Below are 143,346 nucleotides of genomic sequence, written 5' to 3'. Positions count from 1 at the left end.
TATGTCCAACGACAGCCTTACTTATGCATAACGCACGGCAGCGTAATGCGCATGAAATGATGCTTGTGCATCATTTCATGCGCATTAACAAGCATCAGTTAAAGCTGCTCCCATCAGGTGTATCACTGCTCCTGAGGGGAGCAGCGATGCGCCCGGAGGCGCATAAAAAGATGTCTTTGATTGCTGCATTAACCTAACCTTAACTTACCTCTAACCTATGTCCTACGTATGAGCATACGCTGTCGTACTCCCCGTATGTCGACGAGTGCCAGCGTGTTTCAGCGTGCTCATAACTTATACAAGACGTACCCATAACTTATCCAACGGATGCCAGCGTTTTTGCCAGATTTTCCGTACGTCAGGCATACGCTGGTCTAAATCGTCAAGGTGTGACAGGGGCTTTAGGAAGAGAAGCACTGCCAGAGCAGAGACTAGGATGGTCCAGAGTCTGGTCTGGGATTATTCCTGCTGTTTAAGGGCGACGAGGATACAGAATAAACTTTATCTGGTTCTGTTTCTAAATATAAACTCTCACCTAAATAGGTCCATTTAGCTGTGCTGCAGGGAGGAGCAGCAGAACGTCTCAGCTGTGTTTGGAAGAAGGGGACCTGATAATAGAATGGAGGGGATTACACCAAACATTTGGCTTTTCTTTGTTAATCACCCTCATTGAGCCAAGTTCTAACCTCCTTGTGAGAGCAACCAGAACTGCCTGTTTAAAAGCTCTGCTAACGGGCATGCAAGTGGCGCAGTGTTTAGTGCGTACAACCCATGTACGGAGGACTTAAGGCTGATTTATGCTTCTGAAACCGAGGAACAACTACAATGGACAACCTATGCGTCCTCCTTTGTCTTTTTGCTAACTCCATAAACAGAATCTGTTCCTCTTCGATGTCTAGCAACTCTAGATCCATCTCTGTGACCGTGATATCTTGCAGATGTGCCATTGTTGTTTTGGAAGGTAAACACTCCCGCCGCCGGCGCCACCGAAGTTCTCGTGACCATCCGTTCTCACCAGTTCTCCAATAGGCTCCCCCTTGCGCTTTGGCGGGAAACTACTGTGCGTCCCAAGAAATTCCAGACCGACGATGCAGAAGCATACCAGCAAAACTGGTTCGCGACCAGACCCAAGCAACATTTTTTGTGTGCGGTTGCAGAAGTAGAATCTGCCCTTTAGTCCTTGACGCGACCGACCTGGGTTTGAATCCGGCCTGTGGTCCTTTGCCCTATGTCTCTCCCCCTCTCTCATACCCTATTTCCTGTCAGCCTACTGTCAGAAAAACGTGCCACTAGTGCCGTAAAAAATAAATAAATAAATAAAATAAAAAAAGGCTCTGCTAACAGCACATAGTCTCTGAAAACAGAGAGCTAGTTAGCATCCATTTATAATGCATGGCCCAAAACAGAAGAGTGACCTCGGGACAAGACTCTGTGCTACATCAACACCTTATGGACAAAGGACATACTTTTGAAGACCAGAATGTTCACATTTTGGACAAAGACAAAAGGTGGTTTGAAAGGGGTGTGAAGGAAGCCATCTACACTATATTGCCAAAAGTATTTGCTCACCTGCCTTGACTCACATATGAGCTTAAGTGACATCCCGTTCCTAATCCATAGGGTTCAATATGACGTCGGTCCACCCTTTGCAGCTAGAACAGCTTCAACTCTTCTGGGAAGGCTGTCCACAAGGTTTAGGAGTGTGTTTATGGGAATTTTTGACCATTCTTCCAGAAGCGCATTTGTGAGGTCGCACACTGATGTTGGACGAGAAGGCCTGGCTCTCAGTCTCCGCTCTAATTCATCCCAAAGGTGTTCTATCGGGTTGAGGTCAGGACTCTGTGCAGGCCAGTCAAGTTCATCCACACCAGACTCTGTCATCCATGTCTTTATGGACCTTGCTTTGTGCACTGGTGCACAGTCATGTTGGAAGAGGAAGGGGCCAGCTCCAAACTGTTCCCACAAAGTTGGGAGCATGGAATTGTCCAAAATGTCTTGGTATGCTGAAGCATTCAGAGTTCCTTTCACTGGAACTAAGGGGCCAAGCCCAGCTCCTGAAAAACAACCCCACACCATAATCCCCCCTCCACCAAACTTTACACTTGGCACAATGCAGTCAGACAAGTACCGTTCTCCTGGCAACCGCCAAACCCAGACCCGTCCATCAGATTGCCAGATGGAGAAGCGCGATTCGTCACTCCAGAGAACGCGTCTCCACTGCTCTAGAGTCCAGTGGCGGCGTGCTTTACACCACCGCATCCGACGCTTTGCATTGCACTTGGTGATGTATGGCTTGGATGCAGCTGCTCGCCCATGGAAACCCATTCCATGAAGCTCTCTGCGCACTGTTCTTGAGCTACATGAAGTTTGGAGGTCTGTAGTGATTGACTCTGCAGAAAGTTGGCGACCTCTTCGCACTATGCGCGTCAGCATCCGCTGACCCCGCTCCGTCAGTTTACGTGGCCTACCACTTCGTGGCTGAGTTGCTGTCGTTCCCAAACACTTCCATTTTCTTATAATACAGCTGACAGTTGACTGTGGAATATTTAGGAGCGAGGAAATTTCACGACTGGATTTGTTGCACAGGTGGCATCCTATCACAGTTCCACGCTGGAATTCACTGAGCTCCTGAGAGCGACCCATTCTTTCACAAATGTTTGTAAAAACAGTCTGCATGCCTAGGTGCTTGAATTTATACACCTGTGGCCATGGAAGTGATTGGAACACCTGATTCCAATAATTTGGATGGGTGAGCAAATACTTTTGGCAATATAGTGTATGTCAAGAAAGAAAAACAACCTTAAACAGATGGGGTTTCAAAAACCTACAGTTCAGCAATAGAACTGATTCCTTCCCGCTATCATCGCAACCCCCACCCCCTTACAGGGGACCAGAACATCTTGCCTGTTCAAAATTACAGGCTAACAAAGAACCCAAGGGGCTCAATTTGCATGTTTTCTAAGCCAAAACAAGGCTTTGTTTTTGGTCCGCTCTATAAAGTCTTAAACTCAACGCTATTTCTGACATTTTGATTTGAAAAAGCGGGCTGCTCAGTGGCACAGCGGGTGGCACTGCCGCCTTGCAGCAAGAAAGTTCCGGATTCAATTCCCGGTCCAAAAACATGACTGTTAGGTTAATTGGTTTCTCTAAATGTTCCTTAGGAGTGAGTTTTTTCTGTTTTTCTCTGTGTTGCCCTTAAATGGACTGGCAACCTCTCCAGGGTGGACCCCGCCTCTCGCCCATAGACAGCTGGAGATAGGCACCAGCACCCCTCAAGACCCCGCTTGGGATAAGCATTATGGAAGGAGGACCATGATGTCCTGGAGGACAGGATCTTCACCAACACATCCATATATAAATGTTTAAATCAGAAGTGATTTAAAAAATGTTATTCAGTAATAGATTTCTTATATTTTATGTCTAGTTTAATCAATTTTGTTATCAATTTTTGTTTTAGTTTATACAGTTGGAAAGCTCCTAATGATACAAGAGAAAATTTCGCTTTTTCAGGAAATGGCTGCCTTTCAATTAACTTCCATTCCTAGAGGTAATATGTCAGAAGATTTCTTTTAGCATTGCAGCCTGCTTTCAAGGTGAAGCTGTTCTAAATAAAGCTCAGAATATCCTCCATTTGTAGAATGTCTTAATTTCTTTTAGGACGTCTTTAGAACGCCTCTGAGGACATAAAAGCTGCTACCATCTTTGCTTTCCACCATCAAAGCAAACCTTCACGATTCTGAGCGGTGATATTTTTATCATATATTTATTCAGATATCCCAAGGTTTTATCCATAAGTGTTTTATAGTGAAAGCTGTTTTATAAAAGAATATTTTAGCTTAAGTGGAAATCATTCAGTGAAGAAACAGTTTCCCAATCATGAGTCAAATAAAAGCTTAAATACGGCAGATTAAGAGAATAAAACAGCAGCAGGTCCAGAAAACAGCAGGAAGTTCTGAGCAGTAGAAACATGGAAAACGCAGTTAGCTGACTCACTTGGAGCCAGATGTACCTAATGAACTGGCAATTGTCTGAAGGGAATCAAGGGGGAAAAAATGAGGAAGTTGTTCTTTAATTTAAAAGAACTAATTAAACATCAAATCCAAATAATGAGGGGAAAGCGTTGCTGAATCCTGAGAGGCCTGCAGATTAATTAATTGTGCGGATTTCTGCTCCACTTTCTGCCTCTCGCTCTTGTGTTCATCGGCTGTGAAGATAATCGAGAGGCGGACGCCGCCTCCGGAGCGAGCGGCTCGGAGCCAACGGCAGCTGACGGACGAGTGGAGGACGTGGGCCCTGGAGCCGGCGGAGTCGAGGAGAGTCTAACACATTCCCACATGGTGGCGGGTAAAAATAAATAAAAAAAATAGGAAGATGTAGGCGAACACTTCATGATGGGTCTGTTAACGGCAGCCAGGAAATGATAAAAACAAAGATGTTCCTGCTTTGAGCAGATTTGTTTCCTCCAAACAGGAACAATCAGACGCAGCAGAGCTGGCCTTCCTCCCTGATCTTTAGTCTTCATCACGCAGGATGAAGATACGTTAACTCATTGAAGGCATTAATTAGCACATTTTCTATGTCCGCAGCCTTCACATCACACATGACGGCTGCACCGCTCTGAGCTCTGGATCCTCATCCAGTCACTTCATTTGTGTGTTAATGTATGCATCATAATATTTCTGCATATAATGAAGCGTCTGGAGAGGAGGAGGACTAGGCTGACTGATTGGAGATGAAGCACTGAAGGGGAGACAGGTGACAACACTGACTGATAGAAATATGAGAAAGCTCTTCATCAACAAGGAGTCTGCAGGTTTACTGAGACCTTCAAAGTCTCAGGAAGCAGATGACACATAACACTTCAGAGTTATCAGACGTCATTAGAAACGAAGAGCATCGCAAAATAGAATAGAAGAAGAAAACCTGAGGTGCGAGTTTACATAATGCGAAGCAACCTCTGCAGCTCATTCACCTGAAAAGACGACCCGGGAAATTCACCACAGTTAGGCAGGTTAGAGGTTGAAGTTCATCACAGAAAAAAAACAAACAGGCGTGGATTGTTTGGAATGGTCAAAGTTTAAAGTCGTAGGGAAACGGCTGTTCCTACCGCTAGAGTTCTGAGTTCTCCTGAGTGGTGCCCGACTTTACACGAGTGAATAAAGTGAATGTGATTGGTCGTTTATCAAGGGGGCGTGATTGTTGTGGCGGAAGGTTCACAAGCAAGTTTGGTTGTGGCCAGTTTGTCGGAAGCATCACGCTAACCAGTTAGCAACTTAGTGCTAGTAGGTTCCTGATTTATATGGGTTTTATATTTTATGTTCTTTGACAATCATACAAGTTTTGTATCACAAATAAAGCCCTCTTATTACCTAAACACTCTCATTATCTAAGTTTCTGTTTCCTTGAGAGCATGATATAATTTGTTTTTGTACTCATGAGCTCTCTGTGCCATGCTCTGAGAATGATGTAATTTGTTATTGGTTTCGGCTGTCCATGAGCCCTGGGTGGGTTTGGGGGCTACCTCTTCCATATTTTGGTTTCTGTAATCATGCGCTCCAGGCGTGAGAGGGAGCGGTCACTTTTCCTGATTGGGTGAAAGATTTTACTTTAAAGTTTGGCATAAATGGCGGATGGCGGTTGGCATTGGCAGAGTCTGCTAGGGTTGCGTACGAACGCCTAGCTGTTTCCTGCCCTGCCGGGATCGACTGGCTCTCCGATCCTTTGTGTCACGGTAGGGGGACAATATAAATTGTATTGAGACAATATAATTTGTACTCAGTACCGTGCCTTGATTGATGTGCTTGCTTTGCTGTGTTCTGTGGCGGAATAAAACGAAACATTTTACTCTAGCAGACACAGTGTGAGTGTATCTGTGTGTATCCTTATTGCCGACCCATCCCAATCCTGCCTAAATTTTATAATACAGTTCCCAATGTGTAATTCCATTGGGACCAAGTAGCACTAAATTGGTGACTTAGAAACGACACTGTCAAGGAACGCTACACATTTTTTTATTTAGAGGAGGAAAGCGGGGACGAAGATGTTGTGGAAGAGGACGCCAGGGCGGCAGAAGCTTGGTTTGGTGTAGAAGGCTTCCAGCCGTACATGTTTGAGCCCTTGCCTCGCAACACTGCCAGTTCTGTTAGCTCTACGCCTGCTGAAGACACAACTAAACAATTGGATTTATAATACGCTATAATATAGTGATAATATGGTATCATGACCCAAGTATCGCATCGCAACACCCATGGCAATACTCACCCCTAATGTATATCATGCTTGTTTACAGACACTTGCAGCTGCTTCTCTACAGTCATTTTTGGGTTGTCTATTGTGCTTTAAATTGTATTTTATGTATGTTTTGCTAATGTATTGCTAATGTATTGTATGTATTTTAGCCCCGATTCCGTTTGGTTACTCCACTTGTCAGGCCACAATTTTAAATAAGAATGTGTTCTTAATGACTTGCCAGTAAAAAGGTATAATAAAGCTATAATAATAAAAAGTTTTCTCCAGGAAAACTCCATATATTCCCTTTTAACACTTTGAAAAACTGACCAAGTGCTGATCTTGGTTATGCGTTTGGTTAAATTACCCACAATCCTGTGCTGTATCACAATCACTGCTTTATGACCAAACACCTCCCCATCCAGGAACAAAAACATTAACTAGAAGGAAATAAACGTCTGTTAATGTCGGACCGATTGGTAATACTGACACTGATGTGTTTAAAAATGAAAAAGTTCAGCCACTAGCAATGGTAGCTCCCATATCTGCATTGCTGGTTATAAGACTCTGATTCATGTTGCCTCTTTAGGCGCTCATATTGGATCAGGACCTGGTTTCTACTTGAGGAAATGCTCATTAATCGGTGTTGCTGCATTTTACGTACCTGATTTCATCAGAAACTGATGCATTTATTTAAAATTGCTGATTAAAATTCTTCGTACAGTAAAACTAAGCCCAGAGCATCTTCTGTTTGTATTAAAATGCAACAGAGAAAAAGGGGTTTGAGTCTGAGTAACCTGATTATCATGTAAATGTGCCTAAACCAGCTTAACAGAAAGGCTCTGCATTAAATCAAGGAGGAAATCTGGGAGTAAAAGCGCGGCAGAGCAGGTCTGAGGAGACTTTTCTGCGTTCATCTCAGGGTTAGTCAGTCAACCAGCCAGAAATCGCTTTCAAATACAATCACACGCTGCAGTGACCACGACACACACCCTGAGCTGGATGATAGCTCCGAGAAATGCCTTGTGGCAGCTCTGCAGCTCATACACACCAAAACGGTGCATTTCTACAGGAGGGTCAAAATTCTGCATTAAATATCAGCATGTAAACACGCTCGGATGTCATGTTCTGGACCATTACATTCACACTGGAGCTCAGAGCTGGTTGCTGGATGTAATTTAGAGGAAAGCGCTGCGAAAAGACTGAATCGAACAGAACCATGAATCAGCAGTTTGGAAAAGTCCAGTCGGCGGTTTTTCCTCAAGGCCCGCAGACGGCGATGGGGAGCAGGAAATAAAAACAGAGAAGTCAAACATATTCTACAAGCAACATCCTGAACGCCTCATGAATCCCCCTCTGAATAAATGAAGCCAAACCTGGAATCACCCCATCCATCATCTGATCACTGATCGAACCAAAACAACAATCCCTACTTTGAATTCATGTGAGAGGCTCACCTTTCAGGACCTGCCATGGATCTGACTGGAATATAAATGATGGACAGTTTGGTTTTATTTCTGGTTGAATCGGGTCTGCCTGCTGAAATAATCAGAACAGCTTTAAGTAAACAAATATTTGCTGGTATCATAAAACCAGAGGTAGGATGTAAATATGTGCATTTACTAATAAATGTATAATATTTTTACTCTTACCTGAGGAATATCGTTTAGAAGAAACGCTATTATTACCTCTACTGCATTTACTTCATGAATGACAAAAAAATTAGCCAGAAAAACAAACTTTACTTTAAATTGACTTCCTATCATTTTATGGTAAACAGTGGAAAGTTTGGAAATGTTTCAGTCCTTCACTCATTTCCTTTTATTTATTCTATTTTCTTTTTTCATGGTGTTTTAAATCTTGAATTTTATTATTTAAATCCCAGAGCTTGTGTGTAACTTCACACTCTTAGAGGGGGTATTTCTTCACAGACGATGCTTTTTAAACTCGTAGGGAAACGGCCGTTCCAATGGTTTCTCCCGAATTCTCCTGAGTGGTTCACGACTTTACACAAGTAAATAAAATTAAATTGATTGGTCGTTTATCAAGGTGGCGGGGTTGTTGTGATGGAAGGTTCGCAAACAAGATTGGTTGTGGCCGGTTTCTCTGAAGCCTCTTGCTAACCAGTTAGCAACTCTAGTAGGTTCCCAATGGGAAATTCCATTGGGACCAAGTAGCACTAAATTGGTGACTTAGAAACGACACTGTCAAGGAACGCTATGGACAGCGGAAACATGCAAGAGGAGGAGAGTTTACTGTCGGAGGTCATGGATGAGTCTCCTCAGTCATACATTTTTTATTTAGAGGAGGAAAGCGGGGACGAAGATGTCATGGAAAAGGACGCCAGGGCGGCAGAAGCTTGGTTTGGTGTAGAAGGCTTACAGCCGTACATATTTGAGCCCTTGCCTCGCAACGCTGCCAGTTCTGTTAGCTCTACGCCTGCTGAAGACACAGACGTTCATCCCCGTGAACACTGGGATGGAACTCAATGGGAAAGGAAATGATTCTCATTTCAACCGTTGCGTATATTAGCTGCGACATATGAATCAAGATGCTATGACCGAAAAAATGTGATTGACAGATGACCGTTGATATATGATTGGCCGAATTTAGGTGTTCAGGCTGACGTATAACTAAAAACTGAAATTTTCTACATTTTGGGACAATATCTGATAAAGAGTACATTTATATACATGTTTAAGCCAGAATGATTTGACATTTAAATATGATTTCCCTGCCATCAGGTCCAGCTCTAAACATCTGTGACTTAAACTGGATTAAAACTTTCCTTAACCGTCTCCAAAGTTATGCTGCTAAAACATTCTAACTATTTCCTCAGCCCAGATTCTTTGTTGAGCAATGTGTGCTCTGACTGAATCACTAATGGAGCTATTGCTGTGAGCAATCACCCTGATTTTACATTTCCCATAGAAAGTATTCCTGGTCCAGTGCTTCTGTTCATGTTTTCACTGATAACATCACTGCTAAATTAATTTTACCCCATATGCATGTTCTGCATCTATTCAATTCAATTCAGTTTATCTATAGCACTAATTCACAACACAGGTCATCTCAAGGCGCTTTACAGTTCAACCAGATCATACAGTCAGATTGATGCAAAGTTTTCTATCTAAGGAAAACCAGTTGATTGCATCGCCTCATTAACTCGAAGGCAATCCCTCATACTAAGCATGCTTGTAGCGACAGTGGAGAGGAAAAACTCCTTTTTAACAGGAAGAAACCTCCAGCAGAACCAGGCTCAGTGTGAGCGGCCATCTGCTGAGGCTGACTGGAGTTCAAGGAGACAGAAGCAGAGAAAAAGAAAGAAGAGAAACAAACAGCAACCCTAGAACCAGCTCCACAAAAGCGTACAAGAAACACACAGCCAGGCAGACGAGCTCCGAGCCAGCTCCCATGTCAGAGGATGAAGAGAGCACATCCAGTTAGTCACAGTCAGAGAAACAGGACCACACTGGAAAACAGGCCGATCTCCAACATCTATAAACAAAGGTGTTGATGGCAGCAGTAGAGCTGATATTTCTCTCTGTGTGTTAATAGAAAGTGCTCCATGCTGCAGTGGTTCACTCTCCACCCAACCAAGGCAGATGGAAGCTCCTCCTCATCCTGGTTACTCTCCATCTCTCCTTCCTGATGCTGCTATGTGGTTGCTCAGTATTGGGGGGATTGCTGCTATTATCTGAGCTTCCTTAGATAAATAATAACTAACATTTTATTAATTTTTAGTAACAAATGTTTCATAGTCCAAACTGAAACTGTATGAACTCATCTTTCATCTAAGAACACATGAGAATCTGTTGCAGATCTGCTGCAACTTGACGCTTTACAAAAACACCTGCAAACTAAAAAAGTAAGAGTGTGAGGAAAATGTGCAAGAAAGCCAAAATAAAGTCTGGAAGCCATGAGAAAAACTGAAAACTGAGATTTTTTATCACCTCTGCTTATAACTATGAGACAGAGAAGAGCTAAAAGATGCAGAATAAAGACAAAAACAACACACAGCCTGACTTCAGGTCAGGAAGACCTGCTCTGGGTCAGTGGGGGAAATGTTTTCACGATGAATGCAGCCAAAACCTGACTTAAAAATTCAACTTAGCACAAAGTAATATTACATAAAGAATATTCATAAAGTTTAAAACTGAAGAAAGAAAGAAAGAAAGAAAGAAAGAAAGAAAGAAAGAAAGAAAGAAAGAAAGAAAGAAAGAAAGAAAGAAAGAAAGAAAGAAAGAAAGAAAGAAAGAAAGAAAGAAAGAAAGAAAGAAAGAAAGAAAGAAAGAAAGAAAGAAAGAAAGAAAGAAAGAAAGAAAGAAAGAAAGAAAGAAAGAAAGAAAGAAAGAAAGAAAGAAAGAAAGAAAGAAAGAAAGAAAGAAAATGTTTGTAGCCATCTTGATGCTTCATTGGAAAATGTGAGGAACCTGGTGGATGAGGCTGAGAGCGCCACACCTTCCAGAAACAGTCTGCGTTTTCATCAACAGATCCAGGCTGATGTGAGAAACCACAGAGGTCTGATTTGTAAATTTATTCAGGGACGAATGGAAGGAGCTGTCAGAGCAAAGACAGCTCAGCTTTGTTAGAGGCAGCAGTGTTGTCAGAAATGAAGCAACACATTCTGCCTGCAAACAAGGCAGAGAAACAAAACTTTACACTAAACAACAGACTGAGGATTAAAAATCCAGGTGGGTCAATTTTCCCTCCATTGGTTCTAACCTGTGATCATCAAGCCCAATAATGACCAAACCAATGGATCCAAACCATCTTCTGTCTGGGTAATAAGAATCAGAGGAAGGTGATGCTTTAAATAAAAAAAAAGTTCAACACTTTTTCCCTTATTTGCATTTAGGAGCTTTGAACAACAGTCTGCATCAGCAGGTGGAAAAGTCTGCCTCGAAATAAAAGCTAAAGGACAAAGAGGAGCATTCCTGTTGGGTTTTAGAGCCTGTTTGGTGAAGTTTGAAGGTTTATAGGAATAAGCAGCAACAGAAACCTGGAATTACTGCGTGCATTTCCCACATTCCTTCCTCTAGTAAACACTTCCTGCCTTGTTATTACCAATTCACCACCTGGGCCGGCGGCGTCACCTGGTGCGTGCTGTAACTGAGAAAAGACCCTCATCTATAATGAAGAAGCCACTACACGGTCGCATTTTCACCTGATTTAAAAGTCAGATAGCAGGGAGCCCGGCGTGCACCTGCTCTCTGCACTCAGCCTGATGGTTTGAAACCCTCTGGTGTCTGAGGAGGAGTCCAGCCGGCGCTTGGAGCTCCTTCAGCACCGATTATCTGCTGATAAGCTGCCCTGCCTGCGGCGCGCCGCCCTCACACTCACTCAGAAGGTGTGTGTTGTACTTGCTGGTGTAGTAGTAAACGTCTTCGTAGCCCTCCTGGTAGTCGTCGTCCGCCCGGTACCTTCTCCCCCGCCTCCTCCTGCTCAGGAGGCGCAGTAGGGCCAGGAACCGCTCCATCCTGGAGATCCCCACCACGCCGGGGGTCCAAAGTGAGCTGAAAGCGGGCCGGGCTAAGCTAGCAGCGATGCTGAGGACGATGGGAGCAGCTCCACACGGGCAGACGGGGAGAGGGATCAGGTTTCCTCCTCCTCCTCCTGGCTTTCTGTTCGCTGCTGCACTCACACACACCTCTGGAAGCCTCACACACACAGAAACATTAGCGAGAACACACACTCTCTCTCGCTCTCACACACTTGCTCTTTGTATTCTCTGCAGCCCTCCTCTCCTCCTCTGTTCCCGTCTTCTTTTGGCTGTTGGTGCATCTCGCCGGGCTCAGCCAATCACAAGCCTCGCCTCACACACACACAAAACACTCCTTCATCTCAGCTCTCCAATGTGTGCTTCATCTCCTTCGTTAGCTCCTTCCTTCCTTTGTCATCCTGTCCTCCTCCTCATCCATGTTTCCCACCTTCCTCTCCTCCTCCTCCTCCTCCTCCTCCTCCTCCTCCTCCTCCTCCTCCTCCTCCTCCCTCTGAGCATGAGGGGAGAGCTCCAGATTCCTCAGCCTGGTCTGTAATTACATGCTGAGAGGCAGAGGAGGCATTTTTTCCCGCTCTCTGCTCCACCTTTTGGAAACAACACCTGGTCAGCGTTTCTCAGTTTCTTCCTGTGAACGGAACCGATGATCAAACACCAGAACCCGCTGAAGATGGTGGAAAATGATCAGGAGCTTCTGGGTGATTTTGGAAAACTGAGCAAACTCTTCCTGTTTTAATTCTGCCTGCAGACCTGGATTAATCCACCAATATTCTTGTTCAATTTTCCACAACTTTCCTTGAAAAACTATAAACATCTTTTGTATTTTACTGAGAGGTGAAGCAGTCCAAACTTCCCTCTTTATGTAGAAAACTGAGACCTTAGATCAGGCTTCACAGGATGCAGCAAACTAGAGCCTTAGAGGGGGACTTTCACCTGTCAGAAGGACCACAACCCTAAAAACAGACAGCCAGAAATTTAACGGGAGGTTTGGATTGAAATATATTCATGTCCAAGAACGGCCTAGTCAAAGCCCAGACCTAAATATGGTTAAACATAAGACTAAACTAAAACTGATGTTTACAGAAGCTGGTGAAGAGGACCTGCAGGACAGAGCTCAGTCAGAACACCTCTGATGTCATCAAACTAAGCACAGGCTGTTCACCCTGATGACACACGACTGCGCCCTCAGATTCACCATCAATCACATGGTGAAGTTTGCAGACGACACCACGGTGGTGGGCCTCATCAGAAACGACAACGACCTGAACTACAGAGAGGAGGTGGAGCAGCTGGTGGACTGGTGCAGAGATAACAGCCTGATCCTGAACGTGGAGAAGATGAAGGAGATCATCTTGGACTTCAGGAAGAACCGTTCTAACTACGCTCCACTGCTCATCAACAGCTCAGCTGTAGAGGTGGTCAACAGCACCAAATTCCTGGGGGTGCACATCACAGACACCCTCACCTGCCCCCACCCATCCTCACCACCTTCTACAGAAGCACCATAGAGAGCGTTCTGACCAGCTGTCTCACTGTGTGGTGTGGAGGCTGCAGCGCCGCAGACTGGAAGAAGGTGAGGAGAGTGGTAAGAACAGCAGAGAGGCTCATCAGGTCTCCTCTTCCCTCCATTAAAGACATTTCATCCCAGTGCTGCTTGTCCCGATCCCGTAACATCATAAATGACCCCTTACACCCCCACCATGGACTGTTCTCCCAGCTGCCCTCTGGGAAGAGGCTTCAATGCAGGTTCCAGCAGATTTTGCAACAGCTTCTTCCCCACTGCCATCAGACTGATGAACTGTTGAATAAACTCTAAATAAAGTCAGACTCTGCATCACACTGATAAAACCAAACCAAAAAACACTGCATATTTACACCATATACATATTAATGCTCTGAACTTCCATATCAATGCAGTTTTGCACCATTTTTCTTTTTTATCACTGCTGCACTTTATGAAATGAAAATATTCATTTTACTGCTGCTCTTTCACTGTCTGAAAGCTGTGCAAAAAGAACCTTTGTTTTATAGACACAAATGACATTAAAAGTTGTCTAAGTCTAAGAGCTGGATCAACAGTGAGCTGAATAAAACTCCTTCTTCAAAGTTAGTTAGTCCTTGGTATAGCGCTGCTGCTATGACGTGGAGGTAGAGCGCACTAACCGTATACCAGCTGTTGCAGGTTTGAGTCCTGGCCCTGCCGACCTTTGCTGAATAGTCATTTAACCCACTTTCCTCTCCATAGTATCGAAAATAACAAAATAAAGGCCACTACAGCCTAAAAATAATATTTAAAAAATGCCCTTGGTATAAAATCCCGACATAAACTGGAGTCGACATTTCCAGGATTAAAGGATTAAAGTTTGTGGTGAGACGTCAAATGTTTTGTTGCCCAGTGCCACAGAGATCACGTTCTACGGTTACCATGGCAACCACTTCTTTGTGTACGCCACAGTTACACCATCAGTCAGAGGGGGCATCAGTCATTTCCTGAGCTTTTCAGCGTCACTTTCCTGACAAAAAGGTGTTAAATCTGATCTGCTTGTTTAAAAAAATTTTACGAGGAACTTGAGGAAAAACTGAGCATCAAGTTTCCACCTCTGACTCAAGCATCGGGACGAAAAGGTGACCCGAATAATCAAGAATACAATCCAGCAAGAGGCTTCAACTTCAGTTCAGTCCTGTTACAGAAAATGATGAAAAGAATTCAGTTTTATGATCATTTTCTTTTCCGCCACAGAAAACCTTCATCCCAGCTAGACGAGGCGTTTACTGCCTTCAAAGGGGCTCAGAGTTCAAAACAGTTTCAGAAGAACAAAGAAGAAGTTTGGGATCCTTTAGGAGATGAAGTTAAACTCCAGTAGGGTTGCCAACTGCCTGGGAAAAAAAAAAAGGGACACCTGATGTGCGTGGCAGGCAGGTGTCTGCCACTGGCAGCATGTTGGCTCTAATCTGACCGTCCGCCATGGGCTACAGAGAAAGCTCGCCAGTGTAGCTACCAGATCTGCTCAGGTCCTTCTTCATGCCAGTGATGCTACATAATTGGCTGAACGTTGCCAAATGATGTAAAACATTGTGGTTGCCCAGGCGACGATAATAACATCACCTGGCGTCCGTGTGCAGAGTCGGGAGCATCTTAGTATCTAACGTCTAAAGTTTTACTGATTGATGACAAAACTGGGAAAAAAAAATATGTTTATGGTGAACAAAGTAACTGGTAGACCATGGTGTGAAGGGGAAGAGCTAGTTAGCGCTGTGGCTAGCTGTGCTCAGTAGCTAACAGGTTAGCCTTTATTAGCTTGGTCAGTTAGCTGTATTAAGCTACACTACTATTAAGTTTGTGTCAACAACAAGTTAGTTTTCTACAAGCAGAAAAACTGTTTTATTTGTCTAAAATCTCTATAAAAGTAATTTTTATGATGTTCCATTTGTCCATCCCTTCCCTCAGATCTTAAAAGAACAAAAATAAGCTGAGACTTTTTATTTTTGTCACCTTGTTAAATGGCAGGGCTCAGTCTTAGGAGGCAGTACCTTCCTTCAAGACTCAGAATGATTGTTTTCTACTTTCGGCTACATTAAATCGCCAATGAAATGTAAAATAATAGCAAATATAGATAATAATATGTTGACGTCATAAGAAGGATCAGGGCCCCGAGCAGATCTGGTACCTACACCGGCACACCGTCCACTGTGCTTTATATTCATTATCAGAGACTTTTCCCACCCAGATATTTGTTTTTTCCCCATTCCTCCCTATATTTCTGCATCCATTTTTTTTTTTCGGAGGAGGAGCAACGCTATGCCACCAAAAGCAGCATCAGCATTTCAATTACTCCTTTCGTCCCCCATACTGCTCTGTTGTCTCCCGCTATCATCTCTATGAGCAACACTTGGCTCGACCAATGGGATGAGGGTATTCTGGATAGTTACATATATGCTGTCAGCTCATTGGTCACAACGCAGGTCAGGGCCCCGGAACAAGTTTACCGTAAGTTTTGTATCTAAAGTGCCCTTGTTTTTCTATTTTCCATTAGCTCTATACTATTTTTTTACTCTCACAGTAATACGGGACAAAGTGCGTTCCTTTACCAATAAATTCGGGACAGGTACTTCTATTTCTAAATACGGAACAATTCCGTTTTTCAAGGGACCGCTGGCAACCATAACCTCCAGCAGGATGAACACAGAGTTTGAGTTGTTTCTCCATCATGTGACATCCTGAGAGTTCAGGACTGAGAAATTAGAAAAACAAAAAGCTCAGCTGATGACATTCAACATAAAATATACTTCTCCTTTAAAAATGCTATTCCTAACTGTTTTAAAAAATTAATAAACGATAGTAAGATTGAAAAAAATATTATGTGATGAGTTACACATGAAGCCATACTGCTGATCCAACAGAGCCGGTCCAGGGCTGATCCCAGTTGGCTGAAGAGAAGCCCAACAGAACGCGATAATCAGAGACAAAAGGAGACAATTAACCAGAGCAGAGCCTGTGCAAAGCTGCCAGATTAGAAACTAAATAATGTCTTCATGTTTAAACGTTTGTTTCTGAGCCCAGAACCTGATGGCTCCTGTTCAAACCGACAGCGGAGAAACGATCAGTGAGTTAACAGACGGCTAACGGCAGCCAGCGTCTCTGTTCGTTTATTAGAAAGAAACGACCACGTGGAGGGAAGATCAAGGAAATGGATCCAATAACACTGAATGCTGTTCACACCATTTTATCTGGTAACAGACACGTGTTGGGCTTTTATCTGATGTGATTCTAGCGTCACTGTGAGCCTCTCTGGGTTTTGGTAGGCCTCCATTTGGCCCGTGTTCACATGATGGACTGAACAGAGCTTTAAGCTTCCCCTCAGATTCACCCCTGACCTCTGACCTGGGCTCCTTGGTCTCCATAATCCTGATGCCGCCACAGATCAGCTGCATTTAGACTGAGATTAAATTAAACACAGCTGGAGTCTTCTCTTGGATTTTTCTTCGTTCTGCTTTATATTTCCTTTGTGTTGGTCTATCCCATTAAATCTCAGTCAGGTTTGTGTTTATAGGGGAAATAAAAGCATTTAGAGTGAATGTAGAAAGCGTGACCATTGTTCAGGGTTCAGTTAGTCTGACTTGGCCTGATCACTGACGCTCAGCTGCCGTCCTCTTGTTCCTGCATCGCTGTGACTGACGGCCGGTCCACAGGGAGTTCAGTCACACGCTGGAAAATGTGTCGGAGTGAGCGTTAACCTCTGAACTCTGTCATGTATTGACAGCTCTCGTCGCACAGATTTCAGACAGAAGCTGAAAAGCTGACGAAAAACCCAGAGACGTGCAAAGGAGCAGGAGAGCAAACGTTCGATACACAGCAGTGATGAGGGTTTGTCTTCTGAAGGAAGACTAAACGTTTTCCTATAAAGGGAAACGAAAAGCAGTATTTTTAAAAATCCAGGATATTCTTTAAAAGAACAAAAAATACAATGTATTTCTCCATGCACTAATCTGGATCAATTTGCAGACCATATTAAGATCAGGAGGGAAACCCTGACACCCGTTTCCCCATGAAACTCTCCAGCTCCTCCAAGGCAATCCCAGGACAGAAGAATGGTGGATATTTCAAGACATCCTTAGGTGACAAAAAAAACTAAACTCTATATTAGTTCTCAGGTGAGAAAATAAACTCATGGGGTCTTTTTCCCAAAATACGAGACCAGAAACTGACATTTGTTTTACATCCCTGGCATTCACTTACTTTTTGTATATTGAATATATGAAGCTACAGTGGGGCAAAAAAGTATTTAGTCAGCCACCAATAGTGCAAGTTCTTCCACTTAAAAAGATGAGAGAGGCCGGTAATTTTCATCATAGATATACCTCAACTATGAGAGACAAAATGAGAAAAAAAAAATCCAGAAAATCACATTGTCTGATTTTTAAAGAATTTATTTGCAAAATATGGTGGAAAATAAGTATTTGGTCAGTTACAAACAAGCAAGATTTCTGGCTCTCGCAGACCTGTGACTTCTTCTGTAAGAGGCTCCTCTGTCCTCCACTCATTACCTTCATTAATGGCACCTGTTTGAACCTGTTATCAGTATAAAAGACACCTGTCCACAACCTCAAACAGTCACACTCTAAACACCCGAACACACCCGAAATGAAATTATAGACCTGCACCAGGCTGGGAAGTCTGAATATGCAATAGGTAAACAGCTTGGTGTGAAGAAATCAACTGTGGGATCAATTATTAGAAAATGGAAAACATACAAGACCACTGATAATCTTCCTCGATCTGGGGCTCCACGCAAGATCTCACCCCGTGGGGTCAAAATGATCACAAGAACGGTGAGTAAAAATCCCAGAACCACACGGGGGGACCTAGTGAATGACCTGCAGAGAGCTGGGACCAAAGTAACAAAGGCTACCATCAGTAACACACTACGCCGCCAGGGACTCAAATCCTGCAGTGCCAGACATGTCCCCCTGCTTAAGCCAGTATATGTCAAGGCCCGTCTCAAGTTTGCTATAGAGCATTTGGATGATCCAGACGATGACTGGGAGAATATCATATGGTCAGATGAAACCAAAATAGAACTTTTTGGTAAAAACTCTACTCATCGTGTTTGGAGGAGAGAGAATGCTGAGTTGCATCCAAAGAACACCATACCTACAGTGAAGCATGGGGGTGGAAACATCATGCTTTGGGGCTGTTTTTCTGCTAAGGGACCAGGACGACTGATCCGTGTAAGGAAAGAATGAATGGGGCCATGTATCGTCAAATTTTGAGTGAAAACCTTCTTCCACAGCAAGGGCATTGAAGATGAAACGTGGCTGGGTCTTTCAGCATGACAATGATCCCAAACACGCCGCCCGGGTAACGAAGGAGTGGCTTCGTAAGAAGCATTTCAAGGTCCTGGAGTGGCCTAGCCAGTCTCCAGATCTCAACCCCATAGAAAATCTTTGGAGGGAGTTGAAAGTCTGTGTTGCCCAGCGACAGCCTCAGAACATCACTGCTCTAGAGGAGATCTGCATGGAGGAATTGGCCAAAATACCAGCAACAGTGTGTGTAAACCTTGTGAAGACTTACAGAAACGTTTGATCTCTGTCATTGCCAGCAAATGGTATATAACAAAGTATTGAGATGAACTTTTGTTATTGACCAAATACTTATTTTCCACCATATTTTGCAAATAAATTCTTTAAAAATCAGACAATGTGATTTTCTGGATTTTTTTTTTCTCATTTTGTCTCTCATAGTTGAGGTATATCTATGATGAAAATTACCGGCCTCTCTCATCTTTTTAAGTGGGAGAACTTGCACTATTGGTGGCTGAATAAATACTTTTTTGCCCCACTGTATATCACTTTATCCCAGATGAGTTCATTCATCATGTTGTCAAATATACAAGCTGGCATATATATATATATATATAAATAACAGCTTTTACTGTGACTAACTGTATGTGCTTTCCCAGACAGAACCACCTCTTTAGCTTGTTTGCTGTTTTGGTTATACCTTTTCTAACATAAAAAGTATTTATAGATCACTGCTTCTAAGTTTTTTTGTATCTCTGCTTCTGTCTCCTTGAACCCCAGTCAGCCTCAGCAGATGGCCGCTCACACTGAGCCTGGTTCTGCTGGAGGTTTCTTCCTGTTCAAAGAGAGTTTTTCCTCTCCACTGTCACTTCAAGCATGCTAGGTGTGACAGATTGCCTTTCAGACATTGAGTCGATTCAATCAGCTGGTTTTTCTTAGATAGAAAACTTTGTACCAATCTGAATCTATGATCTGGTTGAACTGTAAAGTGCCTTGAGATGACGTGTTGTGAATTGGGGCTATATAAACAAACTGAATTTAATTTAAAAACATATTAGGAAAAGGTCTTGGGACTAATGATGCCTTTAACTTGGGTTTTAATACTTTATTTGTAAAAAACAAAAACAAAATCAGATTTATTTAAAAAAATATTTTTCTCTAATTTCTCTTATCCAATTGTGTTTTACGGATCATATTATCTTCACTTCAAGCCAAATATAAACGTTGGCTCTGGAACAATTAAAATATTGTTGCTTAAGTTCAGGCAGACCAATAAAAATGCATCTTTACTCATCACTCCAAAGGAAAGCCCATCCCCCAGGGGTAAAGAATTTGTGATCTGTAAAACACGATTTGAAAAGATTGCAATTTGTAAAACTGGATTACAAAAAATTTAATAAAATTAGAAAAAAGTAAAATATTAATATTTTTTTTATAAATCAACTCGAAGAAAATGGCAAAACATTTTTTGATTGGGAAGTTTTTGAAAAGCTTAATTTCTGGGTTGCATTTATTTTCAATTTTGGATTTACAAACTGTGTTCTTGCAACAATAATGGAACTAAATTCCCTCCATAAAACCTGAGGACGTCCCGAAATGTTCACCGTACAAAAGTGACATCCAGATAAAATCCATCCTAAAGTTCGGAATGTACAGTACCGTTCAAATGTTTGGGGTCACATTGAAATGTCCTTATTTTTGTACTTTTCAATGAAGATAACTTTAAACTAGTCTTAACTTAACTAATGTGGTAAATGACTATTCTGCAAATTCACAGGATGCAAATTTGCTGCAAATGTCTGGTTTTTGGTGCAATATCTACATAGGTGTATAGAGGCCCATTTCCAGCAACTATCACTCCAGTGTTCTAATGGTACAATGTGTTTGCTCATTGGCTCAGAAGGCTAATTGATGATTAGAAAACCCTTGTGCAATCATGTTCACACATCTGAAAACAGCTTAGGTTGTTACAGAAGCTACAAAACTGAGCTTCCTTTGAGCAGATTGAGTTTCTGGAGCATCACATTTGTGGGGTCAATTAAACGCTCATAATGGCCAGAAAAAGAGAACTTTCATCTGAAACTCGACAGTCTATTCTTGTTCTTAGAAATGAAGGCTATTCCATGCGAGAAATTGCTAAGAAATTGAAGATTTCCTATAACGGTGTGTACTACTCCCTTCAGAGGACAGCACAAACAGGTTCTAACCAGAGTAGAAAAAGAAGTAGGAGGCCGCGTTGCACAACTGCGCAAGAAGATAAGTACATTAGAGTCTCTAGTTTGAGAAACAGACGCCTCACAGGTCCCCAACTGGCATCTTCATTAAATATTACCCACAAAACACCAGTGTCAACATCTACAGTGAAGAGGCGGCTGCGGGATTCTGGGCTTCAGGGCAGAGTAGCAAAGAAAAAGCCATATCTGAGACTGGCCAATAAAAGAAAAAGATTAAGATGGGCAAAAGAACACAGACATTGGACAGAGGAAGACTGGAAAAAAGTTTTGTGGACGGATGAATCCAAATTTGAGGTGTTTGGATCACAAAGAAGAACGTTTGTGAGATGCAGAACAAATGAAAAGATGCTGGAAGAATGCCTGACGCCATCTGTTAAGCATGGTGGAGGTAATGTGATGGTCTGGGGTTGCTTTGGTGCTGGTAAGGTGGGAGATTTGTACAGGGTAAAAGGGATTCTGAATAAGGAAGGCTATCACTCCATTTTGCAATGCCATGCCATACCCAGTGGACAGCGCTTGATTGGAGCCAGTTTCATCCTACAACAGGACAATGACCCTAAACACACCTCCAAATTGTGCAAGAACTATTTAGAGCAGAAGCAGGCAGCTGGTATTCTATCTGTATTCTTGACTCTATTTTCTATTCATTTCACAACGTATGGTGGTGAATAAGTGTGACTTTTCAGGAAAACACAAAATTGAAACATCTGCATTATTAAAGGAAAATGTTGATTCCCCCAACAGTCTTCTGAACTACCCCTGTTCCTCATTTCACAGATTCACACGTCTGATTTTGGTCCATACAGACATGACAGGCTGTTCTGTTGGGCTGAGATCCGGTGTTTGTAAAATCCTCTAGAGATCAGTGACCTCACTGTCATGTGAAAAACAAAACATTTAAAGATGGTCATGGTGATTTATCCAGGTAGTGACCATCAGCTGAGGACACGGTGGACATTGAGGGACGGGGTGGACTGGGTCAGGGGAAATGTTACCTGATACCTTGAGATCTTTGAAGCATCGGTTTAATGATTCTCTTTTCATCAAGAAGGTATTTTCATCTGCCTAACTGCTGCTAACTGAATATTTTCTCCTTTTTTGGACCATTGTGTGCAAAAAGTCGTAGTCAGCAGGTTCTGAAATAGTCAGACCATCATCCCGAAGCTCCATTTCAACCACTTTTCTTCTCTACTCCTAGATTTCTAAAGCTGTTGCCATGTAATTGGCCGACTCCTTACTCGTGCTGATAAGCAGCTGGGAGTTCCCGCTAAAGTGGCCAGTGGGAGTGTGTTGAATCCTAAGCTGCAGCATCTGCACTTTTTGGACGTTTGGAGGTTAGAAAATACAAAGTTGTCTGCAGCAGTTTGAGTTTAATTGCCCCGATGATGTGCATTTTAACCTGATAACCTGGATTTAACGCGTGATGCATCACTTCGCCTCCAGCTACACTTCTAGACGTGAGAAGAAGGAGAATCTGTGGGAGGTTTTTGTTGCAGGCTTTAAGTAAAGTTGGATTAACATCAATGTTCTTTGGAGACCGGGAGGAGAGATCAACTCCAGCTTCCTCACCTCAGATGTTCCTGAGGGCTTCAATGACCCAAAAGCTGCTTCAGTGTAGCTTCACGCTCACAGAGCTGACAGCAGAGCCTCTGGTCGAGAGACACTTACAGAGAGAGGCTGTGAGATAAAGAGAGAGAAACCTGTGCAGCTCATTTGCATATCGCTTGCAGGCTTCTGCTTCTCTGTGACGTGATTGGATGACACATCTGTGTGTGTGAGAGTGTGTAATCAGGTTCTCCATGCTCCACTTAGACACAGGGAGCTGATCCTCTGCTGCCACCTGCTGCCAGCTCTGTGGAACTGCAGCGTACAGAGCCATTAATCACATCCAGCAGTCTGAGGGGAAAACAGAACATTTCTGCTGTTTTTTTATCCTTAAGTCACTGTGAAATTACCCATAATGCAGCTAGGCAGAGTCAGACAGTGATTGATAACGCCGGAGGCGAGGTGAGACGGACAGCGGGATGGAAACAAACAGAATACAAGGAGGGTAAAAGAGTGAATCAGTGGTCTTAATGGACCGCTGAGTGACTGACCCTGATTCCTAATGGACACAAAAACACAAACAGCATTGACTTCCATTCATTCCCCAAAGGCTCGACCAAACCTGGACCTGAATCCAGACGGAAGAGGACAAAAGCTGGACCGAAGAGTCGCTCTGACATGTCCTCGGGGGATTATTGTCCAGCAGGAAACGCATGGTTCTTAAACACAGCAGTAATTATGGTAAAATGAGTGAATCTGACGGAGATCTGAGAGAAGTTCTACTACATGATGCAAAGTGACCGAGAACCTTTAGTCACACAAAAATCTATTCAAACGATACGCCTTGTGTTGGACACACATACATAGAAATCCAAGGATGATGCAAAGGTCTCTCTAAACAACCTGGATCTATATTTCTCCAAGATTTTCAGAGTTTATCCTTGAAGTTTGCAGCTGAACAGATTTGTTGGTCAGACTCCTGATTAAAGCAGATTTTAGACTCTTCGACAGGTTGCAGGTGTTTCACCGAATGACTCCCAACACTGAACAATTAATCTAACCTGAACAGATTCTTCAGTCTCACTCCCTCTATAAACACCAGCAGTCTTAATTTACCGGGATTTTTGAAGATCAAAGCATTTCGGGTCTTCGGCTGCTTTAAGACGGTAAAGATTTTTTGTTTGTTGAGCCACTTAGCTTTTCCCTTTGAATCATTCAGGTAGAAAAACTCCAGAGAAGAACCAGCGTGGGTCGATGAATCACAGACACCAAGAAAAAACCCCTTTTAAAAGGATCTTTGGTCCATTTTATATTACAGCTCTAATTTAAGTGCTCATCTCTGAGACTAATTTGCTTCTTCTTCTCCTCTTTTCTCTTTCCTCACAATGACATACTGATTAGATGAAACATGGTTGAAAAAGTAAAAAACCGAGGCCTGGAGAATGATTGATCGAGGCTGGTTGATTTTGTTCCCTTCAAAATAAGAGCTCTGTTCAAAACGTTCTGGACTGAACCTCCAATTTTACAGTAGCAGAATGTGACATTTATCAGTAGAACAGGCGGGGAAACCCTTCTGTGGTGCAGGGGTTAGCGCATGCAGTCGTGACCTGTTGACCTTTGCCACAAGTCTTCCTCTCCGATCCCACTTCCTGTAGGCCTATTTTACAAAATAATAAATAAAGCCCTAAATAAACTACCAGAAGGTAAATATAATCTTAAAAAAAGAAAACATCCCACTGGAGAACAAACAGAAGATCTTTCTACTCGTCATTACTTGTTTCAGCCTCTGAAACTCTAACTCTGTCACATCTGTCTTCTGTTCTTCTATACTTAAACGCTTTTGAAGCAGAAATGTTCCAGAATCTATTGGTGGTCTGGCCTTACTTAAAAGCTTTAAAGGAACCAATAATGTTCATATTTTAGAACAGAGGTCTGGCTGAGAAGCAGAAAAATTACTTTTTACCAAATTTGAAAACGTCACTAAGTCACAGACTCATTCTGCAGCTCACAAAATGAGCAACATTGTCTGTATTCCCTGCGGCTACCGTTTGTGTACAAGAGAAAAATAATCCATGACTGAGCTGCATTCCTGGAGAAAACAAGCCCTCGTTCCCCAGAATGCACACCTTAGAGGAGTTAACCGTGGACTGAACTGAGCCTGCAGCGTTTTGTTTCAGAGCTCAACCTCGAAAAAAGGAGGAAGCAACACAAATCGGTTATCAGACGACAGCAGGAGGCAAACAAGCACAGAGAAGCACAATACAGGAGTAAGCGGTTTAGAGAGGAAGGCCGTCTCTGCAGGCCTCAGAGCCAGACCGACTATCAGAGACACGCTGGGACACAAGGTGTGAGCCGTCTGTGGCTGTGCTGCGTTTATCCATGTGGAAAATGACTGGGTGTGATGCCAGCATGTCCACCTGGATGCAGCCAGGGCTTCGTGTTTCTGCTACTGTGAGCGGCGGCGAAGACAGAGACGCAGATCCACCATTTTCCTTCTGGAATGCAAACGTATTATCCAGATATTCTGATTATTTCTGCTGTTTAAACAAATCCTGGATCATATTTTTCATCCCCACATATTAGTAAAAGCTTCAATCTATAGGAAAATGCTAAGAGCACAAAACGTTGCAAAACTCGGGACTCAGACAGTCCTCCTGATAGGAGGCAGCCCTGCAGCCAGGCTGCAGCACAGCATTCAGTGAAGCTTACTCCTATTTTTTGGCAAATTTAGGAAAAAAAAATAAAGTTAACAACATTGGAAAAAGTTTCTCTTGGTAAAAAAAATGCAGAGAAAACTGAAAAAGTAAAATAATGTGGGAAAAAGAAGTTGCTAAATTTGAGGCTTATATTCGACCCTAAACTGATTATCAAGAGAAAACGATTGAGTTTAGAAAAGAAAATGCTGCGTTTTAAAGACTCCTTGGAAAAGGAAAGGAATAAAACTGAATTCCTGCGAGAGAAGCAAACGAAGCGGAGCCAACGTGAACTCCACAGCACTTCAAACCCAGCAGCCTGAACCAGTTCAGCTCAGAGATACAGGAACAGCAGCTATTCCTACATTTATGAAGAACTGGGAGACCCTCCACTGACGACTAAACAGTTTATTCTAATTAAATGCTTCCATCAGTTATATAATCTTTCTTTTCTATTACAGTTGTGTAGCTTGTAAAGCTTCTCCAGCCCCTAAATGGTCTCAGTCTGAGTCTGGAGGAGAAGCAATCCTGACTCCATCTACAGGGAGGAGAAGCAGCCAGAGCTCCCAGCTAACGATGCTGGGTGGCGAGATAATGGCCGTCATGTCATTTGCTGGTCCGATTGGTTTTCTAAAATCAAACCTCAAAGCAACTATATATCAGGACGATGAAGTAAACCTCATTCTTCTTCTGCTGGTGAGCTTAACGGAGAGAATAACCTTATTTTTCAGGTGGACTTGGTACCAACAGTGGGTCTAATGGCCATGGTGACACCGCGCCTCATCAGCCAGAGGCTCATGGGAGACACCAGAACCAACACCGCAGACAATCTGAAGCTTTTTCCCTAAGAAAAATTACTGTCAAAAATGATCTAATTATTCTAATTACCAGAGGCTTCATCTTGGGTTTATTATTCTCTGTAAACTAGAATCATCAAAGGCTTAAATTACTCTATGTATGATAGATCTATATGAAAGTTTCACTTGAAACGAGGGATGAAGACTAATCTTCATTTGAAAGATCTCCTTAATTTCCTGAGATGTAGATGAAAGTTAATCCTGCTAAACTTTAGAAACAATCTGATATTTTTTATCCTAAACTGTGAACCTAACATCCTAACAAGCCAACATTTTAGCAGCCGCTGGCAGACGGTGGGGCACAGAAAATCTCCACTGGAAACAAACACCAGAGTGGATAAAAGTCCCGCAAAGATTCAGTAGTTTGTTCTTCTGAGGAACGGAGGGAGAGAAAGAGACGGAAAGTCTGTCAGAACCGGTGGAGATAATACATTAAGCTGAGGGACACGGATGTAAACAGAGAGGGGGGGTCTGCCTCAGTAATCCTGAGCAGAACGACGAGCAGACTTCTGACATCAGCACCTCTTAAAGGACCCTCAGTGTGGGTCTGTGTGCACTCTGCTGTATGTTTGTAATAAAACCCTTTTCTCTGCGTCTCGGTCCAAAAGCTTAAAGCGGCAGGATGATGTCATGCCCCGACACACACACACACACTCTGCAAACAGAACATCCTGCTGCGCTTCATTTGCTCAGCCACTCCCAGAGCTCTCTGCAGCATCTACCTATCCCAGCCGCCGCTGATGGTTCTGACCCAACATCAGATCCACATGAGGCTGGATGGGAAGTCAGTAAAAACAAAACATGAAAAACAAAAAATGAATGACAAAATGTAGAAATATCAGGGTTAAAAAAAAAGAGCAAAATCCCTCTATTACTGACTGAAACTGGACCATGAAGCCAGAACCTTCGTCATCCTGAGAAACAGCTTCTCAGCTTCCCTTCAACAGCTCTGGACCAGCGGCACCGCCAGGGCGGAAAGACAACAGCAATACAAACTAGAGAAATGAACGACAGCAGCAGCTGGATGCTTTATGATCTGCTTCACTTTCTAATTTATATCCTGGCTTATTTTCTAACTCACATTCTGGTTTATATTCTGGTTTATAATCTGGTCTATATTCTGGTTTATGCTCTGGTTTACTTTCTAATTTATATCCTGGCTTATTTTCTAACTCACATTCTGGTTTATATTCTGGTTTATAATCTGGTCTATATTCTGGTTTATGCTCTGGTTTACTTTCTAATTTATATCCTGGCTTATTTTCTAACTCATATTCTGGTTTATATTCTGGTTTATAATCTGGTTTATAATCTGGTCTATATTCTGGTTTATAATCTGGTTTATATTCTGGTTTATAATCTGGTCTATATTCTGGTTTATGCCCTGGTTTATATTCTGGTTTATAATCTAGTTCATATTCTGGTTTATATCCTGGCTTATATTCTGGTTTATGTCCTCGCTTATATTCTGGTTTATAATCTGGTTTATGCCCTGGTTTATATTATGGTTTATGTCTTGGTTTATATTCTGGTTTATGTCCTGGTTTATATTCTGGTTTATGCCCTAGTTTATATTCTGGTTTATAATCTGGTTTACATTCTGGTTTATATTCTGGTTTATATTCTGGTTTAAGCCCTGGTTTATGTCCTGGTTTATATTCTGGTTTATAATCTGGTTTATGCCCTAGTTTATATTCTGGTTTATAATCTGGTTTATAATCTGGTCTATATTCTGGTTTATAATCTGGTTTATATTCTGGTTTATAATCTGGTCTATATTCTGGTTTATGCCCTGGTTTATATTCTGGTTTATAATCTAGTTCATATTCTGGTTTATATCCTGGCTTATATTCTGGTTTATGTCCTCGCTTATATTCTGGTTTATAATCTGGTTTATGCCCTGGTTTATATTATGGTTTATGTCTTGGTTTATATTCTGGTTTATGTCCTGGTTTATATTCTGGTTTATAATCTGGTTTATATTCTGGTTTATATTCTGGTTTATAATCTGGTTTATAATCTGGTTTACATTCTGGTTTATGCCCTAGTTTATATTCTGGTTTATATTCTGGTTTATGCCCTGGTTTATGTCCTGGTTTATATTCTGGTTTATAATCTGGTTTATGCCCTAGTTTATATTCTGGTTTATAATCTGGTTTATATTCTGGTTTATGTCCTGGTTTATATTCTGGTTTATATTCTGGTTTATAATCTGGTTTATATTCTGGTTTATGCCCTGGTTTATAATCTGGTTTATATTCTGGTTTATGCCCTAGTTTATATTCTGGTTTATATTCTGGTTTATGCCCTGGTTTATATCCTGGTTTATATCCTGACTTATATTCTAGTTTATGTCCTGGCTTATATTCTGGTTTATAATCTGGTCTATATTCTGGTTTATATCCTGGCTTATATTGTGGTTTACGGTATATTCTTTTTTATGTCCTGGTTTATATCTTGGGTTATATTCTGGTTTATAATCTGGTTTATGCCCTGGTTTATATTCTGGTTTATCCACAGTGTGGACAGAATATAGACCATGAAGCACGATGCCGAATATCAATATTAGCACCAAGTTTTGTGTCAGTATATCCCTTGAATAGAGCCAAGGATTCACAATGGTCTAGTCAAAGTTCAGTCCTCAGCTGGATTGCTAAAGGGAACATATGCCTGGTTCTACAAACTTCATTTTTTGGTTATTATTAATGATGAGAGCAGCTCAGCAGCAGGATTACTTCACACACAATGCAAGTGAAAACAGAAAAGAAGCAACCAGAGTTTATGTTGCGGAGCCGTACCACAGATTATTCATCACCTTATTTGAATTCTGGGCCTTTTCAACAGTTTCAGACTCAGGGGATAAATTAGACTAATTAACATGACAACACTCCTGTTCAAACATTTGCAGCTGCCATTTTGTCTCTCTTTTGAATCCCCTCCTTTCTTTTGATTCGTGTTGAGCCTGAATTCCTCATCAGCTGGGAGAGACGCTGGTGTTGTTCAAACCCACGGGGGGGGGGGGGGGGGGGGGGGTGACATCAGGCTGCACAAATAAAGCTGATTTCATCCATGCTCCTGCTCTGGAGTACAGCGGTTCTCCGTGTCTCGTTTGGGCTGCTGATCAATTATTTACCTGCTCTCTATTTTTACTCTCCTGCTCGTGGCTGGCCGCTCCCAGCCTGCCTCTCCATGTCCGTTTCCTACAATAAAGGCTGCTGGGGGGGGGCAGATGTGAGATACCTCCATACACCTTTAACAGCAACAGCTAATCTGAGCCGATGCTCAATCTGCAGCCGAATCAAAGGATTAAAGCTGGATTCCATGATGGATGTACCTGATACCACCGCTGCTAATTAGGGTCCAACTTTAATCTGAAAGGTCCTGATGTGAATCTGATAGATCTGCATCTGCTAAAGAAACACACCTGTCTTTATCAGTAGATCAATACATAGAGGATTTATTTGGCCTTTAACTAATCGCCGATGGAAACCAGAGATCATCTGGATTAACGGCTGGAAACAGAAGAACTGCATCTGAATAAACACCATAATTTATTCTGATTTTATTTGTCAATCATTTAATTTCAAAGTCTGATGAATTAGAATTCTTCAAAGTCGTAGGGAAGCAGCAGTTCCGACCGTTGCGTTTCAAATTCTCCCAAATGTTTCACGACTTTACACGACTGAATAAAGTGAATGTGATTGGTCATTTATCAAGAGGGCGGGTTGTTGTGGTTGAAGGTTCCCAAGCAAGTTTGGTTGTGGCTGGTTTCTCTGAAGCATCTTGCTAACCAGTTAGCAACTTAGTGCTAGTAGGTTCCCAATGGGAAATTCCATTGGGACCAAGTAGTACTAAATTGGTGACTTAGAAACGACACTGTCAAGGAACGCTATGGACAGAGGAAACATGCAAGAGGAGGAGAGTTTAGTGTCGGAGGTCGTGGATGAGTCTCCTCCGTCATACATTTTTTATTTATTGGAGGAAAGCTGGGATGAAGATGTTGTGGAAGAGGACGCCAGGGCGGCAGAAGCTTGGTTTGGTGTAGAAGGCTTACAGCCGTACATGTTTGAGCCCTTGCCTCACAACGCTGCCAGTTCTGTTAGCTTTACGCCTGCCGATGACTCAGACGTCCATCCCCGTGAACACTGGGACAGAACTCATTCTTATTTTAACCGTTCCGTATATTAGCTGCAACATATGAATCAAGATGCTATGAAAAATTAGATTGACAGATGACCGTTGATATTAGCCTGGGTGCCATTCCGAACTTAGTCTCGCCCACAACGTTTGAGGTTGGGAAGTTCGGTCTGGCATTGCTCAATAGTAGCGTGAGTATGCTCGCACAATATCTAGTGGGCCAATCAAATTGTCAGGGCGGGCTTTATACGATGATGGACAGATGATCAACAGTAACGTAATCAACCACGTGACCAAAGCACGCTTGGGTGAACACAACAATGGCTGCCGCTGGAGAGTTGAGGTGAGTAGATTCTGCTATTAGGTCTGTTCTAGAAGATATCGACAGCAAATTAATTTTAAAAGAGGAACAGAGAAACACGATCAAGGCTCGTCTTCTTATTTTAGGCGTGAAACTGCACGCTTTGATTTTTGTTGACAACAACTATGCGTCGCTTAACATACGTCACACACTCCGTTGCTCTTATTGGTTGTAGGTCTATCCAATTGAGTGCAGAGGCATTTTTTTTCCTGGTTCGTTCGAAATACGCCCCATAATCACAGCTCTATGGAGCAGTATCAGACTCATATTCTGACTAGAATTGAGTAGGACTACGTCAGGCTACGTTGATATATGATTGGCCGAATTAAGGTGTTCAGGCTGACGTATAACTAACTGGCCTGCAGAAGATAACGGAAAAAAAGATTTTTAGATTTTAAGACTTTTTTTTTTTTTTTAATAGAAATTTTCTACCTTTTGGGACAATAACGTCCAATAAAGAGTACATTTATATACATGTTTAATCCAGAATGATTTGAAATTTAAATATGACTTCCCTACGACTTAAAAACCATAATTTATATCAAGGACAAAGGTTCTGGAAGTTGTTCAAGCTCCTTTCTGACCCCTAAGGCCCCAAATCCACCAAAGTTAACAAACTGGTGCACATTAAAATGTTTTCATGTATAAATGTGTCATGGGGACGTAGATGTGCTTCTGTTCTTCATTTCTTCCACTTAGCAGAACAGCTCAGGCTCATTCAGATTAGATAGAGATTTATCTACATCTTTTTTAAGTCTGGAAACAGATCTGCATTTAGCTCTTTGGCTGCTTTACTCCGACTCTGAAGTCATTAAAAAAGAATTTTTTTTCATTCCTAAGGTGATCAGAAATTCTTCTGGATTAATTATCTGCTTCTATCTGTTGGTTAATTACATTTATTTCCTTTATGTTTTTTTTACAGATCATTCAGCTTGCCTTATAATGCGAAAATCAATCTTTTAAGTTTTTAAGTTTAAATCATTATTATTATAAACTCATAAAACGGAAAAATCTTGGATCAGTTTAATCAGGTTTCAATATTCATAAATCTTTATCTTGGCTCCTGATAAGTTGCATTTTTTTTAGCAGAATGATCGTTTACAGCAGCAGAGGCCTCTGGTTCTGGATCTTAGAGGTTCTCTGTAGAACAGCTTCAGTTTTACTGAGATTAAACTGAACCTGAGTCCTGGTTGATTACGCACCTCTAGCTCCATTTACACTGAACTTTTGAAACCGTGCCGAGAACCGTAACCAAGACAACTGTTAAATGGAACGCAACTGAACTAGTACTAGTTCATTAGTAGGGCTCGGCATGGTTCATATTTGGCCCCGTTCTCTGATAACAAAGGGCGCATGAGCAGACCGCGTCATCTCCTATTTACAGTCAGCTGTCTTATTTTGCAGGTTTTCCATGTGTCCGCCTTTATAAATCGCAGATCTCTTTACAACATCAGCTTCTTCTCAGCCTTTTGTTAATAAATGGCATCAAAAGAGCGTGGTGCGACCCGGGATGATGCTGAGTCTGAGGCTCTCATTGAAATGTGGGCAGAGGACGATATCCAGGCACATAAGTTCCTGAATGTTATGGGTGCTTTTTGTTTGCGTAATTCCCACCTTGAGAGCTGTAGTATCGTTGACTGCTGATAGCAGGCAAGGAACCGTGCTAGCGCGATGTGAAAATGGTCGTAAGAACCGAATTCGGCACGGTTAACTGATCCAAGCTCGGTCCGAACTCAGCTCGGGTCGGTTTCAGAGGGGAAGTGGAAACGGTATCAGAGGAAAGAGGTCAGGCTTCCCTCGTCTGAAGTCAGTTTCCTTGAGTTAAATGAGGCAGAGATTAAGCGCCCCCTCCCACACCTGTTGCTGCAGGCTGTCGATCACCTTTCTCCTTGTTCAGGAGAGCAATAAAAAAAAAAAAACAAAAAAAAAAATACATTTTTTTTGGAATTTTTTTTCTTAAACGTAAAACTTTTTTCCAACTAGAAGGCAAATAAAAGAGACCCATGATGTGATCCTAGTGGTTTAAAATTCAGTGTTTAGTCGAGGTTTTCAGAAAAACTTAAAGTACATTTCACTTCGATTAAGAAGTAGAATTTTGTTCTCATCTTGATTAGTTTTTCCTTTTAAACAAAAGCCTGTGGGATGAAAAGTTGCACACATTTCTAGCTGTGCACACATACTCTGCTTCCTCCCCAATCTGTGGTTCTGTGTGACAGACTAGCGACCATCCCGGGACGTACGGCGCCTCTTCCCTGCAGATAAAACCAGAGCCATTATTTCAGAGACACTCCAGCGGCTAAAGCCCAAAGTCTGCTGTTCAAACTACGACCTTCCCTGCTCCCAACGACTTCTCACACTTTCAGCGCTCTGTTTTCTGTCAGCTTGGAGATAACATCTTCCAGCCCTGCAGCTGTAATCTAATCTTCAGTGGTTAACTCTGCAGCTGAAACGTTTAATCAACAGATCGATCCAGAGAAGCAAAACAAATGAATCTTTTATTGATGGTCAGATAAAATAAAACATTAAAAGCGTCATGCTTGCATATGGGTGAATCAAAGCTGGCTTCTTTTTTATTATTTCTCACAACAACCAAGTGATAAAAGTTACAATCTGCAGAATAATCCAAACCTAAACTAAGTCATAGCTGACTCTCTTTTTTCTGCCACTAAAGGCACCAAAAGGTTTTTATTTTCTCCAGTTTTGGGTTAAAATCAACTAAGCCTTTCTTAAAAATCTGTTTTCCTATGTTCTTCAACAACAACAATAACCATCCTGTTTACACCTGATTGGTGGAGGTGGGTTCTTAGACTGCAGCAGCTGTAAAGATCAGCCTCTGCGCCGTAAATGAGAGCTAAAATGGGTTTTTGAATCTTATACACACGTAAAAGAGGAATAAATTCTCCTCACCAAGCAGGAATTAAATCTATGTTATGTGTTCGGACAAGATGGCTTGTCATCTGCACCATTTGAACAGATTTAACGAGAATTAATGGGGGGAAAAAAATGGTTTTCAAAATTAAGCTGAGTGTGTATTTTTGCTACTTTGACAGCAGAACTATCTCATGTTTCTTCAAATTAAAACCCTCATTTCTTTGTGACCTGACCAGCTCAGATTAGCACAAAGCTGTGAAGTATAAAGACTTTAAAGATCTTTAAAGATTAGATCTGAAAAGTTTGGCAGAGATTTACAAACAGCCCCATTTACTCTGATAAGATGAATAGAAAAAAGTCAAAACAGTTTACTTAACCTCAGCATTAATGCAGGGGTTTGATTTCTTTTTGTATGGAGTGAACTTTATTCCATTATTGTAGCTATAAAGAACACAATTTGCAAAAGGAAATTTCCTCTAGAAATAAAACTTAAAAATAACAAACAAAAAATATATAAATATAAGTATTTTTATGTTCTTTAGCTATTTTAAATGTTTTTTTAATTTTACATTTTTATTTGTCAAACTTCCCTTTACAGATTTAGGGCTCTCCAGGGCTTTCATCTGGAGTGAGGAGCAAACAATAGTTTCTATTGGTCGGCATGGAGACTAGCAAAAACATTTTGATTGGTCAAGGGTGAGTTTCTGTTGGGTTTGAAGTAAACAGAATGAAATCAGTTTAACTTAATTTAAAAAAAGAAAAAAATGAAAATCTGCAATAAAGTTGAAAAATAACATTTGAAAAGATAAAATTTGAAGAAAAATATCTAACACTATAAAAAAAATGCATATGTAAAATTTAAATTTAGGTTAACATGGATGCATAAAAACCTAATTTTTATTTCAGTGTTAAATTCTGTTTAAAGTAACAGATTCTAATTACTTTACTGGTAGTTGATTTTCTTTATCAAGACCCCACTGATTTTTAATTGGTTACTGACCTGAAATCACATAAAAACACGTTTCAGACAAAATATAGAAGCTTTCAAATGGTGAGAAAACTTTTACAAATGTTAGATGTGTAAATTTTGGGAAAATCTGAATAAAATTTAATACTAAACGAGTTCAAAATGAATCATTTAGGTGTGGTCTCCTAGCATTTTTAAAAGTAAAAAAATAATAATAAAGCAAAAAAAAGTCTTTGTTTTTCAGACTTTCTTCCTGTTCCAGTTTTTATCAGACCTGTTTCTAAAAATAAACTGCTGAGATAAGAATATGTTTCACTTTGACTAAATATAAGGAGGTTGTAGCGCAGACGTCGCTACGTTCCTCTTTGAATCAACTCTACAGATCTGCTGTGATTTTCGACTTCAGTCGGTAGTTTCTCTTTACTGTTGTAAGGTTTGTTTAAAATCCCCTTAAACACACAGGTTACACAGAACTTACTGCAGATCTAAGAGGAAATTCTAGATTTACACAAGCTGGAAAAGTCGTTTGAATCCATTTATAAACAACTGCAGATTCCAAGATCCCCCGTTCAAGCAGCTGCAGGTAAGTTGAAATTATCCAGATGTGTCTGGAGGTGGAGAAAGCCTCAACCTCTCACTGTCAGCTGAATGAACTGGTCCGGCTGTTCAGCAGCCATCTGAGTCTCTGTCCACAGTCAGTCTGTTTTACGCCACAGTTTACTGAGGTGTTGCTCCCCAAGAAAGAAAATGACCTCACAAAGTTGGACTGAAACTCCCAGCTGTTTACACTGCACAATAAGAGGTCTGCATCCTCAAGCTGACCGTCCCTCCATCCAGGACCTGGACAGCTCCAAGGTAGCTAACATCTGTGCAGAGCCCACACATCCTGGACACAGACTGATTACACTTTTACCTTCCGTTTCTTTTCTAAGATTGTCTCTTTGATAAAGTAATCCATTAACATGAGCCTCTTTTTCTAGAAATAATGAAACATTTTGTACTTTTCTTTTTCTACAGTGTATTTAAAGGAATGGAGGACGAGCCTGAAAGTGCATGCGCATTATATCAGGGCTCTTCAACGTTTTCCAGGCCAAGGACCCCCAAACTGATAGTGAGATGGAGCAGGGTCCCCTAGTTTTATATATATTGTATGAAATTGTGTTATATCGAACTGGTCCTATAGTCACTCTATTACAGATGGAGTAATTTAACAAAAGCTATTTCTCTCTGGGATTATTAAAGCATTAAAGCAACGGTGCCCAGCTTGAAAGAGCTCCTGTGTGTCGCTGAATGTGTGCATTGATGACTGAAAGACATCTTCTGCCTCCATTTATCTATTTACTACAGTGTGTTGAATTCATGTTAATGTGGATTTAAAGATTTTTGCGACCCCCATGCAGTGCCTCTGTGGTCCCCCTAGGGGTTGCGGACCCCCTGTTGAAGATCTCCGCATAAGAGGTTAAAAATCAGACGGAAATCGCCTAAAATTCTGGTGAGAAACGTACCAACAAGGAAAGAAATGATCAGATTGTGATTATTCTGATTATTGAAATAATCGTCAACTAATTCAGTAATCGATTAATCATTAACTGGACTATGGAGACTCTAACACATGCCAACTGGAAAAGTTTGAAGGTGAATCAAAAGGGGAAAGTCAAAAGTTTGAATTTCACCTGGGTCCATTTTGTAAAAAAAAAATAATAATTCTTTCTCTGCCCCAGGACCAACAAAAGATTGAGCTGCGCAGACGCCGCACCAACAAAAATGCATGGTAGTGGCAGCATCATTCTGTGGGCTGCTGTTCCTCTTAGTGGTGCAAATGGATTAAAGGAAAAATTTGAACTACTTCTAAATCCTCCCACATCATCTTGAATCCATTTATAAACATTTGTGTTTTCAAACAATCCTAAAGGGATTTATTTATTGGTCTGTGGATGATGTTTGAAAATCAGATCCAGGGAAAGAAACCAACTTAAATTAAACCTCAGCACAAAGATAGGTCCAACATCAGTCAGAATCACAGTTAACCCAAAGTTGATAAAGGATTATAAATAAATCAGCATTTCTAGAACATAAAAAAATCCTAAAATAGTTTGAATCTATAAACCTTTATTACAGTAATTACCCTGATTAGGCAGAACATTAAGACCACAGTGGAGTAAAGATAATTTACCTCACATCTGAGCTGAGTGTTTACATGCATACTATAAGTTATAACTGGATAAACTTAGAGCAGGAAGTATTCAGCCAAAATGTGTGAAACATTAGAGCTTCTGATGTTAATATTTAATTCAAACCATCAGATTTCACCTCCAGGCGAACCGAGACTGGAGCTGCCCGCAGCCCGGGGAAGGTGCTCCAGCATGGGGGCAGACTCCGGCTGACCCACCGATGCTCCAAACCGGCTTAGCTCGTTAGCAGCCGAGCTAACCCACCTGGTTAACCGCTGGTTAACCGTTCACCGGGGGTCACCAACATGTTATCACATGAAAGAAAAAAAAAATCACGGGGACGTGAAGGCAACCTCCACCAGCGCGTGAGATTAGCGCGAGACATCTCTCAGAAACACACTGTTTCACGGTTTCAAGTTTCACTCATTAAAGAAAGCACAATCAGCAAACACCAAGCTGCACGAGATTCTGCTGATAATTATAAACGCGCGCGCGCAGCACCTAAAACACACACGCGCGCGCGCGCGAAGGCGCACGCTCACCGGTCCGTGTGGCTGTGAACGGTCCGGTCCGGCTCGCTCTTACCTCCTTCCTGGTCCGGTTGGAGACAGGCTGGAATGTTCTTCTTCCAGCCGGGCATGATGCACCTCAGGGCGGTTAGGGAGTCCAGGGCGGCCCGCTAGCAGTCACACACCAGCAGCGGCAGCGGGGACAGCAACATGGCTAGTTAGCTGTAGCTTCAGCTGCTTCACCTCCCTCTCTCTCCTCCTCCCACTCCTCTACTAGCTCTCTCTACCCCCTCCCTCTCTTGAAACTCTACCCCTCCAGCCTCCGGGGGGGGGTGGGCACGAGAGAGCGGGTGACGTGATGACCGTGAAGGAGTGCGGAGCCGCGAGCTCCACGGTCTGCTCCGTTATCTCCACAGATGGAGCTCCGGTCCAAATGACCGGACTGTCAACTGGTTTCACAACACCGCCGTGCACGCGCATCATTCATTCATGGCAGATTAGAGGGCATGGAGAGCACGGCTTAGGGAGTACAAACTGTAAAAATATATAATAAAACCCCAATGCTCTTCATGAAAGTAACCAACTTTACTTCTATCTCTTTAATATGATTTACTTTTTTATTTCTATTACCTGCTATAATTCTTCCTCAGCAATAAATCATCATCCCCTGTTTCTACCTCTGAGGTCTTCATCAGGGGCGGATTTAGGAAATTTGGGGCCCTGGGCAAAGGCAGACATTGGGCCTTCTGAATTGAGAAGACACATAAGACAGAGCCATTATACAGATACAGAAATTTCATTAAAATATATTATTTGTTCTACATTTTGTCCATTTTGCTCAGCTGACATTTCATGCCGTCTCAAAAGGAATGAAAGATTTTTCCAATCACTACTTAGCTGTTTGCTCCTTCCTGTGTTTCCAAAAAGGCGACGTCAAAAATAAATAACCCAGTCCTTCTTTTCACTATAGACAAGCCATGATCTGCTTATCTGTTCTCCATTTTTCATTAGTATGAAATAACAGCTGCATGAATCATGACAGCAGACAAGATAGAGGAGAGCAGGAGGCGGGGTTACTAACCTACTTCGCTGCCTTTATATGTTGTCACCAAACAGAGAATTTTAACGAAATGATTTTTATAGTTGCATTCAACATGTAAAATGAGTTTTATGGGGCCCCCAGGAAAATGGGGCCCTAGGCAACCGCATAGTTTTGCGTAATGGTAGTTCCGCCCCTGCCTTCATCACCTTAACAACACGTTTTTAGATCCAAGAGCTTCCTCTTGATGTGGTTTAACTTAGGAGATGAAGTGGGGAGCAGTTGAGGTGATGCGGTGGAGCTCTCCAGGGTGGATGTTTTCCTGGAATGCTTTGCTCTGAGGAAACCACAGAGAAAGCTTAAAAGTCCTCAGAGGACCTGTGCATTCCTTCTGTCCTAAGAACACCTGGAAGATGGGCTCATGCTGAATGGATGGAGATGGATGGAGGGATGAGTTTTGACATTGAAGTATCCCATCTCATTTGGTATCTCATGCATTATAAACATGTTATTAAGGAGTTTCTTTGGACTAAAACACAAAGGCCCACAGTCAGAAATGTCCCTCTTTCTGCCAGTTGGACATGACTCCAGAATCTAGGAGCTGATCTGGCCGAGGTCCACATGGAGCCGTCATCCTCTGCACCATTTAGCAGCCGGAATCCGCTTCCAGCAAAAAAAATATCAGTTGTTTTTTTTGGCAGCTGATCAGATCTGTCATAAATAACTGCTGATGGATCACAGTGGAAAACAAGCTCAGCATCCAAGTTCTGATGATTTGATCAATAAAAATTTAAATAGTCTTTATCTAAATATCTCTCACTGTTAGTTCAAACTGTTATGATTAGAGCTTCACAAATAAAACCTATTTTATATATTATATTACTCAATAATTATGGAATATGACTTTCATGTTCTAAAAAGCTGTTTTAATGGGATGGAAAAAACGATAAACATTCAGGCAAATTCACAATCATCTCCATCAAGAAAACTAATTATCCCTTTATTCTAGAGACTGGAGCTGCATTTATCTATGAAGACATGTGGAGAATCTTTTAAGTGGATTACATCTCAGAACCTATAGAAATATCTTGGTCATGCAGCGTTATGAAGCTTCAGGGGGAAAAAACAAAGCATGCATGAAGCTATCAGCTGTTTGGAATAATAATCTTCATAAAGCTCTTTAGATCAGCCTAAGCTTTTAAAGTATGAAACTAAATAGTGGCAAAAATATTTATTTTACAAATTATTTGCAGCAGATTTTTCACATGTTGTTTTCCAATCAGCTGAGGATGTTTTTTCTGATCAAATACGGAGCAGATTAGATTAAATGTCAGAATCTCTTACAACTCAGTGTGTGTTTTGCACACATGATGTAAAGAGATAAAGTACCCAGATTCAATATAACACAGTGCTGTTTGAAGATGCAGCACTAATTAATCTGCAGAGACCACACACACAAAGCTGCACAGCAGCATCTGAAGTCTGGATCCTGTCCGGACTCGCCTCTGAGGAATTTAGCCTCCAGCGCCAATCAGCTACGACTTAAAGGGCTATTCTGTCTAAAAGTGAAGAAGAACTAAGGATTGTTGAAATAGAGACTGAAGATGATGCATACCACCGTGGTATTTGTTTCTTTTTAGGCTGCTGTGTGCAAACTTTAAAACTCTTTTTGCTTATTTAGAATAGTGCTGCAAAAGAATATTTTACCCCAGATGCCATCTCTTTTTTTTCTTCATAAATCCAACATGGCTGAGTGGAAATCCTCCTAATCAAAGCATAAATGGTCTGTTTATGAGGCAGCATTTAAAATTGAATAAAGTCCGGGGTTTGACTAGACTCAAAAACCCTTTTATTTGCAAGAGCATTCCAGAGGAAGACTTTCTCCTTCAGACTTGCTGCACCATAAACACACCAGGGAGCGTTATCACAGATCCTTCCTCCCAGCAGCTGGAAGAATCTATAACCACCACTGTTCCCAACAACCTCATTAAGTTGTTAAATTCATGCTGATTTTGCACATTTTCTACCTTAGTCAGTTAAATAACACGCTGCTGTTAGTTTGCACGTCTCTGATGTTGCTTTTTTCAAATATCCATTACTATTAAAAGGCTCATAGCTGTATATTGGTTATTTATTGTTTCATATTGCTAAAAAAAAACATTTAAAGTACAATATTTTATTGTTTATCTTTTAACTTTTCCTTATTATGTTATTATTATACATTTTTCCAAGGTCCACATTTGTGTGACCATTTTATCTATAATCTTTTTGCTGCTGTAACCCAGAATTTGGAAATAAAAAAGATATTTTCTATTCTATTCTAGATTATTTTGGACTGTTTTCTTACTGTCCCTGCTTAAGAAATTAGTCATTTTATTCATTTTTTTTTTTTTTCAACAGTGTCCTGTCTGGCGATGTTGCAATAATTGTCTTGATGCCAAAAAGAGCCCAACAGATTTTGCTTTCACAAGTGCAGCAGTGCAGCAGTGCGGCTATCGCCATAGTGTTCTGTTTGATTTATGCATATAAATAGCTTCATTATAGTTATGCAGGGTGTATTAAAGATTATATGGACACTGCAATGTAAGTGGAACAGGAAAGGAAAAACAGAAAAGAAGGAGAAAAGATGAAAGAAAGAGGAGATAAAAGGGGAAATAACGATAAAACATCTTCAATCCGCTTCATCACCTGCGAAGAGATGTAAAAAGAACAGCACAACCAATGGATATAGTATAAGAGATACAATAAAGTAACACCTTGATACTAACACTGAACTATGAGTAGTCTTATTTAATCCAAGTACCTGGAGCCAAGCACCTGTAGTTGTTTGTGGGAGTGCACTTGTGCATGTAAAGTTTATCCAAAGGAAAAATGCTCAATAGTGGTTGTGAAGAGCCCAAGAGGCGCTCCTCCAGAGCAAATTCTCCTTCAAGGGAGTTAAGTTCACCGTTTTATCAATTATAAGATTTTTTTAGATTCTTAAGCAGCAAAGCAGAATTAGAGGACTGTAGCTCAATGTCTGACTGTAATTCTATTGGTGAAATGTTGTGTTAGATTTATGGCTAATGACCTCCTGGATGAGCCATGAATGCGCCTTAGAGTCATTTTCTATTTATGTTGAAAAAGACTAACTTTGGTATTTGTACTTTTTTGTCAAATATAAAAACCAAAGAAACAATTTTTAGAACGACTTAAAGCTACAGTGTGTAATTTTCAGCGACATCTAACGTCCAGACTGCAGACCGCAGCAACATGAACGTCTCCCCCCCACCGCTTCTCCCCCCCAACAGTACGGCGAGCGTTACGGGACAAAATGTCTTCCACGACGTCGGAATCACCTACCTTCTCAAGTGATGAGGTTTGTTTACATAGATAATTTTACAGATAGTATTTCATTAGTCTGTGTAGGGTATAGATTTCATGTAGACTTTAGATAATAAATATACCCGTTATTTTTTCTACGTCGTTGTGACGTTTTGGTGAGCTGCTTTGCATGGTGATATAAACAGACGAAGGAATTGTAGTCATTAGTTTAACAGCAAGATTGTGTTCGCTGGAAGAATATATATTCCCCGTTTACAGAGTCCAAGTCTTGTTTGTGGCACGGGGGTTACAAGGCGAGGAAGAGGGAGAGGAAGAGGGCGTGCAGCTAGGGCCAGGCGAGAGAGGGGTGCCAGCGGGGTGACTAGAGCAGAGGAGGAAAGGCTTGAAGATCTCCAAAGGAGCCGGAGAGAAGTAACCGAGGTATATATCCAGAAAATTATTTTACAGAAAATTACTGAATCATTACCTGTGAAACGTCAGGGACGTTGCTGAATAAGTATACTGGAGAGTAACAGCATCATCACGCAGCATGTTATTGTTTTAGACAGGTCTGAGCATCCTGTACTCCAAAAACTGCAGTGATATTAGACAATTGTGTGTGTAGGATTAATTACCTGTCCAAGAGAAAACTGGCAACTTGAGCGTCACTTTGAAAACCTTTTTCCTCCATCAGTGACTTCCATCGTGTAAATGCCGTGCCAATGTTGATCCGTGTTTTTTGCCGTTTCTTGTCACGCTTGAGTTTATTCTCGTCGTGTTTCCGCTTCTTAGATGACGGGGGTTCGGTGTCCGCCGCTTTTCGTTGTGATACAGAGTAGGCATGATCCTCCATTCGTCTGATGTTTGGCCACACAGTGCCAAACAGTTTGCCAAGTCACTCACGCCTGCCGCCTTGTTCACCTTTGTTGTTACTGAAGCGCCGTATACCTGCTTCTTCTTCTTCTTTGGTTTCAGGCAGACTAAACGCTTCTCAGGCATAATACTGCCATCTACTGTTCAGTACCATCTCAGTTCATCTCTCTCAACTTGCCGTAGTTATTTTCGAGCGTAATGGGAGATCTCGCAATCGCTAGTTTATTGCCTCTGCACTTGCCGTAGATCAAAGATGTCAGCCTCCATGGCTGCGCGACCCGCTCCTATGTAATTATAAATAACGAATTCTAAGGCAACGCAAATATTATGGTTAAAAGGCTGAGCTCAAAGGTGATGATAAATAACATAGTTATGTATAATATATTACATTTCTGACTTTATATTCCTGTAAAAATTACACACTGTAGCTTTAAGAAATATGTGATCTGATAATTGTAGAATTAAGGAAATAATCTGTTGTAATTGTGTCATAATGTCTTTAAAGGAATAGTACACCCAAAACATGATTAGCCTTCATTTTCTACTCACCCCCATGCTGAACAATTATGGATGCTACCCACTCAGGACACTTGGAATACATTGGACGAGCAGTATGGAGGAATATTGACACGTTTTTTTGTGGACTTTTATGGACCTTTCTGTCTCGGGCACAATAGACCTCCATTATTTGAATGTCAGCAGACAGCAAGAAGCCTCCCAGATCTCCAGATGCATTTGAGATATCAAAAAAGTACTCCAGAGTGTTGTTCAGCATGGGGGTGAGTAGAAAATGAAGGCTAATCATGTTTTGGGTGTACTATTCCTTTAAGGTGGACAAAACACAACTAGAAAACATGTACAAATGCAGAAGAAACTAAAAAGAAACATAAAAACTTATTGTTTGAGAGTAAAATATTGAGCATTTAGCTCAGTTTTGTCTAAATTAAGAAGTTGAAAAAGATTATTTTGCTCAAGTTGTACTGATAAAGCTAGAGATCTTTAGCATAACATTGTCTCCAGGATTCTGGGATATATTTCTCAAAGGAAGAACCAGTATAAACAGGGTCTAAACCCCTGTGGAACACAATGAGGAATTCCAATAAGCTTTTTGACATTTAGTTATTAATTTTCATCAAACAATCATGATTCCAGATCTTTGCATTAAGATTTTGTCACCATCAGTCACAACATCCTGAATGTTTGCAGATAAAACAATCAAACCTTTTAAGTATTTTCTAAGAGTAAAGAATGAGGTGTTCTATATCCTCTGTCAAATTATCCATCATTCTTCAGCTCACAATCAGATATGAAGTATTTTAGAGTAGAAAAAGTCCCACCATTATCTGCAGTGGACTGGATCTGATGGTTTGACAGGAGGAGGAAACACAACTCCCACTGGATCAAAACAAACAAATAAAAACACCAGATTGTTTGCAAAAACAGCAGTGATTAACTGACAGCCTTCACTGTGACAAGCATCCATCTTTCTTCCCAATGGAGTTTTCCAGAGACGGGTGGAGGAGGGAGAGCAGGAATAGACCCAGTGAAGTGGAAGAATGGGTCTCTTCAGGCCATGAGATAAAAAAACAGAGAATGACCTGAATATGAACAGGAAAAAAACAGAGCTGGAAACCCATGTGACTCCATCAGAGTGAATCCATGCAGCTTTACTGCCCTTCACAATAAGCTTGGGAGAATTAACTCATTATTACAAGCAGGTTTCCAAATGAAGAGTTTAGCTATTCCAGTCAGGATGAGCGGCCAAAAACTTTTAGTGAGAATTCAGATAAAAAAGAAAAACAATCACATAATTATAAAAAGCAAACACACCATGTCCTTTGACATCTTGAAATAACTTTTAACCGTCCGTGAGGCACACACCCTGTCTACTTTTATGGGTAGGCTTAAAACTGTCCTTTTTTGATAAAGCTTATAGTTAGAGTGGCTCAGGTTATCCTGAGCTATCTCTATAGTTATGCTGCTATAGGCTTAGACTGCTGGAGGACATAGGGACCTCATTTCATCATTCTGCTTCATTCTATCTCTATTCTCCTATTCTGCAGAATCTGTTAGTTCAATCTCTAACGTTCTGCTCTCTCTGCTTTTTGCTCATAGTAGCTTTAGTAGTAGCAGCTTCATCTGCTCTGTTCCTGTTTGGCCGTGACTCCATCCTGGGGAGAAATATCAGCTGTGCTGCTGCCATCAACATCTTTGTTTATAGATGTTGAAGCTCGGCCTGTTTTTTCAGTGTAGTCCTGTTTTTCTGACAGTGACTAACTGTATGTGCTCTCTTCATCCTCTGACTGGGAGCTGGCTCGGAGCTCATCTGCCTGGCTGTGTGTTTCCTGGACGGGGCTACATGTGAAGCTGGTTGACATTTGCCTTTTGTATCTATGCTTCTTTCTGTATGTCTGCTTCTGTCTCCTTGAATCCCAGTCGGCTTCGGCAGATGGCCGCTCACACTGAGCCTGGTTCTGCTGGAGGTTTCTTCCTGCTAAAAGGGCGTTTTTCCTCTCCACTGTCGCTACAAGCATGCTTAGTGTGAGGGATTTCCTTTAAGTCAATGAGTCGATGCAATCAACTGGTTTTCCTTAGATAGATACCTTTGAATCAATTTGACTGTATGATCTGGTGAACTCTAAAGCGCCATGAGATGACATGTGTTGTAAATTGACGCTATATAAATAAACTCAATTTAATTAACCGTAACCATAGCAATTGAAAGGTGAACTTCTTTTCACCAGTTAAAGTTTAAGACTCACGATATCCCTTTAATAGAACCAGTCAAGCAATATGAAATAGAAAAAAAATGTAACCAAAAAAAAAAAAAAAAGAACAACAAAGAGATAATTTCCTGATCTAAATAAAAAATAAGACACATTTTACATTTCATAGAGCACATGCTTGGTTTTCCATTGGCGAATATCTGGAGAGGACGTGGTCTTGTTTTGAGATATCTACTGGAGCCTTCTGGATCACTGATTCAACATCTGGAATACGGCTCTACGCACTGTGGAGGACCAGAGAAGGCGAACATGGAGCTTCTTTTTTCTCCTCTGTAGATCTTGATGAATCCACCAGCTGTTGATGGATGAACATTCATGATGTTTTGCCTCAGGCCTTCTCCCTCACAAACCTCCAGATTCCTTCAATGCTTTAACAAGATTTGACATATTGAAAACAGAAAGATGCAAATCCTCCTCCATCTATTTTTGAGGAGAAGCCAAACACAGAAATTCAGAAAGGGAGGTGGATTAAAAGTGAAAATATTTACTATTTTCCAAGATTATAGCTTCCCTGAATCTCTGGCTTCTTCTGTGTTTTTTAACGTTATTGTTCCTTTTGGTCTTTATCCAAAATGAGTTTAAATCTAATCAAGTTTTGATTGAATAGAGACCTTTTATTTCATGCAATGTTATTATCTTTGCTTTTTAATGCATTTGAATTGCATTGTTATGCATGGCTGAGCCAACTTTATCAAAGAAAATTGTGCAGTCACAGATCAAAGTATGAACTTAAATGAATGGATAATTAAAATGAATAAAAGCATCAACATTTGGAGCAAGTAATTAAAAACATTTAATATCTGCTGCTATCAACGACTTGTAATAAAGGTAACCTTCCAATCAGTTTTTAGTTTTCAGGGGAACCAGGAGGAGGTGCTAAAATGTTTTGGTATATTTTCATCCTTTGATGACTACAGAAATCTCTCCCTTGACTTATTTTGGTCCAGTTCCCGACATTTTGAGTCATTAGACGACGTCCTTTGTGTACAGTTGCCATGGTTTCAGGTGTTATTCTCTGCCATGGTGAGGGAAATGGAAAGGACTCTGTGTCAGTGTCCTTCTGCTCTGTGCTGACACGACAGACGCTTCACGTCTCAGCGAAGATCCGCTCGCCGTTCTCATCTCCAAACTCCAATGAAATCCTCCTTCATGTCTGAGGAGATAATTACAGTGACTCATCCAGCCTGATTTTCCTCTCGTCTTCATCAAGAAACTGATCAGAGCAGAATGACTGAAACGTAATCCTCTTCTTCACACCTTCATCATGTTATTTATCATCTTAATTTCTTCCTGACAGGAATCTGAAGTAGGGTCTGTGATGCAGCTGCTGCCAAATTTCAGCAGTAATCGTCAGCTGCTGCTGAAGCCTTAATACAAAGTCATGAGCAAACATTAGCACACATTTAGTGGATGGATACACCTACACTGGAATCACAGCCTGCATATGTCAGCTGCAGCTCTATGTGTCAACATAGAGAGAGCCCGGGGGTTTGTAAAAATCCCACGCCGCTGATCGCTGTGACTCATCTCGCATTTATCCGTCTGTCCTTTATGAGCCTCATTCCCTTAAAGCGATTCTAAACATACCGAACATCCTACCTGAATCGACATTAGCCTCTTGTTTTATCACCTACTGTGGCTTTAATCCATTTCTGAAGGTTTGAGTTTAACCTGAAGCTAAAGATAGCCCTGAACTAAACCCCCATTAAACCGAATCTTTAGGTGGTTTCAGTTAGATTTTATACACATTTAACACATTAATTTAACCTTTAACTGATATAAACATAAATCTAACCTCCAACCTACTTTCTGTTCCATCTACAAAAACCCCCAGGACATTTACAGAGAACCTTTTACAGAGTGCTGCTGACTCATTGGTCACTATGGTGATTCCCACCTAAAAAGCTGGGCATCACCATAGTAACCAATGACTTATAACCTCCAGTAACTAGTGAGAATCTTATGTTTTATTTGAAAAAAAAACAGAACTTTTAAATACAGAATGAAAAAATGTGTTGGTTACTATGGAGATTCCCGCCAAAATGTGAGACTCTCCTTTTTGGCTGATAAATCAGAAGCATTAAACTTAAATTTCAGTGACTGTGTAATGGTGCTTTACAGAAAATATCCAGTAAAGTCATGCTGCTTCAGTACTAAACACATAAAGCGTGTTTTATACATGAACAAAAGCAGATTGTTTAGGAAAGGAACTAAAAGCTTAGCTCCACGTTCTGTAGGGCAACTTTAAAAAGTAACACAGAAACAAAACAAATAGGAGGCTGTTTCTCAATTCACAAGAACAGGAGTACGGACTTGTGTCCTCGCCAAGTATATTCTTGAACAAAAAAAGAACACAGGAAAGTGGGAGAATGGGAGCATGCAGCATAAATGGGTCAATTGGAAGAGAAGCGTACTCGTGACGTCACCACATGCTCGGCCCGTCTGGAGCTGCATTTCACCTCCTGTTATTAATAATCTAGATAATAAATTCTTACTTTTTTCATTTAGTGGGGAAATAATGATTAACACAGTCAGATAAGGGGCGTGGTTTGGGGGCGCAGTGGTTAGCACACATGACCCATGTACGAAGGCCTTAGTCCTCGGCATGGCTGACCCGGGTTCGAATCTGACCTCTATCTCATACCTCATTTCCTGTTAGCTTACTGTTTGAAGAAAAAAAAAGCCACTAGTGCCATAAAAACTCAAAAAAAAAAAAGTCAGATAATTTGCTATATAAAACAACAACAAAAAAAATCCCCATCAGATCCAGCAGTACTTCATACAAGGCTTTGCAGAGAAAGGGCTGCTGCAAATGGGCTAACATTAGCCCTGGCTGTGGTTGTCCTTGGAGCTCTGCTGGTTACCTGTCCTCTCAACATCAAATTTTTTTTTTAAATTATTTACTAATCAGTAAATGGGTCATATAGTGACACTTAAAGTATCTTAAAACGTACTTTTATTGATCAACAACAACAGCAAAGAGAACTTTTAACCGAATCCTCTGAGCTCTGTGAGCGCTCCATTGAAAGCCGCTGCTGCTGCATTGCATGCTGGGACAGCTGTCAATCTCAAGAATGGACAAGTCTGCTCTGATGCATTCTGGGTACAGAGAGAGGGGCGAGAACAACATCCAGGGAATTTGTCCGTTCTCGGTCTGCTGTTCTTGTGAATTGGAACAGTACTAGTGCTGAGGCTGATGACGTTTCATTAGCACACGAGAACGCACAAGTACACATATTGAGAAACAGCCAGACTCTCATCTAAACTCTGCTGTTTGAGGACATGTAGAGTCCCAAAGAACGTGAACCGAACCAGAAATTTATGTCTGCATTTCTTTATGAAATCAGGTTTATCAATCTGCAATAAACTGATTTACTTGCATGAATCAGTTCAAATTAAATATAAACTTTACTGGTGGTCATCTGACGATCAAATGGTTAGCCGTGGCATCCAATTCCACCGAAAATCTGCACATCATATAAAAGGCATTCAGGTACAAGTGGGAAAGTTTGCTGTCTAAAAATAAAAAAATCAAAGTGATTTAAACATGTTTTATCAAACTAAATTAAAAGCCGATCAGAAACTAAATCTTTTTAATCTAAAAAGGCTCATGTTGAGCCTTTTATTAAAACCTGAAATGAAAACTCTGAAATATACCAAAATAAACATTAGACACCTACTGACCTAATAACCTATATCCTAAATCAGCCCTATAAAAACTAACCTTTGATAAAAATCTTTATGTAAATAAACTTTACTCTCAGTGGATTTGACCTTAACTATGGTCCTAAATTAATTTCTAACCAAAAAAAATATACATAAAACCAACCTAAATTAAATCTAAGCTAAAGCAAATGTGAACTGAGGAAATCTATAAACAATAAAATTCACATTTTCAGGTTTTTGTTTTTCCTCTCCATTGGACCACGACTGTCTGCAGGAATTTATGTCTCTGCTACATGACTAACACAGGTGCACGCTAACACTCACAGCATGAACAGCATCCCTAATATGTCTCCTGCAGTTACAAAACCCACTGTGGACGTATGTGTTGGTGATGAATCATTTCTGGGCACAGGATAATGTCCTAAATAAAACTCTGCACACACATGCAGAGAAAGCTGCAGCTGTATTTGGTTTTCTCTCTGCTTGCTGATCCGGTTCAGGACACAAGCGCTCACCGATGACAGCTCCTCTGACTACACCTGCAGCAGGCCTGAGAGGATCTGATTGGCTGATTAAGACAAAGCATGGATTAATAAAATAGCAAACTGCATTAAACAGCTGCACATCAAGGGCGTCTGGTGGTAAAGACAGAACTTCACCCCCTCCAATGTCTTAATCCTTTAAATGAAAACTCATTAGCTGAGTAATTGTGCCTGCTCATTCAGTTCTGCCTCCGCTTTCTGAAATCGGAGACTATTGAAGCCCAGATTTTGGCTTATAGTGTTCAGAAAGAATGAAATATTAGAATGCAAAAAACATCTCTGGATCGGAGTTCTACAAACGCAGAAAGTTAATTAACTTCATTCATGTTGAAATTCATTCATTCATTCCTTCATACGGTATTTTATTTAGATTCATTGCTCATGGATTCATGTATTTTGAGTTGATTTTTTTGTTCAACAAAATTCAGCTGCTTGGAAATGCAGGACGTCACATCAGACCAATAAAACTTTATCTTTTGTTTATTTAAAGAGATTTAAACAAGATCAAAAGGAAAACTGTCATTATCTTGGGGCTGACTGGCTGGAGTACTAATTTCCTTCACCTGTCTAACACCGCCCATATCTCTGTCCCATTCGTCTGATTCACCTGCTCCTGCTCTTATTTGACCGGCTCTATAAACAGTTATCAGGCCCAGATTATTCTTGAGCCAGTGGGGAGAGTGTGTCCAGTGTTACTTTAGTGTTTCTGATTTCCTGTTCTGCTTCTCAACCACTGAACCAAGCTGTCCCAGTCTGATCTGTTTGCCTGACCTGTCCGTGGACTCCTGCTGGATTCTGTCTATTTAATGAACTTGGAGCTGTTTCCTGTACCGACCTGGATTTCCCTTCGGAATTGTGATCTCCTGAGCATGTCCTCGACCTCGCCCTCTGAGTTTTCCTGCCCTCCTTCATCTGCCCGGATCTGATCTCCTGCTTGTTCTCCTTCATCCAGGGCTACGGTGTCAGGGCTCTCTGGGCAGCGCCTGCTGCATCTTGTTGTCAGCCCACCGGCTGGATCCTACCTCAGTCTCTAGGCTCAGACTGAACTAGTAAACCAGATTAGTGAATCCCATTCATAATATTCCTTCATCATATTTACGTGGTAACTAACCTGGATTTCCTTTCTGCAGAGGTTCCTGCAATAGACGTCCTAGCTGCTGCAGATCAGTTTTTTTGTTAAATAAAGGCTTTTGAATTATCTGTCTGTCTGCCTTGAATACTAAATCCTCCATTCTGAGACATGACTAAATCTGATGACAAAAAGCTTCAGCTACAAAAGTTGCTCGTCTAAGTGTATTTATGGAAATTTATTGGAAGGGACTTTTTTTTTTTAGAATAGAGAATGACAGCCTCATAAATTTATTTTTTATTTTTTATAAGCGTGGACTGAGATGAGGTTTAAAAGCCACCATATTAAGATCGATCCAGAATCAGAACCAGAAAAGCTTTATTGCCAAGCAATGTTTCACACCTATGGGGAATTTGTTTTGGTGATGCAGAAAAGCAAAATCACGGTGGACATACATACATTTGGGGATTTAAATGAAATTTAACTTAATAGCATTTAGATTTACTAAGATATCTGCTTTCGTTTTTAACTGACCTCATCTCAACCTCACAGAGAATCTCTGGAACTCTGTCAGCAGTCTAATCTAAAAGTCATTTAGGATTAAAAATAAAGACACATATTAAAACAAATAATCTCTGGAATTCAGGGGTAAATGTTGGTTAAACAAAAAAAAAAAGGTTTCTAGAAATAATTATCTTCATGTTACTGACTTTATCATCACAAACCGGTTTTTACAACTCTAAGGAGTCATGACAGAAGACAGAGCTATAAAATCCCACCATTAATCCAGTCAGCGGATTCGGTGCTGCTATCGCTGCAGGCTTGGATGAACCGACTGTGTTTCAGATCAGGATCACAGCACAGACGCATCAGAGGAAATTCCTCAGAGCTTCAGCTTCAGTAAAAAAACCTCTGAAATTATATTACTCTACTTTATCTCCAGGTTTTTTTTATGTTGTGTTGGATTATGAGCAGTTAGTTTAAATTGGATGCAAATGAATTAAGCTAAATGAATTAGAAAATGTATCTGAGGTGATTTTAAACATAAATCCCCTGAACATAAATGTGTTTTTAATGAGCAGACGCTTTTATTTGGAAATCTTACATATGAAAACATTTTCTCCTTTCAAAATAAAGCAAATACATATAATTTGTTCCAACCACGGCCCTGCCAGTCCTGCACAGCTGTAAAATTCAGTCATTTTAGAATAACAACTTCATTAATCCAACTTTATAACAGTGTTTAAAGGATTTAATTGGGGAAATAATTAGAATAAAGCAACATCCACATTTCTGTGGGTTTAGTCGCCTCTCTGGCATGATGGAGAGAGGAGGCCTTATAATATTTCTTTTTAAAGAGATAAACTGTGCTACTACAATACTAAATATTGACACAATAACTGAGTGAACCACTTGAAATGAAGAAGATAGCTGCTTTTAAAACTATCTTGCTAATTCTACTTCCTGTTTCTACCACCCAAGCAGAACCTAATTGTATGACATTACGCTTTGCATCACCTGGTTAATTTGCTCCAGTGGATGGAAAATGTCTATTTTGCTTTTTTTTCACAGTATTTCAGAACTTTGCTCAAAATTTGCACATTTGGATGGAAACAGCAACATTGATGCTTTTCTGTCTGCTTGTGGATATGGTGTCATCTTATACAGCTTATCTTTTACACAGGTTGATGCAACTATCTCTAAGTCCTGAGACAATATAATGTTAAAACCCTGCTTTCTGCCATCCAACAAAAAACGTTGATTTTCTATGTTTATGCTATCCTTAGTCTCCTTATGCTTAAAATCAGTGGCAGTTCTGGATGAAATTAAAAAGAGGGATCAGTGTTTTTTTGTTTTTTCTCATGGGGTCACAGAACATAAAGTTAACAAAAAAACAAGGCACATCATTTAGTATAATAAGCGAGGCACAAAGCTGAGTTTGCAGAATCCTGATCTGACCGATGAAAACTGTAATCCTACCTTGGTAGGACTCAAACTTTAAGCTCACAGGAATGTCTACAGTAAATTGTAAAAAGGCAAAATATTCAAATTATTCCACTGGAGGCATCAGATAAAATCTCTTCTGTCAACACATATCTTCATAATGAATGTATTTAATATTACCCTACAAAAACTGGTCTAAAAATATTTTTAAAAAATGCATTTACCTTTAATTTGAGAAGGAAATGACGATGATGTGCAATAGAAAAGAGTATTTTTGCTCTTAAAAATGATAAGTAATATTAATTTTAAAAGTAAATCATCTTATTCCTAGGAACTAGTATAATTCATCTGCTCTATTAAGGGAAAACACTTCATTCAAGAAAAACGTACCTGACTATTTCATTTTTTTTGTGTGTATGGCTGTTTCTCTATTCACAAGAACACGAATACGGACTTGTGTTCTCACTAAATATGTTCTTGACAAGATCCACAGAAAGTATGGAGAACGGGAGCATGCAGAACAAACTGGAACAGAAGCGTACTTGTGACATCACCACATTCAAAGCTGGTCTGGAGATGCATTTCCCCTCCTGTTATTAATAGTCTCTTGATAATAATAAATTATGACTTTTTTTGTTTATTGGCTGAATAATAATAAACAAAGTCAGATAAACAGGAATAAAATTAACAGCAGTTCTATGCAGAGAGAGGACTGCTGCAGACGGGCTAACGTCAGCCCTGGCTGCCATTAGCCTTGGATGTCAGCTGGTTGCTGCGGTCCTCTCACCATTGGACTTTTTCTTTTTAATTATGCATTAAACCGGTAAATGGGCCATATACTGACGATTAAAAGGATAATGTTCTCGTCTCAAATTATATTAAACATACTTTTTAGAACCACAGAAAAGAGAACATTTAATTTAGCACTCTGAGCTCTGTGAGCACCCCATTGGAAGCTGCTGCTGCCATGGTGCATGCTGGGACAGCTGTCAATCCTGAGAATGGACAAGTCTGCTCTAATGCATGCTGGGTAAAAAAGTAGGGGCGAGAACAACATCCGGGGACTTTGTCCTTTATCGTTCTAGTGTTCTTGTGAACCGGAACAGTGCTGGGGCTGATCACGTTTCAGGAGCACACGAGAACGCACAAGTACTCATAAATGGAAACGGCCTATGTCTTTAATACAGGGGCCAGGACAAGTTCTAAGTTGGCACTCACCCCTGATTTTTAAAATCAATAGAAAACTAAGATTAAGTCACATTTGGCGCCCCTCAGCTCTCTTCTTGCATAACACCCTGGGCAGCAGCCACTGGGTGTGAAAGTCCCAGCCAAACAAATCCTTTCATTTAAAAAGAGTGGGGATTGGTAGCCTAGTGGTTAGGGCATAGAGCTGACTCGAACGTAATCCCTCACACTAAGCATGCTTGTAGTGACAGTGGAGAGGAAAAACTTCCTTTTAACAGGAAGAAACCTCCAGCAGAACCAGGCTCGGTGTGAGCGGCCATCTGCTGAGGCCGACTGGGGTTCAATTAGACAGAAGCAGAGATACAGAAGGAACTTGTCAGCCAGCTCCACAGGTGGCCCTGTCCAAGAAACACACAGCCAGGCAGACGAGCTCCAAGCCAGCTCCCATGTCAGAGGAAGAAGAGACCAAATCCAGCCAGTCACAGTCAGAGAAACAGGACTACACTAAAAAACAGGCTGAGCTCCAACATCTATAAAGAAAGGTGTTGATGGCAGCAGCACAGCTGATATTTCTCTCCAGGATGGAGTCACAGCCAAACAGGAACAGATGAGGCAAAGCTACTATGAGAAAATGCAGAGAGAGCAGAACATTAGAGCTTGAACTAATAGATTCTGCAGAGTGGGAGAATAAAGATAGAATGATGCAGAATGAGGAAAAAGGGGTCCCTATGCCCTCCAGCAGTCTAAGCCTATAGCAGCATAACTATAGAGATAGCTCAGGATAACCTGAGCCACTCTAACTATAAGCTTTATCAAAAAAGACAGTTTTAAGCCTAGCCTTAAAAGTAGACAGGGTGTCTGCCTCAATGACTAAAACTGGTATTTGGTTCCACAGAAGAGGAGCCTGATAATAATATTTCGTCGCTCTGTACTTGTGAAAGTGTAATGACAATAAAAGCTGGGAAAAAAAGTTAAAAGTCAGTATACCTGAGTTAATTCCAAGTTATATGACTCTGTTCTTTAGCTCTGTTTCTAAAGTCTTCCACTAAAAATTAACCGAACATGTTTTGTTTTTTAAAGCGGGTGTAACTGACAGGAAAACAGTCGTCATCCTTGGCTCCTGCAGCTGAAAAATGTTTTTTTTTTCATTTTCATAGCCACAAAATGAAGGAACCGTGACCTCCGACCCTGCTGCGTCCAGCCCTGCTCACCCCGCCCCTCTGCTCAGACAAACGGCTGCTCCATTCAAACAAACTCCGCGCTCCGGGATGCGACAGTCTCTGTAGACCGAGAGAACGGCGGCTTCAGCGGCATCAACACACCCTTTGATCTTAAAAAAAGAAAAAGAAAAATCACGCACACGCAGAGACACGCAGCGGGGCTTGCAGGAACTCTCACTGAGCGCAGTCTGCTAGCGGGAGGCTAACGGCTAACAGCACCGACATGGCGAGCGCCTCGTACCACATCTCCAACCTGCTGGAGAAAATGACCTCCAGCGACAAAGACTTCAGGTAAACCCAGCAGCGGTGGTTCCGCCTTACTGGTCTTACTGGTTCCGGTTTGAGTTGTTGCTGTTCAGCGCTGCATTTAGTGGAGCTTCATGAAGGCCTGTGGCTAACATGCTAACTGCTAGCCTCCACCTGTCTGATCAACGTCATGCTGCTAGCCTGGTAGTTAGCCCTAAAGCCTCGGGTTTGATCTGACAGTGGGTGTTTTGGTGTTAGCTGTCGGTTAGGAGGGCGGTGAACTGTAAAGCTGCAACCAGCTGGTTAACATGATGCTTAACAAATAGCCGAGCTGCGGCTAAACGGCCATTGATCAGCAGTTAGCCCGCCTGCTAGCTGGTTACCAACAACTTCAGTCATGCAGCAGATCTGTGAATTTCTGCTGGATTGAATCTGGATCTGGACTCATAACTCTGCTCCGAGATTTACGTCACATCAATTTTCCAGTTGCAAGACTGGGAAAAGGTTGGATTGAACTGTTAACGGTTGTGTTCAGCAGATATGCTAACTATTATTAGCAGCAGTAGCCTGTAAACATCCTTTCTCCGACTGTGGCTCAGAGGGAATCCATAGCAACATGTCTCCAGCAGAGGTTAGACACTGATGTCTGTGTTTGGTGGATTCAGGGAGTTCATAATCAGCCAGGATGCAGATCAGTTGTTCATACCTGCAGCATCAATGCCTTCCACATAGGAGGCGGCCATATTGGATTTATAATCCAGTATTGCTCTGGGACCTTGGACTTTCCCAAACTTGAGTTTAGTCCTTGGTGAGGAGTTGAGCAAATCTTCAGACATGGAGTTTAGAAATCCAGCTTCTGAGTGGATCAACTAACTAAAACCCAACACATTTAATGGAGACTATTAAGTAGTAATAATGCATCTAAGACTAATTCTGTTTCAGCTGATCTTCACTCAGGGGTTTGATCAACTGTAGGGTGCTCTGCTAACTTGCTCTGAAGCAAAAGCCTCCAGAAATCTGAGAGATTATGAACTAATAAAGAAATTTAAAAAGCCAAGATTTGCCTGAATGTAATGCTACGCTCAGACCGCACGCGCTGCCGCGGTTCTCAAAGTGTGTGGCGCGACCCACTGGTGGGGAATTGAGACGTGACAGGTGGGGCGCGCCAAGTTCCGGTGTGTGTGTGTTGTGTGACTATAAATGTAGAACTTGTGAGAGCAAACTGTCCTTATAGCTGTATGTTGCCGCTTTTTAGACCAATCAAACCCACAAAGTAATCATTACTAGCCTACATGCAGTCTAATTAAAAGAACATTAGATATGAGAAACATTTCACCTGGAACTGAAGTGCCAAAATAATGATTGACGTGACGTCGGCATATTATTTGTAACGGAATAAACTTTTGCGCCCCAGTGTTGCCAACTCAGCGACTTTGTCGCCATATTTCAGACCCCTCCAGCGACTCTTTTTCAAAAAAGCGACTAGCGACAAATCTAGCGACTTTTGGAGACTTACGTGAAAGCACGTATCGTTCCTTTTCTTGTCCTCCAGCGGCAGGTGCTGCCGTGGGGCGCCTCCCCCATCCCAACCCCGTTCTCCCCCGCTATCGCAGGAGTCCCTCTCAGCGCTGCAGTAAGGGACACAGCATGTTTACCCTCAGCGTCCAGACTGCAAATAAAGCGCACATGCGCCGGGATTGGCGGCGCAGGTTGATCATAAATAACTGAATTTGAAATATTTTATCTTAAATAAATAACGGCGTTTGATTCACACAGCCACATGTTCATGTTTCTGGTTTGGAGTGGAGAGGGAGTATCCACTGATCGGGCAGAGAGCTGTGTGCATTCTTCTTCCCTTTGCCACATCATATCTCTGTGAGATGGGCTTTTCAACTGTTGCTTCACTGAAAACAAAATACAGATCTCAGCTGAACATTGAGCATGACTTGAGAGTGGCAGTATCAAGCCTGTATCCCCGTTTTGAGAAACTGTGCAATGCAAAACAGGCTCATTGCAGCCACTAATGCAGGGATAAATAGACCTGTCTTGCCAGATGGATTTCACTTCTTTTCTTTTATTAACAGATTGCAGAGTGGCACTTTAATTTTTTCTATCTTTGAGCTTGATACAAATTTTGACACAGCTGCATTTTTATTTTCTTTATTTTTGAGCTTGCTGTTATTTGATGTAGATAGTTTGTATTTAGATACTACTTGTTACTTCAATAAAATTGGAACATTTTAAGATTGTTTCATATTTCATTAGCATTGTGTTGGGGCGATGGGGACAGGCGGGGCTTGAAAATTCCCCCTTGTCCAAAGTGGGGAATGACAGAAAAAGTTTGAGTACCACTGCGCTAGAGGCAGCAGAAGCAGCTAGTTTACATACAAATCAATGGTTGACGTGCATCAAAAGGTACTGCACCGTGTCTCAGCAGCTGAAAATTTTTGTCATGAGCTTCTGAGAATCTGATGCATGCATCGTGCTTCAAAAGCAGCAGCTGCCGGAGTTGGAAAAATTTAACTTTTGCGGGCCGACTCGCCACATCAACTAATCAGAGAAGCTCATCTGGGAGCTGGCAGGGAGACGGACACAGCACTGCTGATGCAGATCGCTATGATCATTCCTCTGAAACAGTTTATTAATGCCTAAGTTAACTTAAAAGGCTGAAACCTGTCGGCAAAATATGTTTAATTTTTTTATTCTGGTGCCTGCAGTTTGGATTACGTACATGACAAACGTTAACATCTACGTCCAGCCGCTGCGAATGGAAGTGAAAAATGCCTAAGACGTGACCGGGCCAGAGGCTGCGGTTGAAGGGGATTTCCAGGGACAATGCACCACAGGTGTACGGGGGTCTGACGGGCTCCCACAGACAAGTAATATTTGAAGACAGGATCCTAATCTTGATGAACTGACTACACAGATAAAGTTTTCAGGTGGACTTTCTCACTTAAATACATATTAAAACTACTTTTTACCCACTGATCACAGCAAATATAGCAAAGCCGCTTTCTGCCATTGAACACAGGAGCAACAGAAGCACTAGACGCATCTGGACACAATTCCCCTTAATGTGTGCAAGCATCAAAAATGAAGCTTTCAGTGCATGTGGTCTGAACGTAGCATTATTCATTAAAATAAGCCAAGCTACTCTTTCGATTTCATCCACCATTGTTACAGGCATAGGAAGGATAGGGTAGCTCCGCCCAATGCGCACCAGACCCACTTTTTGACCGTGCAGCTAGAGCAGCAAAGATGCTTAAGCTGCGCGTCAGAACTAAACTTGTACAAGCATCAAAAATAAAGCAGCATGCAGGTTTTAACTGCTTCTGCTGCATGAGTTCTGAACGTAGCATAAAGCGAACTTCCTCTTAATATGCATTTCCTTTGCTTCTGTAGACTTTAAAGCATGCTAACGCTGCATTGGACATGGAATCACAGTTGATATTACTGCATTGGTTATATAGCTGAGAACTTTTTCTAAACAACTTTCTGTTGGATGATAGCTGTATAACAGATTGGACAGGAAGTTTAGCTTGTGCCATGTTGTAACTGAAAATGATGGATTGCTTGGATGCTGTATTTGAAAGGATGCGTGTCAGAAAATCAAGAGCAACATGTATTTGCCCAGATTGATGGGGTGTTTGTTTCTGTTAATTTCAACATTATTTTATAGCTTAGTTGCTAACGTACACAGAGTGGTGGAGACATTGGCTGTGTCCGAATGTCCGTCCTTCTCACTAAACACTGTGGAGTGGTTACAGCGTTTTAGACGGGTGTCAGAACGTCCAGTGGATGGAAAAAGCATCGGACTCGATATTTCCCACAATGCGCTTTGAAAAGTAGTGATCATCCATGGTCACTAGACGAGCCAATATATCCCAGATTGATTTGCGAGAGCTCTCCTCGCAAAGTATCATGGGATTTGTTGTGACAGCGACCTGCTATCTGGTAGTGTGAGCGGCGTCTATGTAGTGATTGAGGGATTTAAGGGTTAGGGCGGACCTTTGGACACTCCTACCTCCTTGTTCCTTCTCCCATTGGGTCCACAGTAGATCTCTGTCCAGGGTAGAAGGTAGCGCTGGAGCGAAGTGCTGAATCCAGACAGCCTTACGAACATCAGTACGCTTTAGAGAGACATGAATGTCCCTGGTTGAGTTTGTTCTAGAAGGTTCTAGAAAATAACTATAAAAAAAAACTCAAGTCACACAAATGTAGTGAATGAATAAAGTTCCCGGTACTGAAACCAAAACACATAATAGTGTGACCGTTAGCATGCTTCACACAGAGCACAGGGAGGAAATTATGGATTGTTATTAAACTGTGTGAGGTGGGCCGTGCCTATACCTCCTGTCACGCACAGGATTGTGGGAAACCGTATGGCTCCTAACAGCGACTGAAGCATCAGGAGGTCACTATGCTATTTATGCCTTTCTGCCAGCTCTATTCAGACAAGATTGCCATTGATTACAATTTCAAATGTTTCTTTCATCATTTTCCTAATTATTGGATGAATTTATTATTCAGATCAATTATTGAATCCTTTTGACCCATAGAGTTTCATCAGAAGAACAGACTACCTCCTTCATTATTTTGGTTGATTTGAACTCTTGTTTGCTGTAACATCTTTATATTAACCTTTGAAGCGGAGGGACATTGTAGTCCTGGATATTTGTTATTATGGAGCAGTGGTTTCCTCAGGTTCTAATCAAAGATCAAAAACAGTACGAGCATAATTATCTTATTAATCTTGCAACTGAAATCTTAACAAATGGGTTCATGCAATCGTTTAAATCTGCAACAGAGAGACGTCTAAAACATGCAGGGTAGGGGGACCTGAGGACGACTGTGGCTGAACAGCTGATTTTATCTGTTTTCATTAAATACATCCGGCTGGTACGTATTAGAAATACCGCCTATAATGGTGAGACATTGCTACCCTAAACTCACCAAACCTGTTCTCTCTTCCTCAGAAATTTTTTTTTTTTTCAAAATGTCAGCGGAACAGATGATGTCATATGCTGTTAGCGTTTTTTGGGAGTTAACTGTAATCGTACAGCCTGGGGACGCTAAAACTGACGCACCAAATAACGGAGTCAGCTCTGCTTGTTCTACTACAGGTCAAACTATGGGATGTTTGATTTAAACCGACTCTTTCACTTCCTGCCTCTTTGGTTCATTTTCAGTGATGTGATCAGAAACACTTGGTGTCTGATCTGCTTCTATAAACTCTTGTGTTGTGATCGTTTGTGTTATATGGAAAAAAAAGGTAATCTTTTTTTCCTGCTTTAAAGGTTCAGGATACTTTTTTAATTTTAGATTGATTGGGCGTCTGGGCTTTGGGTCGCTCTGGAGAGTAATACTCCCTGCATAAGTATAATAAAGCTGTTTATATGCATAAAGCACTATGGCGATAGCCGTACTCCTCCACTTGTGAAAAAAAAAATCAAAAATCTAGATAAGCAATTTTTTCTTAAAATAAGTGCATTTGTTCTTGGATTGAGCAGGTAAGAGACATTTTGCCAATGGAACAAGACAATTTACATTTAAAATAAGAAACGACAACTGCATTGTCTTATTTCAAGTGCATATTATCTTATTTTATGAATAAAAATACTCATTCCATTGGCAAACTATCTAATCTACTCAAATGAAGGGTAAATACACTTAATTTAATTTATTTTTTACTTATTTCTAGATCGTTTTTCCAGTGTGGGCTCTTTTTTTAGCATCGAGACAATTATTCTTATTGCCACATTGCCAGACAGGATACTTAAAAAAAAAAATTACATTTAAAAAAATCTTGGTTTTTGCATATTAATAGGTTCCATTGCTAATTTTTTGTACTGTCTTTGTCCAAACTAAGGTTATGGTTTATTGTTTTTCTGCGTGGCTCCAGATTGAGTGAAACAGGAAGTTTAAGCTTTAAAACTAAAGGTTCAGGTCTGACCAGTTAAATGCAACCCAGTCTGTTTGGTAGGAAGGTTAAAGATGAGAGTGAGCATCAATTGATCGATATCATCCTGTCTGGCTGCAGCCTGTTCGCTGTAAAGCAGTGAAAAGGTGCGACTTTGCAGCAGCCGCTGTCGGTCAAATTGCCTCTGACCTCAGAGGAGCGGAGGAGTCGTTTCAGTCCTTATCAGACAGCTTTAATACCAAACCGGCTTCAGCGGCTGCTCTGCAGGAGAGGACGTGTCTTTTTTTAGGTGGAGTGCGGCTGCTGGAGTTTTCATAAATGATCTTCTTAAAGCTTTGCCTCGTGGCTGTCAAACATATGGAAATGAGCGGTCGTGTCTGCAGGATGTGCTGCAGAAGGAAGCATGATGATTGGATTGGACTCGCTGTCAGCGGATCTCATTTAGCATTAAAGGATTTGGATTTGTTGCCAAAAAAAAAAAAGCTTCAGTAAAGAAGTTAATAATAAAACAACTTTAGGTTTCTTTGATCAGGATCTGAAGCAAACAGAAGACATTCATCATAATATTAGAGCGTTTTATGTCTTCCTTCTGGCTGTTTTCCTTCTGGACGCGGCTGAATGCATTCCTGGAGCTCCAAACTGAACCAAAACTGGTGGCCAAATGAGCTGCCGCCCTGATCGGTTCTCCTCCTTTAAATGGGATGAAATGTCAGTTATCCACCACTCTGTCTGTCAGAGGATTTATAGTTTTCCACATCAAACATTAAAAAACCTCCAGAGTTCTGAATATTTTTGAAAATCTTTGTGTATTTTTCTACTGCATGTCTTAAAGAAGGACTGTCTGATAATGATGGGAACTGGAGGAAGCGCCTGTAGATAAACCGAGCATCGCTGTTAGGATGGACGCTCGCTATCCTAGACTCAGACACTGTTTTATTCGGCTAAGATCCTAAGAAGTTGGGTCAACCTTTGACCTCTGACCTCTTTCCTCCCCTATAGGTTTATGGCCACAAACGACCTGATGTCGGAGCTCCAGAAAGATTCCATCAAACTGGATGACGACAGCGAGAGGAAGGTCAGTGTGAAGCAATGGATTCGCAGCCATGGCGTTTTAGTTGATTGGTTAATTGACTGTAATGACCTACAGGTGGTGAGAATGATCCTCAAACTGTTAGAAGACAAAAACGGAGAAGTTCAGAACTTGGCCGTGAAATGGTGAATAAAACTTCTTTTTAAATCATTTCTGTGTTTGAGTTTCTCCCTCGCTGGCGTCTGTAACTGTGGGTGTGTTTGTTTCGCCAGCCTGGGCCCCCTGGTCAGCAAAGTGAAGGAGTACCAGGTGGAGACGATCGTGGACACTCTGTGCACCAACATGCTGTCGGACAAAGAGCAGCTGCGAGACATTTCCTCCATCGGACTTAAAACTGTGATTGGAGAATTACCTCCGGCCTCCAGCGGTAAAAACACACAAAATAAGATCAACCAACTGCAGCAGCTCTGATCTATGATAAATAGAAACAGGAGTAACTTAACCTCCTCCTCAGCAGATATTCCTTCTTTGCTTTTAGTTCTGTTTCTACATCAGTTCTGATAACTAAACAATTTGACTTGGAAATAAAAAAATCGGCTTATTTATCTTTGGAGATATTAAGAATAATGTTGTTTTTGAGCCCTTAAGAGCTACAAAAACTAAATATTCTAGTTTCTGTCAATGAAATGTTGTAATTTAAACCAATGTGATCCTTATATCAGAAAAAGTGATCTAAGAATAAGAAAAAAAAATTAAAATGTGTGCATTGCCCTTAATTTGAGCAGGTAAACATGATCGGCCACTGGAATCAGTCCTTTGGTCTAAAAATGAGATAACTGGATATCATTAACGTAAAATAACCTTAGTTTTTTTATTTTAAACATAAATCCTGATCAAAAAAGGAGAATAAAGGTATAAAAGGTCTTCCTCCTCGGTTTCCCTGCTGATGGTTTCTCCATGTCTCCACGCTTCAGGCTCTGCTTTAGCTGCCAGTGTTTGCAAGAAGATAACGGGTCGACTGACGAGCGCCATCGCCAAACAGGAAGACGTGTCGGTGCAGCTGGAGGCGCTGGACATCATGGCTGACATGCTCTGCAGGTACAGAAACACCCGACAGCTCAGATACGCAAAAATAAACCAGAATACAGGCTGGAGGACATTGATGGAGAGAAACTAGCATTAAAAAGGAATCTGTCTAATTTTTCTGAAACCGGCTGTGAGCAGAGGGATTCATGCAACCATATGATGGAAAGTTTAAACCTCCATACAGAACACGGGCTACGTCTACCTTCTGGTGTTAAGACATTCCTAACCCTCAGAACAAGGACATCCTTTTCAGTTCGTCCACATCTTTAACTCATCTTATGGATGATTTTGATCCATTTTATGAAGATGCAGCTGTGTAACCAGTACAGTGGAGAAGTCGTTTGGGTCAGGCTTGTTTTTTAAAAATGGTCCAATCTGGGCGTGCTTTGGTGGCGCAGTGGTTAGCGAGCATGACCCATGAATGGAGGTCTAAAGGGTTGGTTATCCTCCCGCAGCAGTGTGTCGCAGTGAGCATGATGCAGATATTTTGGATTTATGCCCAATATTAAAGCATTATCTGCGCTATGTTATTCCACGCCACAATGCAAGAGGGACAATTAGGAACTAGCTGTGGGTCTAGATACGTGAGGAAGTGGGGGCAACTTTGTCCGACAATGGAGGGAAATGAGGGTGAAAAAGAGCAAGGATCCAGTCGAAAAAAGGTCCCAGCGTTCTCACGCACCTTGCTTTTCTAGCTGGTCCAACTTCACGAGTTGTTTTCCACAATCGCGGTCATACAAACAAAACAAGCCGGTAAGATACCAAACAGGAAATACGCATAGTGTAAAGGGGATGTAGATTTGACCAATCAGAGGCCTCCTGTCTTTGTGGTCACCTACAATTTTGGAGAGCTGCAGCAGAGTGTCTGCGGAAGGGGCGGGGTACATCTGTGTTCACTGCGACACACGCAGATGACCTGGTTTCTGAGCATAAACCAGCCTTTAGTCCTCGATGCGGCCGACCTGGGTTCAAACCCAGCCTGTGGTCCTTTGCCGCATGTCTCGCCCCCTCTCTCATACACCCTCTCCTGTCAGCATACTATCCAAAAAACTGCCACTAGTGCTGTAAAAAAAAAACCTAACAACTAGCAACTGTTGTGAATCTGATCTTTAGGTGAGCTCAGGTTAGAGATCTGGGTGACGAAGTCAGAAGGTCACATCTTAAACTAGGCTTTGAACGCGTTGTTTCTCCTGGTTGTTGCTTTCTTAAAGTTTTTAAACGTTTGTTTATGTCTCTGCAGACAGGGCGGCCTGTTGGTGAATTTCCATCCCTCCATCCTCAGCTGTTTGCTCCCTCAGCTCACCTCCCCCAGACTGGCTGTCAGAAAGGTACGTCTCCTCCTCATATTCAACACTTCCTCCGTGTCCCAGTTTAACCCTTAACAGACCTCTGGATTAGCTGAGCGTTTTACCGTCCTGGAACGGTGAGACGCGTCCTCCTCCAACACGGCTGAATTAAATGGCTGAATGAATCTTCAGCATGAATCTTCAGCATTAGCTCATTAGCGTCCAGCTAATGAGCTAAATATTGAGGGAAGGTTTAAAACAGCAGGACAAGAGTTCTTTGAGGACTGGAGACGATCCATCTATGAAACATGTTTTTGTTTCTTCTCTTTTTATCCTTTGATCTAAACCCCTCAGGATCCTAACTATGCACTAAACTCTGCCCCCTGTGGTTCAGGAGGATCATTGCTTCAACTTGTTTTTTTGTTTTGTTTATTTAAAGTAAAGTATAAAATAATGTAAGCACTTTTTGGTTTACAGTATTTAGAAACATTCGTTTATAATTGGAGTGAAAGAGATGAGAGTATTTAATGCTCACTGCTTTACTAGATTTACTTATAAAATTACAAATAGATTGACACTAAGAATAAAAATGTGTGTTTGGGATCCAAATATACATGTTGCCACATTTGGTCTTTAATCAGTTCAAAAAGTCTCTCCTCACTCCTCTGTTCATTCTCTGGTTACCCCTGGCTGCCTGGATTACATTCAGGTATCTGATGTTAGCCTACAAAGTGCTTAAGGCTACGGCTCCCGTCTCCCTGAATCCTCTAGCAAAGGCTTATGTCACAACTCGGTCACTCCCGTCTGCAATGGATTATCGTCTAGCAGCCTACACCAGGCTTGAAGGAAAAGTCCGATCAGCAAGGAATGATCAATGGATCATTATTTATACCTAAAACTAATAAGTTCATGGTGCTTTAATGAATTTAGTGTTAGTAAGTAAAAAAAAGAAACAATATTTGTCGTCGCGATCAATCAGTCTGGGAGCGGCCATTTTTGCCCAAATATAGTAGCCCCTCCCTCCTGCCATCTCCCAGCAGTGACGTCACGGTGCGGTAAGCCTAGCGCCATTCTCCCCGCTTTACAAGCAGAATCAATGGGAACTACTAGACACATCTGCAATCAACAACAATTATTGAAGATTTCCAGAGGACTTCACCATTGAAATTCACCAGAGCTATAGTGAAACTGACAATGCCCACGTGCATGGCAGCTGGATGCTGGAATACATCGGGGAAAAGTGAAAAAACAAAACAAAAAAAAATACTTATTTCACCTTTCTGATTCCTGATCCTCCACGGACGGGTTGGTCGTTGGATCGCCAACTTGAAGAGAGAGGATTTGCCATCGAACTTCTGACCAGAGAAAAAACCCGTAATATGTAGCCAAAACATGGATCCCTCCAGTAAAACACATTCAGATGAAAATCAATCTCTTAATTAATTAAAAACAAGTATCATTTATTGAACAGTATGAAATAAATTTATATTTAAAGTACTTTCTGAAGTTTAAATTCTGACTGGAGTTTTCCTTTAAGACAGTCCAGTATGTTTTCATGTGTTGTTCCAAGATGGTGGAATGACGTACCAAGCGCTACAAGAATAGCAGCGTCCCCGTCTATCTTTGGGAAGCTCCTATAGAGCCACCTCTTCAAAGAGCATCTCCTTTCCTCACTCTCACCGATAGCTCTGCTGCTCTTTCTGTATTTCCTTCTCTCTCTTTGCTATAACCACTGATTCTGATGAGGGATTTTCCTCTAGAGAGCGTATTATCATTGATAACTGTAACATTGTGTCTGTTTTGTAAGTCGCTTTGAATAAAGGCTTCAGCTAAAAGCATAAATATCCAATGAGCCCTGAGGGTGCGTATGTTCCACTAATCTCTGACTGGGTTTGTTTTCTGGTTTCAGAGGACCATCATGGCTCTGGGCCACCTGGTGATGTCCTGTGGAAACCTTGTCTTCATCGATCTCATCGAGCACCTCCTCACAGAGCTGGGGAGGAACGACAACATGTCAACTACCAGGACGTACATCCAGTGCACGGCGGCCATCAGCAGGCAGGCGGGACACAGGATCGGTGAGGCGCTGCAGGGAGAATTAGAAGATTCTGCTTTCAATCGGACATTGAGCTGACCTCTGACCTGTCCTTTTCAGGAGAGTACCTGGAGAAGATCATCCCTCTGGTGGTGAAGTTTTGCAACGTGGACGACGATGAGCTCAGAGAGTACTGCATCCAGGCCTTCGAGTCGTTTGTCCGGAGGTAGGGCTCAGAGACGCGCTGCAGCTTCAGACGCTTTTCTGTTTGCTGATTGTTTTTTCTGCAGGTGTCCTAAAGAAGTTTATCCCCACGTCCCGACCATCATCTCCATCTGCCTCCGCTACTTGACCTACGACCCCAACTACAACTTTGATGATGAAGATGAGGACGATAACGCCATGGATGCTGAGCAGAACGATGAAGACTACCAGGGTGCTGAAATCAACTCATTTCAATCTGCTGCCGCCATCTTGGTCTGAATCAGGAGTTTGGTGGCGTTCTGGTTGAGTTAGCTTCTGTTGTGTTTCCGCCCGGCCAGGCAGTGACGACGAATACAGCGACGATGACGACATGAGCTGGAAGGTCCGGAGGGCGGCGGCCAAATGTCTGGACGCCGTCGTCTCGACGCGTCACGAGATGCTGCCGGAGTTCTATCGCTCAGTTTCTCCGGCGCTCGTCTGCCGCTTCAAGGTAGCTTCAAACGGGCGGCGATCTGCTGCCGAATGTTTCTGAGGCCGACCTTGTAACCGTCCGCTGCCTGTGTGCAGGAGAGGGAGGAGAACGTGAAGGCGGATGTTTTCCACGCTTACCTGTCGCTGCTGAAACAGACCAGACCGGCTCAGAGCTGGCTGGCCGACCCGGACGCCATGGAGCAGGGGGAGACGCCGCTGACGATGCTGCAGAGTCAGGTGGGGAGCAGAGAGGGCGCCTTTCAACTGAAATGTCAGCTCTGTTAAAGTTTAACTTCATAAATAGCAGCTGCTGTTAAATACTCTGATTTCACTAATCATTCAGTTTTGATCCCTTTATTTTTATTCTTAGTTATAATATAAAGTGAAGTAGTAGAGCAGGTTTGCTGCTCATCAGTAGAAAACAGTCTGAGAGCGCAGACCTCCACCATGCAGCAACATTTCTCCTATATTGTGATTTAAACCTATAGTTAAAACTCACACATGATCTGGATCACTGTCAATCCGTTCGTTGACACGAAGGATGTCGTTAAAATCTGTTCATCATTTTTCAAAGTATCCTATACTCAGACACACTCCTCACTGCTGTATTGCACACTGCTCTATTTGCACTATCTTGTACATTTTACTTTTTATATTTATCCATATTTTTATCTTAAGTGTATATATTAGTATATTTTTTGCATGCCTTATACCCTAGTGTTTTTAGAGATTTTTATAATTTTATTTACTATTTCATATATGTTTCATGTTGCACGACTGTACCACAGAAATTTCCTAGTTGTGAACCTCTTCACTAACAATGGCAATAAACCCGATTCTGATTCTGATTCTGATTCTGAAATACATCACCTCCTAGGCAGCTCCTGTCTGCAGTTTACTGTCTGTGCAGCAGGTGGCACTGTTGCTCACTTTATGATGGTGCAGGTTTTGGTCTGCCGTTCCCACGGTGACAGGAAACCATCAGCATCCTGCAGCACCGACCTAAACAGGTGACAGGATGTATAGCTGTCTCTCTCTCTGTCTCTGATGGTGTCGCTCGCCCTTTGCAGGTACCCATGATCGTCAAGGCGCTCCACAAACAGCTGAAGGAGAAAAGTGTCAAAACTCGTCAGTGTTGTTTCAACATGTTAACCGAACTGGTCAACGTCCTCCCAGGAGCCCTGACACAGCACATCCCAGTACTCATACCAGGTAATACCAGAGGGCTTACTGGGCACAGTGGGGGGGGGCCATCAGTGCATGAAGCCAAACAGTAATAAACTATTTACTCCTATTGAGACCGCTGGGTACCAGATTGGAAAACTATCGTCTCCTAAAGCCTCTAACTGGTCCTTCAGACGTCTGGGAGGGATTTAGGTCCACTTACCTAAATTACCTTCAAAAACAATAGAGTACACATAAAATTATACTGGTATAAGCATTCAATTTTATTTTAACCAGCTCAAAGCTTTTCACCAATAATCCTGCCTCATTATGCCTTTGGGTGTCAGTATTAGACCTTTAACAAGATCCCAGCAACAAAACAAGAAACTAAGCAAAAACATGCAATACTAAATAAAATGCAAAATAAAAAAGGGCTCTTTTGTGCATAATAGAAAAAAAGCAAAATGAAAAAAGAAATTCTCATAAAATTAAAATCAGAGCATCTCCAAAATGTTTGCATTGATCTTTATGTGCTGGGAATTTTAAAGAAGCACAAAAAGTTATACATTTTTGAACATTGCCAAGTTTAGAGAACTTCTGCAAAACCTCTGAACAGACACATCACAGGTATTAGAGCATCTGAACAACATTTTAACGTAATAAATAGGGTCTGTAATTTCCCTCCATCTCTTCCTTTCTCTCATGTGGGATCGCTTTTTCAAACGACGAGGCCAACGTCACCTGCTTCACAGCTGATTTATTTAACCTTCTAATTGGTGTGCTGGGAGACGCTGATATGCAGAGTTTGCAACATTCTTCACTTTGCAGCGGATGACTTTAGGTGGTGAAATAAATTAGTACTGCTACCTTTTGCAGCAGTTTTTGGTCTTGGAAAATTAACGCCTTTTGTTCGACATTCTCGGCGTGAAACCCAAACCTCTGCGTTACATCACTCAGCTGAAACACCTGCTGTCCCCATATTCCGTTTGCCGGTTGCTGTAGTGTGCGAGAAAATAATCCTGTCTGTAGGAGGGGTTTATGATGCATTCAATGTTTGTAGGGAAAAATAGCCTTCTCAGTGAAATAGATGCAGATGGCTCAATGTCATCATACAAATTTGTACTTTTAACTATCATGCGTGTATATTCGATATATCGCGCGTTCCTACTTTAGATTATAGTTCTTTTGCATAACTGGATCCGAGTTTAATACATTTATTTATTTATTTTGTCACGGCAAGTCGTTCTGAAGCAAGAGATCAGGTTCACGTCGGTCCACAGAGCTTTTTCTCTGGGGGTCATTAAGCATTTTTTGTTTCTGGGAGGCGGGTCAGGGTCTGGACCTGGTTAGTCAAACTGAACACAGGAGTTTGGTTGTTTTCATCCATTAAAAGCAGTTTTTCTTCTTTCAGGAGTTAAAATATTAGCTTCTTAATGTCATCAGAATATAATATAATCAAAATATTTTCAGATTTTTTTGACGCTCTTTTCCCATGAAATCTAAAGAAGCTCGTTACCAGAATTTGTTGTCGTGTCTAATCTTAGATTTCTGGTGATTTTTCAATGACTGATAAATAATTTATTTCCTGCCCGCTCATCTGAGATGCTCTTCTTGTCTCAGGAATCATCTTCTCTCTGAACGACAAGTCGAGCAGCTCCAACCTGAAGATCGACGCTCTGTCCTGCCTCCACGTCATCATGGTCACGCACCCCGCTCACGCCTTCCACGCCCACGTCCCGGCCCTCGTACCGCCCGTGGTGGCCTGTGTGGGAGACCCCTTTTACAAGATCACCTCTGAGGCGTTGCTCGTTACCCAGCAGCTTGTCAAGGTGAGGAGGGGTGACCTTTGACCTTCCTGTTAACAGATTCAGTTACAAAGGGTGTCTTCTGATGCATCTATGGTCTCCTAGGTGATCAGACCTCTGGATAACCTATCAGAGGGCTCAGACAGCTTTGACCCCTCCCCCTACATCAACGACCTTTTCACCTGTACGATCAAACGTCTGAAAGCCGCTGACATCGACCAGGAGGTCAAAGAACGAGCCATTTCCTGTATGGGGCAGATCATCTGTAACCTAGGTAACGTCCACCTGTCAATCACATGATGTGATGTCATCAATCGTTGACCCCAGGTCAGATTTTAAGCCCCTGATTGGTTCTGTTGTGCAGGTGACCGTCTGCCGAACGAGCTTCCAGGAACCCTGCTGATCTTCCTGGAGCGGCTGAAGAACGAAATCACGCGGCTGACGACGGTCAAAGGTCAGATCCCGCAGCTTCTTCAGGGCTGAATTTAGCGGCTGTAACGACCACGGGGTGTAAAGCCATTTCCTGTTTTTAGCTATGACGCTGATCGCCGGTTCTCCTTTGAAAATCGACCTGCGGCCTGTTCTTCCCGACGCCGTTCCCATCCTCGCCTCCTTCCTCAGGAAGAACCAGCGCGCCCTGAAGCTCTGCACGCTGGCCGCCCTCGACATCCTTCTCAGGAACTACAGGTAACTCCCACCTGGGCGCCAAGCCCCGCCCCACCAGCTCTCCGTCTCTCTCTCTGCTCACTGTTCGCTTGTTTCCACCCCCTCAGCTCCGCCGTCACTCCTGTCATGGTGGACGCCGTCCTGGCCGAGCTGCCGCCTCTCATCTCGGAGAGCGACATGCACGTGTCCCAGATGGCACTGAGCTTCCTGTCCACGCTGGCCGTGACGCACCCGTCCTCGCTGGGTCAGCTGGCCGGGGGAAACATCCTGCAGCAGCTGATCGCGCTGGTCCGATCGCCGCTGCTGCAGGGAGGGGCGCTCGCCGCCATGCTGGATTTCTACCAGGTTTGGACTGATCTGACTGATGTGACGGACTTGGGCAGCGATGGTCTCTGATCCTCGTTGTTCCCTCTGCCTGCAGGCTCTGGTGGCCACCAACACCTCTGGTTTGGGTTACATGGACCTGCTGAGGATGCTGACGGGTCCGGTGTACTCTCAGAGCGCCGCGCTGCCTCACAAGCAGGCGTACTGCTCCATCGCTAAATGTGTCGCCGCTCTGACCAGAGCCTGTCCCACCGAGGGGCCGGCTGTGGTGGCACAGTTCATCCAGGTAATGAGGTGGAAGGTGGAACATCAGAAGATCTTTTCTTCTTATAACCGAGTTTTTTAATTAATTGCCATTAAAATTTATTAAATCTGATTATCGTGGCATATAAAATACTTTAATTAAGAAAAAAAATGTTCGGAAAAGAAGCTCGAGACGGAGAAAAAGCTATAGAATGGGGGGGAAATGGACATTTCACCAAAAGTGGCTGGAAAACGAGGAATTTGGGGCATGATATATATGAATGAGAGGCATGGGTACTTTTAGGTGACATTTAAATGATTTCTAAGAGCATTAAAAGAGCGTTAAGTCTGATCGGTTTTCCTTCTGACTGACAGGATGTGAAGAACAGTCGCTCCACAGACTCCATCAGACTGCTGGCTCTGCTCTCATTGGGCGAGGTGGGACACCATGTGGACCTCAGCGGCCAACCAGAGCTGAAGACGGTCATCCTGGACGCGTTCTCCTCCTCTAGTGAAGAGGTAAGCTTCTGGTTCTGTAGCTGCTGGTGATGGTTCCACTGTAAACGGACTGAACGCTCCGCCTCGCTGCAGGTGAAGTCTGCAGCCTCCTACGCTCTGGGCAGCATCGCGGTGGGGAACCTTCCAGAGTATCTGCCCTTCGTGCTGCAGGAGATCTCCTCCTCCAAGAGGCAGTACCTGCTGCTGCACTCCCTCAAAGAGATTATCAGTAAGAACTGCCGCTCCAGCTCTGAAGGAACCGCTGAAGAGCGTTTGGTTGGTTTTTAACGTGTCCGAGCGTCTCTCCAGGCTCTGCGTCCGTGTCGGGATTAAAGCCCTACGTGGAGTCGGTTTGGACTCTGCTGCTCAAACACTGCGAGTGTCAGGAGGAGGGGACTCGGAACGTGGTGGCCGAGTGTTTGGGCAAACTGACGCTGATCGACCCTGAAACCCTGCTGCCCCGCCTCAAGGGATACCTGCTGTCAGGTGGTCCAAACGGCTCGTCTTCACTAACTTCTGACCCGGCTGCAGGAATCTGATCCAGATGTTTCCTTCTGCAGGTTCATCGTACGCCAGGAGCTCCGTGGTTACGGCGGTGAAGTTCACCATCTCTGACCAGCCGCAGCCCATCGACCCCCTGCTGAAGAACTGCATAGGTACTGCAGCTGCTTTGACTTTATTTTTCTGTGGAAGTATCCTGAAGCAGTGCGATGTTTTCTCAGTGCTGAGATCTCCTTGTCTTCAAGCTGCCTACCTGCATGTTAATATTCACATCTCTGCCGTTTGTAACCGCGTTCTTCAGTTTATTAAATCTAGATTAATTGTTGAATTGAGATTAATAAATTATTTAATGAACTGTCAGTTTTATCCTGATTGTTTTTTTTTTTTAAACCTTAATATTGTCAGAAACTGTCTAAGAACCCTGTACACTTTAGGAGGAGATATCCCAGAACAAAAACAGTGAGTTGTTTGAGTGGATGGTCTTCCTGCTGGGTTGTCAGGTTTTAATCCGTCCTGCGATGGAAACATCCAGAGAACCACTGGACTCAGATGGACGTCTGGGTTCCAGAGGACGACAGAATCAAAGCTTAAATAAATCAATCTTTTTTTTTTTCAGGTGATTTCCTGAAAACGCTGGAAGACCCAGACCTGAACGTGCGCCGCGTTGCCTTGGTAACATTTAACTCTGCTGCCCACAATAAACCCAGTCTGATCAGAGAACTGCTGGACTCAGTTTTACCGCATCTTTACAACGAGACCAAAGTGAGGAAGGAGCTGATCCGAGAGGTGAGGGGAGCAGCGGCGGAGCGGGTGTGCTGGTGGGCGTGGCTTTGCGCTGACTGAGTGGGTGTGGGCTGTGTGCAGGTGGAGATGGGCCCCTTCAAACACACGGTGGACGATGGGCTGGACCTGAGGAAGGCGGCGTTTGAGTGCATGTACACTCTGCTGGACAGCTGCCTGGACCGACTCGACATCTTCACCTTCCTGAACCACGTGGAGGACGGCCTGAAGGACCATTACGACATCAAGGTCCGTCGCCCTAAACCCTCATTCTGTTTCTTCCAAGTGTGATCAGTTTCAGAGACTCGTGCTTCACTTCTCATTGGTTCTGTTCTAGATGCTGACCTTCCTGATGCTGGCTAGGCTGTCGTCACTTTGTCCCAGTGCTGTTCTGCAAAGACTGGACAGACTGGTGGAACCACTGAGGGCGACCTGCACCACAAAGGTACGTTCAAAAACAACTGTACTGAAAAACATCCTGACCAACGGGCCTGTAGGGGGAAACGTTCGGATTTGGACCGAATTAGAGCATTTCAGACTGAAAAAAACCTGAGATTAAATTAGATTAGAGAAATTTAATAAGAAACTGTTGGACTTTATTGAACTGAAAGTCATGAGTGAACTTAATGTGATGTGTGTGATGCAGTGAGCTTGTCGCAGATATTTTTGATTTATGCCCAATATTAAAGCGTAGTCTGCGCTAAGTTATTCCACGCCACAACGCAAGAGGGACGATCACGAACTAGTGGGTCTAGATACGGCCGAGAATTGCAAGGTATTGGGGGCAAGTTTGTGCGAAAACGGAGGGACAAGATGGTGAAAAAGAGCGGGAATCCAGGTGGACAAAGGGTCTCGGTGTTCCTGAACATCTCGCTCTTCTAGCTAGTCCATCTTCATGAGTTGTTTTCCACAATGGCGGTCATACAAACAAAACAAGCCGGTAAGGTACCAAACAGGAAATACACGTAGTGTATATAGGGATATAGAATTGGCCAATCAGAGGCCTCCTGTCTAGCCTCATGAGACCATCCTGATCTCGTGAGCTTTCAAGGTTTCACTCTCAGATCAGTCTGGAGACTCTCCGTTGAAGAAAATTTGGAGCAGTTCACCAAATGAACGTCCAATCAGCGTTTTTTTTGAGGCGGGTTGAGGTGTGACGCATCGAGAAGCGCGACCGTTCAGCCTAAAGAACATGGCGGCTTCAGCTGATGAAACTAGCGTTAGCGTGGCTATCGAGCAAGTTTTATCGGAATTACAGAGTATTTCTTCACTGAAAGAAGAGCAAAACACTGCTCTGGAGGCTTTTTTTTTTTTTAGAGAAAAAGATGTTTTTGCTCTTCTCCCGACTGGTTTCAGCAAGAGTAGCCTGGCTTGTGGTTGTGTTTTCATCGTCGCTCTGTTAGTCGGTCACGTGCTTCGTTGATCTGATTGGTTTATTTGGCCCGTCTATCACCAACATAGGCCAATCAGCTAACCAGTATTTTTGCCCCTTCCCAAAATTACTGCAACGTAAGGTTTCCAGATGGATATGCGGAGCAAATTCATCTGGCGGATTGAGGTTACCTTCTGTCTGCGGTCACCTACAATTTGGAGAGGTGCAGCAGAGTGTCTGCGGCAGGGGCGAGGACACATTTGCGTTCACTGCAACACACGCAGACGACCTGGTTTCTAATTATAAATCAACCTTAAGGGTGAATAAAATGGGACCGAACCCAACAAATGGAACTGATCTGATAAACTGAAGCCACTCTGTTTTGTGAACCGTTTCCAACCAGTAGAATAAAAATGGCGTCTCTCTGCAGGTGAAGGCTAACTCTGTGAAGCAAGAGTTCGAGAAACAGGACGAGCTGAAGCGGTCGGCGATGCGAGCGGTTGTGGCGCTGCTGACCATCCCCGAGGCGGAGAAGTCGCCGCTGATGTCGGAGTTCCAGTCTCAGATCTCATCCAATCAGGAGCTAGCGGCCATCTTCGACTCCATCCAGAGAGACTCCAGCTCCGCAAACATGGAGTCCATGGACACCAGCTAAATGCGAGGACAGAGCGATTTACCATGATGCACCATCCCGCTGCTGGAGCGCTAACCCCGCAGCATGTTTCCATAACAACATAACACACACACGCACACACAGAGTTATAGTGATACACCCTCTCCTAGCGATCGATTGTTTCCATGATGCATTGCACTGATTTTTGCGTTTGGAAAAGAAAGGAGGAAGATTATCGGACGGCTCACACGGACAAAAACGATTCGAAAAGAAAAACCTAGAAAAACAAAGCTACTCACATGGGTTCAAAGGATTGGCTGATCTTCCTTTGCATTTTTTTCTTTTATTTCTTTTCTACTTAATTCCAGAAAGTTCCACAGGTACTGTAACCTGATTGGCCGCTGCTGAGTGACTGAGAGTTAGAAAGTTACCTAAATGGACCAATAGGGGGAAAATATCCAAAAGAAATCAGCCTCTCCTGCCTCAGGCTGTGGTGACCAATGGGAGAAAGCTCTTTCTTTGAAAATTATATCGGCAACCAATAGGAGGTTTCGGGAGAGAGAGAGAACTGATTGGCGGGGCTTTATTGTTCGTGGACCAATCGGCTTCTCAGTTGTTCTTCTGGCTAAGTAGATGTGCCCTTCTTCAATCTGAGAGGAAAGGAAGAAAGAGGAGAGATTATTGGACCAGGTTCCTTCTGACCAGACCTGACTGGACCACGCTGGCTGTTGCCATGGTTACGTAGAGTAAAAGAAAGTGTTTTTTGTTGGCTGTACTGACTTGAGCTGCCTTAAGCCAGTTCCAGCTGGTTTAATCTGGTAAACTGTGGTTGGATTTTGGTTCTACTGTGTTGCTCTTATCTTAGTCTAATGTGGGTAAACCTGGCCCAGACCGGTTTAAGCCGGTATGGTCTGGTCAGGACAATCCTCTGTTTATCACCCGAGAAAAATAAAAAATGGGTCCATTTCTGCCTGCCTACATACTCCGGCTGCTTTTTGTCTTCGTTTGCATGCCTGTTGTAACGTCTTCCTGTGGGATTACAATCATTAAATATAACGTACATTAATGCGATGGTTTAGGCAGAGTCAGGATTAGGATTAGAAAAAAAAAAGCCAATTCAAACACAGACATCTGGAAACATGACAGCCAAATCGAAATAGAAGTAATGTGACTTTAACAGCATTAAAAAAATCCTAAATTTGATCAAATTCTAGTTACCTTTCCATTTTCTCTTAAACATTTATTATGAAACTACTTAAGATAAAACAATAAAACGTGTGCAAAAACACATTGAAATCCCAGCATGTCAGCACTTATTGGCTGTTAGGAACAAATAACTTCCAGTCTGGTTTATTTCCAGACATTTTAGCCCCTTTTCCTCCTGCTCCTTCGGATGGGTGCCACTTCTGTTCAATAGACGTTAAATCATGCTAGAGATCATCAGTCAGATTGATTATCAGGATTGTCTCAGACCTGCAGCCGATGACGCCTCCCCCTGGTACTAGAAATCCATCTGTCTGGCACCATTGATGTTTCCTTCATGTCGAACTAGTCATCCACTTCATTCACTGGCAAAGAACCTTTAGCTGCCATCACCGTGCTTCCTGCTATGGTCAGTGTGATTATGGATACTGGATCTATATCAGTCTGGGTAATAAAAGACCAAAGCTTTGGCGTTGGGAGGTTTAAATATATTTGTTCATATAGGAAGCACTGCCCAGATCCATCAAAGTCCTCACTGAATGCTCTGGTCTGTGTTTATAATCCTTTGGTTGACTTTAATTTGAGATGAATTACCGTCCAATTTCTAAAGAGAAAGATTCAGAGAAAATCCACTACTTGGTTAGGAACCTATAAAATCCTTATCAGTATTTATTTCCATTTATATGCACCATAAGTGGGTATTTACAATTAAGATTTAATCTAAAAGGAGTAAAGCTTATCCAGTAAAAATAAAATACAACACAGTCATCCACAAAACAGACAGTAGACAAAAAATGGGGCTGAGAACACTGCCCTGAGGAACTCCATAACAACAGAGCCTGATAGTTTGAATGTTTTAAAAGTGCATCACAGTAATACAGTCAGAGAATATTTAAAATGCAGAAACCAGTGATTGACTGATGGGAGAACAAACAACCAGGGAAAATGTAGCATTAAATGAGTCTGTTTGTTTGATCCACAATGACCCTTTTATGGGATTCTCTTTCTAATTGGGTCAGTCCTCTGTTGTTCCATTTTGTAATATGTAATTTTATTTTATGTTTATCGACCAAAGAAAATGTCCATAAGCATTCAATTTCTAAAGAAAACCACATAGTAAGGAACATATAAAAACCTTTATACTACTAATACTATCATTCTCAGTGGAAATATTGCAAAAATAGTTCCCTTCTGACCCTTGAGGTCAGCTTCAAGGGAGAAGATATTAGGAAATATTTTTGTGGTGAAACTGGAAGTCATCCAGCCTCACTGTGGTGAGGAAACTCAGCGTGTTTGAGCATGAGCTGTTAAATGAGATCATCGCCTCTTCAGAACTTTACTGAGCGGCGCTGAGAGGTCGTCCAAAAACACCTCAGAACCAGGAATCAAATGTGAAACTGATCCTGGAGACTTAAATGGAATCTGGTGGATTTTTTTGGTAAATAAAGAATTATGATTTCATTTCATTCCTCAAAGATCAGCAGGGGGAGCCAAAGTTCAATTTAATGACAAGTTAAATCTAAGAATTATAAGCTGCAATAAACCAGATCCTCTGTGCTTCACCTGATGTTTAACTCCTGCTTCCTGATGTTTCCACCTCCTCATCCCAAGAATCAGTGGAGATGACTCTCCTCGTACGGCTGCCACCGCCTCTGATTGGCTGCTTAAATGAGGCAGAAACTCGTTAGAGGGTAAACAAACCAAATGATGCTCATTCATCTGGTCTCTTAGCAACATCTGAATCGAGGAGTCGGTATCGGTGCACCCGGGTCTGGATCATTGACATGCTGATGTTTTTACCTCTTTGAAGCTCAGTAATTTATTCTGCTCTGATGGGCCGCCTCGTCTTTTCAGAAAAAGTGATGCCGTCTGGGAGAGAAGAATATTTTAACATCTGATAGGAGAGAATCAGAAAACCTTCAGTTCAATTGAACATTTTAAATTGGGGAAATAAAACTAAAAAGCTCAAGAAGGATTAAATAATGTCTGTCTTGTTTGTTTTGAAATCAGCCAAAAAAAAACATGAGTCTTAATAACTTCTACACTTAAAAACCTGATTTCTTTGTTTTAACTGAAAAAAGCAAAAGCAGGAATTTACATAAAGCATCAAACTGACTTAGAGGAAGTGTGTGTCAGTGGAAGGGAAGCTGGTTGGGTGGAGGTCCACTCTATTCTTGGTGACTCCTTCCTGTTTAGGTGTGGCTTCACGACACTGGATCTCTGCAGAAAACACCTTGTTCTTCAGGGCGTCGGCTGACGGCTCGGACTCCAGCTTCAGGCCGCTGGACGTAGATTTGGTTCAGTAACTGAGCACTCGGTAGCAACAGGAACATGACCCGTGTGTGAGGGTTGAGACGTGTTGGTGTCAACACGCTCCGGCATGCTCTGCTCCCTCCCACACATGCTGGTTGTTCGTCGTTTCAGGGTCTGTTTGACACAAACTGTTGGGCTTCAACAGCTAACAGGAAGGACAAAAATCTGACAGGTTCTGCTCGCTCACCAACAAAACATATCAACGTAAAAGTCAAGAATTATAGTAAAATAAGCTTTTATTCATATTTTTTTATCAATGGGTTAAAAAAAGTTTGTTTAACCGATTAGCTACTGAGTTTATCCATCAGTTATTTTCTAAACACATCTGTTATGTATTGATATTTCTATACAAAAGGTGGTTGCATCTAGTAAAAGATTCATTATTTAGATCACAATTGATACTTTAGTTGAAATTAGTAAAGTATATTCCAAGAAAGTTGAAAAACAATCCATTGGACTTTGTTTTCAAGTTTGAAGACGTTTCTCTTCCCATCCTGGAAGCTTTTTCAATTCAAAATGTCAGAAATAGAGTTGGGATTGAGGCTTTATAGAGACCAGAAACAAAGCCTTGTTTTGGTTTAGAAAACATGCAAATTGAACTAGACGAACGGCATATCTATAATAAAAAAAAAAAAAACTAAAATCTGAGACAAAATATAATGATGTCATCAACAAAACTAAAAAGGACATGGAGCCGAGAACAGCGCCCTGAGGTCTAGTCTTACCCAGAAGGGACATAGAGTTGTTAAATATCAACCCTAAAGCTTTTCACAAAGCAGCAGCAACAAAAACATAAATACAACTTATTTAATCATGATATCCCTCATAGTGTCCCTAATATGACCTTTATATAATCTAAAAGCACGCAGATTAGAAAGAGGTTCAGGTTTAGGTTCTATTCCATAACAGTTTACTCAGCAAAATGTTTGCTTCTCCATAGGAGGTTGGTCATCTGTTTCCTCAGAGTTCTTCCCTGAAATTTATCTGCTTTTTTATTTTGAATTAAAACTTGCCAATTCTTATAATAGTTTTTTTTTCCCGGCTAATAAACAACTGCACTATGTTCCATAATCCCAGACTTCAATTAAACTACATTAGGGCTTAGAATAAAGCCTTGTTGAACACCACACCTCTAATCCTCTGTTTGCAGCTCTTCAGATGTATAAATGAGAAGTTCTTAATTTCCATTAATGTAAAAACACATTTTCTGTTGGTTAAATTACTGGTCTGACTCTATCATAAGAAAAGCCGATGGATACATATTGACAGTTTAATGTTTTTTAATGTTGTAAATAGTCTAATATTTGAAATAAAACTCATCTAAAATAGATACAAGTTGTGTTTTACTCCAGGAAGCGGGAACCAGATGTAACTGAGACTGAAGAAAAGGTGGTAAACAACAAAATTAGAGCAAAACCGGAAGTTTTTCCTCCTGCCTTCAAAATAAAGTGTTACAGCATAAAACAGGAGCAGCACATTAATAACGATTTCATTAATTCTTATTCTCGTTGTGTGATTTCTTTTGTTGGTGTTTTTTACTAAATAAGACTCACAAAGAAAACAAAACATCACCCAAAATAATTCATAGATTTACAAACTAAAGCATTTGGAAAATCTCCCAACACTACAATAAAACCACTAAAATAGTGTTTCATTTTTTTAAATGAACGTAAATAATTGTACTGTTGTTGGGATTAAAGGCTTGTGGTTTAAAACTATTTTTTAATATTAATCATATAATCCAGCATCAAAACTGGCTTTTTTATTTATTTACAAGGTATTTGCTGTATCTTTTGTTAATTCTAGCTTTATTTACAAGCTAAACCTACAAGCTTAATAGGAATGAAAGACAATTAAAAACATATTTAGTTCTTCACTAAACCAATTAATCTCATAGGCCTCCAGATTAAACATGCATTTGGTGATCATGGACAAAGATCCTGGATGGGATTTGAACCAAGGACCGTATTACTGTAAGGAAACACTGCAGGCAGCTGCTCCAGCCTGCAGCCTCACTGATCATTTAAAGATGCTAATGAGTCAAAGGAATTTAAATTAACTGATTTTAACTTACAAACACGCACTGCTGATTTAAACTATGTAACGTATTAAATGTAAGATGTTGCTTTTTTCCCCACTTTCTTTTTGAACTTAGAGTATATCTATGGAAGAGGATTGGGGCCACTGAAAAAATAAAAATTCTGAGAAAAAAGTCTGAATTCTTAATGTCGGAATTCTAAGATGAAAGTCAGAATTCTAAGAAGAAAATCAGGATTGTGGAAAAAAAAAAGTCAGAATTCTTAGATTAAAGTCAGAATTCTGACTTTTTCCCATCTTAAACTGAAATAATACTTAAAAATCAGTTCACTTTTTTAATTTTTTCAGTAGCCCTGATCCTCTTCCGTACATGTCAATACTTTTATTTTGAAGAAACTTTCCGGAAGCTCCCACATTCACCACGTCACACTTGACGTCAGAGAGCTGAAGCGGCAGGAGGGAGCGGCTCTGGTAGAGAGAGCATCACAGCCAGCAGGAGAGAGAGCGAGGCGCAGCACAGCGGACGGGTGGATGATTGTAAGTACTCCCGTTACAGATTTCCTCTTTTTCTGCTTGTTTTTTTAAATTAATCCACCATTCATGGCGTGGAGGTTAATATCCGGTCGCAGGAGAGCTGGTTCAGCCCGCCAGAAGCAGCCTGGGAGGCGGACGGGCCGGTACCGAACCGGACCGATCTGGGCTGGGTTTGCGGAAGCAGCGACCGGCGGACAGACAGATAGACAGACAGATATCGGATGTTAGACAGCTGCTTGGCATCAGAGGGGCTCTGATCTCTACAGGAATGTTTCTGATCTAGTTTACACTTTCTATGGTGTCCTCCGATGGAGCGGGGCCTGCTGCAGGAGCAGTCCGCGCAGGGAGCGCTGTGGGGCGGCCGCGCAGCTGAGGAAGCCCCGCTGCTCTGCTAGAGGAGAAAGAAAGAAAGGAAGTGAGGAGTTCAGTGTCTGCCAGCGGCTCTGCTCTCCCCTCAGCTCTGCAGAGCAGAGAGCAGCTACAGGCCCCACCTAGTGGAGCCTGATCCAGGTCCATCTGCCTCCACAGACTGGAGCAGATCTGGAGCAGCCTGGCCTCCTCTCACACCCAGCCAGGACAGGAAGCAGCTGCATGATGAGAGCCATGAAATAAAACAGCTTTAATAAACTTCTGCTGTCTCTCTGTGTCACATATAAACACTGCAGATGGTGGCCAGAAAAACCACACAGTAAAACCAAATACAAGTCTGTGCAGGTGAAGAATGTCCTCAGTTTAAACCAATGCTCTCTGTTTTTATTGCTCATTTTAAATCGGTCATAAAATCAAGCCAAACTATCCACCATGAAGGATGTTTTTCAATAGTCGATTACTCCCTGGGTGGTGATAAAGGTTTTTCCTTTAACGGATCAGTAAAGGAATCACTAAAGTCCGACATATTGGTTCAGTTTGAACAGCCACACCCAGGCCTCATCACTAAGTAGTTGAATTTCCTTCAGCAGCACCTGTCCGACAACATGAAGTAGGCTAAAGAATCCAGGACCCGCCCTGATCTGAAATAGAAAAGAGCAGCTGAGAACCATGATCCACAGAATCGGAGCAGAAATCATCCCTGTAACTGGTTCAGTTGAGGTCACAGGTCATGATTCAACAATGAGAAACTAAAATGGCTTCAGAACCAGCGACCCAGAAGAACACAAAGACCCGTCTGACATTTAGCGAGAGAACATCCTGATGATGTCACGGCGTGTGTCCGCTTCTATCTGACCCAGAAGGACGAGCGTTTCAGAACCAGAGCAGAGCTACAGTCAGGCATGGTGGAGGTGGTATGATGCTCCGGGCCTGTTCATCCTAAGCTGACGTCTTTAGACCAAACATGAAGGAAACAAAACGTTGATCTTAAAGTTTATCTTGCATTACTTGGATTATTCTATCAGCCTTTATCTGTAAACTACAGAAAATGTTTAATATGATTTTAATCTTTGAGCTTCAACTAATAATGAGGAAGTTTTGACTAAAAACAACAACTTCTCACATTTGAGCTTGAAGTCGAGGTGTTTTTCAAATCGCTCCGGCTGGTGGCTGCAGTTTGAAAACCAAACTTTTATTAAATATGTGAAGTAAAATTTGTTTTTGTTTGTTTTTTTTCTCTGAGCTGCAGAGATGCAGAAGTTAAACCGTTTCCATCAGAGCTGCAGGTCCTACTGGACTCACCGTCTTTCAGTTGCTTCAGTTTCAGCTCAATTTGACTGATTTTCTGTAAATTATTGTTGGGGAAATGGTCAGATCCACCCTGTTTTCTTCAGCGTCAGGCTTGTTGGTTTAATATAAAATCCGTCTTTGCTCTGAATTAAAGCGTTTCAGGTCTGAAAAACACAATTTATTCCCAACTAATATAAGAAAGATCCAGAAATTTATTTTTATTTAAAGTTATTTTCAAAACACTTCCTCCTGATACCTCTGGCAGGTTATTCTATTAAATAAAACGTTATTTCCTCCCAGTGTTTATGTTTATATTAACAATCAAATGTGAGTAAAATCGTTTATTTGAGTATTACTAATGACTGAACAGCGAACGTGTTTTGCAGGTTTCTGGGAATGTGGTTCAATCCGGATCTTTTCAGCATCTGGTTTTAGTTTTATTAAAAATATGTTCAGTCTTTACAGCAGAGCAGAAAGCAGGAAGTGAAAGCGTGGACCAGAACATATGAACACAGAGGAGTCAAATCGGGTTTAAATCGGTTTGCTTCAGTTTTTCTTCCGTTAATGAAGCGAAGCCGAGTTTCCCTCAAACTCTGAGCATTTTGTGCTGCAGCGATCATTTTTGGACAAAAACGATTCCTCGTTATATATAAGGTCCCACTTCTTGCTTTGAATTAGGAAAAAATCTGATTTCATTTATTTTGAACAAAAGGATACAATATAGATAACATTGATCAGATTATGCTCCTAAAAACTAGAAGCTACTAATGGAAAATGGTGGAGATTCTGGTTTTAAAGCTGCAGCTGTTGGTGGATCAAAACAGATCTGGGGATAATAGATCTGAACTCTAACTTCAGATTTCTATGAATAAACCTGTCATTTAGCTTTCTGTAAATGTAGCTCCAATAAGAACTGAAATAATTCACTCTTTAAGCCTTATTTATGCGTATAAATAAGACTTATTTCTGCGGTTTCTTCCTCTCCATCAGTAAATTGTGTGAATTAAAGCTGGTTCTTTTATTAAAAGCTCATCTGGGGCTCTTTATTTCACTTTCAGAGCAACGGATTGCAGTGAAATCCAAATTAATTAAAGTAGTGGTGTTTTAATTTGAATCTTTTAAGCAGGAAGTAGTCTGCTGTTTCAGAACATAAACAGTAAAATGCTTCGCTTTGCTCTTCTGTTTATTATTTATTGATAAAGCTCTTTAGCTTCTTTCTTTCAGTCGTGGCGTTTTGTGCGTTTGCTAGTCGGAGCTTTAGTTGCGATTTTCTTCCAGGGGAAACTCCAGATGTTTGTTTTTTTCCGGGATGGGTTGGTAGTTCCTGCTGTTCTGCTCAGCGCCTCGCTGTAATCTGTCCGACCCGCCCAGACTTGTCGTCTCAACCTGAAGAGCGTTTCAGATAAACAAGCCCTTTTTTAAACCCTAAGGCGCTGGAATCTATGCTGATGCATTCAGGTACAGTGGGGAAGCAGAAACTTCCACCTTCTACTCCAGGATATGAATGTCCATGTAAAACCTTCTCAGTCTGACTGATCCATTGGTGTTTAACGATGGAGGGAAAGGATTTCATCGCTGTCGTCTGTTCCTAAATGATGCGTTTTGATGCTTTGGGAAGGATGGGAGATCACGGCTGTCTAGTTCAGGCTTGTTCCCAGAGATTCCTTCTTCAGGAGAGAATCAGATTAAACTCCCTTCCTGGTCTCCGTTCAACACTAAATGATTCACTGCAGCCATAAAATGCAGGAACAGATGCATGTGAGCGAATAGTGGTTCATTTAGCATTCCTGAAATAAATAAATAAATAAAAGTCAAACTGGACCTAAGAACTCTTGCATGATTATTTAAAATTATGTTTTCCAAAAAAAAATCCTATTTTATTTAGTTTAAATGGTTGGAAAAATCAGGTGTTTGATTAAATCTGTGGTTGCAGTTCACCATTCACACCACCAGATGTCACTTTATCCAGCAATATGGACCTTTAAATGTTGAAAATCACTTCAAACCAGTTTGTTTCTGTGAGGAATGGCTCACCACTGTGGTCAGACTGGAAACCTCCCAACAACACAGCTACTTATACAGGGTTAAAATGGGATGCCGTTGCTATGCAACTGTGCAGGTGTTTCTGGGTAGTTTAAGAAAGTTTGGGAGCAGTTGCCTGGTTACCGTTACCAAGAGATTAGATGAGGATGTGAGCTGCTAATCAGTGTTAATCTGAATATCGTCAGAGCTGAAGGTTTAAAAGTCAAACGTTTGTCGGAGGAGAAGGACGATGATCCAACATGGCCGCCTCTAAACGGGTCGAAGGAAAAGTTAGGAGATAAAATTGACTGAACTGCTTTAACCGGGTTAAATTCCCCTAAGTGATGAAAACTGTTCGTTAAACTGTGGAGGAGCAGCTGTTGGTGCTGAAGGCTGATTAATCAGTCTAGGAAGCGTTTAGTTCCACAGCTTTTTGTCTGTTAGAGCAGCTTTTCTAGCTTCACTGCTTCTAACTGGAGAAGAAACGACAGACTTCTTGGTTTGGATGAATTTGAGGATCGTGGATGAGGGGAAAATTATCTGGTTCTAATCTGAGATAATCCCTCATTTTGACCCAAGTGTTTATATGATTTTTATCCTTCAATGATTGAACTTCTGCTCTGCTGTGGAAAAGTCTGCTTTACAAGGAAATATTATCACACACAACCATCTCGTCTCCATGGCGACCTGAGTGGGCCCCATCAGCAGGGAGAGGAGCGAGGACCCTACGGCAGTTTCTCATTTCAGATTAAGTTTATTTTAAATTTAGAAACAAGTGCAGGAGAAATTAAAGGAACGTTTCTGCTCACATTTTTTGGGTTATTTAAGGTGGAGAGATGCAGAGTGTCAAAAGTTCATAGTGTTCACTGATTGTTCTTTATTTTTCACAATATTAAAGTTCATCTTCCTCTTGTTAAAGTAACTTCCTCCTTCTTGACTTTTAGAGTTACTATTATTGGTAAATCCAGTTTTCAGTGTTTTTTTTCTTCACTATTTGAGTCAGTTCAAGATTTTTACTTGCATTAGAATCAAAATATCAAATGATAGACGAATAAATGTAATAAAAGAATGTGTTAAAGTATTTTTATTATCATCTGTCTTGATGTAGGATTTGTGGGAGAACTTTAGTATTATTTTACTTCTGGTAGACTTTATTTCTAAATATTCACTTTACAGGTTTACATTCAAACTTTATGGGAAGAAAAATCTGCTTTGAAACTATGTTTTGTTTGTTTGTTGTGATAAAAAGCTTTAAGCTATTAGTGGATTGGGTCCGTTTTCTGCTCTTTGTGTGGGTCAGCGGGGGGGGGGGGGGGGGGGGACGGGCCCTCCTCTGTGTTTGTCATGTTGCCGTGAAGCTGCAGGCTTTCAGCATAGCAACAGTAACCAGGACGGAGACAAGTCCACCAGCTGTGCGATCACATGACCCGAGCAGAGCTGTTTTGAGTTAACCTGCCAGGTGTTGTCATCTGCTCTCTGATTGGCTGCTCTGACCTGCTCTCTCTCTCTCTCTCTCGCCCAGCAGACAGACAGTCAGGATGCGTGAATATAAACTGGTTGTTTTAGGATCAGGAGGCGTCGGGAAGTCAGCGCTGGTAAGTCCCAAACACAGCCTGGAGTCTGACTCCGCTGTCATGTCAATAAATGAATCATCAGTTCCTTAACATGTTGAAGGAACTTTCCTTAAGTGACTCAGGGGTTATTCAGTTTGCTTCCTAAAATTCATTAATTCCCTGACTCACTTCAAAGATTTTTCTTGATATTAGAGTTAAAGGCTATAAAATCTGTAACCAACCTTTAATAACTTTGCCTGAACCTAAAAACAAACTGATAAGAATGTAAATTACCTTTAGATGAATAAGAATTCAAAATGTTTCTCTTGAGAGAATCCAGCAGCTTCTCCTCCTAGATGATGGCTCTGTTCGAATTCGTGGGCTGCGTCCTCCAGGGACGCCGTCCTTCGAAGTCCTCGAAAATAAGGAGACCGGAAGAGTTTTGGCTGTGAATTCAAACAGGTCTACCCTTCGGCAGCTTTTACCGCCTGTACGCTCTGTCGCCTAGCAACCATGACAGTTGACATACAAAGCAGGAAAAGACTAAATACCAACTTTTCAAAACTGTTTAAATCTTAATTTGTTATTATTATAAAGTGATCAAAGACTACAGTCACAAGAATCCAGAGTGGAATAAAGGTTCCAACCACCGGGAGCAGGAACAAATAAAATCAAATGTAATGATAGAAACCTTAGTCAGTTAAATAACCTGCTGCTGTCATTCTGCACATCTCTGATGTTGCTGCTATTTTCAAATATCCATTACTGTAAAAATGTCCATAGCTGCATATTGGTTATTAATTTAAAACACTTTATAGTATTTTATTGTTTATATTTTAACTCTTCCCTATTATGTTATTCTTATACATTTCTCTAAGGTCCACATTTGTGAGACCATTTTCAATAATCTTTCTGCTGCTGTAAATTTGCCCATTGTGGGACAATGAAGGGATTTTCTATTCTATTCTATAAAAGGGGTAGAAAGATATAAGTAAATCTAATCAATATATATAAAAAAAAAAATTTCTGCAAAATCTCTAATATTCAACAACGAAAAAATACTTAGTTAAGCATATTGTGCAAAATAGCAATTAAAAAATTTAATCCTATCAGATTTATAGTCCCCACACTGCAGATATATTAGAATCTGTCCTTAAATTACAGACAAACACATTTACACAGTAACAGATAAAAACCTTTAGATAAACCAAACATTACCGCCACATATCTGCACCATTAAAACTATTTTCATTCATTTCAGACAGAAATATTCAAACACTTGTATCATATTAAACTGAACTTACAACATTCACCACTGTTTGATCACGGAGCAAATCACGGCTTTCTTGGTCTCGCAATGCATCCTGGGATATCCAAGGATAGCGAGGATACATCGGACCCGTCCTTCAAATCATGCAAAAAAGAGGACACATTTTAAGGCCGCATAACGAGGACTCTTGGAATCCGACCAGACCTCGGCGCCTCGGCTATGACATAATCGGCCTTCGAATCTGGCCTTCCAAGGACGCAGCCCATGAATTCGAACAGAGCAAAAGAATCGGTTTGGATTCAGGTTTTCACAGGCTGGCTCTGAAGGACGGTCACGGTTGTGGAGGACAGGAAGGGACAATCCAGGACAGAGACGTCCTGTAATGAAAGAACAATAAAAGAAAAGAGACGGACAGAAAGTTTAGGTCCATGAAAACAGAAACTTCCCCACCAGAGTAATAAGGTTTGGTTTGTATCAACCTGTGGTTTGGGTTTCAGTGTATTTTCAGCAGAAACTAATAAAGTTTAGAGTTTTTGATTTTCCCACTTCCTGTTTTTTTCTGTTTTTTGGTAAATAAATCTGAAATCAGACTCACTACAACGAAGAGCTTTAATCCATCTGATATAATAGAGATCTGTCACATAATTAACATTCTGATGATTCACAATGGAGAGCAGAACAGAGCTCAATTAACCCTCCTCCTCCTCCTCTCTCTGTGTTCAGACGGTCCAGTTTGTTCAGGGAATCTTTGTGGAGAAGTACGATCCGACGATAGAGGACTCCTACAGAAAGGTAGGGACACACTCGGCCTAACGACATCGTTACGTTTACGTCTGAGAATGACGTCCTAATCCAGGATATTAAGATACAGAAATAATCTAAAAGGAGATTCATCTAGTAAATTAACATTTCCACCTAAACATTTAGAATAATACTTAAAATATGATTGATTTTTAAATTGCAAAACTGAAAACGGAAATATTTGTTCATGCATTTATTGATAATAAAGGTTTTATTTTAAATAATGGTTTATATTTGTTGAGTTTTGTCTTAAAATATTTAGGTAGGCGGTTCTTTCAGCATCCACAAACTAAAGTAGAATAAAAAAAATAATCTGAAGACGTTTAAAACGAGTTCAGTAATTTGGTAAATGGAAGGTTTTTTGGAGCTTTTTACTAGTTTTATATTACAAAGGTTATTTATTAAATAAGTCCAATAATTATAATTTATTTTTCTATAAACCTTTATTTTAGGTAAATACAATTAATTCTTATATTTGTACATTTATTTTTATTCATATATTTCAATCTTACGCTATATTTTTTTTAATGTAAAGTGTTATATATTTATTAATTATTGATGTATTTAGACCTTAAAGTCGTACGGAAGTCAATTTTAAATGTCAAATCATTCTGGCTTGTATATAAATGTACTCTTTATCAGACCATAATGTCCCAAAATTTAGAAAATTTCTATTCAAAAATAAATCCTGTCTTAAAATCTGTGGGGGTTTTTTTCCGTAATCTTCTGCAGGCCAGTTAGTTATACGTCAGCCTGAACACCTAAATTCGGCCAATCGTATATCAACAGTCATCTGTCAATCACATTTTTTCGGTCATAACATCTTGATTCATGTCGCAGCTAATATACGCAACAGTTGAAATAAGAAAAAAGAATAATTTCCTTTCCCATTGAGTTCCGTCCCAGTGTTCACAGGGATGGACGTCTGTGTCTTCAGCAGGCATAGAGCTAACAGAACTGGCAGCGTTGCGAGGCAAGGGCTCAAACATGTACGGCTGTAAGCCTTCTACACCAAACCAAGCTTCTGCCGCCCTGGCGTCCTCTTCCACAACATCTTCATCCCGCTTTCCTCCTCTAAATAAAAAATGTATGACGGAGGAGACTCATCCACGACCTCCTACACTAAACTCTCCTCCTCTTGCATGTTTCCTCTGTCCATAGCGTTCCTTGACAGTGTCGTTTCTAAGTCACCAATTTAGGGCTACATGGTCCCAATGGAATTTCCCATTGGGAACCTACTAGCACTAAGTTGCTAACTGGTTAGTAGGCTACAATTAAACTTGCTTGCAAACCTTCTGCCACAACAATCGCGTCCCCTTGATAAACGACCAATCACATTCTCTTTATTCACTCGTGTAAAGTCAGGCACCAATTTGGAAATGCAACGCTTGGAAAAGCCATTTCATTTTAGTATTTATATATATATATATATATATATATATATATATATATATATATATATATATATATATATATATATATATATATATATATATATATATATATATATATATCCATCCATTATCTGACATGCTTGTCCCGATACCAATTTATTGAAACGTTTCAAGCTTATTTATGAATATTTTTTATTTGCAGATTTCTTCTCCTTTTATCGTTTTTACTACAATTGTTTATGTTTATATACATTTTATTTTTGAGCTGATGAAAGAAAACTGAACTTGTGTATTTTCAGTGGCTTTGTTAATACTGTAAATCTTTTTATTAATTAGCTGAGAAAGAAATGTTTTTGGATTTAAAAAATATTAAAAAAAAAAATTAAAAACCTGACAACAGAATTCTAATTCTGAATAGAAACTGATTTAATTTACCTAAATGAACTCATTTAAACATTGAAGTCGGATAATTGATGTAAAACGCTAAATGATTGATTCGGTGTCTTTCTGCAGCAAGTGGAGGTGGACGGACAGCAGTGTATGCTGGAGATCCTGGACACAGCAGGAACAGTAAGATCTGATCTGAGGTCAGGTGCATGTTAAGTGCCTGTGCACCCCCCCCTGACTCCATCTCTTTGTTTGTGTTTATTAATATAGGAGCAGTTTACGGCCATGAGGGACCTGTACATGAAGAATGGTCAGGGATTTGCTCTGGTTTACTCCATCACAGCCCAGTCCACCTTCAACGACCTCCAGGACCTGAGAGAGCAGATCCTCAGAGTCAAGGACACCGAGGACGTACGATACAAACGCAACACATTCACCTGCCAAAAACGCCTGACTGTTGTTTATTATCATCTCATCAAGTCTAATATTTAATGCTGTGGCTGCAAGCGCTAATTTAGAATCCAATTACAGGGAAATTCAGGTGTCAGGAAACAGAAAATTGTGAAAACAAAGGTCAGATGAGGAAAGATGCTTTGACCTTTAGCTCTGCTGCCACCTGCTGGTCAGAAATGGTTTAGCAGGATCCAACTTTTTCCCTCTAAAATGATGCGATAGAAATTTGTTTTGGAGGAAATGAACAAAAGTAAATTACCTCAGAAAAATCTGGCATATAAGAAAAAAATAAGTTAATAAATCGAAATCTGGATTTATTTATCGTATAGATTATTATTTTCAGGTGTAATAAAGGATGGTACAAAAGGAAAGCAAGTTCTCAAAAAAATATTTTTAGGTTTACTAAATATAATATATGAATAATAATATTTTATTATTTATTTTCTTTTTGATTTATTTCAATTCCTTAAAAATGAAAACCTTGATTCAAGCGTCTTACTGTTGATGACGAAACTCCCTTTATCCTGCTGATGCGACGCTGCAGGTCCCCATGATCCTGGTGGGAAACAAATGCGACCTGGAGGTGGAGCGTGTTGTGGCCAAAGAGTCCGGCATCGGCCTCGCCCGCCAGTGGAACTCCTGCGCCTTCCTGGAGACTTCGGCCAAGAGCAAGATAAACGTCAACGAGGTGGCCACGCCCACCGGAGACTCGTTCTACCTTCTGCTTCCGTCACATTCTGATGCTTATGGTTGTTTTTGCAGATCTTTTACGACCTCGTCCGGCAGATCAACAGGAAGACTCCAGTTACAGGAGATACTCGTAGAAAAACAAACTGCCAACTTCTCTAATGATATGTGAGTCCCAAACCTGTTTCCCTATTTTAAACTAGATCCAACGGTGTTAGACATTGATAACCTGAACAGATGCAAAAAGCAGTTTACAAACTCATTTATTAAACTCTTTAGTTCCCTAAAGTGTTTTCAGCTTAAAATCTCAACATAGAACTATTTTCGAAAGAGAAATCTTTGTAAATGTGGTTCTTAAGTTTTTCGACATAAAGGAATAGACCTAAAGTAGTCATGTTACAATGTAGTGCATTTTATTTGGTCTGAAAAGGTTTATTTCCTTTTCTGATAAGTTTATTAAACCGTTTTAAAAGAAGCTTTCTTAAAGTTAGTATTTCTTGTTGCCTCTGATTAACCTTCTGATTGAATCCTGGTGTCAAAGCTAAAAAAGCGTTCCAACCAGAGGTGGAAAAGTGACTCCATAAATCCTCTTATTTGAGCCGGTAAATGAATGCCATTAATGCCTAGTTTCTCATTCCTTGTTGAATGGAAAATTACGTTTTCACATGCGACAGTCTGTTTTGGACATATATGAATCAATATGTGAAAACAGGTTTTTAATTCACTCAGGATATTTTTGTAATATTAACCCTTTAATGCTCTTAGACAGTGAACTCTAACAGTGGGGGGGGGGGATGGGGGTCTCCATCTTTTACTGCCGCCTACAGACCCTCCTGTTCTCTTCCTCAGTTCTGACCTGACCGACAACCTTCAAACCGACCAATCACAGAACATCTTCCAGCTGGCCACGCCCCTTAACACAACCAGGACATCATCGATATCAGCCATGGCTAAACCTCTGTTACCATGACGACCACTTCCAATCCCCACAGCAGAGACTGTTGCCTTGGAAACGTTAAAACCAAACATCAGATGACGATGATGGAGGAGGGCGGGCTGTCCAAACAACTGCCCAGATTAAAACTTCAGTTCCCATCATGCTCTCTGCTGGGGGGGCTGAATGCTTCTTGATTTTTCCTTTTCTTCTTTTCTTTTGCTTTCGTTTTAATTTCCAGCAGTCTGAATCCAATCGCATGCAGCTTGTCCGTCGGCCATGTTGGGGCTGCGGTTGCCCCGGTGACGGCTGTCTGTGTGTACTGCTCTGGTTAAACCTGTGGATCCTTACAGTGATTATTATTATTATTATGGCAGTGCTTATTATAATTCTGTGTAAAAAAAAAAAAAAGAAAAGAAAAAAAAAAATCTTAAGTCACTTGATGTTTTTAGTTTTAATTCTCGGGTAGGTGGGGCTAACGGCGTGCAGCAGGTCATGGGGACGGCTCACTGTGTTGCTGAAAGGAACAAGGAGGCAGAAGGTTGGCAGTTCTCTCATTTATGAAATAATACGGTAACAATGAGCCGTTTCTATCAAGGGAAATCTTCAAAAACTTTTTTGATTTGCTCTGTCAGCAGCAGCACGGCTAAATAATCTTTTTCAGGATAAGTTGAGATACTTTAATAAGTCTCTGCATTTTTTTAGATAAAAGTTTTAAATCTGGTTTTCAAAAGAGATAAATTGAAGCATTTCTGACCATATATGAATCATGAACTGTGTGTCAATTTAGCTCTTTTTTGTTTATAGCTTTTCAACCTTATTTTTTCAAAGAAATTCCTGGTCTTGCTTTAAAGTGGAAACTATGCTAACTGTGCCAAATAACTGAGTCCAGTTTTCTTCATACTTAAATTAAATTAGATATAAAATAACATTTATTTATGAAAAGATAAAAAGTAATGCTCCCCTTCTAGTAATAAAGTTTAAATGAATTGAATGAACTAGCCCTTGAATGAATTTGTTTTAATCTCTAATAACTTAATAGCTACCAAATTTTACACCACATAGCTATGTTAGCATAATTGCTAATGACAATTTAAAACTGTTTACCCTAAGCTGTTGTAGATTAAGTTACTGGTAACATTAGCTATTAGCAATTTAAACAAATTTAAGCAGCTATTATCATCAATGCTAACTTTAGCTACTAGCTTTAAGTAGCTCTGACTAAAGTTAGTAGTTAGTGAGAAAACTAGTAGCTAACTGTGTGCTTATGGAGTTTCTAAAGTTTTTAGATCTGGGGATAAATACATATTATATGTTGCTGTAAACTCTAAAGAGCTTTAAATAAGTTTTCAACTTAGCCTTAGAGTTGATGAGCATTAGATATGTAAGAGAAAACTGTGATTAAAGGGAGGAGCTGTTTGATAAAATGAGCAGGTATTTAGCTCGTTAGCAGCACAGTGAGCGCAGTCTTGACCTGCTGTGATTGGCGAACGTGTTGCCTTCAGACAGCAGACTCACACTGGTCCAGGAGAGCAGCTGGGAGGGCCTAGGAGAGCTGTTTCATGTTAGCCATATTGATAGCAGCTTCTAATAACTCTGCTTAGAGGGAAACAACTTTATTCCCCTATTGATATAAGATGATCATTGAAGTCGTTCTTCATGACCTCCCTGGTTCTACCCAGCGCTTTGATAGATTTCAGGATAACATCAGTTTCCTGCTGAATGGAGAGGAGGGACACTGGTTTCCAAGGAGACAGAAATGGGATTAGAGATCAAACTGAGATGGAGTCAAAGAAAGAAAACAGAACATCTCACAGGAACGGTTCCTCAGACGGTTCCTCAGACCTCTGTGAGTTCTGCTGCAGTGTTGTACTATCAGGAGCGCTGCGGTACGGTGGGGTACTGCTGTCAGTATTCTGGTTCTCCTCCAGTACGGTCAGTCATGTAGCATGTTGTTTTCGACAAGTACTCAGTTGGACCTCCAGGAGGTGCTGTGACAGGTTGCATGCTGTTCAGAAGCAGTGGAAGGTCTGTTTGCAGCCATGGCGATGGGATTGTTGTACCTGAGAACTGATGGAGATTTTATTTCTGCCACTAGAGGGCGACAGTATGCTTTAAAAAACAAATTAACACAGCAAATGTTTATCACTGCTTAGAAATTTTATTTTCAGCTTGTTAAGAATGTGTTTTATAAATACCTATGAATGTCCTTTTACTTCTTTACTGCTAATTTTCCTCTTTTTTCCCTTTTATTGATGCAGGATTGTTTCAGAGCTAGTCTTCCTGGACCCCAGGAAGACTAGCTGTTTGCCATGGCAACAGCTAATGGGGATCCTTAATAAAATTACAAATTACAAATAGTCGGTCTGTTTGTATGAGCCATTAAACTGAGCCTTGGCTGCATTTAGACCTTTCCAGCCTCCAAACAGCAGGCTGCAGGAGCTTTCGTCATTTGCCAAACTCAGATTCTGGATACATCAGATCTACAGTCTGTTTGGAAAACTCTTGTTTTAAAGAATACTGAGGCCTTAACTGTAGTGGTTGTACTAATAATTAGCATTTTGGTTGTGAGCATTTATAACCAGTTTGTAAAAATGTAATAAAACTTTGTGATGTAGCTATAAGCAGATATGTTTGTGTGATGCTTTCAAAGGAAATGTAATGAGCTCAAATGTTGTGCAATAATAAACTTCTCTAGTCCATTTATCTGCTTAGACCCACATTACAGTGTTTTATAAACCGTTTTACATGTTTAATCTCTGATTATAAAAGCTGGACTCATCCTAATCCAAGAAACTGTTGCAGTTCCCTAAAACGCCCGACTTGCATCAGTGACGATTGCAACTGCAGCCAAAAGAAAAGTGAAAATTGTTTTCCCCTTATTGAAATAACTTTTTTTTTTTTCAATGTATGGCATGGTTACCAGTGAAATGTTAAAGAAACCAGTTCAGCCAGTAAAGAATGCGGCTAAAAGCCCAGCAAACGGGAGATTCTGAACTGGTTTCTTCTGTTCCAGAAACCCACAGCAGCAGCACAGAGAGGCAGAGGAGTGGATGGGGGTAAAGCCAAATGTAAAAAAACAAAAACTAAGAAGCCTTAAATGAATAAAACTGGTGCAATTTTGTAACAGAAACATGTGTTGGTCAGTCATTCCTTAATAATGATGGATGAGGGAAATATCCTTAAACATCACATCCTGCTACAAACTCTGACTTCATCGTATTTAATAGTAGGTGGTTACATGGTAAATGTAAAAGCTGGTGGGGTAAGAATACTGCTCTGAAATAAAAATATAAAAACTGGCCATGCAGTCTGCGTCCTCTGAGTTGATGCTGGTTTCAACACTTCCTCCTGGTGGGTCTATTTCCAGGCCTTGGCTCTGATTCTCCACTGGTTATCCTGCCACCACAGTCATCTTAGTTATGAACAGTTCAGTTTGAAATAAAGCTTCATTTCAATTCAGAATAAAAAAAAAAAAAAAAACAGATTAATTCAAATTACAAGACAGGTGAAATGTGATTGCTAGCGGTTTTCCTTTACAAGGGAATTTATATTCCGTTCTACTCTATTCCTAGGTCTCCAGTTTCAAACTTGTTAAACGCGCGTGCGCATCACGTCTCGCTGCCATGGCAACAGTGGTGTTTGGTCAGGAGTTCCGCCATGAAAGTTTCCCCATCTGTTCCTTTCTGCTGTTCCCATTGCGCTTTTGAACAGCTTTTTACGGTGATGGCTAATAACCTAATGGTGCATTCAAGTACATTTTGTAGCTTCGAACATCTATATTAGAACCATTGACAACATTTTTAATGCTTTCAATATTACTACTTCTTGGCAATTTAGCGTTTTTTGTGTTTTGCTTCTTTAATCAAACGGTAATATCTGCAAAAAAGTGCTATAAAAAATAGTGATTAATATGAGACGAATCGCAGCAATCAGGATCTAATTCTAGGTCCTGTTGGCAACAATTCAAAAGAGACATGGAAAAAAAGAATTTGCCAAGGATAGCAATTATGAAAACGATAAAGTTGATAATTGTAAAAAAAAAAAAAAAAAAAAATAAAAAAAAAAAAACATACAGGGGAAACACTTAAAGTAACCTGGAATCATGTTTATGAACATTATTATCTTTGCAACATTTGATTTTAGAGGTAGTTTCAGTACAGATGCTCTAACGCACGACCGGACTTGAACGCACCATGATTTAAAAACGACCGTAAATCCTGTAAAGAGGAGCAACAGGTGTGTAAACGCTCAACCCGGTGTTGGATGAATAACCGGTAGAGTCTGTTAGCCGTTAGCGCCTCACCTGATCGGTTAACGGAAATAACGAGGCTCTGGTTGGTGTTTAATCTGCGGTGAGCGACCATTTCCGGTATTTCCTTAAACAAGAAGGAGCGCCATGACGGTCCGCTTCAAGGTAAACAACAGGTGATCTAAACAAAGTGATGCTAACTGTGGTAGCAGCAGCTCACAATGATTAAAACTTAAATAAGCCATTTCAAAAGCAGCTGATCTGAATTATTTGTTATTTATGTTTAATTGTTTCGGTTTACAGCTCATAAGAACGAGGATCAGTTGGGTTTTAATCTGATATAATCTTATAATCCCACTCGAACAGATACACTGGCCTAGCTTTTTACCAGATTTTAGTGTTTTTCTGAGCTCACCTATGATTTAACACAATTATTAATTCATTACATTAGTGATATTATCTGTTTAATTTCCCTTTAGGATTCAATGTGTATTTTATTAAATAGTATTTAGGAGAAAGAAGAAATTATAATTTCTATTTGTTCAAATGATTTTCCTGACTTTAATCCTTACCAACTTTAATTGTTCATTTTTACTCCATTGTTAATCAGGCAAAGCTAAATCTGACCTTTGGTTTAAAGCCCAACCTGCTGAAATACTGAGCTTTCTGGCTTTTTCCCCCTTCTTATTAATTGAAGCTGTAATTGATCATATATTAATCACACCTTAATTTAAGGCAGTTTATTACAATGAAATTAGCTGATTGATGTTTTGTTAATGAAAGCATAAAACTAAAGTCACCTCCCACCTTCAGGGAGTCATGCCATAAAAAATGGCTGTAATTTATTACATGTGAACTACATGTAGCACTTCCGGCACATCATCAGATAGTGTAATATTTTTAATATCTGACTACAGTATTATTATGCTCCATGAAAACATTAATTTTGCTGTGGTGGATTTAAATAATATGTTATGTTACATGATTTATGGTGAGCCTATATATATTTTTTTTTACAATAAATGAGAGTAATCTACTGATGCTATGAAACAGCAAGTGTGTGTCAAAGTGATGAATTTATCTTTATAATTTTTAAGTATTAAGCCCCCCTGATATGAGAAAATCATCATTGTTTGACGCACATATTATTTAACTGGTCTAACTAGGGCAGGGTTCGGGAACCCGCGGCTCCAGCTTTTTCAGAAATGTATAAAAAATAGATTGTTTCAGTTTGTTTATTTTAATATGTTGTGCAGGAGGTCAAACAGACATTCATTATGTTTTTTAATGCTGTAAACATTTGTATAATTTAAACACTATATGTAAACATTTAGTTCAACGAAAATGTGCATCATAGCCAAAGAGATCAGTGGTCATAGCCTGCAACAGGTGTCTCAGCGTGGCGCGGTGTCAGGCAAACAAAGCGGCGGGTGTGTCCCTGGCCATGGATGCCAAAGGGAAAAAAACCTGATGAGAGCAGAGGATTCAAAGAAGGATAAAACCAAATAGTTATCAATGAGGAAAGATTGTCTGCATTTTTGCTTTGGCATGAGAATTTGTCAAATAATAAAATTAGTAACTTCGAAAAGCATTTCCAGGGAAGGTTAAATATACAGCCGATCACAAAGTTGGGATTGAGAGAAAGAATAAATAGATAAATAGATAGATTTAAAGATAAATTAGAGGATCGCAAAGATTTTAGAAGTGGATTGCATCTCCAAACTCCACTACTGCTGCTAGTTTTGTTGCCAGGATGAAAAAACGTCAACAGATCAAACAGGTAGTGCTTTGATGCAGGGATTTGAATTTTTTTCCATTTTTTCCCCAAATCCTCAAAATAAAAATCACTCCAAGGAACGAGGGTGATGGAGGATGTGGGATTTCATGGTTAGAGAGCTCTGCTCTGATGGATGTCACTTCCTGTTTGGTTCCTCATGACTCAATCAGCTCCTCCCAACAGAAACTCAACAGATTCCTTTATCGTGTCTCTATAATTTCATCATTGCAACAAAACCTAAACCGCGCGGTGAAGCAGCGCACAGTGAGAGCGTTCACTACTCCTCCGTCACCTCATGCTGCTGTGTGACATTTGCTCCAGGATATATATTTACTCATGAATGCTTATCATATATTTAAGCCCATATAGTCCTTTTCTGTAGTGGGATGATACACTTGGAGCCTATGTTGCCATACGAGGCATATATAGGATTTTTTGTGGCTCCAGACAGATTTGTATTTTGGTCCAATATGGCTCTTTGAGCAGTTTGGGTTGCCGACCCCTGAAGTAGGGAGTACCAATATGGCGGCTGGTGACTTCACAGCAACGTGTATTACCAACAGCCAATCATCAATCCAGTGAATAAATAGAGATCAGTGATTTAGACTCTAGGATTCTGACACCTTTCCTGCTTCAGAACCAGACCGAGTACCAGAAGAGCTATGGGGTTTCCCGATCCAGAAGCGTCTCGCCCCGCCGCTGCCTCCCGCTGGCCGGTCTTCGGTCTGAACAGATGGGTAATCTGAGGATGAATCTGGAGAACATATTAATCTTATGTAAAATCTAAAATCAAAGTGTGAGTTGATCTAAAATGTCCTCAGCAGGCTCCTGTCCTGTCTGTATCTGCAGGGATCAGCAGGAAACCTGGTCCGCTTGGTGCAGCCCGGTCTGCCAGCTCTCTGCTTGCTCCTTCAGAGGATCCAGGTGATCAGACTATGAGAACAGCGCCCCCAGCTGGTAGAAATGGTGAGTCTGTAGCCCAGCAGGAGCTGAATGGTTCATTTCAGGCAGGGAGTGATTGGTCGTTTTTCAATTCACAAGAACGTGAGTACGGACTCGTGTCCTCGCCAACTACGTTCTTCACCAGAACACAGATGTGTTTAATCTGGGAGAACGGGAGCACGCAGCATAAATATGGCTCAATTGGAACAGAAGCGTTCTGATGACATCACCACATGCTAGAACGCACAAATACACATATTGAGAAACTTATTTTTGTTGAAGTCATCAGAAAATGGTTCATAGCAGATTCTGTTTTTGACTTTTGGTTCTTCGTGATTTTCTCTTTAAAATCCAGTTTAAAGCAGAACTTTTAGAACCTTTTCAATGAAAACTTTTCATTCGAAGAATTAGAGGTTTTCATCTGCTTTAAATTTCAGCTTCTCCAGCTTCTAGGAGGCGCTCAGCACAGAACAATCCACCAAAGATGGACTCCAAACCAGCAAAGGAGTCTGAACCTGGATCTCCAGCAGGACTTGAACCAACCGTCGGCCTTGAAGCTGCACCCAAACCAGAACCGGGGTCCCCTTTCAGACCAGTACCTGATGGAAAATCCGGTAATTGTACGAAATTTGAGACATCTGATTATTTGTTACCACAGACCATCTAAGGTCCAGATCTGTTCTGTGCCCCAGCGAAGCTCTGCCCCTCTGAGCTCGAGCCCGGCGGACCGGCGGCACCAGCACCTGATAACCAGGTAGGACCACCGGAAAGCTGACGCTCATACAAGAACATCAGAGAGCGTCAGGATCTCACTGCTCTGTGTTGCAGGTCGACCAGGCGGTGCGCTGGAAGGCGGGGCTAAGGCCTGGAGGTCAGAGGTCAAGGGGTCAGAGGTCAGAGTACCACAGACAGTTTGGCTGGAAGAAGCCTGAATCTGCAGCATCGCCTTTACTGACAGCAGAGCGGGTGAGAGATCATCCATATATAATGCACTGACAGACGTTTCTAGATTTCTACAAAATGCTGCATTTTTTAAACATTCATAACATTTGGATGTTTAAAACTGAATTATCTGGATCCAGTTTAACATTTACAGCGTTAGCTTCATTCAAAATCTAAGCTTTAGATAAAATAATAAAACAGTTTTAAATACTGATAGAAAACAAATACCGATAACTGAAGTCTCTGCAATGGAGAAGAGGGATCTAGAGAAACTGATCCAGCTTCTACCTGAACTGAATCCAGTCTGAGTTTAAAATCTCTCCAGATGCTCCGCCTGTTACTGAACCTGTAGGTTTAAGAGGAACCAAAAGCGAACATGTTCCCCAGCTGCAGCGGATCAGACTGTCCCTCATTAGCTCTGCACCAGCTTTCCATCAGCCTGAGATCCGGTTTGGGATCTATTCTCACTGATCTATGAGCCCGCTGCTCTGTAGCCCTGACGTTATGCTACGTTCACACCTAAAGCAGCGGGACGCGCTGCAAAAGCAGCAGCTGCTGGAGTTGGAAAAATTTAACTTTTGCTGCTTGATGCTCCACATCAACCAATCAGAGAAGCTGATCTGGGAGCTGGCAGGGAGAGAGACACTGCACTAGTGATCCAGATCACTATGATCACTTCTCTGAAACTGTTTATTAAAGGGGTCATAGAATGATTCTACAGGGTATTTGGTGCTGGTCCTTAAGGTCTCTGAATAGGGTGTGTAACATTGGTTGGGTTGAAACTGGCATATTTGCTGTTCTATGAGCCCTAGAGCCAGGGGGGGACGGAGCGACCGAACCCACCCCAGTGACAGTAGCCTGGACAACGGCGGCCCCGTGCTTCCTGGTAATAAGGCAGGTGGGTGGAAGCATACCTACAATGGATCGGATTTGGTCGCTCCGCCCCCCCGCTGCCCCCCCACAAAAAAAACAAACAAAAAAAACTGTCCTTTTCAGAAACCCAAATCTGGTCAGCATAGATATGCTAGCATTGCTAACAACAGCTTAGCGACAGAGTCATACTTACAGCTTGTGGTTGTGATGGCCTTACGGTCAGAACAGCCCCTCGTTTCAGTAGTTTAGCAAGTCCTGCTCTGAACTGTCCAAGATATGAAAGCTGTCTTTGGTAAAATGCTTAGAGCAAATGAACAGCTGACAGCAACTCTTTCAGATGTGGGACAGGATAAGTCCATCAGGACCCTTAGAATGACTGAGGGGAGTCTTTGAGTCACACTGAGACCGATTGTTTGGTTTCCTTTGGTTCTGGTTTGGAACCAGGAACGAAAACCAAAAGGTGTTTCAGGAACTTCCCATAAAAACAGATGATTCAGCAGAGGTCACGGATTAGCGGACCGTGGCCCGGATCCGGACCCACCTGCTGGCTAATCAGGACCCAACCTGATTTCAAACATTTATAAATTACCGCGTGTTGTCCGACGACAGTGTCCAACTTCACTTGCCCCTCTTCTCCTGTTAATACGGTAAAGCCCTCCAGAGCGTCCGGCACCAGGCTGCACATGATACAAATGATCCAATGAGCTGCTGTCAGTCTGGGTTGCTGCTGCTGCTACTTTTAGACACAGCAGGCAAACCTGTGGCAAGCCGGGCGATGGGAAAGAAGATGAAGATGATGAGAAAAAGAGAGCAGAGAAAGTTTGGACTGCTGGAAGAACTGTGGTGAACTGGTGACAGAAAAGTGAAATGGTGCTCAAAGATGACCCTGAACATTTAGAGGATGTTTGGCTCAACCTGCTGCTGTGAAGCAGGTTTCTCCACCATGAACAGAATCAAAAATAAATATGGATCCAGGCTCTAAATGAGCTCCTTCATATGTGCTTTAGAATGGCTTTGTCTCCATTCAAACCCAGGTTTAAAGCCTTGCAGGGCAGCATAAAGCCCACTGCCAACAATAAGACAGAAAAAAAGAAAGGTAAAAAGGTCAGTTCAGGTGTAAAATATGTGAATCAGGAAATTGTCTATATACCAAACTGAACGATTGTTGTTCTCTACTTCAAAACATTTTTTTAATTTTATTTAAAAATTCAATGTATGACATGGATGCATGAAAACCTGCTTTTTATTTCAGTGTTAAAAAGAAACGCTGCCCTTTTGTTAACATTTCTATTTATCTGTCACCATCTGTGGCGCCGTTTCCTGAAGCAGATTTTATCTCGGTGAAAGTTGGCAACTGAAAAAGCAGCAATCTTCAATCATGAATAACTTGGCTCGGTTTAAACAAAATAAAACCTTTATTTCTGATCAAAGTTGGTTAAACCAGACAGCTTTTAACACATAAAAATTGAAAATCTGAAGACAGTAGATGTTTTTCTCTGTGAATAAATGAGCTAAATTACTATTAAACTCATTACCAGACAGGTTTCATTAGGTCAGTGATTTAACAGTCCTCTTGGTGCTGATGGAGTTATTTTTATTATATTTTTGTTTCTCATGGAAGCTTCTTAATAAGAAGACTACAGGATATTAGAATAACAGGAAATGTTTGATGATATACTGGAGACAGTCACGATAAAAACTGAACTTTCAATAAATTCCCAGCTCAGTAAAAAACTAATTTGTGTCTGCTTGGAGATTATAGCAAACATGAACCATAAATAATAAGTTTTTATCCAGCTAATAAGTTAATCTCTTAAGTTTCCCTTTAAAACTACAGTCCAGCAAATAAATAATCAGACTTCTTGAAGTCCTACCAGTTCCTCCAGGTTTACATATTAGGATAATAAATTAGTGACATATTGTGCAGCCTTAAACTGCAGGATCAAGTAGTGATGATTTATAATATTAAACATATTAAAAATATCTTATTGTTTTAGCTATTGTTTGAATTCTGTTAGGGAAAAACTGGTTAAATATAACCAAAATTAGATAAATCCTCCATATAATGCACCAAAGTAAAAAGCTAAGGTGAACCTGAATAAATCCGAACGGCTGCTCTGACCTTTGACCTTGGCTCCAGCGTTCTGCTGTAATTCTACAGACTATCCACTAGATGGTAGCAGGCCAGCCTCAGCTCTTTAAAAGTTCCTCTCTGAGGTTCTTTAGTTGTTCATCTCTGACTCCATCACACAGGTGTTGTACTCCAGCAGCCGGTCGGTGCCACCGTTTAAGAAGAACCCCGTTTCCATGGAAACAGAGTACCGCAGGAGCTTCCGGGGTCTGATCCCGCCGTCCGGGCCTCGCCTTCGGAGCCGGCTGGAACATCACAGTGACCCGCTGTTCCACAAGTTCAGAGTAAAGAACAGACACAGTATTAAGTAATGGCTCCTAACGTTACTCCTGTACAGATGATTGAGAAATCCTTTGATTAACGGAGGATTTCATGGCCGCCTCAGTGGCTGCAGAGCGACTCATCATCCCACAGCGTTACCAGCCTCTGTCCTGCTGCCACGGTCCGCCCTCAGAACCTCACATGTTAAAGTGACCAAGCTGCTCTCCTGCTTTTACCTGCAGATCAACAGGAGGAAAACATTGGAGCCACAGAAAAAGCTTCCTAGCAAAGTGGAAACGGCTCAGAGCGATGATGGCAGGTCTCCTGCTCGGGTGCAGAGAAGACGCAGGTGTGTTTCTGTCTACGTGCTTCTTGGCGTCTTTGATTGATTAATTAATTCATTTATGAAACCGCTCCTGTGTGTCTGGCAGGATGTTGACAGAGTATCAGTCCAGCTTTCGTTCTCCTCTCTACAGGAACCCAGAGGGAGGCGGAGCTACTGATGACATGGCGGAACAGGTCAGTTTAACAAACCGCCTCAGAGGGACAATCAGCTTTATATCTGTTCACTTGATATTTTATTCTTTAAAACATATTGCTGTAGTTAAGGATCATAAATATTTAATTTAAACTAGTTTGATGTCACAGAGCATCAAACAATCAAAGAAGGAAAGTTGAAAGAAAGAAAAAGTGACTTAAACCCCATTAATGAATCTCCGCCTCCAAAGTTCTGGGTGAGTTTCCAGGTTAAATTTGAGGGTTAAAGTGAGATAATACCTCCACCTCCATGCTGTTTAGATTCAGTAAGAAGCTGACTGAACCAGACTGACCGATCTCTGGTTTAATTTAGATAATTCAGGTTTTCATGACTTTTGGACAATCAGACCACTTTGACCAGATCTGATAGGAATCAGTGACGACTAAAATGAATCAGACTGAGAGACGTCTCTAGGTGTCTTGGTGCAGAAGTGCAGCCAGAGGTCGGCGTGGGATGCTGTAACACGGATGCTTGTTCTGGATGCGTCATGCGCTGGTCCAGACCTCTATTGTTTGCGGTGCTGACGAGTCCAGAGGTTGCTTAAAGAATCATCATGATAATCCTTATAAAATCTCTCAACCCAGACAGGAAGCTCTTTAGCCACCTTCTTAAATTTAACGTTTCTTAAGTATTAATACTAATAAAATACAACAGCCAAACACTTCAGGGTATTTTCTGAGTATATCTGATACATCAAAGCAGTACATCATTCTAAAAATAAGAAAAGTCTATTTTAGCTTCATAACTATATTAAAAGATTTAAGCAGCATCTCTTTATTGAACGTAGTGAAGGTAATCTTTAACCCTTTATAGGGCAAGTTACCATTTTTGATCACCTGCATAGCTCTCACAAATGGAGCCCCCCCATCCCTCAGTGAACTCTAGAAGCACTAGATCTATACCCAGCCATTCAGCAACGATGCTGCTACATGGCTGTACATCTTATTCTAGCATCTGACCAAATAGATTAGCCCTGATATATTAGCTACTGTAAATTAGGTTAAAAAAGTTAACAAGTCAAAAGGTAAAAAGCTAATTGAAAATTAAAAGAGTAAAAAAGCCTAGTTATCAATTATATTTAGGTTTATAAACTATAAAAATGTAAGTGCCAGAATCCATATCATTATATTAATGCCTCTAAGATTATGTTGTACCAAACAAAAGTGTCTCTTTTTCATGAATTTCTTATAGAAGCACTTTATTATTTTTCTTAATATATTCTGGCAAGTTGGTGTTTTTTTTATTATTACATTGACATTCATTTTTGCCATCAGAATATCCATATTTTTAATGTTACAAAGCTAATAATGTCTTGTCCTGGATTCCAATAACACTTTTGGCTTGAAATTTTGATTTTCAAAGCATTTCACTGCCATATAAAAGGTTAACAGTTTGAGCTTTGGGTAAAACTGAACTCACCACACTGGCCATGGTGGAGGCTGCATCATGCTGTGGGAAGGTTGTCCTGATCCAGAACAATCCTGGAAGCAAACCTGTGAGAGGCTGTGGTGGAGATTGACTACAGCATACAGTCAGTAGGGTTTGGATCAAAGTATGTTCATGGGTCAGAGCGGCCAAGTCAAAGTCCAGACCTAAATCCAGGGCTCAATCTAACCTGATGGGGTTACAGTTGTTTTCTGAGGAGGAACGATCAAAGATGTCGGCCTCTGGGCATGCAAAGCTGGTTCTGCAGAGTATTGTTGATGAATGAATAAAGAAGCCTGCCACACTCTTAAGAGTGTGGCAGGCTTCTTGACAAACAGTGTTTGTTGACAATGAAACAAATGCTAGCATGATAAACCAGAGTAAATGTGAGATTAAATGTGTAATTTAGTCTGGCCCCAATGAGACATCGGAACATTGTTGATGAGAACAACCCCTTGTTTTTCAAACCATGTCTGCGCCTATTGGCCAACGCTCACTTGTAGTGATCATGGAGTTGGACTATTGTTGTTGTTTGTGCAAAAAGACATGCGAGTATGCGGTGTACTACACCACTGTACACAACTTTTCCGAGGTTCAAATCAAACCTTGTCAGTGGCAGAAAGATTACAGAAAGTTGGAGCGAACATTTCGATTACAACGGGGAAATCCAATCGAGTCAGTAGAGCTTGTACAATGGTGTTGAATAGACTGGAAGAGATCTGCCAAATTACTGGAGGTGGATTGAAAACGAGGTGGAAGCAGGAGCCCCGGCAGAATGAAAAGCTGTTGAAAAGAAAGCCCGGGAGCCTACTCCCTCGAAAACACAGAGACTTGAAGAAGCTCCGCCACAACACAGAAAAGCGAAGGATATCTGTCGCTCTTCCGCGCAATATAGCCTAGCAGAGTTGACATTATCAGTATGTAATTATGACCTGTGACGGCAAATCTATCTGCTTAATTTTCCAACAGTCGTGCATCGTAGCTTTAGTTCCTTGTGCTTTCTCCAGCGTCGCGCAGCTTTGTCATCAACCCCTAAAAACCCCGCCCGCTTTGCATCCAAAAATTCAAAGCACATCTCTGCGTTGTGATTGGCCTGCCAGTTCTGGGGCCTGGGGCATTGATCGAGGCTAGAACAAACTCGCAGGCAAAAATGATTTTGGCCGCTGGTGGGTGAGGCTAGTTTACTGGGCTAAAAAAATACACTTCTGTCATTTTTAAAAACCCCATAAGATGTGCTGCAATAATAAATCATTCTAACTGCAGAGATAATTTCGTCTTAACCTTTAACAGGAAGGACGGTTTTGTTATGAGTCTCTGTTACTCAAACAGGATGTTTAAATTACTTGATGAGACTTAAATAAAAAATGCAGAAACTCTCCAATATTTTCAAACGCATTAGAGCTAATTGGGCTGACGCCCTCAGTCCAGCGGCCGTGGTGAGTTCACTGCCCACAGCCGCTGCTGGACATTTCAGAGAGGCACAGGTTGCCCCGATCACTAAAAGGGAGTTTTTCCTCTCCACTGTCGCTACAAGCATGCTTAGTGTGGGGGATTGTATTTGAGTCAATGAGTCAATGCAATCAACTGGTTTTCCTTAGATAGAAAACTTTGTATCAATTTGACTGTATGATCTGGTTGAACTGTAAAGTGCCTTGAGATGACATGTGTTGTGAATTTGGCGCTATATAAATAAACTGAATTGAATTGAATTAAATCACTCTCACTGAAGTGGTATTTGGAGGGGGGTGGGGGGGGGTGTTACAGCAGCTCCTTAAATGGTGTTTTGCTGATGAAAAACCAAACTGCTGAGTGTCAGCAGAGAAACCACAGTGGTTCATTTCAGGGAAACTACTCTCGGTTACTCAGAGTCAGGTAGCTTCCCAACAGTCTTGTGGAAAATGTTGTTGTTGAGGAGGGGGCCAGTTGTATGCGAGAGATCAAAGATTCTGCATCGGTTTTGCTGAAAGCATTAAAATACTGAGAAAACACCTGCATGTTTGCTTGGTGTCTGCAAGAAAACAAACTTTCTGCAACTGCAGGTGTGCGGCTCTGATTCTGGACCCGTTTTTCAACCACCTGAACATGTTTGTGCAGCTGATGTAGCTCTGATGATGCAGGGAGAAGAAATCAATGCAGGTCCAACAGTCCAACCACAGGTTAGCCAGTCACCTCTGCAGCTTCGGCCTGCTGGAAAAACTAACAGCTTAAGTCCACATTTAAAAACGACTGCAGACCTTCAATGAATTCTGTATTAGCTAAGCTTTGGTCAAAGCATGTCTGATGCTCTTCATGAAAGATGTTTGCTTCAGATGGAAAACATTCAATATCCAAACTGTCAACTTTAATGTTTCACTATGTGGTAGGACACTCCTAAAGGTCTAGAGCAGAGCTTAGCGCATAAATTAAAATGATGAAAATCAAAAAGAGAAACCCCAAACGTTCCCAACGATCCACAGTTACACTACAGCTACACTACCTGGTGGCAGAAAGACGAAGATAATGGCTGCCATCATAAACTTCATAGAGGGAGGTGGTGAGAAACGGCTCCACATGAAGACCATCACAGACCCAAAAGAAACGAGAAATGTCAGCTTCAATCTGGGCCTTGGATTCTTCTCCTAGTCTGGGCTGCTGGATCCGTAGTATTTCTGCAGGAGGAGGAAATAAGTGGTGAAAAAACCTGTATAAAAGCATGGTGTTGGCTCAGTGATCCTATGGGTTTCCTTGTGACATACTGGATCTTCAAACAGGACAATGATCCCAACTGGACCTGGATTGTAGAGACAGTTCTGGGAGAACATAGATCGACCGTCGTTTTGAACTCTGCAGCACAGAACCATGAGAACATCCATGAGCTGAGGCCTTTGGCCGTGAGGAGAAAGCTGCCAGAGAGAAGCTGCTGTTTGGTTCTGAATCAAACAGCCAACAGATTCTCTCCTACGTGATGAAGAAGACTGCATGACTCAGAGATGGCAGGTTTAATTTGGGGAAGCATTAAGCTTCAACCAGCAGCTCGGTTGTTCATTTTAGCCATAAAAGCTCCTGGAACAGTTTAACCTCTCATGAACTGGACCCACCAAGAACCCAAGGCCTGGAAACAACAGAGGACATGTCTCTGGTTGTCTGATGGGGATTTCAGGCGGGTATCGGGTTGGGCGGGGCCGGGACCCACTGGGTCCTGAACACGGCTGTGGTTCCGTTCCACTCATCGAAGGGAAACCATGACGAAGCAGTGAGTCACCTGCTGAGTGCGGGGACAGACTCAAATGAAAACTATAATACTGTTTGATCTGCATTATTCCAGGTCTGTGTTTATATAATAACCTCATCAGTGGAATAAGATTTCATTGCTTCTCTTTACTATTTGAGTTCCTGAGAAGATATTCTCCCCTAAACCTGACGGGATTCCTCAATGGTCTGATGAACTAAGTCGTCAAATCTTAGGGGGCTTTGTGACAAATTGACGTAACGAACGGCTCGGTGGGAGGAAGTGATGAAAGGCTGACAGGTTCAGGAGGATTGTGCAACATCAGCCTTATGATTCCAGTCTGCTAAGGCAAACGGGGTCAGGGGTCATCTGGGGTCAGGACCGGCGTCAGGTTTACCAGAATCTACAGGTGCTGGTCATAAAATTAGAATATCATGAAAAAGTAGATTGATTTCAGTAATTCCATTTAAAAAGTGAAACTTGTATATTATAATCATACATTACATACAAACTCATATATTTCAGATGTTTATTTTGTTTAATTTTGATGATTACAAATGACAACAAATGAAAATCTCAAATTCATCATATCAGAAAATTAGAATATTACTGAAGACCAATAAAAACAAAGGATTTATAGAAATGTTGGCCAACTGAAAAGTATGAACATGAAAAGTATGAGCATGTACAGCACTCAGTATTTAGTTGGGCCTCCTTTGGCCTGTATTACTGCAGCAATGCGGCGTGGCATGGAGTCGATCAGTCTGTGGCACTGCTCAGGTGTTATGATAGCCCAGGTTGCTCTAATAGTGGCTTTTAGCTCTTCTGAATTGTTGGGTCTGGTGTATTGCATCTTCTTCTTCACAATACCCCATAGATTTTCTATGGGGTTAAGGTCAGGAGAGTTTGCTGGCCAATTAAGAACAGGGATACCATGGTCCTTCAACCAGGTACTGGTAGCTTTGGCACTGTGTGCAGGTGCCAAGTCCTGTTGGAAAATGAAATCTGCATCTCCAAAAAGTTGGTCAGCTGCAGGAAGCATGAAGTGCTCTAAAACTTCCTGGTATGTGGCTGCGTTGACCCTGGACCTCAGAAAACACAATGGACCAACACCAGCAGATGACATGGCACCCCAAACCATCACTGACTGTGGAAACTTTACACTGGACTTCAAGCAACGTGGATGAAGTGCCTCTCTTCTTTTCCTCCAGACTCTGGGACCTTGATTTCCAAAGGAAATGCAAAATTTACTTTCATCAGAGAACATGACTTTGGACCACCCACCAGCAGTCCAGTCCTGTTTCTCTTTAGACGCTTCTGACGCTGTCTGTGGTTCAAGAGTGGCTTGACACAAGGAATGCGACAGCAGAAACCCATGTCTTTCATACGTCTGTGTGTGGTGGTTCTTGAAGCACTCACTCCAGCTGCAGTCCACTCTTTGTGAATCTCCCCCACATTTTTGAAGGGGTTTTGTTTCACAATCCTCTCCAGGGTGCGGTTATCTCTCTTGCTTGTACACTTTTTTCGACCACATCTTTTCCTTCCCTTCGCCTCTCTATTAATGTGCTTGGACACTGAGCTCTGTGAACAGCCAGCCTCTTTAGCGATGACCTTTTGTGTCTTGCCCTCCTTGTGCAAGGTGTCGATGGTCGTCTTTTGGACAACTGTCAAGTCAGCAGTCTTCCCCATGATTGTGTAGCCTATAGAACTAGACTGAAAGACCATTTAAAGGCTTTTGCAGGTGGTTTGAGTTAATTAGCTGATTAGAGTGTGGCACCAGGGGCCATCAATTTTGAACCTTTTCACAATATTCTAATTTTCTGATATGATGAATTTGAGATTTTCATTTGTTGTCATTTGTAATCATCAAAATTAAACAAAATAAACATCTGAAATATATGAGTTTGTATGTAATGTATGAATATAATATACAAGTTTCACTTTTTAAATGGAATTACTGAAATCAATCTACTTTTTCATGATATTCTAATTTTATGACCAGCACCTGTATGACGGTAGCTCTGGTTACACAATCGGAGCGGAGCAGCTGAGGTTTGACAGGTTCTGATGTTTCATCAGCCCGGTGATGAATTTTCAGATTTTTGAGAACTTGGGAATACTGATTTCAATGATTTCTACAATTTTTAGGATCTTTTAAAAAATATATGGAAAACTGTTGTTAGAGGAAAAGTAAAAGAAAAGCCTCCAAACTGGTCTTTAACTGCAATATTAAGGAAATCTGGAACCAAAAATCGACTTGATCCATCTTGGATCTTGGTTATGTTTTCTGACTCGATTAAAGGAAACTCGTCTAGTTTTTCTCTGCAGGTCGGGAACTTTTCTGTTTTCAGCCAGTTGTGCTGCCCGACCTAAGGAAGAGTTACAGTGTTTCTGGAAGGATGCAGGCTGTTTATCCCTGAGGCAGTCCTGCTCCAACCTCTGGAACCTCTGTTATTCACTTTAGGCGTCTTTGTTGGTTCCAGTTCCAGCTTCTCTTCCTGCTGTTTTCTCACAGACATCGGCTCATTTATCTTTGAAGAAAACAGTTTTTATCCTGATCCTTTGAGGTCTTCCTGTTTGTTTTGTTCTGTCGTTCGGATGCGGCTAACGGAAAGCAATCCCAGATTTTACCGGTAAACGGTTCCTAAATTATTGATTTGTTCTTGTAACTTTCTCGCATCCTTAACTTCTAAACTTGTTTTTCTCACAGATGAGTTGACTTACATTTACAGATTCAACACCTTTATCTCAGCCTGTAGAAGTAAACGGATCAGTTGGATGTTTTGATCAGAACGCTTCTGTCTGCTCAGCTTTTCTTAGCATATTTTGTTCCTTCCTCAAGCTGTAGTTCTAAAAGCTGTAGCTCTGCTTGGGTCCAGGTGAAGGAGCGGAGGCAGCAGGCCCTGATGTACCGCCGCAGAGCCTGGGGAACCAACTTCTCCAGGAACCATCTGAGCCAGCTGCTGTCTGAGTATAACGCTCTGTGGGAGCCCACAGACTCCCTCACTGAGCCCTCCACCCCCCCGCCTGAGGAGGACAGCCGCAGCGCTTCCTGTGTGGAACCCCTGGACCTGGACAGGTGAGGAGCGACAGGAGAGGAACCGCAAACACGAGCCGACAGCCGACCTGAGCAGATTTGTGTCTGGTCCCTCCAGTAACTCCAGTAGGAGGTCGTCAGTCAGTGCTGGAGGAACACGGCCCAGAGTCAGAGAGACTCAGAGGAGCCCAGGAGGAGAACCCGACCCAGAACGCCACTCAGCCCAGGGAGAAGAAGATACAGATGAGTAGGTTTTCCTTTTCTTCTCCATCCTTCATTCAGCGTAGGGATGGACAACCATCAAGTTCTTCATCATTATGATGAAAAACATAATACGAAAACACAGATAAACTCGAGCTGACTCCAAGAACCCATGATCAGAATCAGAAGTTTTTATACCAAATCAAATACATTCAGTTTCCTCCTTTAAGTGTCATTTTTTTCATGGTTAAAGGAGAATGAAGCTGTTTATGTTTACAGCTGGGAATGCTCCAGTGCCACCAGGAAGAATTTACTTAACATACAATGAACCAGTGCTTCCTTATTCAGACTCAACCAGCAGGTCGTCTGTCATCAGAACAACTCCCAGTTCGCTGAAAAAACTAATCTAAAATCGGGTGAAAAAAATTCTTAGAATTAATGTATTTGCATCTAACATCTAAATGAGATGTCTTATTAAGTTGATTTGCCAACGGATCGAGTATTTTTGCTCTTCCATCCTTTTTTCCATCACACTTATGCCAAACTGGGTGGCGAGGGTTGCTGGTGCCCATCTCCAGCTGTTTATGGGCGAGAGGCGGGTCCACCCTGGACAGGTAGCCAGTCCATCGCAGGGCAACAATTTTTGCCCTTAGTTTAAGATAATTAGATATTATGGACCTGCAATAAGAAAATAGAGTTGTTCATTTTTCTTATTTTAAATGTAAATAATCTTATTACATTGGAAAATGGTCTCTTACTAACAAGGGAAATTATAATTAATTCCAAGAACAATTCAGTTGCTTAGATTTTAGCTCTTACAGTGTTAGAAACCATCCTGGTTCAAAACCTAAAGCCAGAGATCTTCTGACGTCCTGAATTGTTTAAACATGGTTCTAGGTTCTGGACTGTCCCATACCTTCAGTGGACCTTCGTTACAGGCTCTGTCAACAAACACAAGTCGATCCCATTCAGGAAACCTTCCACAGCAATGGTATCCATAAATGCTATAAGATCCAACCTGATTTCAAACATTTATAAATTACCGCACGTTGTCTGATGGCAGTGTCTAATTTCACTTGCGCTGCTTCTCCTGTTTGTACGGTAAAGCCGTCGGGGACCAGGTTACACGTGATGCAAATGATCCAATGAGCTGCTGTCAGTCTGGGTTGCTGCTGCTGCTACTTTTAGACACAGCAGGCAAACCTGTGGCAAGCCGGGCGATGGGAAAGAAGAAGATGATGAGAAAAAGAGCAGAGAAAGTGTGGACTGCTGGAAGAACTTTAAACCCAGGTTTAAAGCCTTGCAGGGCAGCATAAAGCCCACTGCTCTCATTAAGACATTTTTTTTAAAGTCAATGTATAACATGGTTGCAGAAAAAAAACCAAATTTTATTTCAGTGTTAAATTCTGTTTAAAGTAACAGATTATATTTAAAAATGTGTCCGGACCTTTACTGGTGGTTGATTTTCTTTATTCGGACCCCACTGATTTTTAATTAGTTACCCCTGCTATAAACTTTTCTTGCTCGTTTTTTTTTTTTTAATCCAGCAGTTATAATTGGAGTCTATTTCTGCCTGAACATGTTCTGCAGCGCAGGCAGAAAGTGTGTCAAAAGTGTGAAACTCAGATCAAAGCCACCTCAGCTTTCAGGAACCAACCCTGTTTTCTGTGAGCAGAGAGGAGGGAAGGTTACCGACTCCCAGAATGAAAACGAGGCCAGTTCAGAGGACTCACCATGACCTGACCACACCTGCCACAGGTAAACTCATCTACAGCGTGTGAAAACCACCTGATGCACTGAAATCTCTGCCTGATGGTTATCCAGGGTTCAAGTTACGGCTTCTGTGCTGCAAAGACCCCGAGTCAGGGTTTAATTCTGAGTTTAGAGTAAAAAAAAAAAAAAAAACCCCAGCTCTGATACAAAAACAGCTTTGACCTTGAAGAAAATGGATCTGCTGCTGAAAGAAGGTGAGATGTCTTCAGGGGATCCTCCATTTAACAATCAGCGCCTAACAGGAAGATCAGAGGTCAAGCTGAGGTCTAAAAGACGGTAGAACAGAGGAAGCCTGATCAGAATAAAACATTATTTTGCTGCACAAACATGACCTGCAGGAAGGGAAGTGTGGGACTGCAGAGACTTAGTGAACTCACTGAGATCATTCATAAATCTGGCACCAGCTGCAGATTACACTGCAGGCTCCATAATCCAGAATAAGCTCTGTCGCTGCCTAAAACAAAGATTTGATGGAGTTTGGACGATAACGTTTGTTGCTGCTGCAGGATTGAATCTAGAATCATGAAGAAATACCAGTTAGTTACTGATTGGACAGGAAGGGGCCGATGTTCTTCTTCTGTTTAAGTCAGACTCTGGAAGGTTGAAGAAAAAGAGATGATCATTGGTGGGAAAAGACGTTGGTCTGAGCCTCACTTTCCATTTTCCGTCAGGATTTCTGCCACTGCTAGATATTTGTTGTAGCTCGTCTTTTGCTTGGAGAGGATAAAGCTGCAGGTGGGGCGACCATCACACTAAAGGCTCCAAATGATGAAATATTTGATCCAAGATGGAGTAAAGTCAAAGTAAGACCAACGATTTTTCTGTTGGTCTGGAATCGGATTCGGTCGGTCGCTCTTCTTTAGCCCTTTTTGTGTTTGTTTGATGAAACCATCTTCAGCTGTTGCCATCCTGGAAGAAAAGTTTCTATTAGTGCTTCTACCCTCAATTTTCCAGGAGTTGTAGCTCTCATCCCGCTTAACAAAAGCCCAAAGCATGACGGGTCCACCTCTGTGCTTGACCTTTTCTATATTAGTGTCATGTTTAGTTTTTTAAAACCAGAGCTATTATTATTTACCAAGTATCAGTTGTACTCTGACAAAACCAATACCACCTAATCACCTGTTTGTCCGCCAGGGGGCGCTATGCTTGTTGGAAAACTGACCAATGGTGATGATTCTTCTCCATGTAAACATAAGCAGGTAAGTAGATGCTGAGAAAATCTTTGGTTTTATGATGTCACTGCGAGGTTCAGCTGATTTCTTCCTGTACAGAAATGTTCACCAGAACCTGAGGCCGCTGTCAGCAGCAAGGCGAGCAAACCGAAGGAGGCGTGGACAGAAAACGCCCCAACGTCCTTAAGCCCCCTTCCTACTCACAAACAGACCCTCAGCTCTCAGCCCAAACCAATCAGGACGAAGCAGGCGCCGCCTCCTCCTGCAGCCGCGATCGCTTTGACACCGCCCCCGCAGCATGGGATCCAGGGAACGCTGAGACACCCGGACTTCCAGCACAACGGTGAGCTCTGGAGTTCTGTTCTACTGCTGAACAGAACCTTTTATTCTACCGCTGCCTTTAAAGGGATGTTTCTACTTCGGGTGGAAGATCTCAGCGACAGAAGATTGAATGTCATGTTTGAGCAGAGCTGAAGCTAAATGATGGGCTGCTTGATTTTATGATAACATCATTATCTACAGCTCAACGGATCAAAACACCAAAAAAAGATTTAGGAACTAAATAACTCTTACTAATTAGTAAAATAAAATACACACAAAAAAACTAAAAGGTTTTAAATGAATATTGGTTGTTAAAAAACAGCAACAGTTTTCTTAATGTCACTTTAAACTGTTTTTCAATTCAGTAAATTTGAAGAGAAATTAAATGAAATTACCATCTTTAGTTCAATGTAATAAAAAAAAAAACATTTTAATGCCCACCTTGACTGCAGCACCAGGAGGGGAACAAAGCCGGCCCAAGGCTGGGCCGAGCAGAGGAGCGAGTGTCGGATGGCAGCCTGGGGCTCTCCCTCCCTCCTCTTCACTTCCTTCTCACATTGTTTTCATTACGGATCAGATTTAATAAAAAGACCAGGATGGTTCTATTTCATCCCTACTGACCGCCAGAGGGCGGTGCTGAAAGCACTGAATGTTCCCTTCGGGCATGCGCAGTTCGAGTAATTATACCAACAGAGTCACACCTGTGACACCGGATGACCACTCAGAAGCTATATAGCCTGGTGTCATCCTTTTTTCTTCTCGCAAGCGGTTCGCTAACTTCCTCGTTGTCTGAAGCCCCTGTATCTTGACCGGAGTTGCGGTTATTCTCCGCTCTCCCAGGGCTGCAACGGGTCGATTCTGAGGATTACGGAAGGTAAGTGAGTTGTTTGCTGGTGATGGTAGCGTCCGCGCCCCCTCTCCCGGCTCACGACTTTAGCTTTTTACCTACAGCTTCGTGCTGTTTTGTTTCGAACTGGTGACGGCAGCGTTTTCGCCCCTACTCCCAGTGTGAATAACTTCACTGCCGAAGTTATATACGGCTAACATAGTTAGCTTCTTTAGTTTGTTGGTGTTATACCTGGTGACGGCAGCGGTTTTCGCCCCCTCTCCCAGTATATTCCCTACTTTTCCATCCTTTTTTTCACCGGTCTGCGCTGCTATAATTACTGACGGCCGCGGTTTTCGCCCCCTCTCCCAACCAAGTGTGGTCTACTTTGTTTGCCGAAGTTGGAGACGGCTAACGTTGTTAGCCTTTTTTGGTTTGTTTGCAGCCTTCTTCATCGGTCTGCTTAGTTATGAATGGTGACGGCAGCGTTTTCGCCCCCTCTCCCAAAATCAACCTTTTTTGCAGCCTTTTCATTGGTCTGCTCTCTTAATTGGTGACGGCAGCGTTGTTCGCTCCTACTCCCAACTTAAGTTTCCATACAGCTAACGTTGTTAGCTTTTTTGGTTTATTGGTTTTATACCTGGTGACGGTAGCGGTTCTCGCCCCCTCTCCCAGTATCGGCTGCCTTGTGCTCGCAGCCTCTTTCGTTTCTCTGCTGTAATTGGTGACGGCTGCGTTTGCGCCCCCTCTCCCGATTTTCGATAACTTTCTGTTCTTTAAGCCTTGTCGGCCTTCGACATGGATGGCTCTCACAGCTGCATGGATTGTGGGGCTGCCCTGCAGGCAGAGGATGGCCACGACCTGTGCCCTACCTGCCTTGGACATGAGCACCTTTTGGAGGCGCTGTCTGAGAACCCCTGTATGAACTGCAGCTTTATGCCCCATGCAGTGAGGGTGGCCCGGTTGGCCCAGTTGTGCCCCCAGGAGGGCTCGGACCTTCCGCTCTCTGGGCAGGTGGTTCCCCCCAAGCGTTCTAAGCGCCGTGGTGGGACCACAGCATCTGTGCCCCTCCCCCGGAGGAAGCGGGCCAAACCTGACCAGGGCCTGTCCACAAGGGTGGAGCAGTTGTCAGCAGAGCTGGCAGAGATGAAGTCCTTGTTGCAGACACGGCAATCTGATCCCTCGCTCCCAGTGGTTGGGCTCTCTTCCCCACCAATGCCCGAGCTGGTTGTAGAGGATGACGTTATCTCTCTGGCTGCTTCCGCTTCTCATTTTAGAGATGAGGAGGAGGCAGGGTCCTCTCAAGCCTCTGAGGCTGGTTCATTTTCATCTCAGAGTGCAGTTGGAGAGGCCGGTGACGGTTCCATGCGGGAGGTCATGTCTATGGCCCTGAAGCAGCTGCAGCTGGAACTCCCACAAGGAGAGGCATCCAGCTCCGGTAGTGCCTTTTTCAGACGTGGGAGGGCTCCTACTCCTTTTTCTGTACCTCCAACAGAGGAGTACTTGAAGGAGTTACACGCCTGTTGGCGGGAACCGAGAGCGCTGTCGCGTCTCTCATCGGATGGTCGTGTATTAGCTGCCATGCATGAGTCGGTGAAGGCCGGCCTGGACCGTATGCCAGCAATTGAACCAGCTGTTGCTTCACTGATTGTGTCACCAGATGAAGCCCTAAGTCCTGATGTCCGGTGCCCGCGGACTCAATGTCGGGTACAATGCAGGCGTACAATGCAGGAGCGCGTGCTGGCCGCCTTGGCAATTCTCTGGGGCACCTCATGTTTGCCCTGTCTGCATCTGTTCAGGACACTGGTGGTGCAAGTGCGGCGGTTGGTTATAGTGACGCAGCGCTGCAGGCCTTCGCGCTGATGACCAGAGAGCTTGGACGGGTCATGTCTTTCCTTGTCCAAGCTCGTAGACAGGTCTGGTTGGCACAATCTCCTCTGACTGAAGCATGCCGTAGGACCCTCAGGGGTGTCCCGGTTGTACCAGGGGAGCTGTTTGGATCAGCTGCCTTGGAGGCGCTGGAACGGACTGCTCAGGCACGTCAGACTAGCCAGCAGCTTTCCGGCCTTCGCAGGAGCATACCTGCCTTTCCCCAGCGTTCGGGCCGCCCTGCCACTACCCCTAGCGTTCAACCCCGACCTCAGACTGGTGGCAGACCTGTTGGTTCCTATCCCCATGATGTGCGGCAGAGACCGAGGAGGGACTTTCGTGAGCCAGTCTGCCGCCCTGTTAGACAGACCCGGGCCTCAAATCCTGGACGCCCTCCCCCCAGAGCCCCCAGGGGCCGTGGGGATAGAAGATGATGCCACCGGGCCAGCCGTCGGACATTTTTCCCATCAGCAGCTGAATTTCTGGGCTGCTCATGCCGTAGATCCATGGGTGCTTGCCACCTTAACCAATGGCTACAGGCTCCAGTTCCGACGGCGGCCCCCCCTCTCACACCGGGTCAAGATGACTGTCATCACAGACCCGGTGAAATCTCAGGCACTAGACCAGGAGCTTTCCGCCCTCCTGGGCAAGGGGGCAATCGAGTCTGTAGATCCTCTGCGGCAACCCAGAGGCTACTACTCCACATACTTCCTTGTGGCCAAGAAGACCGGCGGTTTTCGCCCCATTTTAGATCTAAGGGGACTGAATCGGTACCTGAAGGTCCTTCCCTTCCACATGCTCACCATAACAGAGGTCCTTCAGACCATTGTGGCGGGAGATTGGTTTACATCAGTAGATCTGACAGACGCCTACTTTCACGTGCCTATTGCGGCAGAACATCGCCGTTTTCTCAGGTTTGCCTATCGGGGGCGCCATTGGCAATTCCGGGTGCTCCCATTCGGGCTCTCCCTTTCCCCGAGGGTGTTTACTCGATGCGTGAAAGCAGCCCTCTCTCCTCTACAGGCCTCCGGAGTCAGGATTCTGCCATACCTGGACGATTGGCTTCTTTGTGCTCCCTCTCAGGTAGCTGCCTCTCGGGATACGTCCCAGCTTCTACTTCATGTGTCACTGTTAGGCCTCAAAGTCAACTTGGCAAAGAGTTGTCTTGTTCCATCTCAGACAACCACCTTTCTTGGGATGCATCTGGACTCTGCTACCATGATGGCCCGTCCATCTGTTCACAGGGTGGACGACATACTCCAGCTTGTCCGTCGATTCAGACTGGGCAGGGAGTTTCCCTACATCATCTTCCTGCGAATGCTGGGCAAACTGACATCAGTCACTCGTGTCGTGCCCTTAGGGCTGCTCCTTCTGCGTCCTTTGCAGCGATGGCTCAACAGCTTTCGCCTAGACGCCAGGCTGCACAGGCATCGCAGGCTAATGGTGACCAGGAGCTGCCTCCATGCCCTAGCTCCTTGGCGAGACGGGACCCTTTTGTCCAGTGGTGTTCCAATGGGGCTAGTAGTGTGTCGAAGGGAGGTGGTCACCACGGATGCCAGCCTCATGGGCTGGGGTGCCGTGTGGCAACACAGAGCTGTTCGGGGTCTCTGGGACCCAAGGGAGCGCACCGAACACATAAATGTGCTGGAGCTGCGGGCTGTGCACATGGCCCTCAGGTGCCTTCTGCCCCACCTAGAGGGAAGGCACGTGCTGATTCGGACAGACAACACCTCTGTTGTTTATCATATAAACCACCAAGGTGGCACCAGGTCAGCACGTCTCTTGAAGGTGTCGAGGGATCTCCTGGAATGGGCGTTTCCCCGTCTGTGTACCCTGCGCGCAGCGTATCTGCCAGGACGGCAGAACCAGGTTGCGGACTCTCTATCCCGCCAGGCACCTGCTCCGGGAGAGTGGTCTCTTCACCGCGACGTATTGCGCATAATCGGGAACCTCTTTGGGCAGGCAAAGGTAGATCTATTCGCCACAGAGGAGTCGACCCATTGCCCCCAATGGTATTCCCTAACCGGGATGGCGGGCGCACTGGGCCAGGATGCACTGGCTCATCCATGGCCGCAGGTTCTCCTGTATGCCTTTTCACCCCTCTCACTGATTTGGCCGACTCTACGGAGGGTTCTCGAGCAGGGCCACAGAGTGTTGCTGGTAGCTCCGTTCTGGCCAGCGCGGCCGTGGTTCCCGCTGCTTTGGAGTCTGTGTCACGGTACTCCATGGCGTCTTCCAGCAAGGAGGGATCTGCTGTCTCAGTTGGGGGGACAGATATGGCACCCCAACCCTCAACGTCTCCAGCTGTGGGCATGGCCCCTGGGAGGCTGACTGGGTGTTCAGACACCGTGAGACACACCGTATTGAGTGCTAGGGCTTCCTCCACTCGGCTGCAGTATGCTAACAGATGGCGCCTCTTTTCTCAGTGGTGCTCTGCCCACAATGAGAACCCAGTTTCCTGCTCGGTGCCCACTATTTTGGAGTTCCTCCAGTCTCTCCTTGATAAGGGCCACTCTCCTTCGACCCTTAAAGTGTATGTTGCAGCAATTTAATGTCTTCACCGAACTGTTGACAACCGTACAGTGGGGCGCCATGAACTGGTTTCACTTTTTCTGCGTGGTGCTCGTAGGTTGTGCCAGCAGCCAGCCCCACGAGCCCCAGATTGGGATCTGCCGTTGGTTCTCACAGCTCTGTGCCACCCTCCATTCGAGCCTTTGGCACAAGCAGAACTCAAGTGGCTTTCCTGCAAGACTGCTTTCCTGATGGCTATCGTCTCAGCTAAGAGGGTCAGCGAGCTACATGCTCTTTCTGTCAGCCCTAGGTGTATCAGGTGGAATCCAGATTGCTCTGGTGTTACCCTGTGGCCTAATACTGCGTTTGTGTCTAAGGTGTTGTCTCCTTTTCACCGTAACCAGCCATTGCGGCTGGCTCGGTTTCAGCCTCAATCTGGTGCAACTGAGAATGAGTCTGAGTTGTTGTGCCCAGTAAGAGCGTTGGAGGCATACATTGCAGCCACCGCCAATCTGAGACGCTCGGACCAGCTTTTCCTATGCTATGGGGGTCCAAGGTTAGGCTGTCCTCTTTCTAAACAGCGTCTGTCCCATTGGATTGTGAGTGTCATCTGCCACGCCTACGCTGCAGGTCACTGCTCCCTGCCAGTCGGTGTGAGAGCACATTCCACCAGGAGCGTCACCGCTTCCTGGGCTGCTTTGAGAGGGGTTCCGCTGGAAGCTATATGTGCTGCTGCTTCATGGGCTTCCCCAACCACCTTCACCAGGTTCTACAGTGTCAATGTGGCTGCCCCTCATCCCCTGGGTCAGGTCCTTTTACAAGGTTCTGCTGGGCCTCCTCTGTGAGGTATGTGCTCAGGATTCCTTGTGACATCGTTGGCATTAGTCATTCAGTGCTTTCAGCACCGCCCTCTGGCGGTCAGTAGGGATGAAATAGAACGAAAGTTACGTATGTAACTACGGTTCTATGAATCCCGGATGACCGCCAGAGCTTCTCTGTCACTCAGAATCCTTGCTTTTGCGAGAAGATTCTGTAGGAGCAGAGCAAAGGATGACACCAGGCTATATAGCTTCTGAGTGGTCATCCGGTGTCACAGGTGTGACTCTGTTGGTATAATTACTCGAACTGCGCATGCCCGAAGGGAACATTCAGTGCTTTCAGCACCGCCCTCTGGCGGTCATCCGGGATTCATAGAACCGTAGTTACATACGTAACTTTCGTTTTATCAATGGATGAAGCTGGGGAAGAGGATAGCAGTGGTTGTGTCTGTAACTAAACGGGTCGTTTCCTCCTCTGCAGGTGATTTGGGTTTGAGGTTCAGGGAGCTGCCATGTTCCAGAGGAGGCTGCGGGTCTGATGAAGGTGAACCTCCTCCTGAGAAAACTCTTTAAACGACATTAAACCTGGAAACTTTCACAGTAAATCTCTTTACCTTTTATCACCCAGACGACCGATTCTCTGTGATGTCATGGCGCTCTGCAGCCTCTTGCTCTGCAGCGTCCGCCATATTGGAGCGTGCTCAGAAGAGGCGGGAGGAATTCTGGGGGAAAAGATGACGAACTGGAAATAGACTCATTCTGCAGAGCTGTGTCCTTCATGTCAAAGCTTTAGATGTCATTTATCTTTGTAGCAGAAGTTGAAATCTTTTATTTTCTTAACAGAAATACATTAGACAGCAGTGTAGATACTCAAACTCTTCAGTGCTTAAAGTCGTAGTGAAGTCATATTTAAATGTCAAATCATTCGGGCTTTAACATGTTTATAAATGTACTCTTAACCAGACGATATTGTCCCAACATTTAGAAAATTACTAAAAATCCTGTCTTAAAATCTGTTTTTATACGTCAGCCTGAACAACTAAATTCGGCCAATCATATATCAACGGTCATCTGTCAATCACATTTTTTCGGTCATAGCATCTTGATTCATATGTCGCAGCTAATATACACACCGGTTGAAATCAGAATTGTTTCCTTTCCCATTGAGTTCCATCCCAGTGTTCACGGGGATGGACGTCTGTGTCTTCAGCAGGCGTAGAGCTAACAGAACTGGCAGCGTTGCGAGGCAAGGGCTCAAACATGTACGGCTGGAAGCCTTCTACACCAAACCAAGCTTCTGCCTCATACATCATGGGGTGTGATGGAGTAAAAAAGTAAGAAAAAAATGGCGATGCGTCTTTTTCCCGAAATATAAACTCATAAAACTCACAAAAAATATCATTTTATTCAAGCTCATGATAAACTAGTTGCGTTTAGTAAACAGTGAATATTGTCACTTGTATTTCAACAGTTTCATAAGTTTGAATGTAGAAGAAAACAATTTAAAGACTGTTTCTTCTTCCTGAATGTGTTATTTTGGAATTATGTCATTTTGCTGTCTGATATTTAACTTTGAGTTTTAAATAAGATGATCAAACATTTACTACCTGAGAGGCAATTTTACTGAATATGAGATATTTGGATTTTTAAAATTTAGACAAAGACTTAAATAAAACATTGAGTTGTTTCCATATTTCAATCCCAGATTAGGCTGTAAGATTTCACGGAGGTGATCTGGTACAGGATCAGATGATAATTTAATATTCCACCTACCTTTACCTCCACCTACCTGCTTACCTTTAGGCTTCCTGCTCTGGACACATTAGACCAATAAACAGACTGGAATATCTTCCTTCAGTTGATTTGTGTTGAGTTAGATAATGTCGCGATATTTTATACCCAGCAACAGGATTAGAGCAAATTAAACTGCCTAGGAGTGAAAAAGCTTAAGCACTCCAGAGTTTGAGAAATTGTTTTTTTTGTGTGTCTTTATTTTCAGGGTGGGAATATTATAGCCATTTGATCAAGATGCCATTTTACATTGATGTGTTAGTTTTGATAAATAAACTGAAAATCCATTTTGTTGTTGTTCTTAATATTTTTGGAGGAGTAGAGCACCAAGGAGAAGCCAGAAACAGATTGGGATTAGAAAAAGTTAAAAGGGAGAAATGAAAATATGAGAGGGGGAAGATAAAGAGAATAGACATCAAATATTCCTTTTAAGATGTTCAAACTAGATTTGATTTTTTTCAGGGAAAAAAAAGCTACCCAAACCAGGATGGCACTAAGTGAAAACATAACTCCCTCTTTCTTAAACCATGCATTTTTATGTAACCATGTTTCTGGAAAGCTAATTTCTATTTCTAATTTCTAAGCCAGCCTCTACAGTCAGATCCGTAGAATCAAGGCAAACTAAAATAAAACTCGTCTGGCTTCATTGTACCCTGATCTACAGAAAAGCCAGAACTAAGGCAATGATTTGTATATTTATAGGAAAGATTACAAAGTATGCCTAAACCATCTTATGGGTCTGGCTGGATGTTCAGATGGGTTCTCCTGCTGGAAGGTGATTTATACTCAGAAACCAGGTCGTCTGCATGTGTCACAGTGAACGCAAATGTGCCCCCGCCCCTTCCACAGACACTCTGCTGCACCTCTCCAAAATTTGTAGGTGACCGCAAACAGGAAGCCTCTGATTGGTCAAATCTACATCCACTCAACACTATGCGTATTCCCTGTTTGGTTCCTTACCAGCTTGTTTTGTTTGTATGACCGCCATTCTTGAAAATTACTTGTGAAGATGGGCCACCTAGAAGAGCGAGAACGCTGGGACCCTATATCCACCTGAATTCCTGCTCTTTTTCACCCTCATGTCCCTCCATTGTTACACAAACTTGCCCCCACTTCCTCACCGCCTCGGCCGTATCTAGACCCACAGCTAGTTCCTGTTTGTCCCTCTTGCATTGTGGCGTGGAATAAACACAGTGCAGACCACGATTCAATATTGGGCACAAATCAAAAATATCTGCGATAAGCTCACTGCAACACACTGCTGTGGGAGGATAACCAGCCCTTAAGACCCAGACTACCCCTGAAAAAACAATAAAAATCCACAATGGTCAAAGAAATAGCTGGAATCTGACAAGAGTAACAAATATATAAAAATGAGCAGATGATCGCAGATGCTTCAAAAGATAAGGGTCATTTTAAATCAAAGCTTGTGCCATAATTGGCATCAAAAGTGTCAAAGATCCTGTAATCAGTCAGAGTGCCTATATATAGTGCTACAGGTAGACACCGTGCTGTTTGGTGACATGATGCATACCACCAGTGCCGGGGTTTTGTCAGATCAGCATACCCACATACGCATGCGCAAGACGTCAGACTTGCGTGTATCCCTTAAGTTTTATACAAAAAAAAAGACTTTAAACTACGACGGGCGTATAACCTTTTAGCCATGTACAAAAAACCCAAAACAATTTCAGATCTCCGTATGCTTCAAAAACATCAAAAAGTAAGTAATTAGTTTTTTTGTACATGACTAAAGGGAAACACACCCGTTGAGGTAGTTAAAAGACTATTTTTCTTACAAAACTAAAGGTATAAACGGGTATTGACTATGGCTATGCTGGTGTGACCGGGTATGCTCATCTGACAGAACACCGCCCCTGACCAAATTAGGGCCTTAAGCGAAATATTATTTGGAAGCACTTGTCATCCCCGCCACAAACCCTAAAACCTCTCATGTACAAAATGACTTTATAACATAGATGCCATTTAACTCAACCTTTCTTAAGAAGACTAAATGTTGATAGCTGGTTGTTCACTTGGTGAACAACCAGCTATCGTAATATGATAAATCTATCGTAAAATGATAAATAATGCACTCAAACACCATGGCCTGTATGCACGCTCACCACGCCATTGCTTAAGAAGAAACATATCGAACTCATTTAAAGTTTGACTAAAATATTGGGAGAATATAGTGTGGTCAGATGAGAGCAAATTGAACTCTTTGGATGCCATATTATAGTACATCATGTTTGAAGGTCAAATGGCAATGCTCATCACCCCAAAAACACCATACCAACAGTGAGGTTTGGAGGTGACAACATCACAGTGTGAGGCTGTTTTTCAGAATATTGTTCCGACAAACATCAAATAATTGAAGGAAGAATGACAGGAAAAATGAACAGAAATATTCCTGATAAAAAATCTGCAGCCATTTACCAGGATGTAAAGATGACATGTGGGTAACATTTCAGCAAGACAATGACCCCAAACACACACCAGAGGAAAATCTCAATTGGTTTCAGAGAAAGAAAATAAAGCCACTAAATGGCCCAGCCAGACACCTGACTTGAATCCAATAGAAAATCTATGGAAAGAACTAAAGATATTTGTGTGGAAGAATGGGCCAAAATCACACCTGCACACAATGCATGACTAATATCTCCATACAGAAGGAGTCTTAAAGCTGTCATTGCCAACAAAGGCTTTAGTACAAAGCATTAAATACAGGTCAGTAAGTGTGTTCAATACTTTTTCCTTTGGATAATTTCCCTTTATTACACATCTTCATTTCTGGACATCTATGGTTTGATTTCTTTATATGTGTGGATGGCATGTATTGTTACTAACATCTGACATCAAAGTTGTGTTAGTAGCACCTCTAGAAATATATTTACTGAGAAAACAGTAAATATATTTCTAGTCCTTCAAACATTAAAGGACCTAATCTTCCTTAGAAAGTGCAGTCTGCTCTGTCCCTTCCTGGACATGGCTTCACCATTGCTTCTCTATTGGGTTTTCTGTCCAGTGAACACAGAGGTTCATTTGGATGCAGTGGAGGAATCAAAGAACATGATCCTAACAGTGCTGTTTGCCTTGTCTCAGTGACCAGGCGTATGACGGAATCTTCAACTCCAAGGCAATAAGGCTGAGGGTGAAGAGGTGCTGTAGAATCCCACAGAGCTGCTCTGTACAGGCCTTCAGGACTCTGGGGCTGACACTCATCAGGACATGGCGCACATTTACATTTTTGTTTTTATGGCACTAGTGTCTTGTTTTTTGACAGTAGGCTGACAGGAAAGGGGGTATGAGAGAGAGGGAGACATGTGGCAAAGGACTTAGACTTATTTTGTCATTTTGTAAATTCGAGTGTAAACAAAAAGATATTTCTGTTAAAACAGCACTAGACAATTTCATTTTTTAAAGTACAGCCTTGAAAAACAGTAATAAATACATAAAGAAATAGTAATATAAACATATGACTGTATATTTACAGTTCTAACTTCTTTTTAAGAAGTTAGAACTGTAAAATGAGCACCAATGATCTTCTCTGCTGTTCTCACTACTCTCCTCACCTTCTTCCAGTCTGAGGCGCTGCAGCCTCCACACCACACAGTGAGACAGCAGGTCAGAACGCTCTCTATGGTGCTTCTGTAGAAGGTGGTGAGGATGGGTGGGGGCAGGTGAGGGTGTCTGTGATGTGCACCCCCAGGAATTTGGTGCTGTTGACCACCTCTACAGCTGAGCTGTTGATGAGCAGTGGAGCGTGGTTAGGACGGTTCTTCCTGAAGTCCAGGATGATCTCCTTCATCTTCTCCACGTTCAGGATCAGGCTGATATCTTTGCACCAGTCCACCAGCTGCTCCACCTCATCTCTGTAGTCCTGGTCGTTGTCGTCTCTGATGAGGCCCACCACCACGGTGTCGTCTGCAAATTTCACGATGGGATTGGTGGTGAACCTGGGGGCGCAGTCGTGTGTCATCAGGGTGAACAGCGGGGGGCTCAGGACGCAGCCCTGAGTGGAGCCTGTGCTTAGGGTGGTGACATCAGAGGTGTTCTGTCCGACCCGGAGTGATTGAAGTCTGTTGGTGAGGAAGTCTAGCAGCCAATTGCAGAGGGTTGTATTGAAGCCCAGCTGTTCCAGTTTTCCCATCAGATGCTGTGGGATGATGGTGTTGAAAGCTGAACTGAAGTCCAGGAACAGCATCTGCACGTGATCGTGCTTCTCCTCCAGGTGTGCCAGGCTCAGGTGGAGAGTAGCAGAGATGGCATCCTCAGTGGAGCGGTTCCATCGGTAGGAGAACTGGAACGGGTCGAATGTTGGCACAGGTCAGATTCGAATCCGGGGTTGAATTCGGCCGCGTCGAGGACAAAGGCCTCCATACATGGGTCGTGCTCGCTAACCACTGGGCCACCTGCATGGCCGTGGTGCATTTTTTAAAATCAGTCTCAAGTTGCCTCTTCACTTGACTTCTAGAGACAGACATGAGGAAAGGGGAGGGAGCAGCACCATCTTCTGATTTGGCTGACAACAAACTCATAGAAGCAGGAGAGTCAACGGAGGAGGGAGAAAATGAAACATTTGAGTTGCTCTACATTGTGACTGCTTATCATTCAGGTAATCCACCCAGATAAACATTTCTGCTAATTTCATCTGGTGACAAAAGGTTCAGCTGTTTCTGCAAAGTAGCCTTAAAAAAATCTAATCTTTGGACAAAAATAGAAAAGATTACAATATTCAATTTGCTCAGAAGAGTTATTTTAGGGGTTAGGGTGCAAGCTTTTTATTTTTGTCCTATTAAGTTCAGACACAAGAGGGCACATGTTTACCTAAGGAAATATAAGTAAAACATAAACTATTAAAATTCAATGCCAATTAAAACGGTAGCTGCAGCCTCTTCAGGTAACTCAATGCTGTAAAATCCAATGTGTGTACAGTCTTTTTAATTAAATCAGGGATTTCCAGTGAATTTATAGAAAACATCTCACCACTCCTTCCCTTTTCTAAGTTACATTCTCTACTATGACGTTACAGCAGAGGAAGAACAAACATGCCTGCTTCCTGTAGCCTGATCAGACGGCTCGCCCTCCATAAACACACCTGGCCACGCCCTCGGGTGGCACGGAAGCAGCAGCGGCGCGTGAATTCCCATCATAACAAGAGAAGAATAAACAATGCAAAGCCGACAGAGGCGGCAGGCGCTCCAATGACGTCCCTGAATGAGTGTCGTTTCATCAGAGGAAACTTGTCAAACACTCTGTGCACAATACGGCCTCCAAGCATGTTTGAAATAAATCCTCACTGACAGCAGCTGATTAATGGGGGTATTTCTGTGTGTTTTCAATCAAAATGAAATTTTTTAAAGTTGTTTGACAGTTTTGCTGCCTTAAAAATAAATATCTAAATGGAACCAACACGGTTAGAAAAAGGCTCAATAAATAAAACCTTTCTACAGAGTTCAGCGACTGCTTTGATTAATTCTATTTCACTTCTCTGTAATAAAAGTTCACCAACATTCTTTGCCTTTTCTTGTCTGCTTGCTTCAGACTATACCTGTGATTTCAGCTTTTTGACTGATAAACGCCAACAAGAATCTTCTTTGGCGTTTTGCTGTGTTCAGATAATTCAAAGTTTCCATTTGGGTGAATTGAAAATGTTCGGTTTAAACATAGATTGTCTTGACATAAAAGGGGACTTGCTGAGAATATTGCAGCTGACCGAACAGTTTTAGTATTTCAATAGAAATCAAGCATATTTAGGGTAAATCTCCAAATATTATAATAATTTTCAGTCTTTTTGGACTAAAATGCAAGAAAAAACAGATTAAACTCCTAGATTAAGAAATCTTAAATATTTGAGTTCAAAGTGAAATTAAATGACTCTAAAAGTCATTACAACATTTTCCCATTGGTGATTTTACAACAGCGGCTTCCTGAATTGTGGTTCAAAAAGTGGGAGAGTTGCAGGTTCAATTCCCGGTTTCTGTCGTGTTCATGTTAAAATGTTACTGTTGGCGCAGCTACAAAGTGTAGCCTTAAATCTCTGACCGCCATGCACAGCATGGCCTTTAACCAGAACACATAAAGAATTTTAATATATTAAAAGTGTCGGTGAGGCATTGAGAGGTGATTCTCAGAAAGTGATCAGTGAAGTTTGCTGGAGTTTATTTTCGTAAAGGGGAGAGTGATAAGATGCACTTTACTGCCTTGTTCCTGGTGGATTTTCCTTTTTTTGTTTCGGAGAGTCTCAAAGAGGGTCACTATTTTACTTTATCTGTTTTCTGTCCTTATCATATGTACATCTTTATGTCTATTAAAAAGTTTTATTGATCTTTTATTCCCCACGTGCCATATATGCGTTGCATAGCCTGAATAAAATAGACCTGAGGTCTATCTCAGGTAGAGTTATGCAAGCCCCCCCCCTTGCAGAAAATCATGTGTACAAGCATAAAAAAATGAAGCAGCAGACGCTTCTTTGCTGCTCAAATAGCGTTCGGTGTGAATGTAGCATCAGGATATTCAGTGTATGATGTGTGCCTTTTTAGCTAACTGATTGATTTTAATCAGCCACGATAAAAGGCTCTGTTCTTGGTAAGTTGAACCATACTGTAATTATTGCTTAAAGCGGGTCTAAAGAATGTTCAGTTTGGGTTGCTTTTGGCTCCCCCTGTGGACCAAAGCTGTTTAGTTTTGACAAAAGGAAGACAGTATTTCCCATGAGGAAATACATGAGGTTGTTTCTAGTGGCTGTGAAAGATGAATAGCGATGACTGTGCTGGGAAATAAGAAACGTTTAACTTTAGTTTTGTAATCTATACAGGTGCTGGTCATAAAATTAGAATATCATGAAAAAGTAGATTGATTTCAGTAATTCCATTTAAAAAGTGAAACTTGTATATTATATTCATACATTACATACAAACTCATATATTTCAGATGTTTATTTTGTTTAATTTTGATGATTACAAATGACAACAAATGAAAATCTCAAATTCATCATATCAGAAAATTAGAATATTGTGAAAAGGTTCAAAATTGATGGCCCCTGGTGCCACACTCTAATCAGCTAATTAACTCAAACCACCTGCAAAAGCCTTTAAATGGTCTTTCAGTCTAGTTCTATAGGCTACACAATCATGGGGAAGACTGCTGACTTGACAGTTGTCCAAAAGACGACCATCGACACCTTGCACAAGGAGGGCAAGACACAAAAGGTCATCGCTAAAGAGGCTGGCTGTTCACAGAGCTCAGTGTCCAAGCACATTAATAGAGAGGCGAAGGGAAGGAAAAGATGTGGTCGAAAAAAGTGTACAAGCAAGAGAGATAACCGCACCCTGGAGAGGATTGTGAAACAAAACCCATTCAAAAATGTGGGGGAGATTCACAAAGAGTGGACTGCAGCTGGAGTGAGTGCTTCAAGAACCACCACACACAGACGTATGAAAGACATGGGTTTCTGCTGTCGCATTCCTTGTGTCAAGCCACTCTTGAACCACAGACAGCGTCAGAAGCGTCTTGCCTGGGCTAAAGAGAAACAGGACTGGACTGCTGGTGAGTGGTCCAAAGTCATGTTCTCTGATGAAAGTAAATTTTGCATTTCCTTTGGAAATCAAGGTCCCAGAGTCTGGAGGCAAAGAAGAGAGGCACTTCATCCACGTTGCTTGAAGTCCAGTGTAAAGTTTCCACAGTCAGTGATGGTTTGGGGTGCCATGTCATCTGCTGGTGTTGGCCCATTGTGTTTTCTGAGGTCCAGGGTCAACGCAGCCACATACCAGGAAGTTTTAGAGCACTTCATGCTTCCTGCAGCTGACCAACTTTTTGGAGATGCAGATTTCATTTTCCAACAGGACTTGGCACCTGCACACAGTGCCAAAGCTACCAGTACCTGGTTGAAGGACCATGGTATCCCTGTTCTTAATTGGCCAGCAAACTCTCCTGACCTTAACCCCATAGAAAATCTATGGGGTATTGTGAAGAAGAAGATGCAATACACCAGACCCAACAATTCAGAAGAGCTAAAAGCCACTATTAGAGCAACCTGGGCTATCATAACACCTGAGCAGTGCCACAGACTGATCGACTCCATGCCACGCCGCATTGCTGCAGTAATACAGGCCAAAGGAGGCCCAACTAAATACTGAGTGCTGTACATGCTCATACTTTTCATGTTCATACTTTTCAGTTGGCCAACATTTCTATAAATCCTTTGTTTTTATTGGTCTTCAGTAATATTCTAATTTTCTGATATGATGAATTTGAGATTTTCATTTGTTGTCATTTGTAATCATCAAAATTAAACAAAATAAACATCTGAAATATATGAGTTTGTATGTAATGTATGAATATAATATACAAGTTTCACTCTTTAAATGGAATTACTGAAATCAATCTACTTTTTCATGATATTCTAATTTTATGACCAGCACCTGTACTGTATTCCTGCACCGCAGCCAGACTCCCCCCACCTCACCAGACTTGTCAGCGAGTGATGATGAGGTTAAGAGCCGTGCAGCAGATGAATAAAATGTTATGTTCGATTATTTCACAGTAAACAAACGTACAGATCCCAGCAGGAAGGCGCTGCACTGCCTGAATATCAACCCTGCATAGTTTGCATGAATATACAGTCTCTCAAGGAAATTTTGTCGCATCGACTTCCGTCTTTATAACGAACGGGGAAAGAGGGAAGTGGAGTATACCGTAAAGCAGTCGGCACATTTGTATTTGTTTAGTGTGTCAAAGTCACTGCCAGCCTCCTCAAAGGGGCTTATTGCTGGTTAAAGAGATACAGACCTCCTTGGGCCTTTATCACATTATATTTATTAAAGGCTGAAAAGTTACTTAGTGTTGGTTTAAATATTTTAAGAATCATGTTTTTGCTTGACTGCCCTGCTTAGAATGGATGTATTTTAATGACTGTTTTATGCAAAGAGAGATGGCAAACTTATGGAAAGAAGTTTCTGGTTGGGTGCGTGACAAATCTTAACACTGAGGTTTAGGGCAACCGGATATGCAAACGCACGGAAAATTTAGTTTGTGGGTACATCATGTAAATTTGGACATTGCAACGTCTTAAACTAGATAAATGTGAAAATAATAATCCTGGATGAAAGTTTTATCAACCTTATTTGGATATCTGACACAACCTTTGCAGCTGCTTATTTCCTTCTTATTTCTGACCCTGTGCTCCAGTTTACGCTGCTTCTTTCAAAAGTATGTCAGCAGGTCACGGAGGGTGAATTATGTGACGCAGATTAGACGCTGCATGTCATTCTGTCAGATTCATTTAAAATAGGAAAATAAAAAAGTTCCAAAGGCTTATTCACCAGTGACTTTTTATAGATTTCAGACATAAAACATGTACATCAATGATGGAACATTTTACAATAATAACCACAGATTGACAAATTTCACCCAAGAGCCTTTGATATTCTTGACAGCTTAAATGCCTTGCCCAGGAGCACATCAACGCGTCGGGAGAAAGCCAGAATCGAGCACTCAGCTTTTGGGCTGCAAGGCGACTACTCTTCCCACTGGTTGCAGCCCCAGAGGGACTCACGCCCACATCCAACACAATAAGGGGGAAATACATAAAACAAGCAGCCACCTGATCTTTCAGTCCAGGAACCAGGAAAACTTGGAAGGATTCACGGGAAATGGGATTATGGCTCCTCGCCCGGAGAGAAGGGGCATTGTAGCCGATTTTTGAAAAAAGAAAAAAGGCTGTCACTAAACTATCAATGCTATTATATAATTATAAAACCTGTTCCTATTTCAGTTTATCCAGCTCGGTCCAAGCCTTGTTATCTAATAGCTTTTATCCTGCAGGTTATAATGGGCAGCGCCTGTTTGAGGCTTCATCAAACAAATTTGGCACAAATTCTCCCATTTATCTGGACGACCTTAGACTCTGTTGCATAACAGCTATTTAAGAGCTATTTTAACAGCTGCAAACTAAACACTGAAACAGGCTCTGATCCAACTATAGTGTTATAAGGTACATAAACAATATGTTTGTAGAAACTTAATTATCATAAGAATCTCAAACATGTTTTTTAAAGATTAGCAAAAAACTTTGTGGAAAGTTTGCTTTACTTTGTTTGAAAAAAGTACAGTTGAACGCAGCTGAGAGCAGTGAGATGCTGCTATTTGAAAGTTCTTGTTGCGTAATGCCACAATGAATCTGTTGCACCAACTTGTAAAAACATCAGTTTTTTCTCTTAGGAAAGTAATCAGTCACTACATGATTAAAATATTTCTAAATACACCTTACCTGACAGGTAATTTCCTCTTTGTGAGGAAACAATAAAGAACAGACCAGAACTGACCTGTGTGTGTGTTTATGTACGAGTGTGCTGCGGGGTTTTTTGCTGTCCTAGATTTTGGAGTGGGGGCGGAGGGTTGATCTGTATAAAGAGCCAAGACACTCCAGCATCTTCATACCAGCTCCTGCTGACAGGTTGGTGAACATTCTCACTAGTAGCAGCAGCAGCACTCTCTCACCTGTTGTGGATATTTGACACATTTTTGCTGTTTTCTTTCAGCTGAACGGACTCTGCTCTCCAGAAACGCATCCTTATCAGTTACCCGCTCGCATCATGAAGCTCCAAAACTCCGCGATCGCCTCCTGCCTCCATTCGGCTGCTGCTGCCCTCGCCGTTCTGTTTCTAGTTTGCTGGACCGAGCAGGTGGTGTCGAAACCTGTGCACCTCTCACCACCACTCAAAGACTCAAAGATGCACAAGGATGTCATGGAGGTGTCACATGAGGTGAGTTTCTCTCTATAATCTTGTTCTGTTAAGAGAATAAGGAAACTTTGAAGCAACTGTTGGTTTTAGGCTAAAATAAGGAATGAATGACCAACCTGAGATTTTAATTTGTGTTTCCAGGCTCAGAGAAAGGAGCTGGAGGAGGACACTAGCATCAGGCTGATGCCCAGAGTTAACCGCACGCAGGTAGCTTCAGCACTGGACACACTGTAGCTGAGCGTTTTCTGAAGGTCTCCATGTTTCCTAACTTCTCCTCTTCCTCCAGAACCACATGGAAATCTGCTGCCTCCACGCCAACATCCTCAACTTCTACCTGAACAACATCCTGCACAAATACAGCAGTGAGCATCCCAACATGGACCGGCTGAAGACGAACCTCAACCGGGTCAGCGAGGATCTGCAGACTCAAGGCTGCGTAAGTTTTTAAAGTTAACGCTTGGCTTGTATTCAGCCGGCTGGATGATTTTATTATCACCAACTGAGAGGATGCTACCTTTTAAAACCACGTGGAGCCTTCAGAAGGCTCCACAGGATTAGAACCTGAGCCTGAGTCTAAAACTGTTCTTCATATCTCAGAGAGACATCAGGAGTGAAAGCGTTTTTTTTTTTTTTACTCTGTGTGGTTGATTGTGACACTGATAACGACTCTCTGCGGTTCACGCTCGCAGACAGATAGATGGAGCTGATAACAGCTGGTAACCTCCTGAACCTTCCTGTCTGCAGAACCTCACTCACTACCACGACCATCGTCACACAGTCGAGTTTCGCAGGAAGCTAGAAAGGGTGAGTTCATGACTTCATGGTGCTTTATTCTTATTAAACCAGGTTTTATTATCCTAATCATCACAAAGCCAAGAAGCCTTTAAATCGCTCAGAAACATGGATGTTTTGGTGGATTGGATGTTCCAATCTAAAATTTGTCTATTCAAAGAATAAAATCCCCTTTTGGCGACTTTAAAGCTCCAGTTTTATTTTGAAAACCAAATGATTTTTCTTTAAACTGAAATTTGCTTTCAACTTCATTAAGACTGAAGATTCAATCCAGCAATTTATTCTGGTTCCAAGCTCCTCAAATTGGGAATATTATTGCTAAAAGTTTGGCTCAGAGTCTATTAAACTATGATCTGATGCTATTATCACTTGTGTTGTTTTCAGATGGAGGACCAGCGCGGGATCAACAAAGCGGTGGGAGAGACCTACATCCTCTTCACTTACATCCATGATTACTGCATGGAGCCCAAAGCCGCCACCGACGTCAGCAAAAACTGATTCCTCTGAGCTTCCTTCCAAACATATTTATTTTATTTAAAAAAAATTTTGGCAGAAACTTTTGTACTTTTATTTATTTGACTATTAAATGACAGATCATATGAATTATTTTTTTTTACTATGAACATAAAGCTATTTATCTGACGAATATGTTTTTTGATCTGAATGTTTAATACCAGGACTGAAGAAGCTCTGGTGTTCATGTTGCCTGTTACGGCCGGTTTTATAGAAGAAAAGTTACAGTATTTAATGTAAGACAACTTGATTGTGCTAATCAAACTACTAGTTAGTAGTTTATTTCACAGTTTTTCAAATAAAGAATACAGACTTTGATAAACACATTTTTCTTTTATTGCTTCCCATCCCTCAGCTCTGTTCACTCTGAAAACATGGGTCACATTATTATATTCACAGTCCTGATTGAGCACAAAATAAAATCTAAACCATGAGTTTTTAATAACTCAAAGACATTTAGGATAGGAGATAAATTAGCTAAAATAAATCTAACAGGACCATCAAGAGTGAGATCATAGAGTAAAGCTTGGTTGTCTATAAATGTTTCTTTAACGGATAAAAAGAGATGTGTACACATGTTCAAATTATTCTTAGAAAGTCCTCAAAAGCTTTAATGTCGATAAATGCATGGGAAATACTTTCTAGAAGACGTAAAACCATAAAATAAGAAAATATTTATACTTTTATGAGTCTGCAGGAACAATGGAAACGGTTGCCAGGCAGATTAGATATATGAGGCAAGTGTCTTTTCTTCCCAACTCCAACATTTTAGGTGTTGATAAAAAAATCAAAAGCTTGTACCAGTGTCTGGTTATGCTGGTTGTGTGACAGCTGATCCTGAGAACAGCTCTGAATCTGAGTCGACCAACTGGGCTCCTCTGCCGGTCTTAGTTTTCACTCAGAACCATCATATCTGAAACCATCATTCTTTTTGCTGAGATGTTTGGGACCTTTGTGATATAAAAAAAACAACAATTCAACTGCCTTTCCTTTAACACATAAGACAATCACCTCTCCAACTAATTCTCTGATCTGTTCCAGGAGCAGCTTTCTGTTCAATTATTTTCTCCACTTATTTAACATTTTTCCTTCTTCAGTGAACTTTTCAATCAGGGTAATTAATCTGAAACAAAACCAAACAAACACTGGGATATTTTATTTAAAGGAGCTCTATAAGCAGCATGTAAAGCATCTGCTGTGGTAAACGAGTGTCAAGTTTTACATATTTATGCCAAAAAACAAAAACCAAAATGAATAAAATTTGTTCTCTTCCAATTTTATAATCATAAAACTCTATAGAACTGGGAACAGAGCCGTGGAAAATGTTTGGGGGATTTGCTGTGATGCTTCTGTTCCACCTAAACATTACATCAGAAGATCTTCTGAATACAGACTTGGAGGATCGGGGAGTAACGTTCAACAGAACAGATCTCTCCAGCATTAAATTGATAAAGTCCTTCACTTAACATGTCTTTGATGAGCTAGAGTTATACCTGAGAGGAACATGGTGGTTCAGTCCTGGTGTTGTGCCTAGTGAGACTAAACAGGCTCGGATCAACTGGTTTAAATTAAGCTGGATTGTTCTATTTATTTGGTTGCACGTTTTGCCAATATAGTCTGATAAACCTACAGATTTGCTTTCTTTCTTTTCTCTACTACAAAATCTTCCCACTCTGAAGGCTGAATAAAAAAAAGATCGTTTACAGACCCCCGAAACGCCGGCTTCGTGTGGATGAGAGGCTGGTTTGGTGAAAAATTTGTGCGTTTAGGCCAGGGTTTGACTTCGTGTGGACGGGGCCTAATATATTTATGAAGCCTTACTGAAAATTAATTAGGGAATAAAATCGTAGAAAAAAATAAGATTAAAGGGGGGAGAAAGAGAGAGAGAGATAGGAAAGAGGGCAGAGTGGATAGAAAAAAGCAAACCAAACCAAACAAGCATGAGTCTGTTGTTTCAAGCTGATGTTTTTCAACATGTACTGTGATGAGGAGGGGAGGTGAGGTGAGTCACTGTGGGGTGGGAGTTAGGACCGGTGGGAGGAGCGGGTAGAGGGACTGTCATGTTGGGCTGTGGCACTGGTTTTTTTTTTTTAAGGGGGGCAGGGGCGGAGTTGCAGTATTCGATTACAACGATCGAAATGTGGATTTTGGCTTGATGTGTTTGTGTAGGCATGTATATGTTTGTTTACATGCATTTATATATATCTATATCTATATAGTGTGTGTATATATGTATGTATATATATATATATATGTATATACATACATTTTTTTGTATACAGGTGCTGGTCATAAAATTAGAATATCATGAAAAAGTAGATTGATTTCAGTAATTCCATTTAAAAAGTGAAACTTGTATATTATATTCATACATTACATACAAACTCATATATTTCAGATATTTATTTTGTTTAATTTTGATGATTACAAATGACAACAAATGAAAATCTCAAATTCATCATATCAGAAAATTAGAATATTGTGAAAAGGTTCAAAATTGATGGCCCCTGGTGCCACACTCTAATCAGCTAATTAACTCAAACCACCTGCAAAAGCCTTTAAATGGTCTTTCAGTCTAGTTCTATAGGCTACACAATCATGGGGAAGACTGCTGACTTGACAGTTGTCCAAAAGACGACCATCGACACCTTGCACAAGGAGGGCAAGACACAAAAGGTCATCGCTAAAGAGGCTGGCTGTTCACAGAGCTCAGTGTCCAAGCACATTAATAGAGAGGCGAAGGGAAGGAAAAGATGTGGTCGAAAAAAGTGTACAAGCAAGAGAGATAACCGCACCCTGGAGAGGATTGTGAAACAAAACCCCTTCAAAAATGTGGGGGAGATTCACAAAGAGTGGACTGCAGCTGGAGTGAGTGCTTCAAGAACCACCACACACAGACGTATGAAAGACATGGGTTTCTGCTGTCGCATTCCTTGTGTCAAGCCACTCTTGAACCACAGACAGCGTCAGAAGCGTCTTGCCTGGGCTAAAGAGAAACAGGACTGGACTGCTGGTGAGTGGTCCAAAGTCATGTTCTCTGATGAAAGTAAATTTTGCATTTCCTTTGGAAATCAAGGTCCCAGAGTCTGGAGGAAAAGAAGAGAGGCACTTCATCCACGTTGCTTGAAGTCCAGTGTAAAGTTTCCACAGTCAGTGATGGTTTGGGGTGCCATGTCATCTGCTGGTGTTGGTCCATTGTGTTTTCTGAGGTCCAGGGTCAACGCAGCCACATACCAGGAAGTTTTAGAGCACTTCATGCTTCCTGCAGCTGACCAACTTTTTGGAGATGCAGATTTCATTTTCCAACAGGACTTGGCACCTGCACACAGTGCCAAAGCTACCAGTACCTGGTTGAAGGACCATGGTATCCCTGTTCTTAATTGGCCAGCAAACTCTCCTGACCTTAACCCCATAGAAAATCTATGGGGTATTGTGAAGAAGAAGATGCAATACACCAGACCCAACAATTCAGAAGAGCTAAAAGCCACTATTAGAGCAACCTGGGCTATCATAACACCTGAGCAGTGCCACAGACTGATCGACTCCATGCCACGCCGCATTGCTGCAGTAATACAGGCCAAAGGAGGCCCAACTAAATACTGAGTGCTGTACATGCTCATACTTTTCATGTTCATACTTTTCAGTTGGCCAACATTTCTATAAATCCTTTGTTTTTATTGGTCTTCAGTAATATTCTAATTTTCTGATATGATGAATGTGAGATTTTCATTTGTTGTCATTTGTAATCATCAAAATTAAACAAAATAAACATCTGAAATATATGAGTTTGTATGTAATGTATGAATATAATATACAAGTTTCACTTTTTAAATGGAATTACTGAAATCAATCTATTTTTTCATGATATTCTAATTTTATGACCAGCACCTGTATGTGTGTGTGAATATTGGGGAAAAAAAAAAACTAGTTTAACAGGAAAGTTTCTGTACTTAATGTTAATTTAAGTGCAATTAGAGGGATTGACACTCCATCAGATGCTCCTCTGGCTGTGATTGGTTGTTTTGACTCGTCCCGAATTATTCTTTCCAGATTGAAATACAGGCAGTATGCGGGACCAATTGAAGCAGTTTTTTTCACAGGTTACATATCACATGTACTGCTGTCTGGGCATAGCGACAGTTTTAGCCAATATGACAAAAAAGTGATTTTTAAAAACTTAACTTCAGCTTTAAATCTATTTTTTTGCTTCCCGTCATTCTTTTTATTCAGCTTTAGTTTGTGCCCTCCAGGCAGACGTTTGATACACATATATATGAGGAACAGGGTTATACCAGAATTACTGATGTTACCAATGCAGATGTAAGCTTTAAGAGCTTTATTCATAAAGCCCCATTTCACTAATGGTTTAAACTCCTTTGTAGGGCTCGATTCATCTGTCAATTATTTTTTCGATTTAATCGATTAATAATCAGATGGCAAAAAGTTTCCTAGGGTAGACTTAACAAAATTAAACCAGGTGAAACATACTTTTCCACTTGAGAAGATCTGGGTAGAGCATATTGACAGAAAAAAAAGTTGTTTTTTTAAATCTTAAATTCAAAATGTTTACTTTTTTTATTTTACAATTTTGACATAATTATTGCTCCATATGGGTCACTCTTCCAGCTAAAGACATGTCTTAGAGTCTCTATACTCCAGTTAACCATTAATTGATTAGTAAATTAGTTGATCATTTCAATAATTAATTAATCACTATGAATTGTTGCCCTACACTTTTTCACAAAAGGACTTGCATCCCAAATGTGTAAATGAAATGAATATGACTGGCTCAGGCCATAAAACAGGACCAAATTGTGCATACTAAGCAGTCAGCAGAGCTGATGTCACCGTTTTATTGATCTCTAGCGTCATATGAAAGGAGCCCACGCATTTAAGACAGAAATACTATAAATCATCTAAATATGAGTCAGTTTATTGACCCAAAAACCTAAAAAAACCCTTGGAAATGAAACCAAATATGTGCCAGTGGTTTATGTATATGCAGTGAGGTTGCTTTGATTTAACATGCAACTTGTAGGCATGCAGTGAAATGCTTTCATCAGCATGTCCAGATGGGTGCAGTATAAACGCTTCATATTTATGTTTACTGAAATACACAGCAAATAAGAGCCCATGAATGATAGTTAGCAATGTAACACACAGCCAACAGTTTTACCTTTATTATTTATTTTCACTGTATTTCAGAAACAAGCTGGCAGCGATGCGTAACATCCAAGTTTTCTGGTGGATCTGAGGTGAAAGTATGAGATGTTTATTACTGAGAGGGTGAAGAACGGGTAGATCAATCTGCAGGTTCTGTTACATCAGTCATTTGTTTAAACCACACCGCTGCTTTCTAAAAGCCCCTCCCTCGCTCCTCGCACACACAGGCAGCGCAGGGAAGGTCTGCAGACGCAGGCTGGCTGAACCGTGGTTAGATCTTTCTGTGGAAGCAGCTCTTAAATAGGACACTGTTGTTTTCTGATGCATCTGGGCATGTTAAGAAGTTGCTAGTCTGCAGGTTTGTGACCTGAGACAACTGTAGGAGTTGCTTAGACATGAGTCACAGCAAAGCTCAGTGTAGTTCAAAGGAACAAACAAACAAATATTTGGTTATTTTGGTACTGATCAGCTCACCCAATCTCACCCATCTCTAACCAAAGCTATATTGTGGAAGTTACATTCAGATAGAAGACAAAATAGTAGACCTCCACATTCCATCTGTGGGGATGGATTGAATAGTGAAATTAAACTGGGCTGGCAGTGAGTCATTTCTTGTCTATGTAAGGGCATGGCTTGTAGGCGCCATTGTTTTGTGCATCAACAAATCTCCTGACGCTTTCAAATGACATCTTAATAAAGTTTAAATTCTTAATTTCTTTTTCTGTAAATAAACTAATACACATTATCTAAATGTGATATATATTTTAAATATTTTTACATGTTATCATTATTTGATCCTATCTGTGAGAGGAGCCTGATCTGCCCTAATAAGTCACTAACACAGGGAGGCCAACATCAAGAGATGCCAGATCCTGTTCCAGAAGGATCCACAACAAATTAAACCGTGCATGCTTCAGTGGAGCAGTACCATCCGATCATTGGAGGGCCAATTATCAGAGGAAAAGTCACTGAAGAAACCACTAAAACTGAATATAGTTGTTTTTTTCATTTCAACTTGTCATGATCTGGCCTGTTTGCTCACCCTTAATTGGTTATTTCTTTCACCTGTCGATTTCCCTCCCTGCCTCAATTGTCATTTATTCCTCTCACCTGTTTCCTTTGGTTTATATTCCGTTCAGCCTGACCATTCAGGGCCAGATCATTATTGTTTTTTTTTTTGTTAGCCTGTCTGTTATGTTGATTCCAAGGTTCTTCTGGCGGCCAGTGGAAGGAGGGTTTTGTGTCTGTCTCGTCTCCTGCCTGTCCACTGTTCCTCCCCTGCTGAGCCCTCTGGGTTTTTGGCTCTGTACGCAGGGAGGTTCAGTTTTTATTCCAGTAAGCCTGGCTCTAAGCTGGAGACCAGTTTAAAGGTCCTGCATCAAGTTCCACGTCCTGTCTCTGCTACCCTCTTCCATTAAGCCTCCCCATCTGCACCTGATCCTGCCTGCTCTTGTGCGTGACCGCCTGGTCACGCTTCAGACTCTGTAGGACTCTGAACCTGCCTGGGAGCTCTACAAGGCCTGGATCCTGCCTGTTCTGGGTCCCTTATCAGGATCGGCTTCCAGCATTGCCTCTGGGACTGCAGCACTGGGGACATTCTTGGACTGGACTGTTAAACCAGGTAAGTGACCAACTCAGATAATTATCTTCTGTTAGATGATCATGGTCACTTACCTGTGTTTCTCCCACAACAGAGTGTCAGAGATTGGGTGGTGCCCCGCCCCCACCTGCAGTCGCTGCATGCCACAGATCCTAGCAGCTCCCCTTTTAGTTTTGTTCATTTAATAAATGTTTTGAACTTGCCTACTGACTGTCTCTCCTTGAACACTGGGTCCATCTGTCCTCATTTCATGACACAATTTAATAATGCAACCAAGAAATTGCCGCTGGTGATCATTTCCTTTAAAGTTGATCTTTGTTATATAATTTATAAATGGAGTTCACATGTTTTTACCTGCACAATGCAGGTTGATGATAAGGTTAGTTCTTTGGAATGGAGCAAACAGAATAAGCACAGGGAGGCTAACATTAGCAGAGCTTTTTATCGTCCTGCTGTCTGAACATTTTCACGAACAGTTAAAGGAGGAGGAAATAAATACTAAAAACTGCAAGTAGAGCTGCAACTAATGACTATTTTGCGTTGATTATTTTTTTCGATTAATCAATGAAAATAAAGAAACTCTTTGAATGAGAAGGTGTGTCCAAACCTTTGGTCTGTACTGTATATATATATTTTGAACACTTGCAATATTTCAAATGACATTAGGTAATGAAACCTAAGATTATTCTAAAGGAAAGTTGGAGAAGCAAATAGACACAGAGGGAGGTGTTCTCAGATGTTATTGATGCGCTACACAGACTCGTTGGTTCACATTTATCCAGAGAAAACTAACCGCCTCTACTTCCAATCATAACATCTATGGCCAGTTGCTGATATTCTTCCAAAAGTTAAAATGATGGAACACCATCCAACAGACAGGTGTCCACTTTCCAAAGACCCGCCATACTCACCTTCTGATTGGCTAATGTCATGGCTCTTGCAGGTTTTATTGGTTGAGACCAACATCAATTTAATACCTTAAATAAAGAGTCAAAATTGAACTGAAACAAAATGATGTCAATATAATTTTTCTCTCATTTTCCAACTGAAGGAAATCTGTCATAGGGATGGAAAACCTCAATTGATATTTATAAAACATCTCAGCTGCAGTGTAGCCTTGACTCTATAGTATTGATAAGCTGATCTGGATGCTACTGTTTCCTGTTCAGGATGTTTTGTTCATTAGTTTCTCTCTGAGGAATGCTAAATCTATTTCTGATGATTAAGCCCAGGAATAACTTCCTTCTGTTGAAACATGCCTTGATTTCATCAAAAGTTCCATAGAAATGGCAATGTGGATCTAATCTAATTCAAGCTATTCAGAACAAAAGACATTTCAAACATTTTCTGCAGAGGGTCTGTTACTTTAACCCATAGCTGGGACAGTATTTTGCTCAAATGTTCTTGGGACCAACCTGACCAATCATTTTTATGTTACATACTCCACTCACAAATCTGTTATTTTTCTCCAGTTGGCAATAAAAAGAAAAGTTTGTTTTGCCTCATAGCATAGTTTTTAAGAAGCTCAGCAGCCAAACTCAAAGAAGATCCTCTTAACTGTAGCTTAAATCAGCCGCAAAACTGGCGCCCAGCTGTGGGCGCTACAGTAGCAGCCCACTGCTCCCTAAACTGAATCTCTCCACTAAAGCACTTGTGTTTAGATAGTAGCAAACATAAGCAAAAGAATCAGGTAAACAAATTGCACTAGTATTATAATGCTCATTTATGATCCCTTTAAATATGACCAGCATTAGGCTGCTTATGTCAACAATCATTGTCTGAGTAATAAGGATTTAACTTAAGTTCAGCATTCATATGTATTTTTATTGTAAACATTTAAAAAATGTGACTTTTTAACGCAGATAGTCAG

General features: G+C 41.8%; 5 protein-coding genes and 1 long non-coding RNA gene across 23 annotated transcripts in view; 4 read left to right on the top strand and 2 right to left on the bottom strand.

Annotated features, from left to right (window-relative positions):
• grip1 (glutamate receptor interacting protein 1) overlaps positions 1-37,149 on the bottom strand; it is an 87,572-nt gene extending 50,423 nt beyond the window's left edge. For 2 of the 11 annotated variants that reach the window (XM_038305185.1, XM_038305193.1), the window contains exon 1: positions 11,572-12,087. In XM_038305185.1, coding sequence (XP_038161113.1) covers positions 11,572-11,707 — 136 coding nt within the window. In that variant the 5' untranslated portion in view covers positions 11,708-12,087. Of the gene's footprint in view, positions 1-11,571; positions 12,090-36,950 lie in introns of those variants that run through there. The other 9 variants (XM_038305188.1, XM_038305183.1, XM_038305184.1 and 6 more) reach the window with 9 other exon arrangements.
• A 17,325-nt stretch (positions 37,150-54,474) lies between these two features.
• cand1 (cullin-associated and neddylation-dissociated 1) lies at positions 54,475-75,727 on the top strand. Its single transcript, XM_038305199.1, has 26 exons — positions 54,475-54,792; positions 61,667-61,742; positions 61,815-61,882; positions 61,970-62,124; positions 62,672-62,795; positions 64,024-64,111; positions 65,979-66,147; positions 66,225-66,330; positions 66,395-66,540; positions 66,647-66,798; positions 66,876-67,016; positions 67,850-67,991; positions 69,564-69,772; positions 69,854-70,022; positions 70,113-70,202; positions 70,282-70,435; positions 70,522-70,759; positions 70,836-71,024; positions 71,357-71,500; positions 71,573-71,708; positions 71,789-71,965; positions 72,040-72,135; positions 72,597-72,766; positions 72,845-73,009; positions 73,098-73,205; positions 74,563-75,727. Exons 1-26 carry the CDS (start codon positions 54,725-54,727, stop codon positions 74,785-74,787), a joined length of 3,705 nt encoding a protein of 1,234 aa, XP_038161127.1. The 5' UTR covers positions 54,475-54,724; the 3' UTR covers positions 74,788-75,727.
• Positions 75,728-78,012: 2,285 nt separating this feature from the next.
• LOC119796582 lies at positions 78,013-81,402 on the bottom strand. The gene is made up of 3 exons (XR_005282489.1): positions 81,121-81,402; positions 80,719-80,998; positions 78,013-78,375 (listed from the first exon to the last, which is right to left on the bottom strand). It is a non-coding gene; the product is annotated as an uncharacterized LOC119796582 (long non-coding RNA).
• On the top strand, positions 80,713-92,403 carry LOC119796580 (ras-related protein Rap-1b). 3 transcript variants are annotated; one of them, XM_038305202.1, is made up of 8 exons: positions 80,713-80,835; positions 86,036-86,108; positions 88,060-88,128; positions 90,045-90,101; positions 90,189-90,329; positions 90,916-91,059; positions 91,134-91,226; positions 91,886-92,403. In XM_038305202.1, the coding sequence occupies exons 2-7, from the start codon at positions 86,052-86,054 to the stop codon at positions 91,218-91,220; spliced, it is 555 nt and encodes a 184-aa protein (XP_038161130.1). In that variant the 5' UTR covers positions 80,713-80,835; positions 86,036-86,051; the 3' UTR covers positions 91,221-91,226; positions 91,886-92,403. The 3 variants fall into 3 exon arrangements, with proteins under 3 accessions (XP_038161130.1, XP_038161128.1, XP_038161129.1); XM_038305200.1 differs by having other exon boundaries at positions 80,715-80,835; positions 91,908-92,403; XM_038305201.1 differs by having other exon boundaries at positions 80,729-80,835; positions 86,039-86,108; positions 91,908-92,403.
• Positions 92,404-96,204: 3,801 nt separating this feature from the next.
• On the top strand, positions 96,205-121,884 carry mdm1 (Mdm1 nuclear protein). 6 transcript variants are annotated; one of them, XM_038305173.1, is made up of 15 exons: positions 96,205-96,409; positions 98,659-98,758; positions 98,871-98,987; positions 99,401-99,717; positions 99,792-99,929; positions 103,032-103,193; positions 103,413-103,519; positions 103,602-103,689; positions 111,221-111,420; positions 111,497-111,625; positions 113,255-113,337; positions 114,487-114,551; positions 114,624-114,867; positions 121,351-121,413; positions 121,498-121,884. In XM_038305173.1, exons 6-15 carry the CDS (start codon positions 103,086-103,088, stop codon positions 121,605-121,607), a joined length of 1,197 nt encoding a protein of 398 aa, XP_038161101.1. In that variant the 5' UTR covers positions 96,205-96,409; positions 98,659-98,758; positions 98,871-98,987; positions 99,401-99,717; positions 99,792-99,929; positions 103,032-103,085; the 3' UTR covers positions 121,608-121,884. The 6 variants fall into 6 exon arrangements, with proteins under 6 accessions (XP_038161101.1, XP_038161102.1, XP_038161103.1 ...); XM_038305174.1 differs by having other exon boundaries at positions 98,846-98,987; XM_038305175.1 differs by having other exon boundaries at positions 96,205-96,420.
• An 11,322-nt stretch (positions 121,885-133,206) lies between these two features.
• il22 (interleukin 22) lies at positions 133,207-135,020 on the top strand. Its single transcript, XM_038305219.1, has 5 exons — positions 133,207-133,429; positions 133,550-133,615; positions 133,695-133,844; positions 134,153-134,212; positions 134,585-135,020. Exons 1-5 carry the CDS (start codon positions 133,259-133,261, stop codon positions 134,696-134,698), a joined length of 561 nt encoding a protein of 186 aa, XP_038161147.1. The 5' UTR covers positions 133,207-133,258; the 3' UTR covers positions 134,699-135,020.
• Positions 135,021-143,346: the final 8,326 nt, after the last annotated feature.

Source organism: Cyprinodon tularosa, unplaced genomic scaffold, assembly GCF_016077235.1.
Source record: "Cyprinodon tularosa strain WSP-4 unplaced genomic scaffold, ASM1607723v1 ctg552, whole genome shotgun sequence".
Classification (NCBI taxonomy): Eukaryota; Metazoa; Chordata; class Actinopteri; order Cyprinodontiformes; family Cyprinodontidae; genus Cyprinodon; species Cyprinodon tularosa.
Note: the sequence above shows the minus strand (reverse complement) of the source record. Positions and strands in the feature narration are given on the sequence as shown.

Bases quoted from the DNA above. Each gene is read 5' to 3' on its own strand.
- mdm1 (XM_038305173.1), top strand. From the start codon at position 103,086: ATGGAAACAGAGTACCGCAGGAGCTTCCGGGGTCTGATCCCGCCGTCC. The intron at 113,338-114,486 runs GTAAACTCATCT...TTTGTCCGCCAG, and splicing joins CCTGACCACACCTGCCACAG to GGGGCGCTATGCTTGTTGGA. The intron at 121,414-121,497 runs GTGAACCTCCTC...TTTATCACCCAG, and splicing joins AGGCTGCGGGTCTGATGAAG to ACGACCGATTCTCTGTGATG.
- LOC119796580 (XM_038305202.1), top strand. From the start codon at position 86,052: ATGCGTGAATATAAACTGGTTGTTTTAGGATCAGGAGGCGTCGGGAAG. The intron at 86,109-88,059 runs GTAAGTCCCAAA...CTCTGTGTTCAG, and splicing joins GCGTCGGGAAGTCAGCGCTG to ACGGTCCAGTTTGTTCAGGG. The intron at 90,330-90,915 runs GTACGATACAAA...GCGACGCTGCAG, and splicing joins GAGTCAAGGACACCGAGGAC to GTCCCCATGATCCTGGTGGG.
- il22 (XM_038305219.1), top strand. From the start codon at position 133,259: ATGAAGCTCCAAAACTCCGCGATCGCCTCCTGCCTCCATTCGGCTGCT. The intron at 133,616-133,694 runs GTAGCTTCAGCA...CTCTTCCTCCAG, and splicing joins CCAGAGTTAACCGCACGCAG to AACCACATGGAAATCTGCTG. The intron at 134,213-134,584 runs GTGAGTTCATGA...TGTTGTTTTCAG, and splicing joins TTCGCAGGAAGCTAGAAAGG to ATGGAGGACCAGCGCGGGAT.
- cand1 (XM_038305199.1), top strand. From the start codon at position 54,725: ATGGCGAGCGCCTCGTACCACATCTCCAACCTGCTGGAGAAAATGACC. The intron at 54,793-61,666 runs GTAAACCCAGCA...CCTCCCCTATAG, and splicing joins TCCAGCGACAAAGACTTCAG to GTTTATGGCCACAAACGACC. The intron at 72,767-72,844 runs GTGAGGGGAGCA...GGCTGTGTGCAG, and splicing joins GGAAGGAGCTGATCCGAGAG to GTGGAGATGGGCCCCTTCAA.